A 144,179-nucleotide genomic window follows, 5' to 3' on the forward strand; every position below is an offset into this window, starting at 1 on the left:
ACCAATAGAACAAAGTTGATGCGAATGATGATTACTGGAGAGTCACAGTGCTGCTGACCAAAACAGAGGGGAGCACGGGGCAGGGGATGGAGAGAGAGTAGGTCATTTTAATATTGGAAAGTTTTGATACACATAATGACTTGGAGGTACAGCCTTGGAAATGATTTACATAAAGATGATGATCAAAACAATAAAAATGGAGAATATCCCACACTGTGTATGTACACACAGCTTCATATTTCCTTAGGGAGAGACCTCTACTATAGTAATACTCATGGTGTGTCTTCCTCATTTTTGCCCAAGTGGGAACAGTGATTTACCTGACTGGGAGTGACAGTGGTATGCATTGGTTCACGTTTTTCCACTAGACAAATCTTACCTACTTAAAAGATGAAAGATCCAGAGACATGCTCCCTTTTTGTGGGGAGGCAGCAGTTCTCGGTCCATATGTCTGACCCACAGATCTGTTTTGTTTCCTTGAGTAGTTTCTTTCAATCTTGGAGCTTGGACTAAGTGGGGAAGCAAAGGATATTAACATTTCTTTTTAGTTACAGATCTAAAGAAATAGTTAATATACCTTTGCTGATCTGCTATGTCTAACTTTGTAATTAGTTTTAAATTATTTAGTAGGCCAGTAGAGCGGCTCATGCCTGTAATCCCAGCACTTTGAAAGGCCCTAGTGAGAGGCTTTCTTGAGGCCAAGAGTTCAAGACCAGCCTAGGTAACATAATGAGACCCTGTCTCTACAAAAAGTATTTTTGAAAAATTAATTGGGCCTGGTGGTGCACACCTGTAACTCAGTCCTGAAGATGAAAGGCAGGCCTAAAGTGTTTCACCTCCAGGAAATGTGTCCTGCACTCCATTGCCTCTATCTACTCCCCATACCAGCCCTTTTATTCTCTTTTCCTTTGGAAAAAATAGCAAGAATAAACACACTTTTATTTTTATTTCTTAGCAGCTAAAATATCTTATGAAAATGGCTCCTTTTAGAAGAATCTTATATCAGAGCAACTAAAGTTTTGCCAACTTCATTGATTGATCCAATGCCATGTTTTGTGACTAAACCAAGTCATGTGGCACATCAAATCAGCATAGCATGGGAAAAAGGCAAAGGAGAAAGTTAATTTCACAGGGTTTTTCATGTGGCCTAGCACTTGCCCGGTGAAAATCAAGAATCTGTTATGCCTTCTACCTTTTTTGTTTTTGGTGAGAAAATGTTAAAATGTTTCAAATATGCAATAAACAAAAGGCAAAAGCAATGTAATCATTCACAAGATTTGTTACATATAAAAGCATTTTATTTATTAATGGTAAAGTTATATGTAACTTCATCTGAAAACAAACACTATTTCCTCTTTAATTTAGCTCTGGTATCAAAATCTTTCTCATATCATAAAGTATGTTACAAATTGGTTACATATAAAATCTTTATATTGAATAATGATTTTTTTTCAAGTAATTTGAAGCATAGAAAAATAAACTTAACAATGAACTTTCATTTGTTCTTATTTTTTAAAAAAAGAAAATGAAGTTATAAAAGGAGTAAGATAATTCTATAAATTCCCCTGAATCAGTGAGTTAGTCTCAGTTGAAAAGTAGCTTCTTAAAACTCACAAAAAAGAATGAAATCCATGAAATAATGAATAAACTGAGTTATAGAGGGGTGCTGGTTGCTTTCAGGATGTGATAATAAGAGCTATAAATTATCATATGTCTCTTACATGGGAGGTACTGTACTAATCACCCTATTTTTCTTTGTACTATTATTGGAAAACATTTCAAATATTCAGAAAAATACAGAAATAATATTTGAAAAGAATCCCAGTGACATCCCATAGCTAAGTGATGTTAGTTCAGATGTTTATCCCTTCCAAATCTCATATTGCAATGTGACGTTCAACGTTGGAGGTATGACCTTGTGGGAGGAGATTGAATCATGGGGGGAGCTTCTTTGTTAATGGTTTAGCACCATCCCCTTGGTGATAAGTGAATTCTCCTTCAGCTAATTCACTCAAGTTCTGATTGTTTAAAAGAGTCAAGGACCTCCCTCCATCATGTTCTTGCCCCTTCTCTTGCCATGTGATATGCTGGTGCCCCTTTGCCTTCCACCATAATTGTAAGCTTCTTAAGGCCCTCACCTGAAGAAGATGCTCGCACCATGCTTTATTTACAGCCTCAGAGCTGCGAGCCAAAATAAGCCTTTTATCCTTATACATTACCCAACCTCAGGTATTTCTTTATAGCAACCTAGAAATAGATTAATACAGTATTTTTAACCACTCTGCTAAAAAATCATGGAAAATTTCAAAACTGTAAATAATTAGAGAATAGTAAAATAAGCCCTCGAGTTCTTATTGCCCACCTTTGATAATCATCATGTTATGATCAATCCTGCTTTATCTTTACTCTCACTCTTCATTTCCCTCAGATTATATGGAAGCATGCCCCAAATCTTTCATTTCATCCATAAATAGTTCAGCATATATTATGTATATATATTCACTTTTAAAAAATAAAACAATGATTAATGTTAACTATTAAAATTAAATATCCAGTCAATATTCACATTTCCCCATTGTCTCTTTTCTTAACAGTTTCTTCAAATAAAGAATCAAATAAGGTTTGGATTTTGCAATTTCTATATTAATTTATAAGTTCCTCTTCCATATGTTTTTCCCTTGCAATTTATTTAAACCATAGAGTTGCCTGTAATCTCAGCACTTTTCGAGGCCAAGGAAAGCAGATGACTTGAGCCCAGGAGCTTTAAGACCAGCCTGGGCAACATGGTGAAATTTCATCTCTACAAAGAAAAAAAAATACAAAAATTAGCCAGGTATGATGGCGAGTGCCTGTACTCCCAGCTACTCGGAAGGTTGAGATGGGAGGATTGATTGAGTCTGGGAGGTCAAGTCTGCAGTGAGCTGTGATCATGCTATTTGCATTCCAGCCTAGGCAGCAGAGAAAGACCCTGTCACAGAAAGAAACAAAAATTTTTAAAAAGCCAAAGAGTCCCCATAGGCTAGATTTTGATAATTGCAAGCCTATAGGGTCGATTGACATGTTCCTTTGTCCCATATATTTTTGTGTATTAGAAGATCAATCTAGTTTTGTATGCTTTTGCAAAAATACCTCATAGGTATTGGTATGTACTTTCATTAGGAAATAAATACCATTTGTTTTGTTTTGTTTTTCTGTATTACTGATATTATCCACCATTGATGATTATATCCTAGATCTGTTTATTCTTTTAGGGGTTAAAAATGCTGAGATTTTTCAATAGATATTAATTCTACTTTAGTTGGTGCTAAAATTATTTGCTGCTCATTCTATTTCAGCTGCTGATAATATTGTTCTCATTGTTAATACACATTTTGCGACTCACCTATTTTTTCATTAAACCTATGGATAAAACTAAACTATAGTTTGCTGATCACTAACCAAGCCCAAACTTTCATAAAGTTTGTATGCTTCTGGGAACTTTGTGTAAGCTTCTAAGAATGCCATCCTTTGAAAATTAAGATTATAATGGCCCTTTTGTACTCAAACGCAAGCTATCTGAAGGCAAAGTGTGTGAGTCAGTGTGTGTGTGTGTGTGTGTGTGTGTGTGTGTGTGTGTGTGTGTGTGTGAAAGATAGAGAGAGAGAATGAGAGAGCTGTCTTCAACTCCATGACTGTAATCAAAATAGTTCTAAGGGAGTTTTCAGGTGTTCCCCAGCTGTCTTCTTAATTCATTTATTCCTTTAATATCTGGGTTTTTTCTTTGTTTTTCCTTTTCTGTGAGAAGAATGGATGACATCTACCAAATTGAATTTCTTGTATCTTGTTCTCATTTTAGTTCATGGTAATCTGGCTTCTGATCTCACTGCTCCTTGAGACTGATCTTTGTAAATTCACCTAAATGCCCAATTTTTAAAAACACATTATTTTCTTTATAGTACTTGACCTCTATGAGTTAGAAGTTTGGCATTATGAATTGCTCCTTCCTTCTCAAGTTTCTTCACTTCCTGATTTTCATGAAGCCGCTGTGTACTGGCTTTTCTTCCATTTCTCAGATTTCTTCATGGACTTCCCTTCCTCCATTAATCCCTTAAATGTTGGTATCTCCGTACCTCAGAAATTATTACCCCTCATTTTCACGTGGGACTCCAGCATCTTATGCTCATGATTCTGAAATCCATCTTCCTTAGCTTCCTTTATTTCTCTCCATAGTGCTTATCACCATCTGGCATTTTTGCTATCCTCAACTAGAAAGTAAACTTTATGATGGCAGATATGTGATCTGTTTTGTTATTTCCAAGAATCTAGAACAATTGGAACAATATTCAAGAAATAATTACTGAATGAATGAGCAGATTTTCCTATTCATTCGTTTATTTACAAATGTTTATTCCATGCCTACTTTGCGCCAGGCACTCATCTAGACACTGCGGATAGAGCAACAAGCAGACAAAAGCTTTGTGCTTCAGGGAGCTTGCATTTGAGCACAAAAACAAGGCATGTAAGTAAAAAGTAGTGTCAGTTAAATAGTGATGAATACAAAGCAAAGAAAAATAAAGCTGAAAATGAAGAGATGAAATGCCAAATGAGAGTTGAAATTTTAGATACAATTACACAATTTTAGATACAATGCTCACAGTGAGAAAGAAGATGGCTTTCGAGTAAAGATCTATAGGAAATGAAAGAACCCGTCACAGGTATACTTGTAAGGAAGATGTTCCAGGAAGAAGGAACTTCAAATGTAGTTGTAGGAACTTGCCTGGCTTGAAAAATAACAAAGAACTTGCCTGGCTGAAGTAGGAAGTTTCCTGACTTGAAAAAGAACAAAGGTACCTGTGTGGCTAGAGTGGAGTACATGAGAGGGAGAGTACTAAGAAATAAGATCAGAAGTGGTCAGAGGGCAGCAGATTATATCTGACCTAGTAGGTCACAGTCAAGACTTAGGTTTTCACTTTGAATGAGATGGGAATCTATTGTTGGGAAATACGGAAGGGACAAAATCTGACTTACCGCGTAGGGGGAACAGGTTGCAGAGGGATGTGAGGAACAGACAGAAAAAAGATCATTTAGGAGGTAATTCTAATGATTCCCTGACCTCTGGGACCATACATCTGCCTGCCTAATAAACTTCTCCACTTACATGACTTACAGTACCTCAACTTTAACATATTCAGAATTAAATCCATTGTTGCCCTCACTTTATCTACACCTGGTATTTCTTCTTGTGCCCTATTGCAAGTAAGTAGCATCACTGTATATCCAGGAATCATACTAGAATCTTGGACATTATTTCACTGTTTTTCCTCTTTTTTGATGGGAACACTAAATCAGTCCCAAGTGCAATAATATACCTTCTTTCTCTTTGAAATCTTCTCCCTCCTCTTCATTCCCTCTGCCACCATCTTAACTCAAGCTCCGTCATTTCTTGCCTATGTCAGGCAATAGCCTCTGAAAATGCCCTATCTCTTGATTTATATCCCTCTAATCTCCTCTTATTATTGTTTTAGACTGAATTTTCCAACATATGAACAGATGATGTCATTTTCCTTGCTTAAATAAGAATTGTTAATATGATCTTCTCTTGGTATAATTTCCATTCCTCTGTAGTATAATTTCCATTCCTCTATCATCTTTAAGATTTCAAACTATTGTATACTATTCAGGCTCTTCCTGATCTCTCCATGATCTATCTGTCTCTGCCCACAGCACGCACTTCCACACATGCATGATGAATCGCAATCTTTTGAAAGCCTTTCCTGATAATTCCCATTAGGATTAGGACCCTTTTTTGGGTATTCACATAGTTTTCTATGTTTACCTCTTAGTGTAATCATTTTACTTTCTTCAGTTATTGTGTTTATAGACTTCTTTCCCCATAAACCATGCACCCTCTTAGAGCAGAGACTATATAGTTAAGAAGCAAGGTTCATACTCTGGTTTCTCTTCAGATTGTATAAATCTTTTGCCTTTTACTATATAGTTAAGAAGCAAACTTTGATATTAAATATACTTAGGTTTACATTCTGGTGTTGTCTGCTCCTAGCTGTGCAATTTGGGACAATGTAAGCTCTTTGAACCTTCAGCTTTCTCATCTGTGAAATGGTCAATTTACCATAAAGGACTGTTGTAAGAATTAAATAAGGCAATACCTATAGAGCGTTAGTATTTGGAATAACTCCTAAGAATTTTTCATAAATGTGAGCTCTTAATACTACCCTTTATGCAATGGAGAATTAGTGAAGGTAAAATGAGGACAAGGGCAGCCTCCAAGGGAGGCAGTCATATCACTAGAGAGGCAGGTACTAAAACAAGAAAAGCAGAACTGGGGCCCTACTGGGGACAGAGGCTGTAGGTCAGCCAGTGGCTCCCCTAATTAGACCAGGAGTGACAGCTAAACAGACCCAAGAGGCAACTCTCAATTGAAGCTGTCAGGAGCTAGCTGAGAAGAAAAGTAGGACACACAAGGGACACTTCTCAGAAAAGTGCTTTTCACAAAGCTTTTTTGGGTTGGGTGATTTGAAGTTACGTGGCTCCCCTAAGCAGCAGTACTTTTAGTAGATGTTCAGTGTTACAGGTTGAATTGTGTCCTCCCAAATGTGTGTGTGTGTGTATATACATATATATATATATATATATATATATATATATATATATATATATATATAAATCCTAACTCCTGGTACCTCCAAATGTGACCTTAATTTAGAAATAGGGTCTTTAAAGAAAAATCACTTTAAGTGCTTTTCACATCACTTTTTTGGGGTGGGTGATTTGAAGTTACGTGGCTCTTCTAAGCAGCAGTATTAAAAGCAGATGCTTGGTGTTATAGGTTGAATTATACCCTCTCAAATATATATATATATTGAAATCCTAACTCTGGTTACCTCTGAATATGACCTTATTTGGAAATATGGTCTTTAAAGAAATAATCGCTTTAAGTACTTTTCGCATCACTTTTTTTGGGGTGGGTGATTTGAAGTTACATGGCTCTTCTAAGCAGCAGTATTAAAAGCAGATGCTGGGTGTTATAGGTTGAATTGTGTCCTCTCAAACATATATATTGAAATTGTAACCCTGGTTACCTCTGAATGGGACCTTATTTGGAAATAGGGTCTTTAAAGAGGTAACTAGTTTAAGGTGACATCAAAATGAGCTCTAATCCATATGACTAGTGTCATTATAAAAAAGGGAAATTTGGTTACAGAAACAGACCTGCATAGAAGGAAGATGATGTGAAGATGACCAGGGATAAGACAGACACGGAAAGCCAAGGTTACTGTCAAACACTAGAAGCTGGATGAGGCAAAGAAGGCTTCTCTCCACAGAACTGTCAAAGAGATTTCATGGCTTTGCGAACACCTTGATTTCAGACTTGTAACTCCCAGAACTGTGAGACAATAGACTTCTGCTGTTTGAAGCCAACCATCTTTTCGTGCTTTGTTATGGCAGCCATGAGAAACTAACATACCTGATGACATAAACTAACAGCCAGTTCTTTAAGACTAATATACGTTAAGCAATGTGCTAAGCACTTTTTAATTTAAAATTTTTAACTGACAAATAAAAATTTTATATATTCATGGCATATAACATGATATTTTGATATATGTGTACATTGTATAATCACTAAATCAATATCATCAACACACCTATTACTTCACATTCTTATATTTTGTGGTGAGGATATGTAAAATCTCTCTAGCAATTTTTATATATACAGTGCACACATAGTATAAATATATCTTCTGAATTTATTTCTCCCTCCTAACAAAAATTTTGTATCTTTGTCCGATATTTCCCAAATCCTCAGTTGATATGGTTTGGATTTGTGTCCCCTGCTCAAATCTCATGTTGAATTGTAATTCCCAAGGTAGGAGGAGGGGTCTGTAAAAGTTTATTGTATCATGGGAGTGGATTTCCCCTTTGCTGTTCTTGGGATGGTGAGTGAGTTCTCACGAGATCTGGTTGTTTAGTGTGTGGCAACTTGACCCTGCTCTCTTGTATTCCTCCCCTGGTCATGTAAGATGTGCCCATTTCCCCTTCACTTTCTGTTATGATTGTAAGTTTCCTGAGTCCTCCCCAGGCATGCTTCCTGTTCAGTCTGCAGAATGTGAGTCAATTAAACCTCTTTTCTTTATATGTTACCCAGTCTCAGGTATTTCATATAACAATGAGAGAGTGAACTAAACCACCACCCCATACCCTAGCCCCATGTAATCACCATTCTGCTTTCTGGCTTGGCACTTTTCATGGATTTTCATATTCAATCCTCACAGTTTTATGGATCATGTACTATTATGTCCATTTTATAAATGATAAAACCAAGGTTTAGCGAAATTAGGCAACTCGCTTGGGACTGCATAGCTAGTACAGGGGAGAGCCTAAATTTAAAACCAGTCTACCTGACTGAGAGTTCATGCTTTTAATCACTACCTACTGTTTTCCTGGTGCATTCAATAAGACATTGAAGCTTTATAGTAAATATGGAGCAAAACCCCAGTTTAAGAATGTTGTTATCTTGAAAGTGATGCCAGCAAGATGGTGGAATAGTAGGTCCCCAGCTTGCCTTTCTCCATAGAAGCAATGATGTGGCAGCCAATCACATGCAAACTGAGTTTGTGAGAGCTTTGAGATATAGTTAAGAAGTTGTGAAACCCTAGTGGAATGCATCACCAAGAATGGCTTTTTTTGAGAAGGAAAATACATACCCCAGTTTCAGGCTCACTGACCATGATCCCAGCTGTGAACCAGACACAGCCCTGTTCTCCTGTGGACTTTACTCCAGTTATGGTTTGCTGTGGTCTTGCCACTAACCCTGTCCATCAAGGGACCTGGGACACTAACCCCATCCATTAAGGGACCTGGGAGGAGCCATGACCATCTATGGCTTCAGTGATGGGTCTGACAACTTCTGTCCTGGCTCTGAACCGTGAAGCTGCCCTCTAACTCAGCTCCAGCCTCACTCTACCATGACCTGGGGGCATTCTTGCTCACCCAGGGATCTGGTGAGAGCCATGTCCATAAATAACCTCCCTAACAGGCCTGCTGAACTTGGACCTGGCTGTGGATCATGAAGCAGTCTTGTGACCCAGTTTCAGCCTCCCTCTACTTCATCCTAAGGACCTAGAGGGAGTCACATTCATCTATACCACGGGAATAAAGGCCTCCTATACTTTGACCTGGCTCCAACCCTGCTTGCCTATGCTTTCAGAGGCAGTCCCATTAGCCTATCATTTCAACAGAAGGAGGTGTTTGCCTTCCAAAATCAGCCTGTAAAGACTGAAAAATCTGTTTGCTCCTTCAAATACACAGACACCAAGGCCAAGTTACATAGACTATGAAGAATTATGCAAATATGACACTGCCAAAGAAAATTAAGCATCAGTAACCAATCCTAAAAATGGAGTTCTATGAGCAGCTTAATAGAAAACTCAATTATCTTAAAGAATATCAGTGAACTAAAATTTGATAGACAATTAAGTGAATTAGGTAAACAAGATGTGAACAAAATGAGAAATTTCATTTTAAAAATAGAAGCTGTAAAAAGGAATCAAAAATAAATCCTAGAAGTGAAAAATACAGTGACTGAGCAGCAAAATTTAATAGAGAACTTCTCTTAACAGACTCAATTATGCAGAAAAAAGAATCAATAAACCTGAAGACAGATCATTTGAAATTACCTAGTTAGTGGAACAAAAACAAAAAGGTATGAAGAAGATTGAAGAAAGCATACAATATGGTACACCATCCAATTAACCAACATATGTATTGTGGGAAAATTGGAAGAAGAAGAGAGCAAACTGAATTCAAAAGCATATTAAAAGGATCACACACCATGACTAAGTGGAATTTATCTCTGTGATGTAAGAATGATTTCACACATGCAAATCAATCAATCAATATGATACACCACATTAACAGAATGAAAATTTAAACTGCAGGATCATCTTAATAGACATAGAAAAAGCATTTGACAACATTTAACATCCATTCATAATGACAACTCTCAACAAACAAGGCATCAAAGGAACTTAACACAATAGAGACCATATATAAAAAGCACACAGCTAACTTCATAATCAATGGAGGAAAACTCAGTTCTTTTCCTCTAAGATCCAGTAAAATGCATGGATGCTCATTCTCACCACTTCTATTCAACACAGTACTGGAAGTCCTAGCAGAGCAATTAGACAAGAAAAATAAATAAAAAGTATACCAATTGAAAAGGGAGAAGTAAAATTATATTTTTTTGCAGATGACACAATCATATATTTAGAAAATTCTAAAGATTCAACCAAAACACTGTTATAATAAACAAGTTCAATAAAGTTTCAGGATACAAATCAACATACAAAAACCGGTTGGATTTCTATACACATACAATGAGCTATCTGAAAAGAAAAGGATTCCATTTACAAAAGCTGGAAGCAGCACACTTCCTGGTTTCAAAATATATTACAAAGCTACATGATCAAAATTGTATGGTACTGGTATAAAAATAGACATATAGGCCAACAGAGCAAAAGGGAGATCCCAGAAATAAAATCTAAGCATTTACAATCCATTGATCCTAAGCAAAGTTTCCAAGACACACAATAGGGAAATGATGGTCTCCTCAATAAATAGTGTTGGAGAAACCATATATCTACATAAAGAAAAATGAAACTGGACCTTTATCTCACATCATATATAAAAATCAGCTCAAAATAAAGATATAAATGCAAGACCTGAAATGTAAAAATTCCAGAAGAAAACACAGGGGAAAACTCCATGACATTGGTCTGGGCTTTGATTTTGTGGATGTGACCCCAAAAGCACAGGTAACAAAAGCAAAATTAGACAGGTGAGACTGCAGCAAAGTAAAAACCTGTACAGCAAGGAAAACAATCAACTGAGTGAAAAGACAATCTACAAAATAGGATAAAATATTTGTAAGCCACATATATGATAAGTGGCTAATATCCAAAATATATAAGAAAATCAAACAGTTCAATAGCAAGAAAACAAATATCCTTTCTTATGGGCTAAGAACTTGAATAGACATTTCTAAAGAAAAGACACAGAAATAGCCAACAGGTTCATGAAAAGTTCTCAACATCATTAATTATCAGGGAAAAGCAAATTGATTGGGGTGCATCTTCACCCCAAGGAGATATCACATCACACCTGTTGGAATGTTTGTTATCAAAAAGACAAAAGATACAAAGCAATGGTAAGGATGGGGAGAGAAGAGAGCCCTTGTACACTGTTGGTGAAAATGTCAAAACCATCATGGAAGCAGTATTATTTATATAATGGAATATTATTTGGCCTTTAGAAATAATAAAATCCTACCATTTGCAATAGCGTAGATGAACCTAGACGACATCATGCTAAGTGAATTGAGCCAGACACAGAAAGACAAATACTGCCTTATTTTGTTAATATTTGGAATCCAAAACAGTTAAATTTATAGAAACACAGAGTAGAATGATGGTTGCAGAGGGTTGTGGGGTGGCAGAAATGAGAAGATGGTCAAACATAAAAAGATTCAGTTGTGGAAGATGAATAAGTCCTAGAGAGCTAATGTACAGCATGTTGACTATAATTAATAATGCTGAATTATAAACTTGAAATTTACTAAAAGGGTTGTATTAGTCTATTTTTATGCTGCTGATAAAGACATACTTGAGATTAAAAAGAAAAATCGGTTTAATGGACTTACAGCTACACGTGACTGGGAAAGCCTCACAATCCTGGCAAAAGGAAAGGAGGAGAAAATCTCATCTTACATGGATGGCAACAGGCAAACAAAGAGGTGTAATAGGAAAACTCCTGTTTTCAAAACTATCAGATCTCGTGAGACCTACTCACTATCACAAGAACAGCACAGGAAAGACCCGCCCCTATGATTCAATTACCTCCCACCAGATTCCTACCACGACATGTGGGAATTGTGGGAGTTACAATTCAAGATGAGATTTAGGTAGGGACACAGCCAAACCATATCGTTCTGCCCCGACCCCTCTCAAATGCCATGCCCTCATATTTCCAAACCAATCATTACTTCCCAATAGTCCCCCAAAGTTTTAACTCACTTTAGAATTAACTCAAAAATCCACAGTCCAAAGTCTCATCCGAGACAAGGTAAGTCCCTTCCACCTATGAGCCTGTAAAATCAAAAGCAAGTTGGTTACTTCCTCGATACAGTGGCGATACAACTATTGGGTAAATACAGCCATTTGAAATGGGAGATGTTGGCCAAAATGAAGGAATTACAGCCCCCATGCAAGTCCAAAATCCAGTGGGGCAATCACATCTTAAAGCTTCAAAATGATCTCCTTTGACTCCATGTCTCACATCCAGGTCACTCTAATGCAAGAGGAGGATTCCCATGGTCTTGGGCAGCCCCATCCCTGTGGCTTTGCAGGATACAGTCTCACTCCTGGCTGCTTTCACAGACTGGCATTGTTTGTGACTTTTCCAGGTACACAGTGAATACTGTCAATGGATTTATCATTTTAGGGTGTGGAGGATGGTGGTCATCTTCTCACAGCTCCACCAGGTGGTGCCCCAGTGGAGACTCTGTGTGAGGGCTCCAACTCCACATTTTCCTTTTTCACTGCCCTAGCAGAAGTTCTCCATGAAATCCCTGCTCCTGCAGGACACTTCTGCCTGGGCATCCAGGCATTTCCATACATCTTCTGATATCTAGGTGGAGGTCCCCAAACGCCAATTCATGACTTCTGTACACTCACAGGAAGCTGCCAAGACTTGCAGCTTGCATCCTTTGAAGCCATGACCTGAGCTCTACATTGGCCCCTTTCAGCCATGGGTGAAGCAGCTGGGATGCAAGGCACCAAGTTCCTAGGCTGCACACTGCACAAGGACCCTGGGCCTATCCCACAAAACCATCTTTTCCTGCTAGGCCTCTCAGTCTGTGATGGAAGGGTCTGCCATGAAGACTTCTGACATGCTCTGGAGACATTTTCCCCATTGTCTTGGGGATTAATACCCAGGTACTCCTTACTTATGCAAATTTCTGCAGCTATCTTGAATTTATCCAGAGAATATGGGATTTTCTTTTTTATTGCATAGTCAGGCTGCAATTTTCCAAACTTTTATGCTGTTTTTCTTTAAAAATGAATGCTTTTAACAGTATCTGAGCCACTTTTGAATGCTTTGCTGCTTAGAAATATCTTCTGCCAGATAACCTAAATCATCTTTCTCAAGCTCAAAGTTCCACAAATCTCTAGAGTGGGGACAAAATGCCACCAGTCTCTTTGCTAAAACATAAGAAACATCACCTTTGCTCTGGTGCCCAAGAAGTTTCTCATCTCAATCTGAGGCCAGTGAAATCTCAGCCTGGATTTCATTGTCCATATCATTATCAGCATTTTGGTCAAAGCCACTGAACAAGTCTCTAGGAAGTTCCACACTTCCCCACATTTTTCTCTTCCTCTGAGCCCTCCAAACTGTTCCAACCTCTGCTGTTATCCAGTTCCAAAGTCATTTCCATGCTTTCGAATATCATTTCAGCAGCATCCATTCTCGATACCAGTTTATAGTATTAGTCCATTTGCATGCTGCTGATAAAGACATACCTGAGACTGAGAAGAAAAATAGTTTTAATGGACTTACAGTTTCACGTGGCTGGCAAAGCCTCACAATCATGACAGAAAACAAGGAGGAGCACACCACGTCTTACATAGATAGCAGCAGTCAAAAAGAGCAAGCTTGAGAAGAGAAACTCCTGTTTTCAAACCCAACAGATCTCGTGAGACCTATTCACTATCATGAGAACAGCATTGAAATTACCCATCCCATGATTTAATTATCTCCCAGCAGATTTCTGACACAATATGAGGAATTGTGGGAGTTGCAATTCAAGATGATATTTGGGTGGGGACACAGCTAAACCATATCAAGAGTAGATCTTAAGTGTTCTTACCACACACATACACACAGATACACAAATGTTAACTATGTGAAATGATGAGAATGTTAACTAGTTTGACAAGTTGTAGACCTTACTATACCATTTTTGTTTGTCAATTATACACCAATAAAGCTGAAACAATTTAAAGAGCCAAAAAACAAACAAACAAAATTTATAAACAACAGATGCTGGCAAGGATATGGAAGAATAGGAACACTTTTACACTGTTGGTGGGAGTGTAAATTAGTTCAACCATTTTGGAAGACAGTGTGGCAATTCCTCAAGGATCTAGAACCAGAAATACCATTTGACCCAGCAATTCCACTACTGGGTATATACCCAAAGGAAATAGTAGAAAGAAATCATTCTACTATAAAGACACATGAATGAGAACATGTGGTGTTTGGTTTTCTGTTCTTATGTCAGTTTACTGAGAATGATGGTTTCTAGTTTCATCTATGTCCCTGCAAAAGACATGAACTCATCTTGTTTTATGGCTACATAGTACTCCATGGTGCATATGTGCCACAATGGTTGAATTAATTTACACTCTGACCAACAGTATAAAAGTGTTCCTGTTTCTCTATATCCTCTCCAGCATCTGTTATCTCCTGATTTTTTAATGTTCACCATTCTAACTGGCATGAGGTGATATCTCAATATGGTTTTGATTTGCATTTCTTTAATGACCAGTGATGATGAGCTTTTTTTCATATGTTTGTTGGCTGCAAAAATGTCTTCTTTTGAAAAGTGTCTGTTCATATTCTTTGCCCACTTTTTGATGGGGTTGTTTGTTTTCTTGTAAATTTGTTTAAGTTCTTTGTAGATTCTGGATATTAGCCCTTTGTCTGATGGGTAGATTGCAAAACACTTTTTCCATTCTGTTGTTTGCCAGCTCACTCCATTGATAATTTCTTTTGCTGTGCAGAACCTTAAGTTTAATTAGATCCCATTTGTCTATTTTGGCTTTTGTTGCCATTGCTTTTGGTGTTTTAGTTATGAAGTCCTTGCCCATGCCTATGTCCTGGATGGTATTGCCTAGGTTTCTTCTTGAGTTTTTATGGTATTAGGCTTCATGTTTAAATTTTTAATCCATCTAGAGTTCATTTTTGTATAAGGTGTAAGGAAGGGATCCAATTTCAACTTTCTGCATTTGGCTAGCCAGTTTCCCAACACCATTTATTAAATATGGAACCTTTCCCCATTGCTTGTTTTTGTAAGGTTTGTCAAAGATCAGATAATTCTATTTGTGTGGCATTCCTTATGAGGCCTCTGTTCTCTTCCATTGGTCTATATATCTGTTTTGGTACCAGTACCATGCTTTTTTCATTATATTAGCTTTGTAATATAGTTGAACAATGAGAACATACAGACACAGAGAGGGGAACATCACACACTGGGGCCTGGGGGGGTAGGGGAGGAATAGCAGAGGGTGGGGGGATTAGGGAGTGATAGCACTAGAAGAAATACCTAATGTAGATGATGGGGCAATGGATGCACCAAACCACCTCCATGGCACATGTACACCTATCTAACAAACCTGCACGATCTGCATGTGTACCCCAGAACTTAAAGTATAATAAATAAATATATCAATTAATTTTTTAAAAGACACATGCCACGTGTATTTATTGCAGCACTGTGTATGACAGCAAAGACTTGGAACCAACCCAAATGCCCATCAATGATAGACTGGATAAAGAAAATTGGCATATATGTACCATGGAATGCTATGCATCCATGAAAATGAATGAGTTCATATCCTTTGCAGGGACATGGATGAAGCTGGAAACCATTATCCTCAGCAAACTGACACAGGAACAGAAAACCAAACACTGCACGTTCTCACTTATAAGTGGGAGCTGAACAATGAGAGCACATGGACACAGGGAGGGGAACATCATACACTGGGACCTGTCCGGAGTTGCAGGGCTAGGGCAGGGAGAGCATTAGGACAAATACCTAATACATTCACAGCTTAAAACCTAGTTGAAGGGGTAGAGAGGTGCAGCAAATCACCATGGCACATGTATACCTATGTAACACACCTGCACATTCAGCACATGTATCCCAGAACTTAAAGTCAAATTTAAAATAAAATATAATATAATATAATATAATAATAATGTCAAAAAAGTAGTCTGGCATAATATTGACAGATTAAAGTATGCAGTAGCCAAAAAAAACAAATAATTTGAAGTAGGCATTGCTGCCTACTTTATTTGCTTCTATCTTGACTACTCATCTAAAGTTGGGCCCAAATGATATGTATTCCAGAAGCTACATTTATAACTGCCAGCCTAAAGTAAACTTCAATTTCTGTTTCTCTTACTCTTCTCACCACAGACCATGTAGTATTAATTATTTGAATATTGGTCTTATTTTTTCTATTGGGATTTAGATTTCTTGTTGGAACAAAATGTATTATCATTGCTTCCCATGACACTTTATATGGTACTTTGCATAGAAGAAATATCTGTCACAGGAATGAACTAAAGAAAAAGTTAGTGAATGAATAAATGAACCGTTGCTTTTATGAATTGCTTTGTTATTTAGAAACATTCACTGTAAACATTACCAACAACTTGCAAGTATGCTATTTCTAAATTTTTGAAGAAAATTTTTAATGTATTATACTCAGGCAATCTCCCTTGATCCCTATATGCCACCATTCACTCACTCATTCATTCAACATTGCTTTTTGAATGCCTATTATATACAGTTATCCCTTAGTAACTTCAGTGGAATGGTTCCAAGACCTCTCTCAGAGACCAAAATCTATGGATGCTCAAGCTTCTGATATAAAATGGGATAATGTTTGCATAATACCTACGCACATTCACCTGTATACTTTGTCATCTCTAGATTACTTACAATACTTAATACAATGTAAATGTTATGCAAATAGTTGTTATACTGCATTCTTTATGAAATAGTGACAAGAAAAACATCTGTACGTGTTCAATACAGACACAATATTTTTGCCATATGTTTTCTTTCTGTGGTTGATTGAATCCATGAATGTGGAACTCACAGATACAATGGGCCAACTGTATCAGGTACTTTACAAAGCAATGAACATTGTTTTTTGCTTGCCGAAAATCTCCTGTGTTTCACTATTATCTTCCAGATAAAGTTAAAACTTTTTAGCATGGTACATGTATATCTGCCTACATCTCACTCATGTTGCTAATATTTTTATCTGCTTTTACAGAAGACAGAAAAAAGAGTAACTATATCACTATGTAATCCAATAAATCTGATTATTTTCAGGCGGGGCATTATTTATTCATTGAGTACTAACTGGGTAGCTTTAATAAATTCTCTGGGAATCTAAAACGGAGGATTTGACAGGCTTTCTGCTCTCCAGGTTTCTCCTTCTGAAATTTGGTCACAAATTTCAGAACTTACTGAGTCATATTCAAAATTTATTTGAAATCTGTTTTCATATAGATGAAAACATGTATTTTCATGTAAATGGTATAAAAATATTTTTTGAAAATAATTAGCTCAAGTGGATTTGAAGTGTGTACTATAGGTTTCTTAAAGAAAAAAATGTATACATTGATTAATCACTTATGTGTATGTATACATGATATACAGATGACACAGCTACCCCCGCCATAGAGTTGAAGTATCTCTATCGTAAAAATATTAAGCCTGATTTAAGACCAGAGAGAATGACATAGAAGAAAATTGGTAGCATTTCCAAGTTTTCATATCCAATCCCTATTCTTGGAAAATTTCAAATACAGAGATCTTAATAGCTGACTACATTTTCATACTAGTTAAAAATATCATATATCTTATTTTTAGTCTTAAATGAACTAATTTGTATCAACATTTGCTGTTTTAAATAATGATTTTCACATATTTCATACTGTTTTTCTTTTTAAGACAGAGTCTTGCTCCGTTGCCCATGCTGGAGTGCAGTGGTGCCATCTCTGCCCACTGCAGCCTCCACCTCCTGTGTTCAAGCAATTCTCCTGCCTCAGCCTCCTGAGTAGTTGGGATTACAGATGTGTGCCACCATATCAAGCTAATTTTTGTATGTTTAGTAGAGTCAGGGTTCTGTCATGTTGGCCAGGCTGATCTTGAACTCCTGACCTCAAGTGATCTACCCACATCGGCCTGCCAAAGTGCTGGCATTACAGCCTGAGCCACCGCACCTGGCCATCTATGCTTTCTTTATAAATTGATTATACCAAAAGTCTTCTGAGATTTAATGATACATGATCCTTGCTCTTTAGACAACTAAATATATAGAAATATGATTTTCTCATATAAGTGAAGCATTCATTACAGACAGCCTTTAAATAAACAGCTCCTGATGAATTTAAATGCTGACAATTCATCAACTAATTGACAGAATATCCTGAAGGGCAGAGAAATGGCAAAGGTGTTATGAAGGATTGTCAATTGCAAATAATGAGAAATGCAGATAAAATAAATTGTTCTACTATAAGTCAATGTAAGTAGATTTGTCCTTATCGAATTTGCAGATAACTTTTTAGAAATTTCCTAATGAATAAAAGACACATTTTCATAATATTAATTCAAAGCTTTAGCATTTCTATGCTTTTGCCTCCAGGTTGCAAATTTCTCAAATTAATCTCTAATACATTTTTTAAAACATGATTTTGGCCCAGTGAGGCTAGCCTTTCTTATGCAAAATTAATTACACGAATACAGTAAATGCTTTATACATTCCCAAGCTCTGAAAACTCCTCTGCCACACCAGATTGTCCAGCTTTTATGCAAAGCTTAAATCTGCTTTTCTTGTCAAGCCTTTTTTTTCCTGACCTTCAGTCCTACTTTTCTTTTTTTTTCTGCATTTTAGGTTTTGGGGTACATGTGAAGAACATGCAAGATTGTTGCATAGGTACACGCATGGCAGCGTGATTTGTTGCCTTCCTCCCCTTCACCTATATCTGGCATTTCTCCCCACAGTATCTATCCCCAACTCCCCACCCCCTGCTGTCCCTCACCTATTTCCCCCCAACAGAACCCAGTGTGTGATGCTCCCCTCCCTGTGTCCATGTGTTCTCATTGTTCAACACCCTCCTATGAGTGAGAACATGCGGTGTTTTATTTTCTATTCTTGTGTCAGTTTGCTGAGAATGATGGCTTCCAGTTTCATCCATGTCCCTACAAAGGACACAAACTCATTGTTTTTGATGGCTGCGTAATATTCCATGGTGTATATGTGCCACATTTTCCCTGTCCAGTCTATCACTGATGGGCATTTGGGTTGGTTCCAGGTCTTCACTATTGTAAACAGTGCTGCAATGAACATTCGTATGCATGTATCCTTATAGTAGAATGATTTATAATCCTTTGGATATATACCCAGTAATTGGATTGCTTTTCAAACTCCAAACAAAAAACACATTTACTAATACTCAAACCCAGTAGAGTATGTATTCTTTCAAAACCTCTTTATGTAACACCAGCCTTGTGCTAGGTAACATGCTAAGTTCTGGTGACACGGTGTTAACCAAATAATGCTTTCCCAATATTATTTAGGCTCCAATCTAAAACCATCTCCAAACTCCCTTCATTAGATAAAAGCTTCCAATTGTTCTTCCCATTTAAAATCACACTTTAAGCTGTGTTCTCTGAAATCATTATTTTAGTTTTTCTTTTTCTCTTCTCATTCTTTATATTCAGTTTGCTACATAGTACTACCTTCTGCAAAATTTTGGTGACATTTATTTATTAATTTATAAAAAATTTATTGAGACCAGAGAGAGATCCAAGATACCTGAACAGGAACAGCTCTGGAGTGCATTTCCCAGTGAGAAGAATGCAGAGGGTGAGTGATTACCGCATTTCCAAATGAGTTATTCCTGCCCACAGACCAGAGAAGTCCCAGGCTGAAAAGTGCCACAAGTTTCCAGCATGGCTGTTTCAGCTGATGCTGTGGGTCTCCACACAAAAACTCACACAAATCCGGGTGGCTGTTTCAACAGGCACCTGGAATGCCTGGGATACAGAGCCACCCATTCAACTGAAAAAAAAGGGGGCTGAAACAGGGAAACAGGTGATCTGGCTCAGCGGGTCCCACCAGTACAAAGACCAGCAATTTGAAATGCTCTGGATTGAGAGTTTCACCGCAAGCACAGCTGGACCCGGGATAGTCCAGCTTGGTGGAGGGAAGGGCGTCAGCCATTATCGAGGCAGTCCACCACTACCAAGACAGTCCACCACTACCAAGGCAGTCTGCCATTATTGAGGCAGTCCACCCTTACTGAGGCAATCAGCCATTACTGAGGTAGTCCACATTTACTGAGGCAGTCTACCATTACTGAGGCAGACTGTCATTACCAAGGCAGTTCTAACTGTACTGCTGTAAACAAAACTGCAAGGAAGTTCACACACCAGATGGGCAGAGCCCACAGGAGCTCAGCAATGCCTCTGCTGGCAGATTGTGGCTAGACTACCACCTTGCTGGACAGGGCATCTCTGAAAAATGGCAGTAGCGTGTCAGGACTTATAAATAAAGCCCCACCTTCCCAGGACAGAGCACCTGGGTAAAAAAGGCATTTATGAGTTCCACTGTGTCAGACTTAAGCATATCTGCCCAGAAACTCTGAACAGAACAACAGAACTCCCAGCTCAGCACTTGAGCTCCTATAAGGGACAGACTATCTCCTTAAGCAGCTCCCTGACCCCTGTATATCCAAAGAGACAACAATAAGTAGAGATCATGCTGACATCTGGTGGGTACCTTTCTGGGATGAAGCTAACAGAAGAAGAAATCAGCAGCAAATCTTACTGTTCTGCAACCTCCACAGGTGATCCCCAGGCAAGCAGGGTCTGGAGTGGACCTCCAGCGGTCCTACAGTAGGGGGGCCTGAGTGTTAGAAGGAAAACTAAAAAACAGAAATAACTTCAGCATCAACAAAAAGGATGTCCACTCAGAGACCCCATACAAAAGTCACCAACTATAAAGACCACAGGTAGATAAATCCACAAAGATGGGAAGAAACCAGTGCAAAAAGGATGAAGACACCAAAAGCCAGAATGCCTTTCCTCCTCCAAGGGATCACAACTACTCACCAGCAAGGGAACAAAACTGGATGGGGAATGAGTCTGAAGAATTGACAGAAACAGGCTTCAGAAGGTGGGTAATAACAAACTTCTCTGAGCTAAAATAACATTATCTAACCCAATGCAAAGAAACTAAGAATCTTTAAAAAAGGTGAGATTGAATGCCAACAAGAATAAACACCTTACAGAAGAATATAAATGACATGATGGAGCTGAAAAACACAACAAGAGAACTTTGCAAAGCATATACAAGTTTCAATAGCCAAATCGACCAAGCAGAAGAAAGGATATCAGAGATTGAAGATCAAATCAATGAAATAAAAAGAGAAGGCAAGATTAGAGAAAAAAAGAGTGAAAAGAAATGAACAAAGCCTCCAAGAAATATGGGATTATGTGAAAAGACCTAATCTATGTTTGATAGGTGTACCTGAATATAATGGGGAGAATGAATCCAAGCTGGAAAACACTCTTCAGGATATTATCCAGGAGAACTTCCCCAACCTAGCAAGCCAGGCCAATATTTAAGTCCAGGAAATTCAGAGAACACCACAAAGATATTCCTCAAGAAGAGCAACCCCAAGTCACATAATCATCAGATTCACCAGGGTTGAAATTAAGGAAAAAATGCTAAGGGCAGCCAGAGAGAAAGTTATCCACAAAGGGAAGTCCATGAGACTCACAGTGGATATCTTGGCAGAAACCCTTCAAGCCAGAAGACAGTGGAGGCAAATATTCAACATCCTTAAAGAAAAGAACTTTCCACCTAGAATTTCATATCCAGCCAAACTAAGCTTCATAAGTGAAGAAGAAGCGCACAATCATTACTGAGAGATTTCACCACCACCAGGCCTGCTTTATAAGATCTCCTGAAAGAAGCACTAAACATTGAAAGGAACAACCAGTACCAGCCACTCCAAAAATGTACCAAATGGTAAACAGCATCAATACAATGAAGAAACTGCATCAACTAATGGGCAAAACAACCAGGTAGCATGAAAATGGCAGGATCAAATTCACACATAACAATATTAACCTTACATGTAAATGCGCTAAATGCCCAATCAAAAGACACAGACTGGCAAATTGGATAAAAAGGCAAAACCCATTGGCATGCTGTATTCAGGAAACCCATCTCACATGCAAGGACACACATAGGCTCAAAATAAAGGGATGGAAGAATATTTACCAAGCATATGGAAAGCAAAAAAAAAAAAAAATGGTCTCTGATAAAATAGACTTTAAACCAATGAAGATCAAAAGAGACAAAGAAGGGCATTACATAATGGTAAAAGGATCAATGCAACAAGAAGAGCTAACGATTCTAAATACCTATGCACCCAATAAAGTAGCACTCAGATACATAGAGCAAGTTCTTAATGACCTGCAAAGAGACTTAGACTCCCACACAAGAATAGTGGGAGACTTTAACACTCCACTGTCAATATTAGACAGATCAACAAAACAGAAAATTAATAAGGATATCCAGGAATTGAACTCACTCTGCACCCCAAATCCACAGAATATACATTCTTCTCAGCAGCACATCACACCTACCCTAAAATTTACCACATAATTGGAAGTAAAATACTCCTCAGCAAATGCAAAAGAACAGAAATCATAACAAACAGTTTCGCAGACCACAGTGCAATCAAATTAGAACTCAGGATTAAGAAACCAACTTAGAATCACACAATTTCATGGAAATTGAGCAACTGGCTCCTGAATGTGGACTGGATAAACAATGAAATGAAGGCATAAATAAAGATATTATTCAAAACCAACAAGAATAAAGACACAATGTACCAGAATCTCTGGGACACATTTAAATCAGTGTCTAAAGGGAAATTTATAGCAATAAGTGCACACATGAGAAGCACAGAAGGATCTAAAATCAACACTCTATCATCAAAATGGAAAGAGCTAGAGGAGCAAGTTCAAAAAAACTTAAAAGAACTGAAAGAGATAGACACACACACAGAAAAACCTTCCAAAAATCAATAAATCCAGGAGCTGGTGTTTTGAAAAGATCAACAAAATAGACAGGCCGCTAGTGAGATTAATAAAAAAGAAAACAGAAAAGAATCAAATAGATGCAATGAAAAACGATAAAGGGGATATCACCACCAATGCCACAGAAATACAAGCTACCAGCAGAGATTACTACAAACAGCTCTACACATATAAATCAGTAAACCTGGAAGAAATGGATAAATTCCTGGACACTTGCATCCTCCCAAGCCTAAACCAGGAAGAAGTTGAAACCCTGAAAGACCAATAACAAGGGCTGAAGTTGAGGCAGCAATTAATAACCTACCAACCAAAAAAAGCTCAGGTCCAGATGGGTTCACAGCCAAATTCTACCAGAAGTACAAAGAGGAACTGGTACCACTCCTTCTGAAATTATTACAAACAATACAAAAAGAAGGAATCATTCCCAAATAATTTTATGAGACCAACATCAACCTGACACCAAAACCCGGCAGAGACTCAACAAAAAAAGAAGACTACAGACCAATATCCATGATAAACATAGATGCAAAAATCTTCAATAAAATACTGGCAAACCGATTGCAACAGCACATCAAAAAGCCTATCCATCATGATCAAACAGGCTTCATCCCAGGGAGGCAAGGCTGGCTCAACGTATGCAAGTCTATAAACGTTAATCCACCACATAAACAGAACCAAAGACAAAAACCACATGATTATCTCAATAGATGCAGAGAAGGCCTTTGACAAAATTCAACAGCCTTTATGCTAAAAACCTTCAATAAAGTAGGTATCAATGGAATGTATCTCAAAATAGTGAAAGCTATTTACAACACTCCCACAGCCAATATCATACTGAATGGGCAAAAACTGGAAGCATTCACTTTGAAATCTGGCACCAGACAAGGATGCCCTCTCTCACCACCCCTATTCAATATAGTATTGGAAGTTCTAGCCGGAGCAATCAGGCAAGAAAAAGAAACAATGGGTATTTAATTAGGAAAGGAGGAAGCCAAATTGTCTCTATTTGCAGACGACATGATTGTATATTTAGAAGACCCCATCATCTCAGCCCCAAATCTCCTTAAACTGATACACAACTTCAGCAAAGTCTTAGGATACAAAATCAATGTGCAGAAACACACCAATAATAGACTAAAGGAGAGCCAAATCGAGAGTGATCTGGCTTCCTTTCACAATTGCTACAAAGAGAGTAAAATACCTAGGAATACAACTAACAAAGGATATGAAGGACCTCTTCAAGGAGAACTACAAACCACTGCTCAAGGAAATAAGAGAGGACACAAACAGATTGAAAAATATCTCATGCTCATGGTTGGGAAGAATCAATATTGTGAAAATGGCCATACTGCCCAAAGTAATATACAGATTATACACTATCCCCATCAAGCTACCAATGACCTTCTTCACAGAACTGGAAAAAAACACCTTAAACTTCATATGGAACCAAAAGAGAGCCTGCATAGCCAAGACAATCCTAAGCAAAAGGAACAAAGCTGGAGGCATCATGCTACCTGATTTCAAACTATACTACAAGGCTACAGTAATCAAAACAGCACGGTACTTGTACTAAAACAGAGATATAGACCAATGGAACAGAACAGAGGCCTCATATGGAACGCCACACATCTAAAACCATCTGATCTTTGACAAACCTGACAAAAACAAGCAATGGGGAAAGGATTCCCTGTTTAATAAATGGTGTTGGGATAACTGGATAGCCACGTGCAGAAAACAGAAACTAGACCCCTTCCTGACACCTTACACTAAAATTAATGCCAGATGGATCAAAGACTTAAACATAAGACCTAACACCATAAAAACCCTAGAAGAAAACCTAGGCAAAACCATTCAGGACATAGGCATAGGCAAGGACTCCATGACTAAAACACCAAAAGCGTTGGTAACAAAAGCCAAAATAGACAAATGGGATCTAATTAAACTCCAGAGCTTCTGAACAGCAAAAGAAACAATCATTAGAGTGAACCAGCAACCAACAAAATGGGAAAAACTTTTTCCAATCTACCCATCTGACAAAGGGCTAATATCCAGATTCTACAAAGAGCTACAACAGTTTACAAGAAAAAAACAAACAAACCCATTCAAAAGTGGGCAAAGGACATGAACAGACACTTTTCAAAAGAAGACATATATGAGGAGGTCAACAAACATATGGAAAAATGCTCATCATCGCTGGTCATTAGGGAAATGCAAATCAAAACCATATTGAGATACCATCTCATGCCAGTTAGAATGGTGATCATTAAAAAATCTGGAGACAACAGATGCTCAAGAGGATGTGGAGAAATAGGAACACTTTTACACTGTTGGTGGGAGTGTAAATTAGTTAAACCATTGTGAAAGACAGTGTGGTGACTTCTCAAGGACCTAGAAATAGAAATTCCATTTGACCCAGAAATCCCATTACTGGGTATATATCCAAAGGATTATAAATCATTCTATTATAAAGACACATGCACACGTATGTTCATTGTGGCACTGTTTACAATAGCAAAGACCTGGAACCAAGCCAAATGCCCATCAATGATAGAATGGACAAGGAAAATGTGGCACATATATACCATGGAATACTATGCAGCCATAAAAAACGATGAATTTGTGTCCTTTGTAGGGACATGGATGAATCTGGAAACCATCATTCTCAGCAAACTGACACAAGAACAGAAAATCAAACATCACATGTTCTCACTCATAGGCGGGCATTGAACAATGAGAACACATGGACACAGGGAGGGGAGCATCTCACACTGGGGTCTGTTGGGGTGGTTACTAGGGGAGGAACATTTGGCGATAGGAAGGTTGGGGAGGGATAACATGGGGAGAAATGCCAGATATAGGTGACAGGGGGATGGAGACAGCAAACCACTGTGACATGTATGTACCTATGCAACAATCCTGCATGATCTGCATATGTACCCCAGAATCTAAAGTACAATAAAAATATTTTTAAAAAATTATCGAATAACTACCATGTGTCAGTCACTATTCTAGATTGTGGAAATATAGCAATGAAAACCAGACAAAAATGCTACATGTTACAGGGGAGATATAGATAATAAATAAAAATAAAGTGGTAAGAAAAGCTGTGAAAAAGCAGTTCCTGGAAAGGATTAGGAAGCGTCATTGTGAGCAGATTAATTTTAGTAGTCAAAGAAAACCATCTTTTGCTCTGTATATGACATAGAGTATCCCTGGCCTCTTATCATCTCTTACCTATAATCTGCAGTTTCCCTGGTTCCACATCTCACCCTCCCATTCACCCCTTTTCAGTCATTCCAGACTACTCTTCAGATGAGATAATAACACATTTTATAATAATTTCTAATGGAATTTATGTTAAACAATGACTGTATTCTAATTAACTCTAATCTAAACATAGATTCAATTCTAAAATCATTTGTTTGCTCTGAACCTCCTGACGTCACCTTAAAATGACTTCCTGCTCCTCCCTGATGCTGACTCCAAAGTTTCATTATCTTCTTTCCATATCTCTGTTCATGCGGTCCCCCTGTCTTGGAATTCTCTAACTTTTCTTTCATTATTCTACCCTTCACTTAAGCTTCACTTCAAGCCTCACTTTTCTTTCGAAATTCTTCTGTCTAATCTGGTATTTATACACAGTCTCTTTCCCCAAGCTTCCATATGAAGATTGAAAACCAACAATTTAGTTCTTCATTCTGTCCCAAGTTACATCACTCTGATTAGTGTGTTAGGCTCCACCCTCCTTCGACTCGCCATACTGACATCAGCACTATTCATCACGTGGTATCTTTATCTTCTGGGAGCAGGTACAAAGTTCTTGAATGTTCCTTTAAATATCTCCCATTTTCTACAGCAAGCGCTCCATGTGTGCTTTATGTCCACGTGTACTCAATGTTTAGCTCACATTTATAAGAAAATGGTATTTGGTTTCCTGTTTCTGTGTTAATTCAGTTAGGATAATGGTCTCCAGCTGCATCCATGTTGCTGTAAAGGGCAAAATTACTGACTGTGAATATTTTTTGTTTGATTTTTGTTTTTTGGGTTTTTTTGAGACAGAGTCTTGCTCTGTCGCCAGGCACCAGGCTGGAGTGCAGTGGTGCAATCTCAGCTCACTGCAACCTCCACCTCCCAGATTCAAGCAATTCTCCTGCCTCAGCCTCCCGAGTAGCTGGGACTACAGGCCCGCGCCACCACGCCCAGCTAATTTTTTTGTATTTTGTAGTAGAGACAGGGTTTCACCATGTTGGCCAGGATGGTTTTGATCTCTTGACCTCGTGATCTGCCCTCCTGGGCCTCCCAAACTGCTGGGATTACAGGCGTGAGCCACCATGCCTGGCCTGTTTTTGTTTGTTTCTTAAGGCAGACAACAGACAACCTGGAAACACTTTCTTTCTTCGGTTTTTTAGGTGGCTAACCTCCCGTTCCAAAAAAACCTCGAAGCCCTGCTTGACCTATTCAATCTTTTGTAGATTTATTTGTCACTACCTATCTCCAGTAAATAATTTGATTTTCTACATCAAAAGTTTTCACTAACCAATGAAAATCTCATGTTGAGGTGTAATTCCCAATTACACTGCAGATGGATACTTATTTACTGATGGATTTTTGCCCTGGATTTCACAGGCCATGTATATGGGTAGAATATTTTTGATGTTGTAATTTGTGATGCGAACCAGTAGTTGGTGGTTAAGAGTAATGACTGGCAGATAGGCTGTTACTCAACCATGCATCTCCTTTGTATTTCAGTGCATTTGCAGCAGTTCTTTGTGATGTGGGAGGGGGAGAAAGATGATCCCCTCACCATGTCTGCTCCTCAGGCTTGGAGGAGCTCCCTCCAATCATTGGCACAAAGCCCGCATTTCCTTTACTAGGTATTCTGAGCCTTGTGGTTCCATCAGGCAGAGGCCACAGCTGGCAGACAGGACACAGCCCTCCAGAACCAGCCCTGGAAAGGAAGGCACATCCTGCTCTGGTGCTGGCCCACTAGCCCAAGCATCACACCTCTCCCAGTGTTCTGAGAGTGGGGCTCCTCCCCCACAGGAGCACCAGCTGTGAATCTTGGTTCAGCACTCACGAGCTGCACTGCAGCCCTGAAGCATTGAGACCAGCCCATGGTTCCATCTCCAGCCCCTTGGGGCTGGGCACCAGTGGCACTGGAGGATCCAAAGTACACCCAGGCTTCCAGGAAGGTACCCAGCCTGGGCCTCTGCAAAACATGCAAGTTGGGCAGCAGAGGCTGCACTGTGTACGCACTCCTGTGGGAGCGGCCAAGTATGGGCTTTGGGAGGGGCTGACAGCAGGTAGACCTGCAGAACAGCTGTGCCCCAGTCCCAGGGGAAAGTCTGCTGTGCTCTCTCTTGGCCCTGTGGTCAGCTTGGACTTGAGCTACTCAGAGAGGGATGGGAGCCTTGGGAGTTAAGCACCTATTAATATGTCCACATTGCACTGCAGCTGCCCTGTGTGCACAAACTCCCTGGGCTCTGTTCAGGCTGGAGCCCTGTCTCTGCCTACTTTTAGTGTATATCCCCCTGTTAGTTCAAATGTCTATGGAGGTCATGGGCTCTCTTTTAGGATCCCAGGAGTGTGCAGCAAGAGTTGGCTGCCCCTCTGTCTCTTCAGTCACCCCTCCCTTAGTAGCTACTGAGTGGTGGGAACTAACCCTGACATTCAGCAACTCCTCACAGGACTCATAGCTTCCTCCCCCTTCAGCCTTGGTGTCTGAGCCATGGCTCCATTGACTCAGTGTTTTCTCTCTAAAGATCTTTGCAAAGTTTCTTAATTTACTGAATAATCTGGTCTCTCTCTATGGGAGTAGCACTTCTGGCTGCATCTAATGGGCCATCGTATATCTCCACAATTGTTTTCCTTTATTCTCTGCCAAAACTTCCTTTAATCCTAGACTGCATTCTAGAATATATAGTTGGTTTTAAATTATAACGCTTTGTAATTTATACCAAAATGCATCATCTTTGTATACCAAAAATCCTAAAATAAATTTGTCTCTTCGACTTTGTATGAAAATTGTGATGATAGTTTGTCATCCCTTGATAGTCTACTGTTTCTGATACCTCTGGGCATGCTAAAATTGTGGCCAAAATTTGCTTATCACTCTTCAATTTACAAGACAGATGAAGGTAAGGTAATCTTAGTCTTGCCCAGTTTTCTGTAACCAAAGAGACAAAAAAATGTAAACATGAAAGGGCCCTCTAACAGAGCACATGTGTCATGTTTTATATAGCTATCTGTCCTTGAGCGCATCCTCTTTGCCTAAGTTGTAAGAGGTACACAGATAGAAATCTGGATTATTTATGTCATTTTCTGTGCTCTTGGATGCTTCCTCTTGGTAATACCACATATAGCATGCCTTATAGAAATAAAAAGTTTAAATCTTGTTGGAACTTCGCCTAGGGAGATTTTGCTTCTTTTTTTCAACTTCATTCCTATAACCTCAGTCTCCCTAGGATAATATACATACAAAGAGAGAAAATGAAGATTCTTTGCTTTACTTAAATGCTTCTGGGTGTGATAAAATAACATTCTGTTCCTTTGTATATCAGTATAATTTTACCCGACTTTACTTTCTATTGCTAGTTTAAAATTTGAGTTATTTTAAAAGGGGAAAAATACATGTACATATAACACATATTTTTATTACTGCAAACCCTGTTCATTCTAGCTCTATGCTGAATGCATTAGCCTATGCTTGTAAAAAGAACGAGAGTGATCCATCCCAATCATGTCTAATCTACATCTAGCACCTTACCTGAAACTTAACAAATCCTTGAAAGGGAAATATCAGATGTGTAAATAAATAAATAAATGCAAGTTCATTCTTTTCAATTTACTATTTCTATATTGAGGGCCTTTCTGATAATTTTTAAGCAGCTATCAATTTTTAATCATTAATGATCATATAGGGAATTGGAAGAATATTTTGTAGTATTTCAACCTTAGCAAACTTTAAATAAATCATGTGAGCTTTCAGGCATCATTTAGAAACTAGTATAAAAATGAAAGAAAACAAACTGATCAAATTATGAAAAAATAAGTTGTCTTAATGTTTGTATCAATTCAGCAATTTGATTTTTATATCCATTAAATAGAAGTGAATTCTTCTACTCGGGCAGGATAATCATCCTGATTTGGTCAGACTGAGCTATTTCCTACTTCCTGTATATACTCTCTCACTTTGCCTGGGTTTCCCTTTCCCTGTCTCTCCATACACAAATTCCATCTGTCCTTCAATAACAATTTAAGTGGCACCTCTTCCATTAGTTCTCCTCATAATTTCAAACTGAAAATAGTATTTTCTTTATAAAATTATAGCTATTTGGTTATGAAACTTGTCACAATGATCATTAATTAATTGCAAATACAGAAAGCCTGTTTAAAGTTCTCGCTCTGCATTTACTAACTGAATGGTCAAGAGCCTATCAGCCTCTACATACCTCATTATATTAAAGTGACAATGACAATGCTTGTGGCAGAGACAATGCTTTTTCTTTATTATACATTTCTTTTTACAGGCCCATTGGAAAACACGATTTTCTAACTTCTTTTTGGATTTTCCTTCAGATCATATGACTGATTCTGACCAGGAAAATAAGAGTAGACATGACTAGACTAGGGGAGTTATCACGTGGTCTGCCTCTTTCACTGCACACTATCGCTTTATCCAGTATCCCTGTGTTGAGATGGATGGGCTAAGACTAAGGCTTGTAAATGGTAACCCCTGTGAAGGATTTTAGTCTCTCTGATCTATGCCTGAAGGTGGATGCATGCTGACCCACACAGCACTTGGCTTGAGTGAGAAATAAACTTGTGTTGAATTATGTCAGGTTAATTTATTATCACAGACAGTTTATCTTACCTGACATCTATACTCTCCTATTTCATAGAGTCGAGGTGAGAATCTAGTGAAGAGTACCACTTTTTGAGCAGGTTGTGTGTACCAATTATTGTGTTAATTATTTTATCTATATGAACTAATGTAATAGTATAGTGAAAGTATTTTGGAAACTACAACTATTAATTATATGAAACAATTAATACCTTGTCCCTGTACATATTTTCACATTTTCCTCATCTGTAAGTTTTTTAAAAGTGAATTGGAATATAATTTGTGTATTGAGGGCAGTATAGCATGAGGTTTAAGGATGTGGGCTTTAAATCTGAATCTCATCCTTGCCTTATAGCAGCTCTGTGACTTTGTAAAAGTTGCTTAATATCTCTATATCATAGTTACTCATCTGTAAAACAGGATTGATAAATGCACCTACCTAATAGAAAGTTTGTGGACCATAAATTATTTAATGCACATGAAGTGCTTAGAAAAATACCTCTCATAAACCAATGGTTCAAAAAAGTTTAACTGTTTTTATTTTTACAAGTTCTTCCCAAAATTTAGTAGTGTTTTAGAAAGGGAATAAGTGGTAATGCTAAAATGTTTTCTTGTCTCTGCAGTAATGAATTTAACCTAGATTATAATGTGACTGCTTATTATGTCTATAGTCAAATTTACTATAATTTATTTTCCATATTTAGTTTTTCCTTTTCCTTTTAGCTTAACTTTTTACATTAAGAATTTTCCTTAAAAAATAAAGAAACAATTTTGAATTTTGCCTCATGCAGGTGTATAGATGATGTGGGACCTAGCTGACCCCAAACAAAGATATACATACATCTGCTGAGTCTGCAGAGGCAATCACTGTTAGACATTTATTTGCACAAGTTTCCTTGAAAATGGAAGAGTATGAAGGCAATGAAGATGGACAATGTGATTTCTTTTCCCAGATCAATGCTTAAACCTCAATTAATCTCAGACTTGTACAGCAAAGGGCAAGAGGCATAAACTGAAGGAGATGTTTTCATGAGGAACTTTGTAAGAAGAAGAGCATCCATAGTGCAGAATCACATGAGCCTTCGCTTTTAATTAGGGAACCTCAACATATATGCTCTAATAATTAATGCTTTGTTAATAAAATTGATGTTCCAGAATTAAAAATTTGCTCATTTAACATAAAAAAGTAAGACTGTACAGTAAAATATGACTATACATATTTTTGTTTTGTCTATAATTTTAGCATATTTAAGCTTAAATTGGCTTAAACATCTTGTAAAATGATCTAAACCAAAGAATTGTGAAAATGAAAGTACGATTTTTCAACAAAATGGAATATACAATCTGTACTAAATAATCAAGCAATTCATTGAATTGTTTGTTCATCCATTCATTCAACAGTTATTTATTGAGAAACAACCATATGCCGGGCATCGAGGTAGACCCTGGGTGTCCACTGGAGAGCAACGTAGACATTGTCTCTGTCCCGTGAAGCTTAGTCTAATGAAAGACACACAGAATAAGCAAATATGTAATTGTGAGGCAAAAATATTATGAAGAAAATTCAAAAACTATTATGAATAAAACTCTGACAAAGAATATGATGAGAACAATTACCTTGGATTGTCAAAGCGAGCCTCTCTAAGGAAAAGTCATTTAAACTGAGACCTGAACTTGAAAAGAAGCCAACTCTGCAGAATCTGGAAAAGAGCATTCTAGGCACAGGGATGTTCACCTGCAAAACTTCCAGCAGTATTTCATGCACAGAATAGTAGACAGTGACAGAAGGTGGTTTTAGCCAGACTGAACACAGGATCCTATAACTCACAGTAAGGAGTTGAACTTTTTTCTTTAACACTTGGGAAGACATTGAAGTGTTTTTGCATAGACACAGATTGATTTGTCTTTAAAATAAATCACACCAGTTGTTTATTTAAAAGGCTTGACAGCTGGAAGGCGTATGTGAAAGTTGTTGCTATAATGCAGGAGCTTGGGCCAGGGTTGCAGCAATAGACAGAGAAGTTCATACATTGGAGGTTTATTTAGAAGGTAAAGTAAACAGGACTCAGCGATTGATTTGACTTAAGGGACAGAAAGCATAGTGAGAGAAAAGAAGTGCCTAGGATTATTTCCAGGCATAGTGGCAATAGATACGGTGCCCCTGGACAAATGACAACCATGCATGGAGATGAGGAAGACAGAGAGGGGACAGCAGTGAATGGTTCTCTCTGTCCATTCCAGCTTCTTTCAAGTTTCTAGATCTTCACAGATTCGTTCTGGAACTTTAATATCATTGCTTACTTAACTGGGACTTACATGGGAGTGAGAGAGGCACATCTAGAAAATTACAGAGAGAATTTGGGAGAGCAAATTTCTACTTTTTTTTTTTCTTTAGTTTGCTCTAGCCTATATTGCATCTGTAGGAATTAGAACTATTAAGGCCTGGGAGATGGGATATGGGAGTGTGGTTAGAAAGTAATAGAAAATTAGTAGCATAAAAATAAAGCCTGCAAAAAATTTAAAGGTTGGGCTATGGAAAATTTAAATTGATGAATAAAACATTTAAATTAGAGTTTCAAATACTTCATTAAAACTTACTGTTTCCAAAAAATATTCCTAAAAATAAAAATTTTCATCACTCACTGAGCTGAAATAGCATGTTTTTCCAGCCTTTCATGGTCAATACTTTAGGCAACTCCATTATCTTGCAGAACTCTAAGTGTGTTTTCATTAATGATTATAGAAGTAAATAAAGGCAAATGAGAAAATAGTTCTTTCTAAGTAGTCAATTCCACTGCAATTTCTATAGATCAAAGTTTCAAAAGTACATATGTGATACATTTAGTTAACCTGATACTTAATTTAATGAAATTTTCCTAAAATAGCACAGGTTAAACTAAATGTTAGAAAATTTAACTAAAATGTAAAAACCTTCCCTTAGATGTTTAGGAATGAGATTATTGAAAAGTAACCATGTTGCCGTTTTAATCTCTCTGAATGTGTTTCTGCATCTGTAAAATATTAATAATATCCTTATGTCAGAGTTGTAAGAGATAAAACAGATAATATATATAGAATGCAGGTCTAGTGTTTGGCATCATTGGTTGCTCTAAAGAAAATAATGCATTTGTACATGAAACTACATGCATAGTAAAAACAAGTTACAATACACTATAAAATGGAAGATCGAACATGTTATATTATTATTTAGCTGACAAATATCCTTTGGATTTCAGAGAGTGAAAGAACAAGTGGAAAGTGTGAGGATGGATAACTTATTGAGAGATTTTGCTGTAAAGATAGGCAGAAGAAGAAAATAGTAGCTGGAAAAAGATGTGGGGTAAAGAAAGGCTTTTTCTTAAGATGGGAGATATTGTGGCATGCCTTTATGCTAGTAAAAATTATCTACAAAGAGGGGAAAATAAGGATAGAAGAGAGAAAGGACCAATTACAGGAGAATACCTTAGAAAAAGTGAGAAAAATGTAACTCTATGCACAAAGATATGGTGTGTTCTTAGATAGAACAATCAATTAATCATTATCCTAGGAAAAAAGACTAGTTATGTGTATATAATTTGGTAAATTTGGTAGTAAGAGCATGGGGACATTGTATTCTTGTTTCTTATATTTTATCAATGACATAAGAATCAAGGCCATCTCATAAGGATAAGGGTATTGGAGTTTTATGAAAGAGGAGAAAATGTAGAATATTTTACCTAGGAGATTGAAAAATTGAATTAGCAGAGGAAATGTGGTAGAATGACTTGCAACTTAAGGCCTGTGCTGATTAATTTAAAATTACAATGGTTATTATGACTCTTTTCTCTAGCCATGTTCAGCTGCTTCAGGCAGGAGAAGAAATGAAGAAAAAAAAAAAGAATTTAACCAGGGTTGGTGTTTTGATAAGTTATTACAATGGAGAGACACTAATTCCAAATGGAGAAGTCAAAGATTTGTGTAGACCTTGAGTGGCCAAGATATTTGGATGGTCTTTCCAAAGAAAAGGATAGTTTTGGAAAACTAAATGTCTAAGTGAGCCATGGAATCATGGAGATCGTCAGATAGATGGGTCTAATTAGCCTCTGCATTATATGTATCTTAAATGTTTTAATGGAGTGAGCTGAAGTGGGAGGTGAGGAAAAAGAGGAAGTGGGGAAAGCCCTACCTGTTGGAAGGGACCAAATGTTGGTGACTTTTGACTGATGTATTTTGTTAACATACACAAAGAAAATTATGAACTTAGAATTTGACAAAATACCGTATTGGATACAGCCTTTTTATCCACATAACTGAGATATTTTTCTGGGTTTGGAAACCTGTACCAAATTTAAGAACTAAAGTGAAATTTTAAAAGGTAATAAACAAACAAAAAATCTTTGTCCTTTGGACAAGATTTTAACTTTTAAAATTAACTGAAGATAATAACATAAATCAGTAAAAAACAGGATTGTTCAGGCAACCATGTGATCAAACATGCATTTCAGTATGTTTACTTTTCTTCTATTTCATTTTTGAAAGTAAGTCATTTTTTATGCCTTCTCCATTCGATATTGTGGTGGACAAAAAATACCAGTTATGCCTTATAATAAACCAAATGTTATTTCCCTGTTCATCTCTTCTTTTCACATTTTTATTTCATTTTAAATTTATTTTAGAGACAAGGGCTTGCTATGTTACTCAGAATAGACTTGAACTCCTGGGCTAAAGTAATGGTCCTGCCTCAGACTTGAGAGTATGTGGCACTGAAGGTTCACTATCATGCCCTGCTAAGGATTCATCTCTTTGTGTCCCACCCACCACACTCACCATTCCACCAGTGGAATCAAAGAAATATCAAAAACAAAAGGCTTTACCCTTAAATTTGTGAAACTCCTGTAATGTTCATATCACTAAATGACTCAACAGAGAAAAGCACATTTATTTTTTTATTTATTGAGATTTATAACCCCTTTAAAAAGATTAATAATGCTCTCAAGTACAGAAAATTAAATGATCAGGATTTCACTTGATGCCTTCTAATTTTTTAATTCTAAAATTTTATAACTCTGTGTAATTAAATCAGTATTATCAATAACCCATTAATAAGTTCCCATTAATAGCTTCATTTTTATTTTCTTTGCATATTTTTCTATTAGATGCATAATGCATAATTTCTTTGTCATTAAATTGAAAAATAATTTAAATTGTATTTCTTTATAGTGATTTTCTCTAAATAACTCTTCTAAATGATGGGAAGAATGTTCTGGCTAATGTATATAAGAATTATTGCCAAAATTATCTCCACATTGTTAGTGTAATAGCATAGTAATACACAATTTAGAAGGAATATGTGTTTAGCGTTTAAATGTTTGTTCCTTTATTTTTTAAGAGAAATCTAAGACATACAGGGTATGTACCATTAATTAGGAGTTTTGTTGAAAATTTATGTTGTTATCTTACTTAATCTTTGTAATATCAATATAAGTGTTATTATCTCAACATTATCTATGAAGTTTTGCAAAAAGTATTTTTTAAATAAATGATTTTACATCTTAAAAATATATATCATACACTGTAGCTAGATATTTACCATTTATTTATGTAGTACATTATGAAGTGACTTTCTACATCAGAGACTTAAGTACCTGGATGCCAGGTCCTTTATATGGAAGAGTCTATCATCTCTGTTGTTTGTATAATAACTTTGATTTTGGAATCTCACCTTAATTGAGTAAAAGAAATTTTATCATATGAAAACTTGCCTTCCAGATGTTTGTGCATTGTATGGAGGTTGTAAAGGGAAGCACCAGGGAAGGAGACTGGGGCCAGGTGATAGTAGGGGAAGCGGAAATAGCAGTCTGCACCAGTGAAGGCAGCAGTCAGCTGTATGTGAAATATATATGGGATACTGGGAAACTCCTTGAGGAATTTGTGTGTTGATAATGATTTGCAGCCCTATAGTGCATTATCCCCTTGGCTCATTGGCAAGAGTTCAAGTCAGAGGAGAGCCAGAAGTCCTAAAATTACAGCTGGGAGGTCTCAGAACAAGCCAGGATCCTGACTGGATTGAAGGAATTCATTCCCAGCACCTCCACTGACCTTGTGACACCAGGATCCATAAGAAGTTCTATATATTCTTAGAAACAAGGAATGCAGATAAGGAGAGGTGCTTATTTTGACTGAATTCAAATAGAAGGATTTTTTAAATTAAGCTAGATTTTAAGACTGCTTGACTTAATCACTCTCACAGAGGTTACAGAGGAAATTATGAATTAATTACTTTACTAAAGACTATTTGTGACATAGAAGTCATCATACTTTTGAAATCCATACTATCCACTTTAATTTTTAAATTTACTTTATATTCCTTGACGTTTTTTTGTTGTTACTCGTTTTTAAATTCTTGAGCTGATTGATTTGTTTATACCTTGTTTAGTAATGAGGACATCCATGATTAAAATATTTTCCTGAGAAATGCCTTTTTTTTCCTTTCCCAGAACTTTAAGTCTTGAATTTTAGGAAAGTCTGAACATACTCAGAAGCAGAACAGTGACACGATCCCCTGTGTGCATCAGTTACCCAGTTGGAGCCATATCAATTGATGGCCAATCTTCTTTCACGTATAGATTCTCCAGATATATCTCCCACCATTTGATTATTTTGAAGTGAGACATTCATTTTAGCTAATGATTCTTATCTTCTTATGTAAGTTGGTATGTCTTTTAAATATTCTCTACAGCTCTTTCTCTCACTTGTCTCTCTCCCCGCATTTCCCCTCTGTGTCTCTTTCCCTCCCTCCTCCCTATTTTTATTGAAGAAAAATTTACACTATTATTCAGTTGAGTTTCCCACAGTACAGATTTTGGTGATTTTCTTTTGGTGTCAATTTATTCTATTATTCAGTAGAGTTCCCCACAGTATGGATTCTGATTTTTTTTTTTTTTTGGTGTCATTTGCTAGGTTCTCTCTGTCTCTTATTTCACTGTAAATTGGTTTGTATGTTGAGAAGCGTGAGCATATTCATTCCATAGGTGGAGTTCTATGCTTTCATCAAGAGAAACATAATATGTTGATGATATTTTTACCATATTAGCAGCCATTAATGATTACTGCCTAGATTGTTTACATTAGATTTATATTAGAGTTGCAGAATGGCCATTTGCACTTTTATCATTCTTCATTTATTAGCTGCAAAATTTCCACAAAAGACAAACTTTCACTCATCAATTATTTAGTTGTTCTGAGATATAGTTCCTTTGGGACTAGCAGGTTGAATGATTTCTTTTGTTTATATTTTTCAAAATATTGAGTTGGTTCCTTAGCGTCTTCATAGATATTTGAAGAATATTTTGGGAGTTGGAGAGTTATTTACCCCTCTAGATTCAGGGGTTCAATTATATCTGATTTGTTTCTATCCAGAGCAGATATTATTATTATTGCTCAAAATGCCAATCTTTGTCCGATGGAAACCTCGTCATGTTTACTCATGAGTCATTCTGATATGAAATTTGCATACTATGAGAAATTTCTTACTTTCTGTTATGACAAATGTTCCGGACCTATATTATGAATTTTCTTACCCAGACCTGAAATTAGTTTTATTCAGTGAGCCTTGGTCCTAAAAGTGGAAAATGACATTGAAATACCATAATCACAGTACTGGGGTCACACCTTACAAGTTTTAATGGACGCTCCTTATCATTTTTTTCTAAATAATCTGTAATTACAACTTTAAATTTTTCTTTGACCCAAGAGGAATATTTAAAAATTTTCAGTTTTTTTCAATTATCATTTTCTATTTTGTAGTTTTCTTTTTCAGAGAAAACCATTTCTATACATTTTTGCTTTTGTGGTTTAATGAGTTTCTTGTGACCTAACGTTTTAAAATATTTTATCAGATGTTGAAGAAGAGAATGTATTGTAACTGTTGTAGGATGCTTAAGTTTGTTTTATATCAGTTAAACAAATTTACACCCATAGTATTGAAAGGCTGATTCTTTGCAGTTTATCTATATGGAAACCTATGTGATAGTAAGACCCTAAAATAAAAGTAGCTCAAACAAGTTCAACATTTCTTTCTCTCTGTCTTTCTTTCTTTCTTTCTGTAATAACCCCAGAATTGGCAATTAAGGGTAAAGATGGAGTTCCTTTGATCTTATTGCTCTGACATTTCCAGAATGTTGCCTTATCCACATCGGAGAGGGCTCCCCACCATGCTCATGTCTCAGCCAGCTGGAAGGGAAAAGGAAACAAACGGGTGGATACCTTCCTATTAAGGGAATGAGCACGGACCAGAAACCGTGTACGAATTCTGCTTATATCATTGGGACCAGAACTTGATTACATGGCCGTATTTGTTAAGGTATTTGATTATTTTTGTTTATTTTATTCTTGCACTTTAGGTTCTGAGGCACATGTGCAGATCATGCAGGATTGTTGCATAGGTACATATACAGTAACGTGGTTTGCTGCCTCCAACTGCCCATCGCCTATATCTGGTATTTCTCCCCACGTTATCCCTCCCTACATTCCCCACACCCCACTGTCCCTCCCCTTACCCCCTCTGAACTGACCTCAGTGGGTGATGGTCCCCTTCTTGTGTCCACATGTTCATTGTTCAACACCTGCCTATGAGTGAGAACATGTGGTGTTTGACTTTCTGTTCTTGTGTCAGTTTGCTGAGAATGATGGTTTCCAGATTCATTCATGTCCCTACAAAGGACACAAACTCATTGTTTTTTGTGGCTGCATAGTATTCCATGGTGTATATGTGCAACATTTTCTTTATCCAGTCTATCGTTGATGGACATTTGGGTTGGCTCCAAGTCTTTGCCATTGTAAACAGTGCCACAATGAACATATGTGTGCATGTGTCTTTATAATAGAATGATTTATAATCCTTTCGATATATACCCAGTAATGGGATTTCTGGGTCAAATGGAATTTCTATTTCTAGATCCTTGAGGAATCGCCACACTGTCTTCCACAATGGTTTAACTAATTTACACTCCCACCAACAGTGTAAAAGCATTCCTATTTCTCCACACCCTCTCCAGCAACTGTTGTGTCCAGGTTTTTAATGATCACCATTCTAACTGGCATGAGGTGGTATCTCAATGTAGTTTTGATTTGCATTTCTCTAATGACCAGTGATGATGAGCATTTTTTCATATGTTTGTTGGCCTCATATGTGTCTTCTTTTGAAAAGTGTCTGTTCATATTCTTTTTGCCCACTTTTGAATGGGTTTGTTTGCTTTTTTCTTGTAAATCTGTTTTAGTTCTTTGTAGATTCTGAATATTAGCCCGTTGTCAGATGGGTAGATTGCAAAAATTCTTTCCCATTCTGTTGGTTTCCAGTTCACTCTAATGATTGTTTCTTTTGCTGTACAGAAGCTCTGAAGTTTAATTAGATCCCATTTGTCTATTTTGGCTTTTGTTGCCAATGCTTTTGGTGTTTTAGTCATGAAGTCCTTGCCTTTGCCTGTGTCCTGAATGGTTTTGCCTAGGTTTTCTTCCAGGGTTTTTATGGTCTTAGACTGAGAAAGAGAATCCTTATTTTAGATATCTCTGTTAAAATATTCTTACCACAAAAGGAGATGAGAAGAGACATTTGGGGCAGGGGGCTGAGGAGAAGGGGAAGTTGTCCATTAGCAGTCTCTAATATGACAGAAATGCTGCTTTGTCCTTGAAATTAAAATTTTTCTAACATTTGTAGAAAGGATTTGGTCTCTTTCATTAATTTTGTCTTCTGAAGCATAATGATTTTCTTTCATGTAGATATAGGTTTTATTCCATTAGGTAAATTTTCTTCTCTCTCACATGTACAGTTCTTTTGTTCAGGCTCATTCATTTCTCTAAGATCTGGACCTCTCCAGTTTGTGTGACAAGCATCTAAGTATATAGCTACAAAGAATATCATTTCTATCAGTGGAGGCATTCAAGCTCGATGATTTTTATGGGTGAAGAGGAATCTCTAATTTTTGGTAGAAGCTTTGACTTATGGTTTCTGAGATTCTTCTCAACTTTAGGATTCTCTGATACTATAAAATGTTTATATGATGTTGAAATTATTTTCTCTCTTGTGTGCTTCATATGGGTCTTATTGACCATGTGAAACCTATAAGGGGTTCTAAAAGAAGTCAAAGCTGCAATGACCAAATCAAGATGCAGATATATTATTTTCAGGGAAATATTTGCCTACATAGAGTATTTTATCTTGAATGAGTTTCCTCCTGACTGAAGTACTTATGAGTTCTCTGGAGCATCATAGGACAAAGTTCCTTAGCCTCGTATCCCTTTTCTTTCCCAAGGTGGTATCTCACAAACTGATGTTTGGGTGTCTTTTAGTGCAGAGGGATTTGAACCAGATATATACTCATCCCTATTTGGTTGTGCCCTTACCACATCCAGACTCTGTGTTGTAAAACAGAGCTATAAAAGACTTGCCTGTGTCCTTGTGGATCTTATGGCCTAGATACCATGGTATAGGGATCTGATTAGAAAATTTATCTTGAAAACTGTTTCAGCTCTGATTGTATATGTACTACAAATAGCTGTGAACAGTAGAAAAGGATTAATTCTGATTAAAGTATTTAAAGTTAGCTATCACTAGATGTGGTGGCTCATGCCTATAATCTCAGCACTTTGGGAAGCTGAGATAAGTGGATTTTTTGAGTCCAGAAGTTCGAGACCAGCCTGAGCAATATACTAAAATCCCATCTCTACCAAAAAAAAAAAAAAAAAAAAAAAAGAAAGAAAAAAAAAGGAAGTTACCCAAGCATCGTGGTGTGTACCTGTAGTCGCAGCCACTAAACTGATGGAGGCTGTCAGTTCAGTTGACCAGGGGAGGTTGAGGCTGCAATGAGCCTTGATTATGCCACTGCAATCCAGCCTGGGGGACAGAGTGAGATCCTGCCTCAAAAAAAAAGTTAGCTATTGGTGAAGCACCAAAGTAATATTTACATAGACCGGTATTAATGTTCAGCTTAACCGAGGAAGCAAAGTATTTTAAGGTCATCTTGAGTTACTGATTAAATAGGTGAATCACCAATAAATCAGCCTACCAAATTTTGGAAGAAAATAATACAGTATAATTTTTAAAAATTATCTTTATGTAGATAATGTAGATATGGAATTATAGGAATACAATAGTTGAACATCTATCTAATATATACAGGTCACTAGAATATTTTTCCTTTACTGTTTTGGAAGAAATTATATAAAAGTTACAATGCTCTTTCTTATCAAAAAATATCAGAGGCCAATTTTCAAACTGAGTGAAAGTACTAGTTCCATAAATCCTGTGATTTCATTTTTGCAATATTTAAATGGTTATTTGAGTACCGCTTTGTGAGATTTAGTACAAAAGACATTTATTGAGAGATAAAAATGCCCTAGGTCTTAAAGAAAAACTTCGTAATGTACTCACAGTCCATGCCCAGTGGGCATGCAACCTAATTAGACTGATAGACCTAATGTAATCCTAGGAACTCACACTACATTAACAAGTCAGTTTAAAACTGGGCCGATAATGTTAAAATCACACGAGGTTCATTATGCCTTAATGCAAACTGGGTGTACCTAAAATTGTAAATAACTTGAGAAAATAAAGACTACTGATAACAATTTGTATACTACAGTGAGGATCCAGACACCTTTTCATCTGCCAAAGGATGTATCTCTATTATGTTTGTTTGTATCAATTGCTCAGTCAGCCTCAATCAAAAGCTTTTGTAGCCACTTAGTCGTGGTTCTGCTTTATGAGCTGTGACTTAAGCTCATCTAATCCTATGTATATCACTAAGTTAGGTCAATTCTTAAATGGAAAATCCCAGGGGAAATTAAAGATCTTTTTTGCCACAAGCTAGGAATATAGGACTTGTATCACACCTGACATGTACACACAGCTATCACATCAAACACCAATTGTGATATGGAGAGATAAATCAGCTGCACTGAGCCCTTGGTCAAGTACTATCTAAACAACTCTACTTCAAAGAGGACATAACCTCAGAGCTTGTTTCTTCTGACCTTCTCTTGGAATCTTAGGCAGAATAAGAGCGTTAGCTAAAACTCCCAAATCACTCTTAACTCCCACATGCCATGAAAAAGTCTTGAAAATGCCACATGCTCTCAGAGTGGGATGAATGTGGGGATGTGGAGATAGTTAGGAGTCCAGTTATGGTAACTACTGGAGGTTCCACAGTGGCCTGGCAGGCATCGAGTGACCTAGGAGTCAAGTACAGCCATGTATAGTGTCCTGCAGTCACACCCAAGCCCTCTCAGCACCAGTAAGTAAAGGTAAGCTTGAGTCAGGAGATCGGGGGGGTGGTCTCTGGGCCTTGATCAGATCCAGGAAGATGCAATACATCCCCCAGGCCCAAACATCAGCATGGTACATCAGCAGATACCAAGACCTGTCAGTGGAGCCAACATTTTCTCAACCACTATGGTTTATGTAACCCTCCACATTTTGCAATTTGAGACCCTCTTGGACATACCAGAGGGAAAGATGGGAACCCTGAAAGATGCAGAATTTACCCAAATAAGATACTCATCTATAAAACAAAGTTTGAATTGTTGGATCAATGTAAGTTACTGAATTAAACTAAATTATATTTTCTCTGCTCCACAGCATTGTTGGTGAGGGTGGCAGGGAGGTGCTGTTAAAGAAAGATTACATCAGTTATTGCAAGTAAGCTATATTTTCTGTGGATGTAAATCTGTGACTCCTTCACAAGCATAAACACTGATTTTGTGTACAATCAAGTTGCTATGTCTTTGTTACCAATTGCCATGTACAGTTTATCGATGTTAGGACAGTCAAAAGTCAAATATAAAAATCAAACTATTGAGACCAAATTGGAGATGACAGGCTCAGGTCCCCAATAGGATGTGTTCTTCCAGGCCTTTGGTCCCTCACTCACCCAAGAATGGGGGAGAGGACCCCACTGGGCATGGTAGGCTCATTTTAAGTAAATATCAGACCCCAAAGAGTTTTGCAAAAGGGATTTGTTTAGGCAGACAGAGAGAGAGAAAGGAGAAAGAAAAGCAGCTCCTACAATGTTGTGGAAGGGGTTCCAGAGAAGCAGTCCACCCATATGAGAGAGAAGGGGACTTTTAACCTGGGAGTAATTTCCGCCCTATTCAAGTTTTCTGTTCTATGAAAAGAGTTCCTTTAAACTTACCGCTAGAGTGATTGATCTTTGATTCTGACCTTTGATTTGTTGTTTGGTCCAGAGTCCTCCCATAGCTTCTGGCGGGCTTTTTAGACAAAAGAAACTTACCTGGGCAGTCTATCTTCCCACAGGCGCAAAAGTTAAACAAAGACCTCTATGCTCCCTGTTAGAGACGTAGGAAGATGTACGATGCTGGGAAGTTCTTGCCTTTGAAACCAGGCCACCTTTTGGACCCAGGAAGGGAATACATTCCCTCATTACCAGGTATGAAAAGGTGTCAGGAAACTCTATGTTCAAAAGTTCCAAAGATCTGAATTTGATATTAAATATGTAGGTATATCTGAAACAGTTGCTGAATCATTTAATAGTCATTCATTAATTACGAGAGCAACAATTTCTGTTTTGTCTACTAATGCATCTTCAGAACCTACAATATAACCTGTAATATAATAAATGCTCAATAAATGAATGTTGAATAAATGACTGAAGAATGAAATATGGATGTTGAAATTATAGTCATGATACCTAGTAGTAGGCCAATCATTAACTTGAAGTAAAGTTATGAAAGTTTAAATATCGGCTACTCATACCTGTTTTTCTTCTACTTGTTTTTACTGGGAGGTCAATCCCTGAGTTTGGTTTACTGACTTTTTTTCTGGTCCTAATTGGTGGTCTAAAAACATTCCATAGCAAAACTAGGGTAAAGCTGTGATCGTGAGTTGACTCAGAAGTGTGAGGATCCACCTCTATTGTCCCATGGGTATGAGCTACTTCTCTCCATACCTAGACTAGATATTACTACCCTTTAAAACAGTCTAGAGTTCTTCTTCATTGTGACATAATCCAGCAGAGAATTTCTATTTGACCTTGTTGTTTTAGCTAGTGGTTGAATAACTTAGAGATAAACAAAGTTTCCCACAAAACAGAAAAACGTTGTTGAAAATAACAGAATTTTCTTGCAAAATTAAAGACTGTGTCTTAAAAAGTGTTGTATATGTTTTCTTATTTGCAATTCTTTATATTTAAAAACATACAATTTAATGAAAAATATTAACAAAATAGTTATGAATGCACAGAATAATGGAAAAGTTTACAACAACAATGGAAACTAAATTTATAGTCAAGCTAGTTTCAAATTCTTGCAAGAATTTTTAATTTCAAGATCAGCAAAACTGAATTGAGGGACAAATCATGATTTAGGCTTGCTTTGCCTTCAGAAACAAAATACATTTCTCCGTATATGCTCCCTCTCTCAGACATATTCTGGTTTGTATGTGCCAGCAAATGTCCCTGATTTTTAATACATCTTCTGCGAAACACTAAAAAATGATTCATTTGTTCATCTTTTGGATTATAATGGGATAAATGCACAAATATATGTGTAAAATAATATTCATCTTAGCACATATTTTAATAGTGAAATACTGGACCTAATTTAAATGCTGATTATAGGAAGTGGACATATAAATGAAGATACAACGATACAATGGACTACCTCAAAGCATTAAAAATGTTGATGTCTCTATGTGTTAACATAGTTGTCTTTTTTATTTTTTTGACAGACAAGACAAGACAAGAGTGAGATAGTCTCACTCTTGTCACTGAGGCTGGAGTGCAGTTGCGTAACCTTGACTCACTGCAACTTCTGCCTCCTGGGCTCAAGCGATTCTCCTGCCTCAGCCTCCTGTGTAGTGGGGATTAAAATTAGCCCACCACCATGCCTGGCTAATTTTGTATTTTTAGCAGAGACGGGGTTTCAGCATGCTGGCCATGCTGGTCTCAAACTCTTGACCTCAGGTGATCCTCATGCCTCAGCCTTCCAAAGTGCTGGGTTTACAGGTGTGAGTCGCCACACCCAGTCTAGATTTTTTCAAACAATATATTAAAAAAAAAATGCTTAAAAATTAGTAAATGCTTTAAAAGTGGTTGTGACCCTTTACCTTTTCTAAGGTATGTGTAATTATAACAGAAAAAGCCCTAATTGATTACCACCAAAATATTTAAGGAATTGCCTCTTGGAAGTAGAATCACCAATGACCTTCATTTTCTTTTCTTGTTTAAGCATTTTATCATTTATTGCAATGACTTGCCTTATATTATGTTAAAATCAAGTCAATTTCTTAGGAAAAACTTCTTAATGTTTGTTTATAACTGTGAATAAATGATCAAGCTCTACTATCATAAAAGGGAAGTAGTCACATAGTCACACATTAAATAGTAATCAACACACAGAGCTCTTCCTCCACACTGTAGGAAAGAGAGAAATATGATGTGAATTAATCAACAGGCTCTCCTTCCAGTATAATGTGAATAGTCACATCCTCGTCTGAATGTGTTGGATTTGGCTATTGGAGAGCACGGTAATTCCCTCTCTCCTCACATGGCTATAGCAGATTGGAGGCTTTTGCAATATTCTTGAGAAAAGAGCAGCAATTATTTCAGTAATGAGAGCTAATTTATATGAAATCATTTAGTCTCCATCACAATTCAGTTAGAAACTTTGGGCCACTGACCACAAATAAATGCTACCTTTAGATCTTGATATAGATCAAACCAAATAGATCCTGATATCTCCATCTCTTCATTTACTCATCTTTATTGCAGTAGTGACTGGTAAAGTGAGGAACTTTGTGTACATGTGTTAGGGATAGAGATGTTCTATTAAAGTGTGGATAATAGGTAATTCAACTCTTTCCTCTAACTTTATCTTTTAGTTTCACCTAAATTTTGTAAACTTCAAAAAATACTTTAACTTCATTAATCATCAATACCCTCATCTGTAACTTGGAAATAAGCATGCCTGCCTTTAAATCTCTAGGCATAAGATCTGAATGCTCAATAAATGTTAGTTGTTATAATTAATACTATTGTTGCTCCTTTAGACAAGAGAAGAGGAGAAAATTTTGAGAAATTAGTAAAATTTTAAAAGCTCAGCTGGACCTAGCTGACAGAAGTAGAGGAACAAAGAGAAACAGAACACTATGGGGAAGAGACAGAAAGGTGACAAAGAGCAAAACTTGGGGTGACATGGAAGGAACCTAGGGATTAAAGCTCTACCAACTCCAAAGTTCTGGAAAGGCATTATTGGGCAAAATGCACAAAGATAGGAAATGTGTGTCATCTCTTAATCCACTAAGGGCACAAGCTTCTAAAAATCAGCAGCTGCTTCAGTTCAAGAATCAACTGAAGGAAAATCTCCAACTAAGGCAATTGTAATGTGGAGACAAGGGAAGGATCCCTCTAAGGCGCAGGATCCGTAAGCCCAAGGCATTCTAGAGGGGGAGGCAGTAGCAGCAGACAAATGGCTCGCTGCTAAAAATGCCTTTAGATATTTTTGTTGTTGGAGAAATCCAGAAAAAAAAAGCAGAAGATTGACATTGTGCAGAATACAATGCAATTAATTCTGGAGGACGGACTCTAAATGTGGGGAACTCTGCCCTCCAGAGGAGGAAGAGGTTGTATCCTAGGCAGCATGCTCACCCTTCAGCATCCACATGCCAGAATCCTATGGCTCCCAGGAGATATGGAAATGAAAAGATGTGAAATGCATATAAAATGAAAGAAAAGAGCTTCAAATAAGGCCTGAAGGCTGGTGAGGCCATCACAGAAAATTTGTCTATATATATGTATGCACACACATATATATATATGACAAAATGTAAGAATGTATTAAATGTGGAAGCGATACCATTAACTTCTTAATTAAAATATTCTTATACTTGAATTTAATTTCACAGGTTAAACACTTGACAAACTAGCCTAGGTTATTGGGCATTCTGGCAAGGCTGAATTCAAATCTACTCTCTTCTTTTCTGGTTTTCTATGGTTCAATGCTGGCAATTGCATTTTGCATTATATTATGAACAGGAAAAACTGCTTTTGAGGAATTGAAATTATTTAGTCTATTCTAAATTGCATGGGTGAGAGCCACAGCTGAGATCTTTACATGTATCCTATTGACTTTATGGATTCTTTGTCTGATGGCATGTCACACATGATGTGGCTTGAAATTGAGTGACTTGAAATGGAGCAATTAAATTTTGAAGTTGGTACCCTTATTCTCATGGAAAAGGGCCAATCTGCTTCTGAAAAAGCCAAGATTCTACAGGAGTGAAATTGTTCTGACCGAAAATAGAAAACCATTGAATAGGAAAGATTTTTGATTTTAATTTCTTTAAAATTTAATGAACTTTAATTGGATTTTGTTTTGGGTCCCTAATTTCTCTCTCAGAATATAATAATACAGGGAATTCCATATTATTTAAGTTTGAATTATTATTGGAGGTATTTTTGTTTGAACTTTTTTATATACTCTCTAATAAGAACTATGTGACAATATAGCTGGTCATAATTTGAAGTTGGAAATTAAATAGAGGATGAGCTGTTGGCTAAAAGTGCATTGTACCCTGTGAGTTACATCAGTTAATGGCTTACTCTGAGCAATACTTGAAATTCCTGGGAACAGAAATCAAACTATTCACTGTTGTGTCTGAAGGAGATCCAGGGGACAGTGACAGGGTGTGGAAAGGGAGTGGGGCTCTTCTCATACTTTGCTAGTCACTTCTCTGAAGACATACAGCCACAACCTTGGTTATTAACCATATGCTTGGTTGTGGTCAAAGGTTAAGGGAACAAACTGTTTGAAAGTGTTCAGAAAGAAAGCTCATTCCCTGATTTCTTTTTCCATCATTCCTTGTAGAGAGGGGAATTTGAAAATAGTCACGTAGGAGCAGAGGTAAAATATCTACTTGATGAGTTCTTGGAGAGCTTAATGTCTGTGAGCCACACTGAGAGGCAGGGAGTCACTAGTTGAAATGCTGCATTGCTAAGGGATTCCTTTTTCCCTCCCCCATTCCAAAAATTCACTTACTCTCAAGCACTAAGGGCCTGTCTTGCATTTCCATCATCCTCTGTAATCAAACCAAAAAGGCCCCTGGCAAGCCCAGCTTGTCCTCTGCTCTCTCTGATCCAATGTCTCTGCCTAAGAGTAGATGAATACATTCCTAAAACCCAGGTAGCCTTAGTTCAGGAGAAGATATAGGAAGTGCCAACCTGGCCTCAAATCTATGTGGGGCTCTCTATCTAGCTTTACCAATAATAAAATTGGCATGGAAATTTGTTCTTTATTTAGTCTCTTGATTCTATTTTCAATTAGCTAGAACTAGGAGTTATACAACACATATGCCCATTTTAATTGAAATATTGCTATTTTAGGTCTCAAAGAACCATTTTCAAAATTAAACCGAAGAGAGAAAGGGGTTTAAGAAAGAACTTTAAAATTAAGATTATTAAAACAAGACAAAGAACTTTAAAATATAGGAAATTATATAACAAGCACAACCACGTGGGCAAATAATTCTGTTTCTGTCTTCAGAGGGAAGAAATAAAGGCAGCCTCTGAATATGTATAAAATGAATACATTGATGTTTATATAGCTGGATGATTGGACATATGCAGAGAAAGCCTTTAATTTTAAGGAGAATTTAAACTTTTTATCCTATGATAAGTCAAATTACCCTGGCTACACAGAAAAATCCAACCTTTGAAAAAAAATCTTCTATCACAGCATCCCACCCTAACTCCACATACCTGGCTATGAAAGGTTCTGAAAGTCTCCAATAAATGTCTCATATAACAAGACCTAATTGAGCGTCTATGCTGCTCCTCTAACTATATGCTCTGTATGGTGCTTCACTGATGCAGCAGCTTCTCTACCAGTGGTGTTTGCAGTTCCAGGGTGTGTCAGAGGCTGCTTGCTGATCACCACACAACTTGATGGTTATGAGATACTCTCCTCTTGCTTGTGTGGGCACCTAAGGTGTCTGAATGCCCACACTAAGGTCTCAATTACCACAAAGGTGGGTGTGACCTGTGAAAGGATTTGAGAGTTGTCCTGTTTCCCTTCAAATATTTTTTAAATAGATCTTTGTTACAGTAGTGAAAATTAGTGTTGCCTGTGCCACAAAGTATTTAAACACAGCAAGCAGCCTCTGACATACCCTGGAACTGCAAAGCCCCCTAGCAGAGAAGCTGCTGCATCAAGGAAGCACCATGTAGTGCTTTACAGTGTTTAGTAAAAAAAAAACCAAAAATCTTCCTGTTTTAACTTTTAGATCCATGAAGCTGAGCCTAGAAGAAAATCATGCAACACCCAAGACATTGTACTCAGAGTTTCACCTCCTCTGATGGCTTTGTTGTCAGGTCAGGACCATTTGCCTGGTTCCTTGGAATGAGTTCCCTGGAGCTCTTAATCTCTTGCTCACAATCAGACTTTTTTGGGGCCAACTCACCAGTTCATCAGATAGGATCAGATAGATTGAAACTCAGCAGTGGACACAGCTTATGTTCTTTTGTAGAAAGCTTCCTAGTCATGAGAAAATTTCTAATAAATCTGTTCTGCAACTTATCTAACCATAACTGAACCCTAGCAGTGGACAATGAGAAAACAATAGTTCATTCTGAGATTTCTCCAACATTATTTATAATTATTTAAAAGCAGAATATGGAATAATGTGGCTAAAGGGACTCGGTAGCAGCACCCATATACCTCATTAACTGCCAGCAGTGTCAACAAGGCATGTTTTTATAAGTACTTGTGCAAGGGAATTCAATTACCTGCTTGTAGATCCTTACTGTTCTTTATTTTCTGAATCAATGGTATTCCCACAAGCACAGCTGCAGGTACAGTCCTAAACTGTAGTGCCCGTAACTTTCAGCTGAAGTAATTAGTATTTGACAGAATGCTAGGATAGGCAAAATCCCAGAAGTATTAATCACTTTGATCATCCAAAGAATGTAAGGACTGTCAACTCAAGTTGATTTAGGAACAAGTTGGATAATTCTATATCTATGAAAATGATCTTGAATTACTTTGATTATTAAAGACTCTCTATTTTAAAGCATTTAAAAATGGTGTTGCTCCATGACCCTTTTCTCTAGGGAAAATAACTTTTAAATTTCTGGAAAATTAAACTCATGTATAAAATAGAACTGTCTATCAAAGTGGGATAATTATATCTAAGAGTTGCTTCGGGACCTTAGACTGGGTGAAAACGCGTGGTAAGAGGGGAAATACCATTGATGCAGAAACAAGTAGAGCCTGATACAATGGAAGAGAATTCACAAAAAGAATGATGAAAATTACTCAAATAAAATAAAAGTTGAAGATGTAAAGGACTTTGAAATGAGCTACTGATAAAACTCCCATGAATCCACAGAATCATGCTTAGAGCCTACGGTGAATGTGAGACGATGTAGGATTGTTGAAAGTTTAATACATCTGTATTTCAACAATAGGAAGGCTTATGAAAGCAATAACTGTGAAAGCAAGTGCTCTTCTTTTACTTGGCAGCAAAGACTAACAGAGGATTGTGAACATACTGATGAAATGAAAAGATATTTGAACTTGGAAGTTGGTGTCTAAAAGTAAAAGAAGCAAAAAAAGAGAATGTAGGTCAAAGGCTTAAAAAAATAGACAGTAAATATAAGAAATAAACATATCAAAAAATAGAAATTTATACCTCTTAAACCTACCAGAATGGCTATCATGAAAATTAAAAAAAAAAAAAAATGCCAAGCAACTGGAATTGTCATTAATTGCTGGTGGGAATGAAAATCTGTGCAATTACTTTGGAAAATGGTTTGGCAGTATCTTCTAAAGTTGAACATATGCGTGTCTTATGGCCTAGCAATCTTACTTCATATCTCCAAATAGCATGCAGTAGAATGTTCATAGCAGCACTATCGGTAATAGTTCCAAACTGGAAATTACCCAGATGTCCATCAACAGCAAAATGTGTAGGAAGAAAGAGTAATTTTTCCTCTACCCTTCTGAGTTCTTGACAGGGATATCTGCAACAAAAGACAGATTAACAAAGGAAAAGCAAATCGAAGTTTATTAACATGTATATTTCACATATACATGAGACGTATCCAAGAAATGAGTAATTCTCAAAGAGATTAGCTAGAATTTCAGTTTATATAACATCTTTAGCTCAAAGAAGGAAGGCAGCAAGTTATGGGAGACTAATGGTAAGTAAAGTCTAGTTAATAAAGTTTGTTTTGTTGATTCCACTAGTTCTATTTCCTGGCTTATAAAAGTCTAAATGTATCTCTGGTGATCAATCTTTGTCCTTCCTGGTAGAGGCAGAAGGGGAGACATCTTTATAAATGTAGGCCTTGCTTTTACGCACATGTGGGAGGACAGAAAACTTTTCTTGTATCTGCTTCTTCTCAATTGCCTTCAATTCAAAATAACCTTATGTCAAAGTGGAATATTTTGGGGTTACATACTTTGCTACCCTCCAAATGGGTACATTTTTATAGAATCACTAATGGAATGGTATAACAGCAATGAGACTTAACAAATTATAGCAGCCTGCAACATGATGGAAAAATCTTAAAATATGGAAAGATGGGAGTGAAAGACAAAAAATTATGATGCCAATTACACAAAGTATAGAACAAGACAAGAGGAAATACCCCAACAAAACATATCCACCTATGCTGTTATAAGAAGAGAGGGTGATCATGCCTGGAGGAGAAGTGAGGGGGATTCAAGAGTACTGGCAATACTTTCAAACTGTAATGACCCTCTCCTCTTCTCTCCTCTCCTTCAGGCTGCCATTACCTTTTACCTAGACCATGAAGACAGCATCTTAAGCAGTTTCCTTCTGTTCTTTGCCTACTCACAAACTATTCTCCACTTCATGACCAGAGTGATCTTTTTACATATAAATAAAATTGTGTCACTATCTTGTTTTAAACCCCTTCTGTGGCTTCTGTTTATACTCCAATATTTCCCAAAGCTCATCACGAGATGAATGGTCCTGCATGATCTCGTCTCTGCCCACCTCTTCAAGATCACTGCCTGCCATCAAAGCCTCACCATACTGGCGTTTCATCTGCTTACTAAGAACACCCATTTTTCTTCTCTCTTTGCGCTAGTTATTTGCTCTACCTAAAGTCTTCTTCCTCCCTAGATCTTTACATGATTGATTCCTTCATACTATTCATACTCGGCTCAAATACTATCTCCTCAAAGAGACTATCTCTAATGTATTGTTCCAAAATCAGTCCCATTCTACCCATACCACCAGCGTATTTCCATCATATCATATGGTATTTGTCTTTTTCAGAGCACTTATTATTGTCTGAAATTTTGCTAATTTCTGTGTTTTCATATACATTGTCTGTCTTCACTCATATAATATGAGGTCCACAAAAGCTAAGATTCTGTCTTTTTGTCTTGTCTACTGCTTTATCTCCAGCTTCAGTAATTTTAGAAGAAACGGAAAGCCTTAAGAAACTTCAAGGGCTTAAGAGCTCAAAATGTTGAACAGAAATTTTCTGGGAAAGGGGTGTTGGAATGAATGTTAAGTCTGAGAAAACTGCACAGGCGGAGAACTCAGGCTAGAAAAAAGGTTGAGGTTTGAGCAACTGGGAGAAGTATAAAGCTGAAAGAGAGATAGTAGAGTCATATAAGGTGGATTGGAAGCATAGACAAACTATTAAGATCCATTATGAATAATTTGGATTTTATCATTCATCTCAAGGAAAACTATGGGAGGGCTTTTAAGGTGGGCACTAACATGTTCCTACTGATATTTTTAACAGGTTACTTGGCTGCTGGTTGGGAGAGGGAGATCAGTTTGAAAGGTGAGCTTTAATGAAAGATGATAGGAGCTTGAATTAGATGCTCATAAGAAATATGGAGACACCTGGATGGATTTATGACTTGGATTAGAGGGGACATAAATTTACTGATAAATTTTATGTAGAGTGCATGGTTAATGGAGAGGAAGAAGTCAATTATTTTTAAATTTTTCATTTGGGCTATTGCGTAAATGCAGCAAAACTGGAGTAAAAATATATATTAATCTTTATATTCCTGGAGTTTTGTGGCTTGAATAAATGAGTAAACAAACATAGATCAAAGGAGTAAGTGAATAAATAAGTGAATGAATGAAAAGTGCAATGCAGTGAAGACAGACCAAGATTTAATCACTCTCCTATATTGTTTAAGGGAAACATATCACTATATAGCAGGGTCCTCTGGCAGGTATTATATTTTACTACATTTTCACATATTTAACACATACACACCTAGGTAATGTAATGGTTATACTTTTGAACTCAAATAGTTTTAATACATGAAAAAAGTTAGCCTGGGAGGTCTCCAGATTCCATCAAGATTAGTAGTACTATTCCTCCCAGATCCTTCTCACAACAAAAGAACTTTGGATATATGTAGCAAACAAACAAACATAGGAAGCCCAAAATGTAAAAGAAAATGTTCTGCCTAGGGATCTCAAAACTTGAGGAAAGACAGAGCAGTAGGTCCACTGGATTTCTCAGTGCCTTCCATATATTCTGGACAAGGAGATCCAGAAGCCTCCAACCCCAAACCCCCAAATGACATGGACACAAAGCTCTAAAGAAAACCTGTTCCTTTAGCCAAGAGACATGAAAAAAGATTGCCTGACAGCAGAAAACTTTTTTTTTTTTTTTTTTTGACAGTATCCTCCCTATTCCAGCTAAACACCAGTGAAAAAAATCTCATTCATCCCAAGGAAACAAGGTGGTGGTGGAGTGTAAACACAGTCTGACAGAACAAGAGGGTGCCCTGATTCCCTTTTGGGGTAGTGTTAGCACTGAGCAGGACCATGTGTCTCTTTTTCATGCTAGAACCATACTGTTTTGATTAATATAGCTTTGCGATGAAGTATTTTTTTTTAATTTTTATTTTTTATTTTACTTTAGGTGCATACTATATCTGGCACTTCTGCAATGAAGTCTTAAATCAGGAAATGTGATGCTTCCAACTTTGTTTTTTATTTTAAGAATCGTTTTGGCTATTTGGGGTATTTTTGGTTCCATATTAATTTTAGGATGAATTTTGTTACTTATATAAAGAATGTCATTGAGATATTGATCGAGATTGCATGAATCTGTATACTGCTTTGCATTATGGACATTTTAATAATATTCATTCTTCCTGTCCATGAGTACAGGATATTTTTCTATTTATTTGTGTCTTCTCCAATTCCTTTCATCAATGCTTTATAGTTTTCAGTCTATAAATCTTTTGTTAAATTTACTCCTCAGTATTTTATAGTTCTTCATATTTTATCATGAAATATAATGGGATTGATTTTTTTTGTTTCTTTTTTAAGTAGGTTATTTCTGTATACAAATGATCCTGATTTTTGTATGTTAATTTCGTAACCTGTAATTTTACTGAATTTAATTATTAGTTCAGTTTTTTGTGTCATCTTTAGGGTTTTTTTTTTTTAACATATAGGATTATATCATCTGAAGATAGAGATAATTTTACTTCTTCCTTTCTGATTTGGACAGTTTCTTTCCTACATATACTAAAAATGAATATGTGTAAACTGAAATTAGAGGATCAATATGATCTCTCTAAGGAAAATGAGACACTTAGGTATAAATTTAACAAAACATGTACAGGAACTATATGCTGAAAATTCCAAAATGCTGATGAAAGAAATCAAAGAAGACTTAAATAGATGGAGAGACATACCACCTTTATGGATTGGGAGACTTAGCATAATAAAAACGTCCATTATCTCCAAACTCATCTATAGGTTTATGCAATTTCTATAAAATTTCCAGCAAGGTTTTCATAGCCACAATCAAACATATTCTAATATGTATAAGGCAAAGCACCCTAGAATAGCTAAAACAATTTTGAAAGGGAAGAATAAAGTAGAAAGAACCACTTCACTTAATACTGAGTTCTACTATGCAGCTATAGCAATCATGACAGTGTGTGCTATCAGCAGAGGGATAGATACACTGATCAATAGAACATAATAGAGAATTCAGAAATAGACTCACAAAAAATATGCCAGCATTCTTCTGTTTTGTGTTGCTGTAACAGAATACCACAAACTGGATAACTTATAAAGAAAATATGTATGTTTCTTACAGTTGTAGAGTCTGGAAGTCTAAGGTTGAGGAGATCACATCTGTTGAGGGTGTTCTTGCTATGTTATTTCATGCTAGAAGGTGGAGGGACTAGTAGGCACAAAACTGTGAGGGTTCCAAACTCACTTGGAACAAACTCTTGTGACAACTAACCCAGTCTTGTGATTCTGGTATTAATCTATTCATGAAGGCAGAACCCTTATGATCTAATCACCCCTTATTGGGCCCCACCTCCCAATACTGTTGCATGGAAGATTCAGTTTCCAACATTTGGAATTTGGGGGACACATTCAAATCATAGCAATGCCAAACTTACTTTTGACAAGGGTGCAAGCACAATTTAACAAAAGAAAAGTAGCCTTTCGAACAAATCATGCTGCAGGCCAATGGACATCCATAGACAAAAAACTTAAACCTTGGCCTAAACTTCACACCTTTCACAAAAATTAACTCAAATTAGATTGTGAACTTAAATGTACGACATAAAACTATAAAGCTATTTGAAAAAATAGGAGAAAGTATTTGGATCTAGGACTAGACATAAACTTACTAACCTTTACACCAAGACTAGGGCCCATAAAAGAAAAACCTGAACTAAACCTCATTAAAATTAAAAACTTTGATCCTGCAAAGACACTAAACATGTTGAAAATGTCACTACAGACTGACAGAAAAATCGCTTCAAACCATATTATCAACAAAGGACTAATATTTATTACAAATTGTCATTAACATAAATATATTAACTCACATGTGTTCATTCATATATTAATGAACATTAATATAGAGAACTCTCAAAACTCAACAGTTGTAAGAAACCCAATTAGAAAATGGACAAAGGTATGAAGAGACATTTCGCTAAAGAGGATATGCAAGTGTCACATAAGCACATGATAAAATGTTTAACATCATAATGATTAAGAATGCAAATTAAAACCTCAAAGAGATATAACGATACATCTATTAAAAGCACTAGAATCAGAAATAGTGACAACACCGAATGCTGATGAGGTATGGAAAAACTGGATTTCTCAAGCATTGCTGGAGGGAATGTAAATGTTGAGCTGTTTTGGAAAACTGATAGTTTTTTTAAAATTAAACATTCAACTACAATGTGGCCCAATCATTGTACTCCTAAGCATTTATTTCAGAGAAATGCACCCTTATGTTCACATAAAATCCTGTAGATAAATGTTTATAGCTGGTTTATTTGAAACAGACAAAAACTGGAAACAACCCATATGTCTTTCAGTGGGTAAAGGGTTAAATAAACTGCAGTGCGTCCAAACCATGAAATACTATTCAGCAATAGAAAAGAACGAACTACTGTATTGATACATGCAACAACTCTGATGGATCTCCAGGAATTATGCTGAGTGAAAAAAGCTAATTCTAGTAGGTCATATACTATATGATCCCATTTCTATGATATACATAAAATGTCAAAATTATAGAAATGAAGAAAAGATTAGTTGTTGCCACCTGTTAGGGACAGCGCTGGGGAGTTGGAAGTGACTGTGGTTTAAAAGGCAACACAGGGAATCGTTGCAATGATGGAACTGTTCTGGTGTTCTGGAGTTGTGATAGATGTTACCCTTGGGGAAAACAAAGTAAAGGGTATTTGGCATCTCTCTGTACTATTTCTTACAGCTAGATGTGTATCTATACTTACACAAAATAAAAAGCTTAATTTTAAAAAAGGTAGCATTGGAGTTAAAAAAGAAAAAAAAAAGCTATCCTAAAGAATATTTCAGAATTCTGAAGTGAAAGAGAGTCTATCTACTTAAAGGAGAAAGGTTTACACTAGTTCCTGAGGGCACATCAAGAAAAAAACTGGATGACAATTGACAATGTTTGGGCAGAAGATTGTGAAGATATGGTTTTAAGAGCTATATGTGAATTTGGTATGAGTAAAATAGGATGGTAAATAAAAATATTTGGGGTATATTCTGAGAAAACGAATATACTATCATGTATAAATACACAAAAAATGACAAGACATCTTATTGAAACGGAAAGAGACGATGTAAGGGGAAATAAAAAAATACTTACTGTGATTATATGAAATGCATTAGCTGAGGCTTAAAGGATAAGAAGTTAGCTAGATTGACAAGGGGACAGAGATGAAGAGGGGATACATTCTAGTTAGAGGAGTAACAAATGCAAAACCCAGGACTGTGACTGAATATTAGAGGAAATGCCCATAATTGGGTGTGACTGAAGCTGAACATGAGATGTATTTAAAGAGGTTACAGAGGTTCTCAGAGCAAAGAATTGTCTTGTAAACCATGCTAAATAGTTGGAGGTCAGTCTATACTGAAAGTGGTAGGAAATTATTGGAGAAATATGTCTCTTTTCTGTTTGCTATCCCTTACTCTCACCCTTCCTTTTTTGTTTCCTTTTTTCCTTCCTTCCCTCCCTCCCTCCCTCCCTCCCTCCGTCCCTCCCTCCCTCCCTCCCTCCCTCCCTTCCTTCCTTCCTTCCATTTCCCTCTCTTCTCCCACCCTATCCTCTCTTCTTCAGCATTCTTCTCAAATTATTTTCTAGTATTCAGTAATACGCTAAACTAGGCACCAAGAATGCAGAAAAAAAATAATAGTGGCTGCCCTAAGTGCTTATAGTCTGGTAGAAAAAAGTACACATGCAACTAGCTTACTGTCTTTGGAATTTCTTTTGTGTTTACTTTTGGTGACATAGAAATGAAATATATTAAACCCTGTAATTGTTTCAGACTCTGTGCTTAACATTTTGCCTTTGGTATCGCATTTTATCCTCATTACTACTATACATAGTAGGAAAAATCATGTGTAAGCATATTAACATATCATATAAATGCTTTTTATAATTAAAACTCTGTGGACTTTTGTTCATGAGATCTTCAAAACAGTCTAGACATCATTCTGTTATGAGTACTCCAGTGAAACCTTAAATGATGCTGTAGTCATTGACTCAAAGAAATTCTCAGTTTCCATTTATTTCAAAAATTCTATAATCAGATGGAAGTGGTAGTTAACTCTTGCACTATTCTTAGATGATTTAAATATGATATATGTATTTTGAAGACAGAAACCATGATGATGGCTATGCTCATACCAGGGCCAACATCCATGAGAATCATTTTATGTGGCTTGCCTAAGTTCCCCAGGAATTTCAGAGGCTTAAGACATTCTTTTGTTCTGGTTTCAGTAGTTGAATAGTTGCATTGGTCATAATTACACTGAAGTCTAAATAGTGTTAAAAGCCCATATGTATATATATTTACATATAAAATTGAATCATTCTATGCCCACAACAGTCATATCTAACAAAATGATAGAATTTGAAGAAATCCAAGAATCCTGCAAATGACTGCTGGTGCCCTGGCACATGGAATTCAGAAAGAAAAGAGCAATGTTATTAAAGGATTCTTGAACATTTCTAGGACCAAGAAATGTTTGTAGGTGTGAAATGTCATGTTTCTGTTTCCTGAAAACTGTATCCTCAAGGGGAAATTTTTGATTCATTTTGCTACAAAATTCTTTACTAAACCAAGGATATTATCTCTAAGCAAAATTCTATTGAATCATGATTTACGATTAATTGACTTTGATGATAATACATCATAGAATATATCATTAATATAGAGCAGTGAAAATGAACGTTGCAAATCTTGATGTTCTAGTATAACTTTTATCTCTACTGAACTATATGGCCTGAAGCAAGTAGATTTATGTTTGTGGGTCTCTGCTTTCTTCTCTAGAAAATGAGGAAATTGGAAACAGTGACTTTCAAATTGTGTTTGATGTCCCAAGAATCTCTGTGTTCAATGGATCCCACTTTCTGAGGTCTCTAGGCTCGAAAGACCAGAGCCCACTGAGTGGTCAAATGCGAAAGGAAAGTCTGAAGAGTAATCCCATTCAGCCTTTATGATTGTGTCATCAATGATGAGGGGTTCATACCAGGCATAATTTCTAATTTATAAAGAAGCATCTCTAGACAACATGTTTCTAAAAATCAAATCATCCACCCTTTTGCAGAAGAAGAAAAAGGACTAAACAAAGGACGGTCAAAGTTATGCTCGTGCATAGTGATAATAAAGGCAGAGCTTTTTTTTATGAAGCTCCTGAACTGTCTCATTTTGGGGAAGTCTTCAGAAACTACTTTGTTATAAGAGGTTGAGAAACCAGATCCCTTATGCATTTGTGAGATCACCTGATCTGAAAGCATGTTTCAGTCTGGGTGGCTGGTACCTCCAAAATTCAAATACCATATAAACCAGAACTTTTTGTTAAGAAAATCTGAAAGAAGCTGCCAATCAATCTAGTTTCTCTAAATCTCAAAATAGAATTTCAAAAGTCTAGTCAGATTCTTAGGGCAGTGAAACTATTCTGTGTGATACTTTAATGGCAGATACATAATCATTATTTATTTGTCAAAACCCAAAGAATGTATGACACCAAGTTTACCACAATGTTAACTATGGACTTGGAGTAATATGACGTGTCAACATGGGTTTGTTAACTGTAGCGAAGTTCCACTCTGGTGCATGTTAATGGCAGGGAAGCTGTGTGGGGGGCGAAGGGTTATAGGCGAACTCTGCTTTCTGCTCAATTTTGCTGTGAACCAAAACCTGCTTTAAAAACTAAAGTTTAGTTTTAAAAAAATTCTACCATGACTGTGTCTTTATTTATGAGCAAAGAAAATGTTTTCACTAACTGAACAAATATTTATAGGGCACCAACCATGCATAGGACTGTAAGCTCCATGGAGCAGAAACCGATTTCCTCAATGTTACTTCCCTGTCTTTAGAGCAGTGTCAGATACAGAGAAAGCATGCATGTATTCAGCTGAATGGTGAATAAATAAATGCATGCCTGCGTACATGTGTAAATACAAAGGAAGTGTAGTTGGTGTTTGAGATACAATGGTGAATGTGAGATCTACAAGATCTCTGTCCACAGTGTCTTGGCAGAGCAGATAAAGGCAAGTTCACTTTCGGTCGTGACCAACAATTTGAATGGAATCAGGTTGTGTGTGTGTGTGTGTGTGTGTGTGTGTGTGTGTATGTGTGTGCACGTGAGTACATTTGAGTGACAGATAATCATATTGAGGGCAAGAGTACATCACTGATGAGCTTCTAATTTTTCAGACAACATCACAGAAACAAGGATTGGACACCATGAATTTAGGAAGGCTGTCTATAGTTTAAAAATAGCAAATGGAGATTACTGAGATGAAGACCCAAGTTATTCTTAAAACCAAGGCAACTAAATTTCTTTCCCTTATTTCTGTGTGTTGGAACAACTTATACTGCTGCCCTGGAAATGAGTAATATCTGTCTAATGGTGCCAAATGGGAAAACTGTATCTAAATTAGTGGGAGAGGCCATAAAACTGTTAGACTCTGCTTAAAAGCATTTGTATCTGTGACAAATTTCTAAGAGGTAAGTCTTAGAGATGTCAAACTCCATTTAAGCAATACCCAGGTGCATAGTTCCAGTTTTAACAAGTTTGTTTGCTTATGCTTCCGCTTAAAATTTCATTTAACATAATTCACAAAAAAAATTTAAAACCACTGGGCTGTTATATATTCTAGTTCTAATAGATATCCCAGCTGTAATCAAAATTAAAACAGACTCATTTCTTTATTGATTCACACAAGCAAAACAGTCTAGAATGTATTAGTTTGTAACTTATTAAGTTCCAACTGTAAACATTACCTTACCATTCTCTACTATTTTTTTCTTAACAGTGATATTATTAGCTTTATTTTTCAGCTGAGGAATCTAAGGGAAAGATTGACTCAGCTAGAAACAAACCAAGTGTCATATCCAGAAAGAAACCCAATTTATATTAATGTTAGAACTGACAGTCTCTTTGAGGCAGGAAATATGTCATTTTCTCCAAAGAATCCCTTCATTTCCTAGCAGCATGCTCTGAATTTAATTGACTTGAACCGAGCACCAGATAACACCATATTCTCAGAATGAAGTAAACAATATTGACCTGGACACTCACGATAAATGATGATAAATGAATTGCTTAGCTGCATTTCTATAAAAGCCATAAATACCAACCAAACAATAACCATGACTTAAAAAATAATTTACATATTTCATGCTGTTTTAACATAAAGATCCAAGAAAATTTATCAAACCAGTGATACGAATACAGATTATAGAAGATGGGAAAAATTATAGAATTTAAGAACGAGGCCACCAAAGACATTTCCTAATGCTTGTGAGGGTTCCAGGCCCATGTGTGATTATTATTCTATCTGGTATTTAATCATTTGATCATTATTTAAATAAATTGTGTTTATTGAATATTTTTGTCACTAATTAATGGTTTATAGTCAGTCACTAATGCATGTTTGACTTTGTCAGGTGCTAAGCTGACAAACTGGCAGCCTAGTTTGTTAGTGCTTATATCAAAGATGATCCGTTTGAGTCCGGCTTCAATAAAATAGCTTGTTAGTAGTAGGAAAGAAAGTCTGAGATTCTATTCGACACTTTTCTTTACTTATCCAAAACCCAACTCTGAACCATTGTGGTTCATTCCTTCATTTAATACTATGTCCTAGGCACTCTTCAGGGCACTGGAATTAGAGCAGTAAAAAAAAAATAGTCTCTGCCTTTCCGTGAAGCTCACAGTTGCTTGGGGAGAAAATAAATAAATAAATCAGAACAAATATCTATATAATGTCGGATGATAATAAATATTACAAGGGAAAAATAAAGTAGGATAGAGATCAAAGAATGACAAACATGGTTGTTCAGAAAGGACAGTGAGGAACTTGCTATTGTGAAGTAAGTATTGGAACAGACATCTGGATTAAGTGAGTAAATGAGTTATGTGAATATCTGGGAAAAAAATTCTCAAGTTAGAGAATGGCAAATCAAAGGCCTTGAAATGGGAACTTTCTCAGCATGATAAAGCAACTGCAAAAAGGACCAGTGCGGCAAGACAAGAAGTGGTAAAAAATGAAATCAGATAGAGGCCAGGTGTTATGGTTTGGATTTGTGTCTATACCCAGATCTATGTTGAGCTGTAATCCCCAGTGTTGGAGGTGTGGCCTGGTGGGAGGCTATTGTATCAAAGGGTAGTTTCTCATGAATGGTTTAGCACTGATCCCTTGGTGTAAGTTCTTATGAGATCTGTTTGTTTCAAAGAGTGTAGCACTTTTTTCTTCTCTCTATTCCTCTTGCTTTAGCCATATAAGATGTGCCTGCTTCCCCTTTGCCTTCCACCCTGATTGAAAGTTTCCTGAAGTCTCCCAGAAGCTGTCATATTTCTTGAACAACCTGTGAAATGTTGAGCCAATTAAATATTTTTATAAATTATCCATTCTCAGGTATTTCTCTATAGCAGTGCAAGAACAGACTAGTATACCAGGCGTAGTTGCTCACACCTGTAATCCCAGCATTTTGGAAGGCCAAGTAAGAGGATTACTCGAGACCAGGAGTTTAAGACCAGCCTGGGCAACATAGTGAGACCTGTCTCAAAAAAAAAAAAAAGAAAGAAGAAAGAAAGAAAGAAAGAAAAGAAAAAGAAAAAAGAAGTCAGAATAGTAACCAAGAGCAAAACAACGTAGAGTCTTGTAAACTATTGTAAAGATTCTGGATTTATTTTTTCTAAGTTACCTGGCAATGCCATTAAAGATTATTATTTGACAGACAAACTATACATGTAGGATGGACAAATGAGGAACTGATATGGTGTGGATGTGTCCCCACCAAAATGTCATCTTGAATTCCCACATGTTGTAGGAGGGACCCAGTGGGAAGTAACTGATACATGGGGGCAAGTCTTCCCTGTGCTGTTCTCATGATAGTGAATAAGTCTCATGAGATCTGATGGCTTTAAAAGGAGCAGTTTCCCTGTACAAGCTCTCTTCTCTTGTCTGCCACCATGTGAGACGTGCCTTTAACCTCACATCTGATTGTGAGTATTCCCCAGCCACGTGGAGCTGTAAGTCCATTAAACCTCTTTCTTTTATAAATTTCCCAGGGTTGGGTATGTCTTTAACAGCAGCATGAGAATGGACTAATATAGTAAACTGGTACTAGTAGAGTAGGGCATTGCTGAAAAGATATCAGAAAATGTGGAAATGATTTTGGAACTGGGTAACAGGCAGAGAGGTTGAAACAGTTTGGAGGGCTCAGAAGAATACAGGAAAATGTGGGAAAGTTTGGAACTTCCTAGAGATTTGTTGAACGACTTTGACAAAAATGCTGACAGTGATATGAACAATAAGGTCCAGGCTGAGATGGTCTCAGATGGAGATAAGGAACTTGTTGGGAACTGGAGCAAAGATGGATCTAATTATATTTTAGCAAAAATGCTGGCAGCATTTTATCTCTGCCCTAGAGATTTATGGAATATTGAACTTGAGAGAGATTATTTAGGGTACCTGGTAGAAGAAATTGCTATGCAGCAAAGCATTCAAGAGGTAATTTGGGTGCTATTAACAGCATTCAGTTGTATAAGGGAAGCAAAGCATAAAAGTTCTGAAAATTTGCAGCCTGACAATGTGATAGAAAAGAAAATCTGATTTTCTGAGGAAAATTTCATTCCAGCTGTAGAAATTTGTATAAGTAACTAGGAGCCAAATGTTAATCCCAAAGACGATGGAGAAAATGTCTCTGGGGCATGTCAGAGGTCTTCACAGCAGCCCCTCCCATCATAGGCCAGGAGGTCTAAGAGGAAAAAATGGCTCTGTGGGCCAGGCCCAGGGTCCCTGTGCTGTGTGAAGTCTAGGGACTTTGTGCCCTATATCCTAGCTGCTCCAGCCCTGACTAAAAGAGACCAAAGTACAGCTCGAACCATGGCTTCAGAGGTTGCAAACACCAAGTCTTGACAGCTTCCATGTGATGTTGAATGTGTAAACACAGAAGTCAAGAACTGGGATTTGGGAACCTCTGCCTAGACTTCAGAGGATGTATGGAAATGCTTGGATGTCCAGAAATAAATTTGCTGCAGGAGCGGGGCTCTCATGAAGAACCTCTGCTAGGGCAGTGTGGAAGGAAAATGTGGGGTTGGAGCCCAACACAGAGTCTTTACTAGGGCACCACCTAGTGGAGTTGTGAGACGAGGGCCACCATCCTCCAGACCCGACAGCTTGCATTGTACACCTGGAAAGCTGCACTCAACACCAGCCCGTGAAAGCAGATGGGAGGGAGGCTGTACCCTGATAAGCCACAGGGGTAGAGTTTCCCAAGACCATAGGAACGCACCTTTTGCATCTGTGTGGGATGGACATGAGACATGGAGTCAAAGGAGATCATTTTAGAGCTTTAAGATTTGACTGCCCCACTGGATTATAAGCTTACATGGGACCTGTAGTCTTTTCATTTTAGCCAATTTCTCCCATTTGGAAAGGCTGTATTTACTCAATGCCTGTACCCCATGGTATCTAGGAAGTAACTACCTGTAACTTGCTTTTAATTTTACAGGCTCATAGGTGGAAGGGGCTTGCTTTGTGTCAAATGAAACTTTGGACTGTGGATTTTTTAGTTGAAGCTGAAATGAGTTAACACTTTTGGGGGACTGTTAGGAAGGCATGATTGGCTGTGAAATGTGAGGACATGAGATTTGGGAATGGCCAGGGCCAGAATGATATGGTTTGGCTGTGTCCTTACCCAAATATCATCTTGAATTCCTATGAGCTGTGAGAGGGACCTGGTGGGAGGTAATTGAATTTAAGACATGGAATCGCACTATGTTTCCCAGGGTGGTTTCAAATTCCTGACCTCAAATTATCTTCCCACTTCAGCCTCCCAAAGTACTGGGATTATAGGTGTGAGCCACGATGCCTGGATTTCCTTATGATTTTCTTAATAATATTTTCTTTTCTCTAGTTCACTTTATTGTAGGAATATAGTTTATAATACATACAATGTTTGTGCTAATTGACTATGTTTTTGAAAAACATAGTCATGTTATGTTATTTCAATTAAAAGTAGACTATAAGTATATAAGTTTGGGAGAATCAAGTCATTCAAGGATTTTTGGCTGCATAGTGTATTGGCGCTTGTAACCTCTACATTTTTTTAATGGTCAACTGTAGATATATCTATTTGTTTCTGTACTCTCCATTCTATTTCATGTGTTTATTTGTCAAGTAAAAATATCATAGTGTCTTGTCCTCATTTCACCTTCAGTCTTGAAATATATTTTTTATGGATATGAAATTCTAGGTTGGCAATTTGTTTTTCATTTCTTTGAAGATGTTACTCCATGGTTGCCTTCTTACATGACTTTCCACAAAAATTCTGTTGTCATTTTTTTTCCTTTGGACACAAAATTTTCCTTTTATGTCTCCTTTTCAGAAATTTGATTACAATATGTTTGAATGAATTTTTCTGCACGTTTTTGCTCTTGACATTTATTGAATTCTTGGATGTGCAGATTTCTAGTTTATGTAAAAATTAGAATTATTTTACCCAATCTTTTCTTTATATATTTTTCTGACTTCCTCCTCTACTTTTGGGCATTCCATCTGCATGTGTATCATGCTACATGTGTATCATTATGTTGCTCTATACTTTCCTGTTTATATTATCTATTACTGTGTCCTCAAGTTCACTAATTTTTCTTCTGCAGGGTCTAAAGTGCTATTAATCCCATTCAGTGTACACATACTTTTTAGCAATGTAGAAACATTTTAGTTTATATATCTAGGTTTTTATTTGGGTATTTTAAAATATGTTATTTCTACTTAATACATTTAACCTTTTGTTTATTTTTTTGAACCTATGAAATATAGCTAAATGATTGTATTACTGTTTTTATCCATGAATACAGTCATCTTTATAATTTCTGTGCTAGCTTTGATTAATTTTTATTTTCATTATGGGTCATATTTTCTGCTTTCTTGCATGCCTTGTAGTTTTTTACTATATGCTAGACATTGCAAATATTTCTCTTTTGGGTGCTGGATATTTTTGTATTTCATGTATAGAAATACTTGCATGAATGAATGTGATGTGATGTGATGTGATGAATTTGTTACTTGGTAATGGGAACAGTTGATAGTTTTGAGGCTTAAGTTTGTTATTCCAGACCAAAGCAGCATTTAGTTGATGGCTTTTTTTTCCAGCTACTGAGTCAATACACTTCTGAATAGATTGAATAAAATCTCTTGAATTGTGAGTTAATTTTTGTAAATTCTGCTGGTGAAAATGCAAACTACTTTCTGATGTGGGCATGTAGTGCTATAAATTTCCCTCTTAACACTGCTTTAGATGTGCCGCAGAGATTCTGGCACATTGTCTCTTTGTTCCCATTGGTTTCAAAGAACTTCATTATGTCTGCCTAAATTTTACTATTTACCTAGCAGTCATTCAGGATCAGGCTTTCAGCTTCCATGCAGTTGTAGTGAGTTTCTTAATCATGAGTTCTAATTTGATTGCACTGTGGTCTGAGAGGCTCTTTGTGATTATTTCAATTCCTTTGCATTTGCTAAGGAGTGTTTTACTTCCAATTATATGGTCACTTTTAGAATAAGTGCTATATGGTGCTGAGAAGAATGTATATTCTGTTGATTTGGGTGGAGGGTTTTGTAGATGTCTATTAGGTCTGCTTGGTCCAGAGCTGAGTTCAAGTCCTTGTTAATTTTCTGTCTCATTGATTTGTCTAATACTGACAGTCAGGTGTTAAAGTCTCCCACTATTATTGTGTGGGAGTATAAGTCTCTTTGTAGGTCTCTAAGAACTTGTTTCATGAATCAGGGTGTTACTGTATTGGATGCATATATATTTAGGATAGCTAGCTCTTCTTGCTGCATTTCTCTCTTTACCATTATCTAATGCTTTCTTTGCCTTTTTTGATCTTTGTTGGTTTAAAGTCAGTTTTATCAGAGACTAAATATTCCTCCTTCCCTTTATTTTGAAACTATGTGTGTCTTTGGACATGAGATGTGTCTCCTGAATACAGCACAGCGATGGGTCTTGACTCTTTAATATATCAGTTTGTGTCTTTTAATTGGAGCATTTAGCCTATTTACATTTCAGGTTAATATTTTTACGTGTGAATTTGATCCTGTCATTATGATGCTAGCAGGTTATTTTTCACATTAATTGACATAGTTTCTTCATAGTGCTATTGGTCTTTATATTTTGGTGTGTTTTTGCAGTGGCTGGTACTGGTTTTTCCTTTCCATATTTAGTGCTTCTTTCAGAAGCTCTTGTCTGTAAAGAACTTTATTTCTCCTTCACTTAGGAAGCTTCATTTGGCTGGATATGAAATTCTGGGTTGAAAATTCTTTTCTTTAAGAATGTTGAATATTGGCCCCGCTCTCTTCTGGCTTGTAGGCTTTCTGAAGAGAGATCCACTGTTAAGTCTTTTGGGCTGCGCTTTGTAGGTAACCTGACCTTTCTCTCTGGCTGTGCTTAACATTTTTCCCTTCGTTTCAACCTCAGAGAATCTGGCAATTATGTATCTTGGGGTTGCTCTTCCTGAGGAGTAGCTTAGTGGTGGTCTCTGTATTTCCTGAATTTGAATGTTAGTGTTTTTTGCTTTGTTGGGGAAGTTCTCCTGGATAATACCCTGGAGAGTGTTTTCCATCTTGGTTCCATTCTCCCTGTCACTTTCAGGGACCCCAAACAAATTAGGTTTGGTCTTTTCACATAGTCCCATATTTCTTGGAGGCTTTTTTGTTTGTTTGTTTCATTCTTTTTCCTATAATCTTGTCTTTCCACCTTATTTTAGTAAGTTGATTTTTAATCTCTGATATTCTTTACTATAAAGACACATGCACAGGTATATTTATTACAGCACTATTTACAGTAGCAAAGACCTGGAACCAACACAAATGTCCATCAATGATAGACTGGATAAAGAAAATGTGGCACATATACACCATGGAATACTATGCAGCCATAAAAAAGAATGAGTTCATGTTCTTTGCAGGAACATGGATAAAACTGGAAACCATCATCCTCAGAAAACTAACACAGGAACAGAAAACCAAACACCACACATTCTCACTCATAAGTGGGAGTTTAATGAGAACACATGGACACAGGGAAGAAAACACACACTGGGGCCTGTCACGGGGTGGGGAGAAGGGGGAAGGAGAGCATTAGGACAAACACTTAATGCATGTGGGGCTTAAACCTAGATAATGGGTATACAGGTGCAGCAAACCACCACGGCACATGTTCACCTATGTAGCAAACCTGTACATTCAGCATTCAGCACGTGTATCCCAGAACTTAAATTTAAAATAAATGCAAATTATTCCTGGTTTTATGTAATATCTAGCAATTGTTACCACTATTTCTTTTAAGTAGTGTTTTTTCTAGCTTTGAATACTTTTCTCAAATGCTTCTGCTGATCCATACTCAGCTAGATATTCCAAGAGGACCCTCTGTAGTTCTCTCTCTCTCTCTCTCTCTTTCTAGCTGTTTCTTTACTAATACCCTGCTCCTGGACTATCAACTTCAATGCTTCAACTCAGAAAGAACATTGGACTGTGCTTAGGTTCCCCCTCTGTTCTGTGGCTCCTATGGAACTGTTGGGACAGTCATTTGACTTATGATTTTATCTCTCTCATGTATAATTCTCTGGCACTGCCTGATTTCTAACATCTGAAAACTGTTGTTTTACATATTATGTCTGCTTCTTAAGCTGTTTCATATGGGAGTACAAATACAATTTTTGTTCCTCTATTTGATATGATGCAACATTCCATGTAAGCACTTTAAATAAAATGTGGTATATGTTTAAGTAAATGCATCACAAAATATTTTTAAAAGTAGAACATCTTTTCCTGGAAAAAGAATTCTTAGATGGTAAAGCATTTGACAACTTTCCACATTTGTAAGGTTTTAGCTAGAGATTTTTGTTATCTCATCATTCAACTTATAACTAGAGTACTATATTTGGATCTCTCTTCCTTTGGAGAGAATAACTTCTTTAATTTTTGAAATTATTTCTTTAATTTTTCAGAAATTATACCTCAATATGAGAAGTAAATGTTCCTTATATTCATCAATACATAAAGATTAGAATTAAGGTTGCATTTACATAAAAATTAATTTTACTACTGAGGAAAGCTCCTCTTTAAGTCTCAAAATAATCTATACATTATTCATTATTATAATTTTTTAATTAACTAAAATTAGAATCCCAAACAAGTGACATTAACTAATAACTGTAGAATTAGCAGAAGGTAATTTACCTATTTTATTTGTGTTCATTAATATATATCATTAGTATAAAAATTACCTTATATTCTCAAAAACATTTTCCAGGAACCCAGTAGATATTAGTTATATAAAATATAAATTTTAATAAACAATTAATATATATTCACTACTGTATTCCATGTAGAAAATACATTAGAATGTGAGCCAGGGCGTTCCTAAGGCATACAATTTTGACGCAGGGATTTTTATTATTTTGCTAGCAAACATTATTTGCAAGTTATAGTATCAGTGAGCTTTGACCATTACTATTACTAGAAGTCCCACAGTTTCATAGCATATATTTCCATAAGGAAATGGCTGAAAATTAAACTCTGCCGAGGAAGCAAAAATACGCTCAACACAATTTGGTTTGGGTCCTGGGCATGCACTCACTTTGCTACTCAGTTTTGATTCAATTGTTAGTCTTATGTTTCTATAGCTCCTCTTGTTAAGGCTAACAAGAAATCTTACATCAAATAGGACTTGATTTCTAGATTTTTAAATACTAGTTCACTGCCTCACATCAAATCGTGTGTCTTAGTTAAAGCACTTTGGTTTTAAGCAATAGAAATTAAATCACACAAACTGAAAAAAATTTATTATTAAGATACAGATTTTTAAATTTAACTCACAAATAAAAGCTACAGTTTGCTTTTACTTTCAATTTGTAATATCTAGAAAGGATTATAACATGAAAGTAGAACAGTAGATATTTCTTGAATAAATAAAAAAATCAACTAACACTAATGAGAATCAAATATGTATCAGACATGTTGATAAATACATTACATAAAATAATTTATTTATTCCTTACAACAATCCTCTGTGGTAGCCACTATAATTATTTCCATTTTACAGATGTGATAACTGAGTCTCAGAGAGAGATTACAGTAACCTCCTAAGCTTTCACTTCTATTGAGACGAATTTGAATCTAAGACTCTAACTCCCAAATTTTCCACAAATCAAAACTTATTCTGTACCAAGTGATCCCAGGTTTCCCAGGGATCCTGAGCATCTCAACTCAGCGGTCTTCCTCTCCAACACACTGCCCTTTTCATCGTTTGTATTAGTATTTAGTAGTCTCAGTTAATGTTACAGCTATTTTTCTTCTCTAAAAAATGAACTGAGTAAAAGCAAGCATTCAGCACTATACATATACCCAGCTACTTATACAGAACTTGACAGATTGCCTTTCTTTGGTGAAGTAGATTTTACAAGGTGTTCCACTATGCCTTTTCTGAGAATGAAGAAAAACTTTTGTTTGGAGGTTGTTCTTTTTAATAACTGTTTTTAGTTGGCCAATTTTTATAGAGAATAAAAACCAAATCTTCTAAACATTTCTGCTCTTACCATTCCTCTGGTGCTGCCTGATTATAACAGAAAACAAACTGAACCATACTCAGCTGATGCCCAGCCACACAGGGAGTATTTAAACCAGCCCTAGCCACAGGTGAATCACCAATCCCAGTAGTCCAAACTTGAGTTCCTGATCTTGAGTTACTGCAAGCCTCACCATCATAGGCTAAATTGCTCTGGGGATCTAAATAAATTTGAAAAACAGTCCAGCCCACAAGGACTGCAACTCCTAGGTGAGTCCTAGTGCTGAACTAGGCTCAGAGACAATGGACTATAGGGACACAAGACCTGCTGAGACACTAGCCAGGGCAGCTAATGGAGTGCTGCCATCACCCCTCCCCTAACCCCAGGCTGCATAGCTCACAGCTCCAAAAGAGACTTTCTTCTACTTGAAGAGAAAAGAGAGAAGAATAGGGAGGACTTTGTCATAAGTCTTGGATAACAGGTCAGCCACAGCAGGATAAGGCACTGACCAGAGTCATAAGACCCCTTTTGCAAGCCCTAGATCCTAGAAAACATTTCTAGACACACTCTGGGCTGAAAGTGAACCCAGTGCTTTAAAGGGAAAGACCAAGTCCTGATAGGATTCATCACCTGTTAACTGAAGAGCCTTTGTGCCCTGAATATCAGCCATGATACCCAGTTATTATGTCGAGGGCCTTGGGTGAGACTCTGAGATTTGCTGGCTTCAGGTGAGACTCAGCACATTTCCAACTGTGATGGCTAATGGGTGAGACTCTTGCTGGAGCAAAGCAGAGGAAAAAATAAAGAGGACTTTGTCTTGCACCTTAGGGAACCAGCTTGGCCACAGTGCGGGTAGAGCACCAACTGGGCTCTTTAAGTCCCTGATTCCAGGACCTGGCTCTTAGACAGCATTCCTGGACTTCCCCTGGCCAGAGAGATGCCTGCTGCACTGAAGAGTGAGCCCCAAGCCATACCACAAGCTGACTGAAGAGCCCTTGGACCTTCAGGGAACCTTGGTGGTAGTCTGGCAGTCTTCCCCATGCATCTGTTGTGGCAGTGGCCATGAGATGAGGCTCCTTTGCCTTTGGAAAGGGCTGGGAGAAGTGGGAAGGACTGCATCTTGGATTTGAGTGCCAGCTAAACTGCTGTATAATAGAACACCAGAAGACTTTTAAGGTTTATTACTCTAGTTCCTGGCCCCTGGATGATACCACTGACCCCAGCTGATGCCTGGAAGAACTCATCACCCTGAAAAGAAGGACACAGGCCTGAATGGATTTGCCAACTGCTGAGCCCCAGGGCCTTGAGAGAACATAGGACATAGCCAGGGTGTGGTTACAGCAGGCCTTGGATGAGACCAAAGCTGTGCTGGGTTCAGATTGGATCCAGTGCAGCCCTAGTGGTGGTGCCCATAGGGCTGCTTGTGTCACTTCACCCCCAGTTTCAGGTGGCTTAGAACAGAAAGACTCCATTTATTTGAAATAAAAGTAAGAAAAGAGAACAAGAGTTTTGCCTGGTAAGCCAGAGAATTTCTCTGGATCTTGTCCAAGACCATCAAGGTGGTGATTCTATGAGTCTGCAAGAACCACAGCATTACTGTGCTTGGCAGGGGGCGGGGGACCTAAAGCAGCTACTGCTTAGCTCACAGCACCCACATCCTTATGGATATCTCAAAAGCCTTCCCAAGAAGGATGGATACAAACAAGTCCAGACTGAGAAGACTACAATAAATACCTCTCTTCAATGCCTAGACACAAACATCTACAAGTATCAAAAACATCCAGGAAAACATGAACTCAATAAATGAACTGAATAGGCTACCAAGGGCCAACTCTGCAGAAACAGAGATATGTGACCTTTCAGACAGGCAATTTAAAATAGCTATTTTGAAGACACTCAAATATATTCAAGATAACACAGAAAGGGAATTCAGAATTCTGACAAATAAATTTAACAAAGAGATTGAAATAATTAAAAAGAATCAAGCAGAAATTTTGGAGCTGAGAAATAGAATTGGCCTGCTTAAGAGTGAATCAGAGTATTTTAATAGAATTGATAAAGCAGAAAAAAGAATTCGTGACCTTGAAGACCAGCTATTTGAAAATACACAGTCAGAGGAGACAAAAGAAAAAAGGATAATTGAAAATGAAATATGCCTACAGGATCTAGAAAACAGCCTACAACAGCAAATCTAAGAATTATCGGCCATAAAGAGGAGGTAGAAAAAGAGACAGGAGTAGAAAGTTTATTCAAAGGAATAATGAGAGAGAGCTTCCCAAACCTAGAGAAAGATGCCAATGTTCAAGTACAAGAACGTTATAGAACACCAAGGAAAGATAACCCAAGGAAGACTACCAGAAGGCATTTTATCATCGAATTCCCAAAGGTCAAAGATAAAGAAAAGAAAAGCAGCAAGGGAAAAGAAACATATAACATACAATGGAGCTCCAATATATCTAGCAGCAGACTTTTCTGCTGCTACAGGCCAGAAAAGAGTGGCATGACATATTTAAAATGCAGAAGAAAAGAAAATTACCCTAGAACAGTATATTTGGCAAAAATTCTCTTCAAACATGAAAAAGAAATAAAGACTTTCCGAGACAATAAAAAAAAAAGCTGAGGAATTGTATTAGCACATAACCTGTCCTACAAGAAATGCTAAAGGGAGTTCTTCAATCTGAAAGAAAAGAATGTTAATGAACAAGAAGAAATAACGTGGAAGTACAAACACACTGGTATTTTTAAGTACACAGAAAAACACAGAATGTTATAATACTATAACTGTGGTGTGTAAACTACTCAAGTAGAAAGACTAAACATTGAACCAATCAAAAACAATAACTACACAACTTTTCAAGACATAGGCAGTTCAATAAGATACAAATAGAAAAAAACAAAATGTTAAACAGCAGGGGGATAAAGTTAAGCATAGAATCTTTATTAGTTTTCTTTTTGCTTGGTTGTTTATGCAAACAGTGTTAACTTGTTATCAGGCTAAAATAATGGGTTATAAAATAGTATTTGCAAGCCTCATGATAATAAATCGAATCACAATGAATAAAGACTGAAATCTAAGACCTCAAACTACAAAACTACTACCAGAAAACATTGGGAGAACACTCCAGGACACTGGTCTGAGCAAAAATTTCTTGAGTAATACCCCACAAACATAGACTAATGGGATAACATCAAGTTAAAAAGCTTATGCACAGCAAAAAGAAAACACACACACACACACACACACACACACAAAACAAACAACAACAACAAAAACAAAAAAACAATCATCAAAGTGAAAAGACAACTCCCAGAATAGGAGAAAATATTTACAAATTACCAATCTGACAAGGTATTAATAACCAGAATATGTAAGAAGTTCAAAAAATTCTATAGAAAAAATAATCTAATAATCCAATTAAAAATAGGGAAAGGATTTGAATAGCTGTTTCCCACAAGAGGACATGCAAGTGAAAACCTGTGTAAGCTGTGAGATGTAGTAAAATTATTTCTTTTTGTCTTATAATGAAAATAAAGGTAGAATTATTTCCTCTTAAATAATGATTTCCACAACAGAGAAGTTAAAAAGTGCATTTTTTTACTGATAACTTTATTCTTCAATTGCTCCTTTTAAACATCTTAAATTAAGTATCTACAAAGTCATGAAATAGAATGAAAAGGAAATGATTAAGTCATGGGGGTGGACTTACCCTTTGCTGTTCTCACGATCGACTTCTTATGAGATCTGGTTGTTTGATAAGTGTGTGGCACTTCCCCCTTCACTCTCTCCTGCTCCACAGTGGGAAGACATGCCTTGCTTCCCCTTCACCTTCCACCAGATTTGTAACTTTCCTGAAGTCGCCTCAGCCACGAGGAACTGTGAGTCAGTTAAACCTCTTTTCTTCTTAAATTCCCCAGTCTCAGGAATTCACACTGTTAGTAGTTCTTGAACGTTCTCTCTTTTCTTGTTTCAAAGGTACAGAACTCCATTTTTTAAAACATTTTTGACAGTTACTTTGTATAATGTAAGGAATTTCTACAATATAGTAGTAAAATAAAATGGGGGAAATGTGACCTCTGGTCTTTATTTGTTGGTTATGAATCCAGTGGTTATTAGTGACTGTGGATTTAGCTCAGCCACAGAGTCATTTGCAATCAAGAATCTTCAAATGTTATTTCCTTACTTGTATCACACAATTATCAATAAATTTGACCCCCACACCCCAAATTTTCAATCAACTTGTGTCTTATTCTTTTATGTGATGGATATTTAAATATCACTAAATATTAAACAGAAAATGAAATAGTTAGGGAGACAAAATTAGCCAGGTGTGGTGTCACATACCTGTAATTCCAGCTACTTGAAAGGCTGAAGCAGGAAAATAGCTTGAACCTGGAAGGTGGAGGTTGCAGTGAGCCAAGATCATGCCACTGCACTCCAGCCTGGGCAACAGAGTAAGATTCTGTCAAGAAAGAAAGAAAAGAAAGAGAGAAAGAGAGAAAGGGGGGAAGGGAGGAAGGGAAAGAAAAAAAATCTAGAAATACATGGCATTAAGAGCAAGGGAAGATAGTGCAGGACACAGAAGAAAATTTTTAAAAAATCTTTTAAGAGACAAATTTGCAACTCTAAATCAAGAAAAAAATGAGACGAAAGAGGACAGATAAGGGACTAAGACAGTGCAATTCTTATAAATCACAAATTGTATAATTAATTTATATAAAATTCAGTGAGAATGTTGGAAGATAAAACTTAGGAAAATTTAGGAAATCTTCCAGAACATAAGGAGTTAATAATAAAACAACAGAGAGTGTTAAGTGTGTGTGTATAATTTTCCCCTTTTTATATATTTATACACATGTATATATGCATATGTGTATGTAATGTCTTTTGTATCTCATACATGTGTGATAGGGTTTGGCTCTGTGTCCCCACTCAAATCTCATGTCGAATTGTAGTCCTCATGTGTTGAAGAAGGGGCCAACCGGGAGGTGACTGAGTCATGGGGGTGGACTTCCCCCTTGCTGTTCTCCTGATAGAGTTCCCACAAGATCTGGTTGTTTGATATGTGTATGGCACTTCCCCCTTCACTCTCACGCTCTCGCTCCACAGTGAGAAGACATGCCTTGCTTCCCCTTCACCTTCCACCAGGATTGTAACTTTCCTGAGGCCTCTTCAGCCATGAGGAACTGTGAGTCAATTAAACCTCTTTTTTCATAAATTACCCATTATCAGGTAGTTAGTTATAGCAGTGTGAGAATGGAATAATACAATGTGTGATATTCAGGAAGTCCAACATCCAAACCATTAGAACTCTAGATTGAGAAAATGGAAAAATTATGATGAAGTCATCAATAATTGCAAACAATTAGAAAAAAATTCAGAACGGAAAAAATGTGGAAGAACTCAACCTAAGTGCCCAAAACGATAAATAAAAAACAGAAACCAAGACTAATGTTTGTAAAATTTTGTAATAACGATAATATCAAGTCCTTGAGATTTAAAACTGAAAGAGACTCAGAATGTCATCTTAGTTGAACAGCAATTTACAAGATACAAGAGATAAAGTAATGCTTTATAAATATTTAACGGAATTACTTTCGACCTAGAATTGTACAGCCAGCCAATCCATTAATTAGGTGTACATGTACAATGAAAATTTTAAGCCATATTTTCCAGACGCCTTGTGGTATGCAGAATAATGGACTTCCTGAACATGTCCATGTTCTCATCCCTGGAATCTGTCAATATGTCACTTTCAATGGCAAAGGAAAATTAAGGTTGCAGTTGGAGCAAAGTTTACTAAGGACAGCAAAGCTGTCCTCAAAATATGGAGATTATCCTAGATTATCCAGATAAATCACAAGGGTCCTTAAAAGTAGAAGAAGGGGTGCAGAAGAGGAGGTCAGATGCAATGTGAGAAGAATCTGACCCATCATTGTTGGCTTTGAAGATGGAGGAGAAGGTCACCAGTCAAGGAATGTGGGCAGCCTCTAGACACTAGGACAGAAAAAAAAAAAAAAAAAGTGATATTCCCCTTGATTTTAGCCCAAGGAGATCTAAGTCAGACTCCTAAACTACAGAACCACCTGGTAATACATCTATGTTGTTTTAAGCCACTAAATTTGCAGTAATTTGTTACAGAAAAAAATAGAAAACCAATACATATGCTTTTGTGAGAAGCTACAATAAGATTTCCTCCAGTAAAATGGCCCAATAAACCAAGAACAGGAGACTCAGGATACAGGTCAATACAGGCACTATAACACAGGAGGAGAAAGAAAAGGTAATTTCCAAGATGGCTACAAAAGAAAGTTTCAAGACAATTTTTGTGGACCAAACCTAGAGACTGAGTAGACCAATCTGAAACAAGGGGATAAAAAGCACTTGGTTGGAGCTGGGAGCCATTATCCTCAGCAAACATACATACAGAAAACCAAACACAGCATGTTCTCACTTATAAGTGGGAGTTGAACAAGGAGAACACATGGACACAGGGAGGGGAACAACACACACTGGGGCCTCTTGGGGTGAGAAAGAGAGCATCAGGATAAATAGCGAAAGTATGCTGAGATTAACTCCTAGGTGATGGGTTGATAGGTGCAGTGAACCATGATGGCACACAATTACCTATGTAACAAGCATGTACGTCCTGCACATGTATCCTGAAACTTAAAGCAAAACAAAAATTTTTTAAAAGCACTTGAAGGATTCAGAGGAAAAAAGTAGTTAATAGATTATTGTGTATATTTGATCATGCAGAAAATTGTAGCAAGATATTTTTAACAGAGTTATTAAATTGCGTGTCAAGAGTTAGCCAGATATTTAAAGAAAACTAAGCAAAAAGTTGTGAAAAAAGGAAATTCACTCACCCATAGTACAGTGCTTGAGTAGAATCTATGTAGTCGTAATAATAATGAAGACATTATATATATTTTGCCAAACATTGTGATACATCTATTACAAGAGAATGGTTAGGAGGAATAGGCGTAGGGGATAAAAGCTAAAGACTTCATTCCTTTAAAAAGAAATTAATAAATAATATTTAACATTTATAAATCGAAACATAGTCTGCACATATTATTTGGAGAAACAGATTAAATTGTTTCATAATGGGGGATACAGAACAGATAAAGTTATTTCATAGTAGGGGGACATAGAATTAATATACTGTAATTTTTGTCACTATTTTCAACACTTTTTTTTAAACTTTTAAGCTATGTATATGTGTTAATGGATTAAAAACTAAAATAATTGTTTTTTAAATGTGTGATAATTTATAGCTAAAATATTAATAGATATTATCTATAAGTATCAACATTATAAGGAAAATTATAAGGCTCCATCTGCCATCACTAGGCCTCACCCTCATCTCCTGATTTGTTTTTCTCCATAGAATTTATCCACAATTACTACCATAAATACTCTACTCACTTATTTGTTAATTGTTTTCTCAGATCACTGGAATGTAACATTCATGAGGAGACAGAGATTATGTAATTTCACCACCATTGCATTCCCAGAGCCTAAAACAATGTCTGTTACATAGAAGGCATTCAAACTATTCAAACAGAAATGAGTAAATGAAATTTTAAAAACTTCATTAAAGTATTTCTTAAACATTACAAATACTTATTTGTAACATTTATTTATTGTACTATTTATTACTTTAAAATTAGAAAAAGAAATCTCTTTTTTTGTAAGAAAAAGAAAAAGTGCTGTCTAGGAAGCAAACAGGCGAGTGGGGCAGATGGTCCAGCAGAGGTTGCTGGTTTTGTCTCATTGCATGTGGACCTGTGACAGTCCAGAAGTTGAGCCAACAAAGGAGGATCCCAGAAACCAGGTCAGAATAGGGTTTTATATTCTGACCTATCTAATTAAGTATAGAGTGGACGAAGTTGGTGCAATAGTGGGAAAAGGAGGGACATGCGTGAATTTCCCCCCACTAGTTATGCAAAGTTAGGTAGACAGTGAATGCTATGCAACATGTTTTTATCCACTCTCTAGTATACTCGACTGGAGCACAAGTTAACATCACTGAAAGTAAACCAATAGACCAACAATCTCTGTTCCTACATTAACATCAGTCAGAATACCATTTAAAGTTAATTTAAAACACCTAGTCACCATTTCTGCCTTCCCCGTTTCAGAACCAATTATTTTCTGTCTCTGCTTAACTGTCTGGATTCCTGGATGTACTCCACAGATAATTTAGCTAGCATCCCCAACTCACCCTAAAGCATTTTTTTTCCAGTTGTTAGAATCCTTCTAAAGGACATCCATTGCTCCCCAAACACCAGAATTGTTTCAGTTTAGAGAGCAACGTGATTTGGCATTAGAGGTTGTCATTTATCCCGCTGTGCTCCAGTTCTCTTGCTCTATATAATCTCGAGAACTTTAAATAGCAAAAACTCTCATATCTGTGCTTCTCATTGCCAGCCCTATTCAGCTACTTAGGAGCTTCTTCCAGTTTTACTTGTAGTCTGAAATTAAAATTTCAAATTCTTCCCACTGCCATGATCTTTTTTTCCCCTTGATTGGAGAAAAATGATTTTTTTCTCCAATAGCATGTTAATATTTTTTCTCCAATAGCATGTAGAAATAGGATGTTAGGTATCTATTAACCAATCATGAAGAAAGCATTGTCTACAGTCCATCATTTGTAAGAATGTCTTTAGGTAAATGTTGCTAATGCTAAAGTGAAAGTTCTTTGCCATAAATACTAAAAATATTTCATTTTACCTTACTTTTGGATTTCTGCTTGATTTTTTTCAAAACATAATTCGTTCATTAAAAACTTCATTCATTAAAAAATATTTTAAACAATCTATAAGTTTGAAAACTAAGATGATTTCACTGCCCACCCTCTCCTTCTATCCTGATACCATTGCCTTCCAATACATAAGAATGCCTTAGGTCGTTTTGTAAAAGGATACTAGAAAAGTATTGCAATTATAAAAAAGGAGGCAGACTCCAAGAAAGTAATTGCAATAATCGAGCGCTAAGCTATAACCTTGTTAAAGTCATTGTTGAAAGAAGCTATTACCAATTTGTCATTTCTGGCTTAATTAAATTATTAATTTTACTTATTATAACATGGGAATTACATAAATATCATAAAGGTGATGTCATTGTAAAAATGTATTTGTGTTGCGGCTGGGTGTGGTGGCTCACACTGTAATCCCCACGCTTTGTGGGGGCTGAGGAGGGAGGATCACAAGGCCAGGAGTTGAAGACCAGCCTGGTTTTTTAGACAAAACCCCATCTGTACTAAAAATACAAAAATTAGCCAAGCGTGGTGGCATGTGCCTGTAATTCCAGCTACTCAGGAGGCTGAGGCAGAAGAATCGCGTGAACCTGGGAGGCAGAGGTTGCAGTGAGCCAAGATCAAGCCACTGCACTCCAGCCTGGGCGACAGAGAAGACTCTGTCTCAGCAATTAAAAAAAAAAGTGTATTTGTGATATTTCTAATGTTTTACATGCACTTATAAAAAAATATACAGCAGTAGTGTGGGCTGGTCAAACAGGTTCGGACTGGGTGTCCCTTGACTATTGTTGATGCACTACTATGGATATGCTGCTTATGCACACACGATCTTCAAAAGCCAAGATAAGTAATGATTCTATCAGATGCATATTACATCTCCCATGAGATGCTTCATGCCAGCACATGAGTGGCCTGTATGTATGATATGAAAATCTTGGAGATGTATTCTAACTTCCCATTAAACCAACTTTCTTACAATCCTCCATGGAAGTAATGAGACTGAGAGAAAAGAACACTAAAACTCATAGATCTTGTCATGTGGAAGAGGAACGAAGTTTCGAGAAGCAAAGTGAAGTGGAGGGAACTGAAACAGGTGAGTGGTGCTGATCCAGGTGCTGATCCAGAGGAGAAATATCCCAAAGTGCATGATATTAACCTCAGGGCTTGCTGGTTAAATTGGGGTCAGTTGTCGCTGCAACAAGCAATCAAGTAAAGTTAACATTACGGGGTTCTCAAACAAGGCTTGAGAAGTTCTGGGATAAGGAAGAGCTTGTGAGAAGAGGGGTAGATACTAGAAAATGGGGGCAGATAGAAACAGATGCATCAGTGAGGTAATAAAAGAATAACTCTGGATCTAAAAAGGCATTTGTGCATGACTCAAATACTGCACCTGTGTTCCTAACTACCATGACCATAAAACACTTCAGATGGAAACAAGCCCATGACCTTACACATTTCTATATTTAAATCATTAATGTATGTCAAGAGGGCTACATGAAGTAAGTATTAAAGAAATAATATCTTTCTTTTGAATAATACATATTCTAATGGTAAACGCCCAGAGCTTTCTTACCTCTACAAAGATGAAGCAGGGGAAAATTGTGTCACTTCTACTAAACTCTTGGCTTTGACGATTTGGAAACATATTTTCCTGTTGAGATAGGAAGAAAGAATTCAATGATTTTGAAATCCACTTTATACATGGCTACATGCTCTGTGGAAACTCAATAAATTCTCATTACAAAGCTAACTTTGTCTTTACCAGGAACTAACATCTAGCATTCTGAGTAATTGTTTGAAAACATCAATATCTTCCACTTAACATTGCATCTAGCATCTACAAGGATCCTTCCTTTGTCAATGTTCCCTCTGGCTTGAGAGATCATCAAACATTTTCACTTCTACCCTAGTGGACACATAATCAGATAAAAAACATTTGACTTTATCGGTTGGACAGAGACTCATTTGACTGGAAACACTATGTTGGAATTCACAGGGTGCCATGGCAATATTATCCCCTACAACTCTGCACCTGTCCCTCCCCAGCTCCATCACAATTTTAAGCATTTTCTTAGATGGACTTTTATTAATAAACTTGTCAAGAAACCCTCCAAAGGTATTCCTGCCCCCAAGATTATGGGAAGGAGGAAGAGGTTCTGAAACCTAAGCTACAGCAGGAGTTCAAATTCCAAGGAGTTTCCACATTATCCCTGCTATATAGTTTAAAATTTTCAAAATAAAATCTTCTTAATTTGAAAACCACATTATTAGATATACATGGGTCAAAACAGTAGAATCTTCTACACAAAATTATCAGTTAACACTTTGATTATAATCCTTATGAAAAATAAATACACAAGTAAATAGTTTGACTTCCTTTCAAACAGCCAAGTAGGCAAAACCAGAAGATCTTACAGAGACAAAGTTAGATGTTTATATGGAATCACGAGCAGACAATGATGTGAAAAAATAAATATAAACCCATCAAAACAGAAAGCATATATAAATTCCTCTGTAGATGAAATTGAAGTGGTCAGTGTATCAGTCTGCTCTCACGCTGCTAATAAAGACATACCTGAGAATGGGTAATTTATAAAGGAAAGAGGTTTAATGGACTCACAGTTCCACATGGCTGGTGGGAGGCCTCACAATCATGGCGGAAGGCAAAGGAGAAGTAAAGGCATTTCTTACATGGCAGCAGGCAAGAAGTGTGTGTGTAGGGGAACTCCCCTTTATAAAACCATCAGATCTCGTGAGACTTATTCACTATCACGAGAACAGCACATGATTCAATTATGTCCCACCTTGTCCCTCCCACAACAGGGGGAATTGTGGGAGCTACAATTTGAGATTTAGGTGGGGACACAGACAAACCATATCAGTGAGGAAATGTAATTTTTTTTCCTGTATTGCAATATCATGACCATGCCCAAATGCTGATATATTCCATATTCTAAGTTCAGTTTGCTATAAACATTTGAGATCAGCCTCCTTACTGAGAGGAGCCAAACCACCACTCTTTCCTCATAGTTCAGTGGTTTTCAGTGGAATGTCTCACTTCAGAGGATGTTTGGAAATGGTATATGGAAAGTGGGCTGTCATAATGAGTTAGACCCTTTATTGATAGGTAGGCACAATGACCATGGGTATTACATGCTCTACAATGTACAGGACAGTTCAGCATGTAGTAAAGAATTGTTCCCACACCCTGCCCTACATTCTAATGTCCTATTATAAAAGTATGTCAGTAGCAGTTCAGTTATTATAATAATAAAAGTATAAGAACATGTATGAAAATCCTGGTAATTTAAAAGAAGGCTATAATGCATAGGGAAGCTTAAATAGAAAAGAGAAATGGTTTTATAATTATAAAAATTATACTTACATGGAACATTCTATTTACCAAAGATTATTCCCCACTACATACTTAATGTAAGAGGTTTTCATTGCATGGTGCAGTGATGCAGTTACGGAAAAAGCAAAAAAGTGATCACAGACCACTTACATTTAAAAATATAAGGTTTTCAAGATGTAAGCCTTTTAAATCATATCAAATACAGTATTATTTAGCTAGTGGAGTTTATGCCATGCATGGGCATGACGTTTGAATTTCATTAATAAAATTCCTTTTAAAACATTTTATTTTACTTCTTTATATGTATGCTTTAATTTCTGAGCATAATGATAAGAAATCTGTGTGATGACAATCAGATATCCAAATTATCCATTTATTTTGGGGAAGCATGTGTTTTTCAATTTTACTCTGACACTTTCACTAGAGTCTTGGAAAGAAATGGGTGGGGCTGAAGAAATGGGGTCATGGAAAAGCAGCCTGTATTCCCAGGGGCAGTTGAACAGAGGGTGAACGGAGCTGACACAAGAGAAAGTAGCTGGACTTTGGGCTTTATTGCCAGCACTATACTTGAGAAAGCCACTTTACCCGGCTACAAATTCAAGAAGCAAGAGAATGTAGGGAGGAGCACTTCAGCGAGGACTGAAGGGATTGGAAGAGATGGAAGGGTTTCTGAACTTCCTTGCAAATCACTTTCATATAAGCCTTAGGAGAAAAGTAGAGCCGACTGCGAAGTAGTTCTACAATAAAAGATTAATCCTAACTGTTGATGATGAAAAACAAACAAAATGAGAAGCCCCAAAATTTAAGATGAAGTAGAAAAAGTTGGGAGAAAGAGGGAGAAGCTAATGACTGGGACTCTTGCTTCAGCTGTGGGTCATGTAGCCCTTAGGCACCTGCTACATTGTAAGTGTTGCCAGCCCGTGTTACCCAGGGCGGTCATTCCCACAGCAGCCTCCCTCTCCCATGGGGACACATGTAACCCAATGTAATCTTTTACAAAATTTAAAATGTGCAATGAATGAGTGATGAAAAAGAAAATGTGATATTTATTAAACTGGAAGAAAAATAAGGATTAATACTACAAGGGCATAATGCAAACATCATTTTAAATATTTTTATAACTTAGTATAAGCTATCAGAGACGTTCTTTGAAAATGAAGAGATTATTCTTCGGCTCTTGGTGCTGTCTTTTGGAGAGCTGGAGCAAAGGTAAGGAGGACTTTTTGATAACTTTTATACACTGATTTGTCATACTGCTCATAATGCTATATTTTTTTCATCTTTTTTTTTAAATTGTACAAGTTACCAGTACCTTTGGGATTTAAATGAAATCAAGAGCTGAATAGAACCACAACATGTCAGCAAGGGATGAGCTAACCATAAATAAAAGGTCAATGTTGCCTAATGTGCGCAATGGTGTAGAACCAAAAAATATTTTTGTACTTTTAAATAAGCCAAGACAGATTTCTGCTGGTGTGTTTAGTTTTGTTGACATACTTTTTAAAAATGCTTCATGCTTATTTAACTTATTTAATGTATTATATTATATGTGACAAGGCTAAGACCTAAGAAGCCCACACTTTAACTTTAATTACTGTTTGAGAGTCATTGAATTTTCTGAACTTGAATGTTTCTTCACACCGCATATATGGGCAGTGGTTATAGACAGGTCCATAAATTCTATGATGATCTTTCTTTTAAGAAGTGAATCCTAGTTCCCCTCCCCTTAACGGTGGCCTGAACCTAGTGACTCACTTCAAATGGATGAAGTATAGCAGAAATGTTGGTGTTTGACTTTAGAGACTGGGTCATAGGAAGCACTGTGGCCTTCTGCTCACTGACTCACTCTTTGATTTCTGGATCTAGAGCACATCAGCTGCCGTGCTCTGAGGAGAGACCCACATGGCCAGGGATTTTGACTTCCTGCCACAAGCCAGTGAAGAAGTGAGGCTTCCTGCCAATAGTCGTGTGAGTAAGAAACTTTGGAAACAGATCCTTCATCCACAGCCAAGCCTTCAGATAACAGCAGGTCCTGCCAATGTGCCCTGACAGCATCAATGTGAGAGACCTTGAGTCAGAACCACCCAGCTAATTCACTCCCAGATACCTGGACCAAAACATCTGTGAGATGTTAACTGTATTCACTTAAGCCATCAAATTTTGGGGAATATTTTGCATAGTAATAGATAACAGCTCTAAAATACTTACTGTTGCATTAGCGTATTGGATATCAGTCAGGATGAAAATTGTTTTATTTGTTTTTTGTATGTTTTTTTTTTCATAAAGAAATAGTAATCTTAGAAGTGGTTCCTGTGTTTCACTATTTGCTCATGATCCACTCATTTACTCCCCAACATACATACTGTCATGTCTGCCTTGACCCTTCTAATTTGATCTTAGGTTGTTATCATGAAGGGCACAACTGGCTGACCAATGGCTAGGCTTGGGATGGGGTCAGATGAAAGGCAAACAATGGGGGTAAATTTCAAGTGAACAAGTGCAAGGGAGACAAAACCAGAAAACTGAGTGTTGGTTGTAGGGAGTTTTAAACTGAATCATATGGAATCGTGCTTTTGTAGGTCAAAGTTGGTTGAATATTGGCACTTTTATTGGGTGCTTTCATTTGGTTTAATTAAAGATCAATCCTTGTTGACTCCACAACATTTGAAAACATAAAAAGTTAAATAGAGCATCTAAAACAAACAAAAAAAGAAAAAAAGAAAAAAATGAGACAGGAAAGAAAGTGAAAAGAAAGGAAGGGAAGAAACAGAGAAGTTGGTTGGTAAACTCCTTGCAAGTGGTGTGGTATCTGATGACTACCTGAGTCATCACTTTATCAGTTACTTGTGCAAGACATTTAGCCTGCATGATTCTCAATTTTCTCATCTATTTCATGAGTGTAATAATAATACCTACTACCACACAAGTTCATTTTGAGGCTCAAATGCAATATTGTGTATGAAGAGGACTTTTTAAAGTACTGTCCTCTCCAAATAGACTGTGAATATGGAACCTGGTCCTCCAGACCTGAATTCCCAACCAAATGGATTAATTGTACACTCCTGTCTAAGAAAACATATTTGAGATAGATGTGATAGAAAAGAAAAAAAAGGAGACTTTATTTTTTAGATGTTATGAGCTGAATTGTTTTCCTCTACAATTTTTATATTGAAGCTTTAACACCCAATACCTCAAAATGTGACTGTATTTGAAGACAGGGCTTTAAAGAGGTAGCTAAGGTAAAATAAAGCTGTTAAGATGGGCTTTAATTCAACTGTATGGTACCCTTATAAGAAGAAGCACTTAGGACACATGCACATAAAGAAAATCATAGAGAATGTCTATCCACAAGCCAACAAGAGCACTCTTGGTAGAAACCAACCTGCTGATGTCTCGATCTCAGATATCCACCCCTTAGAACTGTGAGAAAATGAACCTCTGTTGTGTAAGCAACCCAATCTGAGGTACTGTGTTATGGCAGCCCCAGCAAACTAATACATTAGGAAATAGCTACCAAAGTGTTAAAAGCAGGGTTTCACATGCTATTTCAGATTCAATATTTATCTATCTAGATTTGGTACTAGCTAGTATCTGGGGAGCAGTTTTGTGGTCATAAAAGATGATGACATTGTAGGGGTATATCTTAAGAACTGTTACAAGCTATGTAATCCTAAAACAATTTCTACATTGCCACAAAGTAGACAAAAAGTTGAAAGAATTATTCAAGTTATTCAAATGTAAGTTATTCTGAAAGTTTTTGTTTTTGCCCACTCGGGAAATTTAAAAATTTTTCACATGGAAAATAATATACACAGAAAAATCTACTTAATTTGCACATGGCTTAACTTGGCAAATTTAAATTCTAGAATCATTTTCCTTGTGGGTGCAAATTGAATGCTAATTAATTTTAATATTAGTCTCAGAAAAACATAATTAGGAAGGTAAATCTGCTGCTTTTTCTATCCCTCAAACCAAATAATGCATCCCATTAGAAATTATTTAGGGGGAAGATCAGAAATTTGGCTTAACTTCACTACATCTATTCATTGTTAGTGCTAAAAATTGAGAGGGGAATGAGCAGCATTATTATTTTTGTGCTAGTATTTTTTCTTAAAGTATGTGAATACCGGCAGAGAAAGTCACATAATGTTTTCAAGGCAAAATTAATGAAATTGTGTTGCACCAATGCTATTCTATTATTGCCAGAGATCCCTACAATATTATTCTACATTTTATTACCATTTATATATTGTTTTAATACCATCTTCTGTATTAATTGATTTACATTGATTGTCCCCTTGTGTCCCAAGCAGTGCATAAACAGGAATGCACCTTCTACAATAAAATAACTGTATTGGCAATTGACTGCAGCCTCTATTGAGGAATTCAACAAAAAGATTAAAATCCTCAATAACTCCAATAACCTTGTGTGCTCTAGAGTACTGCCATAATGGATTGTGTCTAATTTCAGAGAGTATTTGCCTAGATTATCTTTTCACCCGCCCATAGTAATTTAAGTAGTAGCTTATGTGCTGCATTTTCATGGAGGCGGAAAACCTAAACATAATGGTTTCCTTTTTGTAAAGTTCTAACCTTGATTTTTAAATTACAAGGTTTTAAAATAATAAGTGAATGTGTTAGCTTTCCTGCAGGTAAGGAAGCAGCATGTAAAAAGCCGCTGGTTTCAGAGTGAGAAAAAAAAAGTGGCTCAGGGCAGGCTGAGCTCCAAGAGGAATGCAGGCCCAGAGAAACAGGAGCACAGGACCTCAGTCATGTTCCCACACACATGCCTGGGGGAAATTGTTTAAAGTTACTTTGTTTCTGACTATCTTCTTCACCCACCATCATCATGTTCTTAGAATCTGTGGTACAAGAAATTACGGATAACCAAACAATACTTAACGTTAATTTACTGTAAATTATTGGTAAACAATTTAGATACTGCCTCTTCTTTTCCTTTAAAAACCTGCTTGTAAAGGTTGCTAAATGGAGTGTATATTCAAGGCCACTTGCATCTATGCTTCCAGGTTGCAATCCTCAAGCTTGGCCCAAATAAACTCTCTGCTTACATTAATTTTGCCTCAGCTTCTTCCTTTTAGGTTGACAATAATGAGTCCTTAAATTTAACAAAAGTGTTTTAAAACTATCCCAATAAAAGGCTGTTCCCTTTTTATTCCAACAGTTTTGAACATAAAAGTAGATTATTAGGAAAGGCTTAAAACTTTCATGACTTTACTTATTCATTTGTGATGAGTTCAATATATAAATTAAAGGACTAAATTAGAAGATTAAAATCACAATAGTTTAAACAAAACAAAGAATTGTGTTTCCCACTTAAGTAATAGTCCAGGTGTACATAGTCTAGGGCAGGTACAGCTGTGCAGTGCTGAAGATCTAGGCTTCTTCTGTCATGTTACTACGTCATCCCACAGTGTCTGCTTCATCTAAGTAGTTCAGTATGGCTCATTTTCACCACGTTTGCTTTCTGGGGAACAAGAATGAGGAAAGGGGTGGGAGGAAAATATGTTTTACCCTTTTAAAGATGTATAAACATCACTTCTAGACTGGACAGACCATATTCAAAAGGCCACAGCCAACTACCCATGAGGCTGAGAAATTTTTCCCACTGAAACTTCTATTTATATACAGAAGAAGTTAGGGGATGAGTAAATTCTGTCACCTGAAATAATAGGTACATTTCTTTTTTTCTTTAGAAATCATAATTCAGAGCCCAGAAATTCAGCAAGCATCAGGTTGGAAACTGAAGTCACGTCCTTGCGTTTTGTGTGATATTCAGCAGTCCACTGTAAAATGTGGAGCAGCATAGCTGATATCCAGCAGTCTACCTTGGGTGATTCATGGTGAATCAGAAAGTCTCTTGTGCATTTCAGAGCTGTGGTCATGGAAGAGCTGTCACAGTATGTTTTTCTCTCAATAGAAACAGAAATTGTGAGATAAACATAGGCTATAAAACACTAAAAGGGGAAAAAAAACCACTCTAGATTGTTACTGATCATTTCTACTTTCTTTCGGTCTAATTGGACTACTCGTAGCTCCTCTAGCAGTATGTTCATTATGGCAGCCTGAATTTACCAATACTAACACAGTTCTAATTTCTACTTTGCCAGTTGGAAACAATTGCTTTATTTTTCTCTGAATATAAAAGTATTTACTTCTCTTTATAAATGAGTGTAAAAAGAAAAAAGTAAAAATATTGCATAATTTTACCCTCCAGAGATAATTCCTGCTAGCATTTTGATGTGTATTCCTCCAGACTTTGTCAATGCATAGGGACCATGGACTAGTAAGTTCATTACCACACATTGCCTTAAGCACATGCTATTTGGTAACTATGATACTATTCTGAGTTTTAAGGAAAACTCACTACAGGGGTTACTTGGAAATCCTCTGGCTTTCTTGGTCCTCTACTTCGTACATGTTCCATCAGAGTCTCATCCCCAACTATCCCATGGTAATATATCACCTTGGTTTGGGGATGCTTAAAATTTTTATAACTTTACTTATCCATTTGTGATGAGATCCATATATTGATTAAAGTCTGGGGAAAGATTTGCTTTTCTCCAACATTCTGATTTGTAGTAACTGAAAGAATAGGTCTTGTGATGCAACTACTCTGAGTCTTCCTCCTACGGGTCCTGAGTGCTTGTTGCTGGGATGTTCACCTCCTGGCTGAGAAATATTCCATATGTTATTTATATAGCTACAGTCTCTTTGGCATACTCAAGAAAGGAAAGAAATTTTGCTCTCTACTTTTTAACAGAAAAGTCAACCATTTATTAAGGACTTGGCTGAAAAACATCTTCTTATAGCTGAGGATTAGCTAACTGTATTAGTCTGTTCTCACGCTGCTATAAAGACATACCTGAGGCTGCATAGTTTATAAAAGATAGAGGTTTAATTGAGTCAGTTCCACATGGCTGTGGAGGCCTCACAATCATGGCAGAAGGCAAAGGAGAAGCAAAGGCACGTTTTACATGGCAGCAGGGCTTGTGCAGGGGAACACCCACTTATAAAACCATCAGATTTTGTGAGACTTATTCACTACCACAAGAATGAGGGAAACCACCCCTATGATTCAGTTATCTCCTCCTGGCCCCACCCTTGACATGGGATTACTACAATTCAAGATGAGATTTTGGGTGGGGACACAACCAAACCATATAACCAACTAAGCTGCTACAGAGAAATGTTATGCCTACTCTTGGTTAAGTTTTATTTTCCTAATATTCTCAACTATTTGGTGGGGAGGACAGAGTTTCACTCTGTTGGCTCAGGCTGGAGTGCAGTGGTGCAATCTCGACTCACTGCAACCTTTGCCTCCTGGGTTGAAGCAATTTTCATGCCTCATCCTCCCGAGTAGCTGGTACTACAGGCATGTGCCACCATGCCTGGCTAATTTCCTATTTTTAGTAGAGAGGGGATTTTACCATGTTGGCCAGGTTGATCTTGAACTCTGACCTCAAGTAATCCTCCTGCCTTGGCCTCCCAAAGTGCTGGGATTACAGGGATGAGCCACTGTGCCTGGCCTGTTCTAAAACTTTTTAAGTGAGGGATGTCTTATTGTGTTTGATCATCCAGTGTTGTCATTGAAAAACATGTTGTCATTCTATTTCCCACTTCTAGAATAAAATATTCAATTTTATTCAGTTTTTTAAATTTTATTATTTATTTATAACCTTTATTTTAAGTTCAGGGTTACATGTGTAGGATGTGCAGATTCATTACATACATAAACTTATGTCATGGGGGCTGGTTATAAAGATTATTTCATTAATCAGGTAGGAAGCCTAGTATCCATTGGTTATATTTCCTGCTTCTCTCCCTCTTCCTACCCTTCAGCCTCCAATAGGCCCCAGTGTTTGCTGTTCCCTTCTATGTGTCCTTGTGTGCTCATCATTTAGCTCCCATTTATAAGTGAGAACATGCAGTATTTAGTTTTCTGTTCCCATGTTAGTTTGCTAAGAATAATGGCCTTCAGCTCCATTCATGTCCCTGCAAAGGACCTGATCTCCTTCTTTATTGTGGCTGCATTGTATTCCATGGTGTCCACATAACACATTTTCTTTATTCAGTCTATCATTGATGGACATTTGGGTTGATTCCACATCTTTGCTATTGTGAATAGTGCTGCAATGAACATATGCATGCATGTGTCTTTATAATATAATGTTTTGTATTCCTTTGGGTATATATCCAGTAATGCAAATACTGGATTGAATGTTACTTCTGCCTTTAGGTCTTTGAGGAATCACCACACTATCTTCCACAATGAGTGAACTAATTTACACTCCCACCAACAGTGTAAAAGCACTCCTTTTTCTCCAAAACCTCACCAACATCTGTTGTTTTTTGACTTTTTAATAATAGCCATTCTGACTTGTATGAGTTGGTATGTCACTGTGGTTTTCATTTGCATTTATCTAATAATAGGTGATGTTGAGCCTTTTTCATATGCTTCTTGGCCACACATACGTCTTCTTTTAAGAAGCATCTATTCATGTCCTTTGCCCACTTTTTAATGGGTTTGTTCATTTTTATCTTGTAAATTGTTTAAGTTCCTTGTCTATGCTGGATATTAGGCCTTTGTCAGATGCATAGTTTGCAAAAATGTTCTCCAATTCTATAGGTTGTCTGTTTATTCTGTTGATGGTTTATTTTCTGTGCAGAAGTACTTTAGTTTAATTAAAACCCAATTGTCAATCTTTGCCTTTGTTGCATTTGCTTCTGATGTTTTACGGTACAATCTTTGCCTATGCCTATATCCTGAATGGTACTGCCTAGATTTTCTCCAAGGGTTTTTATAGTTTTGGGTTTTACATTTAAGTTTTTCATCCATCTTGAGTTAATTTTTGTACATGATATAACAAAGGAGTGTAGCTTCAATTTTCTGCATATGGCTAGCCAATTATTCCAGCCCCATTTATTGAACAGAGTCCTTTCCTCATTGCTTATTTCTGTCAGGTTTGTCAAATATCAGATAGTTGTTGGTGTGCAGTTTTATTTTTGGGTTCCCTATTCTGTTCTATTTGTCTAGTGTTTGCTGCTATACTAATACCATGCTGTTTTGGTTTCTGTAGCCTTGTGGTATACTTTAAATTGGGTAGTATAACGCCTCCAGCTTTTTTTCTTTTTGCTTAGGGTTACCTTGACTTTTTGGGCTTTTTGGTTTTACATGAATTTTAAAAATAGATTTTTCTGGTTCTGTGAAGAATGTCAGTGGTAGTTTAATGGGAATGGCATTGAACCTATAAATTCCTTTTGGCAGTATGGCCATTTTAATGATATTGATTCTTCCTACCCATGAGCCTGAAATATTCTTTCATTTGTTTATGTCATCTTTGATTTCTTTGAACAGTGGTTTGTAGCTCTCCTTGTAAAGACTTTTCACTTTCCTTGTTAGCTGTATTCCTAGGTATTTTATTCTCTTTGTGGCAATTGTGAATGAGAGTTCATTTGTGATTTGGCTCTCAGCTTAACTGTTATTGGTGTATAGGAATGCTAGCAATTTTTGCACATTGATTTTGTATCCTGAGAATTTTCTAGAGTTGCTTATCAGCTTAAGAAGCTTTTGGGCTAAGATAATGGCGTTTTCCAGTTATAGAATAATGTAATCTGCAAACAGGGGTAGTTTCACTTCTCCTCTTCTAATTTGAGTGCCCTTCAATTATTTCTCTTGCCTGATTGCTCTGGCCAGAACTTCCAATCCTAGGTTGAATAGGAGTGGTGAAAAAGAGCATCCTTGTCTTGTGCCAGTTTTCAAGGGAAATGCTCTCTGTTTTTGCCCATTCAATATGATGTTGGCTGTGGGTTTTTAATATATGGCTCTTATAATTTGGGGGTATGTTCCTTCAATATCTAGCTTATTCAGAGTTTAACAAGAAAGGAAGTTGAATTTTATCAAAAACCTTTTCTGCATCTATTGAGATAATCATGTGTTTTTTGTCTTTAGTTCTTTTTATGTGATACCTCACATTTATTGATTTGAATATGTTGAACCAACCTTGGATCCTAGGGATAAACCCTACTTGATCATGGGGAATAATGAATAGTAATGAATTCCCTCAGTATTTGCTTATCTGAAAGGATTCTATTTCTTCTTTGCTTATGAAGCTTAGTTTTTCCAGATATGAAATTCTCTATTGGAATTGCTTTTCTTTGAGAATGTTAAATACTGGCCCCAATCTTCTCTGGCTTGTAGGTTCTCTACTGAGAGGTCTGCTGTTATTCTGATGGCTTCCCTTTGTAGGTGACCTGGCCTGTCTTTCTGGCTCGCTTAAAATTTTTTCTTTCATTTCAACTTTGGAACATCTGATGATTATGTGTCTTGGGGATGATCTTCTTATGTGGTATCTTACTGGGGTTCTCTGCATTTCCTGAATTTGAATATTGCCCTGTCTAGCAAGATTGAGAAAGTTCTTTTAAATGATATCCTGAAATATATTTTCCAGCTTGGTTACATTCTCCCCAGCTCTTTCAGGTACACCAATCAGTCATAGATTTGGTCACTTTATATAATCCCATATTTCTCAGAGTTTTCTTTATTCTTTTTCATACGTTTTCTTCTCTTCTTATCTGCCTGTCTTATTTCAGAAAGACAGCCTTCAAACTCTGAGATACTTTCCTCTGCCTGGCCTATTCTGCTATTAATACTTGTGATTGCATTATGAAACTCTTACATTGTGTTTTTCAGCTCCATCAGGTCAGTCTCAATGTGGGAACCTGGATGTTTCCATTGAAGTTGTTGTATTTACTTTCCCTTTCTGTTCCTCTCTGTGAGGGCCATGCATTGTAGCTGCTCCTAGTCAGCCATCTTTGCTAGCTCTTCCAATTTTATTCTATTCTAAAATGTTACATCAGCTTTTAGGATCCTTCTTTCCAGCTTCAAAAAACTCAGGATAATGTGCCTAAGTGTGGGTTTTTTTAAATTTATATTGCTGGGTACTTTTAATTTGAAGGCTTATGCTTTTTCTTATCTTTGGTAAACAGTCTTACATTATTCTTTTGACTAATGTCTCTCCTGTATTCTTGTATTATCTCTGGTCTTTTTCTAAAAATTCTTTTCTTTCTTTCTTTTTTTTTCTTTCCTTTAGCTCCAGCTCAATAGACCTGAACATTTTTTTCAACATACATTTGGCCTCCTTATTTGATTTTCCATGTCTCATAACTCTCTTTTATTTTCTTAATACTTTGTGCTTTACATTCTGGGACATTTTCTCTTATTGAATTCAATATTTTTGCATGGTAGGAATATCTTATTGAGATAATAGGGTATATAAGTTATGATAGCCCTTCTTAGCAACATATACATAAAGAATTATAAATTATAACTTTTCCAAGTAACATTAATTTGTCATCATCAAATTTTAAGTAATTGTCTACCGCAACTATATAATCTCTCAGAATTGGCTGAGATCCTATCTTCAGGGCAGTAAAATAAACTAGAATTTCATGAATGATAGCTAAGTAACTATAACTAGGCTGAAATAACTCTAAATGCTAGAAAACTTAAAATGAAATATGAGCAATTTAAATTCAGTTGAGGTCATAAACAGCAGAAGTGAATCAAGAGTGAAGTTCAGAAGTGAAGCTGAACTTCAATGAATGCATTAAAGTTCAGGACCCACATCCGTGTTTCTCAATGTAGTTTTTCTCAGTAGCTGATATAGAACCAAGGACATTGAAGCTACTTGTTGGAAGAAATTGCAGCCATTACTCTGTCTTTCTGGCTTTCCTCTTTTGCCTGCTTGGAGAAATTTTCCAAACATTGGTGAGGTGAGGAGAGCTCTGGGGCCACAGTAGCTGTTCAGCATTGGAAGGCCTTGGGAAGGAATCCTAGGACAGTTCACCCGAGACCTACGGGTCAACATTTTTTTCTTTCTCATTTACGTGTATTCTAGATTCCTTTTTCTTGCAATTGGAGTGGTAAGAGGCAAGCCTTGGGAACGGCAGACCTGTTCTTGACTTGTCAGGAGTCTACACTATTGTAGGCAAGAAAGATTTATTTGGGTGATGATTTTTAACTTTTTGGAGAACTAGCATTACATTGGAGTTAAGACTAAATTTAATGCAGTAGTAGAGAATTTTAAAGTATTCTTTTGGCCATATTTTTCTCTAGGAACAAATGATCTTTCCTTCATGGTGCTTAGACACATGTGACTACTTAAGCCCAAGTGTGTTTGTTCAGGATCCTGGGACCTAAGGACTCTTCCTCTCTTAATATCTAGCATTTAAGTGCTAGTTAAATACAATGTAAATAGAGCAGATTATATTGCGCATATAAACAGGGCTAGATATTTAACTAACAAAAGTCAAATTTCTTTAGATTAAGTTTTTATTAGAGAGACTGAGAATCCTGCAAGATCTCTGGGAATGGAGCAGGCTTTTCAGAGATCTTCCACTGAAATGGTAGACCAAATTATATTGCATGAAGTGTGGAGCTTTTGAGTTTGTGATCATTTTATTGAGTTTTCTTTCAACTTTGTTTAAGAAGAAATCGTGTTCCTCCAGTAGTAAGAATATTTATCCTTTATCTATTCATTGGGAAATTGATAAATTCCACTGTTCCTTCCCTCTGGGTCTCTAACATCCACAGCCACTATCAGGAATTGTTTACCATCCACCAAAGACTCTAAATGGAGAAATAAAGCACAGTGCCCTCTCAGGTGTTTCTCAGTCAAGTCTCACAGATCAGAAGAGACTGGATCTGTGCCTGACTCAATTCCAGAGATCAGGGTTTGTCAATGCTCAAACCAGAATCAATTTGAGGACAAAAGGAAGGTGTGCATCAAAGATTCAAAGACAAGCCACATGAATCTTGAGGAATTAGTACAACTACGATGTTCTGTTTGACCTGAAAGAACACAGAAATTGATGAATTGATAAAGGAAAGAATAAAAATTCCTAAGACAGCCAGACTAGTGCCATCTGCTTCTGCTTAGCACTAACTGTTTCCCTAAAGGCCAACATGTAGAAATCTTATTATACTAATTTACAGGTGAAAGAAGTTAATCTTAGAGTAACTTGCCCAATGTCAAACAGCTAGTATCTGAGATGTTGTGATGAATTACAAGGCTCATATACTTTCTAACATGCCATCACATCTCTCACTTAAAATACAATGTGGTAAGTGCTGGGATGTGGGTAAGCCCGGGGAACTATGGTTTCAAGTATGCCAAGGAGGGCAGTCATGAAAGAGTTATTAAGGCCAGTGACTTATAAATTAAACACTCAGAATATGTTTATTTCCTAGAGTAGTTACTGCCACAAAAAGACTGTCAAGGAGTAGTATTCATAAGTGTAATTTTTAAAAATATATGGGGCCAGACACAATGACTCAGACCTGTAATCCCAGCACTTTGGGAGGCCGAGGCAGGTGGATTGCTTAAGGTCAGGAGTTTGAGACCAGCTTGACCAACAAGGTGAACCCTGTCTCTACTAAAAATACAAAACTTAGCTGGGCATGATGGCAAGTGCCTATAATCCCAGCTCCTTGGGAGGCTGAGACAGGAGAATCGCTTGAACCCAGGAGGCAGAGGTTGCAGTGAGCCAAGTTCGCACCACTGCACTCCAGCCTGGGTGACAAAAATAAATAAATAATAAAATAGTAAATATGTGGTGCTATATTTAACAGAGTAAATCATACAATCAGGAGAATCTTAGTTTCCATTTTTAGAGAGCAGGCTTCTGATGTCATCTCTCCTTCCACGGAGATATAGGAAATGAGAAGAGGGGATAACATGGCAGCAATGCAAATGGCACAGCAGAACTCTCTTTATGAAAAAGAAAGACTGCCTTTAGGAGAAATAAAGTATTCGGCCTGTATATACACGTTAATATTTGTTAGAACCTTTTTGTTTATTTGTTTTTGCATTTGTATTTTAATCAAATGTTCCCCGATCAAGCAGGAAATTATGGAGAGGATGATGAGAGCCCAGCTGCTGCCTCCAGGGAAAGATGAGTGGTTTTGCCAGCAGCTGGGAAACCTCATGTAACAGCTGATAGGTCAAGATCACAAATGGATAACTCCACCTCTACTCCTACCCCCACAGGATTTTAATTCATTGAGGTCTTAGTTTGCTTATGACCCAAATAAAATGCACAGTACCCTCTTCTTACATTTTTCTTTCTTTATGTTTTATTTCCTGTCTTTCTTTTGTTCCTGTGAATCATGTATTCACAAAAAACTGGCTGATATGAAAATCCACACACTACAAAATGTAATTATTCCATTTAACAACAGTCTTTTCATACATAAAGTCTTACTTCACCTTCCTATTGGGGTCACCCATCTGGCTATCCTGTTGAGAGAAAAAGAAGCTTTAACAAGAAGATGGTTTTTGGTCAGAGTAAATGAAAAACCATCAAGAGAAAACTGAAGCAGGGTTAAGTGTAACTGACAGTGCAGCTTCCCTCTTTGATCTTTCCTCTACCCCCTCAGTAAGCCAATTCATTCTTCCAGGTGTGGGGTGCTGAGATGAATCCTGGCACTGATCTGTAGCTCTTCTCTAGAATATCACAAAGTGTTTACGAATTCATTTCCTTCATTGAAGGATAAATACTGTCAGCCATTGTCTGTTGTCCTTGTTCGGTTTTCCTCTTTGCATTTGTTACCCATTGTGCTTATTTTCTTTCTTGGTTTAATTTTTCTTTTATCAGATTCCATTATGTTTCTGCAACTCCCACTTTATCTCCCATTCCCTTTAAACAAGCATCTAAGTAGAAATAACTGTGTTTGCTTCTGTAGAAGATGGTGGCTATATTTATAAGATTTTTAAAAACTAAGTACAAGATCTCTAGTTTAGAAGTCTCTTCAAGAACAATGCCTATCATAAGGACAGTCCATAAGTAAGTGCTCTGTAAACCTTGGTTGAAAAAAATAAATAAATCAGACAGAAACTCAATTTTTCTTTTTCCTCACCGTCAACCTATGCTCTGTGTCTTCAAAACTTAACCACTTCCAAATGCTATCCAGGCAAAACCCACACAGCTGCATGTATCTCTACTTGGCATCCTTGATATCAAACTTAATGGAGAAAGACATTAACATTTATCAGGTACCACCTGCCAATGTCAGGCTCCAAACTAAGTAGTTTACACCTGGTGTATTTAAATCCTCACAAAATTTTCCCTTATAGAGAGAACAAAATAATGACTCAGAATGGTTAAGGCCAGATTTTCTCAGTTTGTATATATAAAAAAATCACTACAAAAGAAGACATACATGAGACCAACAAACATATGAAAAAATGCTCATCATCACTGGTCATCAGAGAAATGCAAATCAAAACAACTTGAGATACCATCTCACGCCAGTTAGAATGGCGATCATTAAAAAATCTGGAGACAACAGATGCTGGAGAGGATGTGGAGAAATAGGAACACTTTTGCACTGTTGGTGGGAGTGTAAATTAGTTCAACCATTGTGGAAGACAGTGTGGCGATTCCTCAAGGACCTAGAAATAGAAATTCCATTTGACCCAGCAATCCCATTACTGGGTATATATCCAAAGGATTATAAATCGTTCTACTATAAGGACACGTGCACACGAATGTTCATTGCAGCACTGTTTACAATAGCAAAGACCTGGAACCAACCCAAATGCCCATCAATGATAGACTGGACAGGGAAAATGTGGCACATATACACCATGGAATATTATGCAGCCATCAAAAACGATGAGTTTGGGTCCTTTGTAGGGACATGGATGAACCTGGAAACCATCATTCTCAGCAAACTGACAGAAGAGCAGAAGATCAAACACCGCATGTTCTCACTCATAGGCGGGTGTTGAACAATGAGAACACAGGGACACAGAGCGGGGAGCACTAGACACTGGGGTCAGTTAGGGGGAAATAGGGGAGGGACAGTGGGAGGTGGGGAGCTGGGGAGAGTTAGCAAGGGGAGAGATGCCAGATGTAGGTGATGGGGAGGAAGGCAGCAAATCACATTGCCACGTGTGTACCTATGCAACAATCTTGCATGTTGTTCACATGTACCCCAAAACCTAAAATGCAATAAAATAAATGGGAAAAAAATCATAAATAATCATTGCTTTCAACAGAACAACTAATGAATTTTTTGGAGAGAGTACAAAGAAATTATAATTTTTGTACCCATCAGAAAGGTGAGGTGCGCAAAAAAAGCTCAAGGCTGAGTTTCAGGGCTCTATAAGCTCCTCCTAGGAGAAAAGTTATCTCCTGCCAAGTTCATCCATAGAAACATAGTGGGAGAAGATGCAGGCCCAACATAGATGGTGAAATTTACAGGGTAAGGAGAAGCCAGCCAAACTTTTAATGGGCACACACAGGCTGGCATGATGTTAAAATCTTAGGGAGCTCTAGATGCCGAGCAAGTTTGTACCCACCTGCCAATTCTTTCTCCGAGCAGAAGGCTAGAGAAAGATGTATAGAATGGTGAAAGCTGGAAAGAGGACTGGAGAGCAGAGAAAGTTTTCTGGTAATGTTAAAAGCAAGACATATAAAGTACTAAGACAGCATAAGATTTTTATCGGTGCTTAATCAGTCAAGTTCTGCTTGAGTGAGAGTCCTAAGGGGCCCTCAAATTACTTGGAACAAGTGGTGCCTTGAGATTTACTCAAACTGTAACCCCTCCCAGATCTGGCGAAATTATAGATTCGAGAAAAGAGCATACCCGATTAAGGGGATAAATAAATTGACTTCAGTCTCTACTATTCTTTTATATAAATATCCAGAATACAAATTACAAGACATGTAAAGAAACACAAAAATGTGACCTATTTTCAAAAAAAGAATGGTCAATATAAGCATGCACAAAGATACTCAGAGATTAGAGTTAATAAACAAGAACCTTAAAATAACTTATAAATATGTAAAGGTGTCTAATGCAAAAGGTAAACAATAAGCATAAATAGATAGGGAACTATAGCCAAAAAATACAAAAAAGATAAATGATAATTCTAGAACTAAAAAATATAGTATCAAAAATGAAAAATTATTTCACATGCCCAATAGCAGAAAGGAAAATCTAAAAGAAAAGATGGATTAATTATAAAAACTGTACCCATCCCAAAATTAAATTGTAAAAAAGTTAAATAAACTAAATTTCAGAGCTCTATGCAATCTTCCTAAAAGAGAAGGAAGGAATCCTCTGCTATTCTCATCCCTGGATATGCCGACAGTAAAACAGTTTGGTTAAGGTAGTTTCCCAAAGTGAGAGTTATTAAATGGAAATTCTGGGATTTATATTCAGGTCATCTTCACAGAAAAAGCCCATGCTCTTTCTGTTATAAGCCTGTGTCTCTCTAATTATACTCACATTTTTTATTACAGTATACCACCTCTATTGAGTTGCTTTCAGCCAGAAGTCTTCTAATCTAGATCACACAATAACTGTGGGCAAGGTCTGTGTCCTCCAAGTGAATTTCATTCGTGTAATCCCAAACTGAGGTATCTTCATGCAAAAATCCCGGCATACATGAAGTCAAAATTGAATGAAGTCTACACTGAAAGCCAATTCAGATGGAGAGGTTGATAGATGCCAAGATACATATAGACAGAGATGTTCTTTAGAGCCTTTTTGGTTGGATTTTCAGTCTTAGTGATCCTATGCCCTTTCATTTTCCCTCCCAGATTCCAAACTTACTACTTCTTTGATCCAATAAAGCAGGAGTCTCAAAAATCAAATGTCTTCTGCAACAAGGAAGGTAAACTAACTGTATTAAGCCAAATCAGCTGCTTATTAAGGCAATAGAGAGTAATAAGAAATGCAAACATGCAAAGAGATGCAAAGTGATGTCATGCCAAGATGTGTTCAAATTGATGTATATTTTTAACAGTCTCCTGAACAAGAAAGATGTGTTTCTTACACCACCAGTTTGTCCTATGAAAAGAGCACAGTGGTTAAACATCCACAGTTTTTGATGATAGACAAAACTGATTTCAAGGTGTAGCTCTGCCACTTGCTGACAGTTTTAACATAGGCCTTGTCATTGACCTCTCTCAGCCTTAAATCCCATTTTAGTCAAAGGGTAATAATAGTAACACCTGCTCTATATGTTGCAGTTTGGAACAAATAATGAGGCAATGTGCGTAAATTGCTTTGAACATCACCTGATACACAGTGAATTCTCAATATATAGTAGCTATTATTAGTATGAATGAACCATGCTGAAAACACCTTTGCAAAATCATCACAATAAGAGAAATCTGACATAGTTGATTCCATCTTGCTTCTAACCTCCAAGCTGTCCTTGGTCATTCCTGGGCATAGGCCAAGATAATTTGGGGAGGAATGTAGTTTATAGTTTAACCTTAAAGCAAGGATGATAATAGTGCTTCCCAAAACTAAATCACTTTTGTAAAACTAATAAAAGGCTCACAGTTAGGATTACGAGAGGGATCTAAATTCTGATTAAATGTAGGTATACTTTCTATAATTCTGTACTGCTCAGAAGTCATATGGCAAGACGTCACCAGATTTGTGACTTCCCGAATTCCTCCTATAAATCACATCACTGTTGTAGAGCCTGAGACAGTCTTTTGAGATTTTTTTTTTAATTAGACTTTTGCATTCTTGCAACTAAGGGACCCCACCTGGACACAAGACTCATGACTTAACTGGTCCTGTGGTCCCACCCAGAGGTAGACTCAGTGTACACAGATCATTTTCTATCCCCTAGATATCATCCCCAACCAATCAGCAGCACCCATTCCCTAGCTCCCTGCCCTCCAAATCGTCCATAGAAACCCTAACCTCTGAGACTTCAGGGAGACTGATTTGAGTGAAAAACCAGTAGCTCATGTGGCTAGCATCATGTCAATTAAAACCTTTCTCTAATACAATGTCACTGTCTCAAGGAATTGATAATTATCTGTGCAGTGGACAAGAAGAGCCCATTGGGCTATTACTATAACCAAGTTTTCCAAAAAGATTTTACAGTTAGGTTTTCAAAAGTATTCTTAATAGGATCTAGAAAGATTTATTTTAAATGTTCCTGAGATGTTATTATTAGGATTTATGCTTGCAGTTATTCATACAAATATAGTATATATGATCATGCAGGAAAGCAGAATATGCCACCCCAAAATATACCTCTTTGCCATAAGAATTATTTCAAGCTGATTATTTTTAGAAATAGCAAACACATAAGAAGACCTGAAAAGAGAGTAGAAATTACCCTTTTGTAAGAGCAATTTACATTTATAAAGGAAATATGCATTTGTAAGGATGTCTCTCTTTCTGTGTCAGGAGAAGGATGACTAAATCATCAGAAAATCTCATCAATGGAAAAGTAACCAATTTAAATCTATGTAACAAACCTTACTCTTGTTTCACTCTACTTTTTCTGGTTACCTCCCTAACCAGCCTTTCCTTACCCTCCTTTCTTTGCTTCCTCTGAGGATGGTATTTAAGTCTCAATTATAAGCTACCTCTTTGAGATTTACTCACTTCTTTGGGCATCTCCCATATACAGTCATATACCACATAACAACATTTCAGTAAACAATGAACCATGTATATTATAGTGGTCCTACATTTGCTGAAAAATTTCCATCACCTACCGATGTCAATAATCATTGTAACATCACAGTGCAACACATTGCTCATGAGGACTAAACTCACATTTGTATCTTACCCAAATTCCTATCTAAGGGGTCTGGGGAGTGATGTCCTATAAATCATAAATCGTCATCAGATGAGTTTTATTTAACCCTACATATCGTGACTTACTTTCCAACACAACTCTGACAAATATTTTACCCCAAAACACGTTTCTTTGCCATATCCTGAAATGGCTCTGAAAAGATGTCCTCTGTGGGTGGAAAATTTGCATCTGTAAAGAATCTCTAGTAACATAGTTATATCTTTTCCTTCCAGGCCCTCTCAATCCTAAAAAGATTAACTAAAAGCCTAGCACCTTTTAAAGATCTGAATAAGAAACATTTGTCATCTATTGTCTCTAAGGGCAGCCACGATAAGACTTCAAAAGAACCTTGGTCTCCACAGTCTTTCATCTTAACTTGAACGTTTCCTTTCTATGATCCTAGATCTTTAGATAAACTCAACCAATTGTCAACCAGAAAATGTTTAAATTTACCTATTGCCTGGAAGCCCCACGCTCCCCCAGCTTTGAGTTGTTCCACCTCTCTGAACCAAACCAATGTATTTCTTCAATGTATTTGATTGATGTCTCATGCCTCCCTAAAATGTATAAAACCAAGCTGCGCCCCGACCACATTGGGCACAGGCACTCAAGACCTCCTGAGGGCTGTGTCATGAGCCATGGTCACTCATATTTGGCTCAGAATAATCTCTGCAAATATTTTACAGTTTGATTCTTTTCATCAACACTCACATGTTTGTGATGGTGTAAACAAATCTACTGCACTGTCAGCCATATAAAAGTATAGGACAATTAGGTATGATACATAAAACTTGCTAATAAATATATTACTGGTCTATGTATTTACTATAGTATACTTTTTATCATTATTTTAGAGTGTACTCTTTCCACTTATTAAAAACATAAGTTAATTGTAAAACAGTCTCGGGCAGTTCTTCGGGAGATGTTCCGGAAGAAGCCATTCAAAAGAGATGACAGCTCCATGCACATTATTGCCCCTAAAGACCTTCCAGTGGGACAAGACGTGGAGGTGGAAGACAGTAATATAGACAACCCGGACTCTCTGTAGGCTTAGGCTAATGTGCGTGTTTGTGTCTTAGTTTTTGACAAAGAAGTTTAAAAGTAAAAAATTAAAAAAAAATTTTTTTAAATAGAAAAAAGTTTATGGAATAAGGACATAAAGAAAATAGTTTTGACCAGGCGCAGTGATTCACACCTTTAATCCCAGTACTTTGGGAGGCCAAGGCTGGTGAATCACTTGAGGTCAAGAGTTAGAGACCTGCCTGGCCAACATGATGAAACCCTGTCTCTACTAAAAATACAAAAATTAGCTGGGTGTGGTGGCACATGCTTGTAATGCCAGCTACTTGGGAGGCTGAAGCAGGAGAATCGCTTGAATCTGGGAGGCACAGGCTGCAGTGAGCCAAGATCATGGCACTGCACTCCAGCCTAGGCAACAAGAGTGAAACTCCATCTAAAAAAAAAAAAAGGAAAGAAAAAAAAAATTCTTGTACAGCTGTACAAAGTAGTTATGTTTTAAGCTAAGTGTTATTACTAAAAAAGTTAAAATTGGAAAGTTTATAAAGTAAAAAATTACAGTAAGTAACGTTAATTCATTATTAAAGAAAGAAACATATTTTCTCTTTTATTTATTTATTTTTATTATTATACCTTAAGTTCTGGGGGTACCCCAGAACATGTGCAGAACATGCATGTTTGTTATGTAGGCATACACGTGACATGGTGGTTTGCTGCATCCACCCCCCCGTCACCTACATTAGGTTTTTCTCCTAATGTTATCCCTCTCCAATCCCCCCACCTCCTGCTAACCCTCCCCTAGCCCCCCACCCCTCAACAAGCCACAGTGTGTGATGTTCTCCTCCCTGTGTCCATGTGGAAAGAAACATATTTTAATGAATTTAGTGTAGCCTAAGTATGCAGTGTTTATGAAGGTTACAATACTGTACAGCAATGTCCTAGTTAATATTCACTCAGCATTTCACTCAATGATTTACCCCAGAGAAACTTCCAGTCCTGCAATCTCCATTCATGGTAGATGCCTTATATAGGTGTGGCATTTTTATATTTTATACTCTGCCTGGGTGACAGAGTGCAACTCTATCTCAAAAAAAATTTTTTTAAATGACTTTAAAGACTCCTAGTATAAAATAGGATTATTTCTTTTTCTGAAATGTCTACTCATCATTTATATAATAATTTTTTCTATGCAAATGTTTCACATAAACATTTGCTAAGGTTTCATTACATCCCTAAGAAGTAATAATAATTTATTCAACAAATATTTTTTGACAAGCTACTCTGTTCCAGAACCAGACAATGCAGTGGTTAACAAGATTGATATGATCCCTGGTCTCCTAGAGCTTACTCTCTAATGAGAAAGATATTGTTAAAAAGTAAGTTTAGTTGCACTCAAATTTTAAAGAGTTTATTTGAGCAGTCAGTGATTCATAAATTGGGCAGCACCGGACTGCAAACAGTTTGGCACTCTGATGGCGAAGTGAGAAAGGAAACTTTTATGTAGTGTTGGCACAAGCAAGACAAAGAACACTTAACTAATTGGTTAGAGTGGCAAGTTCCTAGTTAGAGGTTTGTTGATAGTTTCTGATTGGCTGGATGCTTGATTTGCTTTGGTAGAAACCTAAAGTGCTAGAGCCATGCCAATCTAATAGCGCCCCAGTTAAAATTATTTTTAACAACATTCATTAAAACATAGAATAGTTACACAAGAAGATTTATTCTCAGTTGTAACAAATTACAAAGCAAAAACAATTTGCATTCTTTGCATTCATTCATTTATCAAATGTATATGTCAGGAAATATTCAGGGTGAAAAAAATATGAATATCACAGTTCTGTCAATAGCCTAACTTGTTATCTCTAGGAAGACAGATAAATAAATACACAGTAAAAAGATGATGAGGGTAAAATAGAGACTGATTGATAGTAACACAGCATCATAGAGGAGAGGCTAAGATTCTACCTGGACAAGTGTAAGTGAAGGCTTCTCAGAGAAGGTTATGTTGTGTGTGGGTATGGAAGAATAAACAGCATATGGCTGATAAAAAAGTTAGAGAAAGGGAATTCAAGTAGATAATTTTAAAAAGGCATTGGTGTACAAAGAATTTTACATATATATATATACACATATATATATATATAATTATATTTTAAGTTCTGGGGTACATGTGCAGATCATAGATAGTTACATAGGTAAACACATGCCATGGTGGTTTGCTGCATTCATCCCTGCCCCCCCGTCATCTACATTTGGGATTTCTCCTAATGTTATCCCTCCCCAATCCCCCCATCCCCTACTATCCCTCCCCTAGCTCCCCCACCCCGCAACAGGCCCAGTGTGTGATGTTCCCCTCCCTGTGTCCACATGTTCTCGTTGTTCAATACCCACTTATGAGTGACAATATGTGGTGTTCGGTTTTCTGTTCTTGTGTCAGTTTGCTGAGAATGATCGTTTCCAGATTCATCCATGTCCCTGCAAAGGACATGAACTCATCCTGCATAGTATTCCATGGTGTATATGTGCCACATTTTCTTTATCCAGTCTATCATTGATGAGCATTTGGGTTGGTTCCAGGTCTTTGTTATTGTAAATAGTGCTGTAATTAACATACGTGTGCATGTGTCTTTAATAATAGAATGATTTGTAATCCCTTGGGTATATACCCAGTAATGGGAATGCTGAGTCAAATGGTATTTCTATTTCTAGATCCTATAGGAATCACCACACTGTCTTCCACAATGGTTGGACTAATTTACACTCCCAGTAACAGTGTAAAAGCATTCCTATTTCTCCACATCCTCTCCAGCATCTGTTGTCTCCTAATTTTTAAATGATCATTCTAACTGGTATGAGATGGAATCTCAAAGGGGTTTTGATTTGCATTTCTCTAATGACCAGTGATGATGAGCTTTTTTTCCTATGTTTGTTGGCTGCATAAATGTCTTCTTTTAAAAAGTATCTGTTCATATCCTTTGCCTACTTTTTGATGGGGTAGTTTGTTTTTTTCTTGTAAATTTCTTCAAGTTCTTTGTAGATTCTGGATATTAGCCCTTTGTCAGATGGTAGATTACAAACATTTCCCCCATTCTGTTGGTTGCTGGTTCACTCTACTGAGAGTTTCTTTTGCTGTGCAGAAGCTTTTAAGTTTAATTAGATCCCATTTGTCTATTTTGGCTTTTGTTGCCATTGCTTTTGGTGCTTTAGTCATGAAGTCCTTGCCTTTGCCTATGTCCTGAATGGTTTTTCCTAGGTTTTCTTCCAGGGTTATTATGGTGTTTGGTCTTATTTTAAATCTTTAAGCCATCTGGAGTTAAGGTGTAGGGAAGAGGTCCAGTTTCAGCTTTCTGCATAGGGCTAGCCAGTTCTCCCAACACCGTTTATTAAATAGGGAATCCTTTCCCCATTGCTTGTTTTTGTCAGGTTTGTCAAAGATCAGATGGTTGTAGATGTGTGGCATTACTTCTGAGGCCTCTGTTCTGTTCCACTGGTTTATATCTCTGTTTTGGTGCCAGTGCCATGCTGTTTTGATTATTGTAGACTTATAGTATAGCATTCTTATACACCAATAACAGACAGAGAACCAAATCATGAGCGAACTCCCATTCACAATTGCTACAAAGAGAATAAAATACCTAGGAATATATCTAACAAGGGATGTGAAGGACCTCTTCAAGGAGAACTAAAAACCACTGCTCAAGGAAATAAGAGAGGACACAAACAGATGGAAAAACATTCCATGCTCATGGTTAGGAAGAATTGAGAAAATGGCCACACTGCCCAAAGTAATTTATAGATTCAATGCTATCCCCTTCAAGCTACCATTGACCTTCCTCACAGAATTGGAAAAAACTACCTTAAACTTCACATGGAACCAAAAAAGAACCCGCATAGCCAACACAATCCTAAGCAAAAAAAAAAAACAAAAAACAAAGCTGGAGGCATCACGCCACCTGACTTCAAAAAATTGTATATTTTTTAAAAAGCTTGTTGTTTCAATCACAACATATGTGGGAACTATTGTATAATAACTATTATTATACAATAACTATAACTATTGTATAAAATACAGAACTAAAAATAAGTCCTCCTTGCCCTTTTGGAGCTCAAAGTCTAGAAGTTGAAGGAAGAGTGCAAATAAGTGTATGTTACATAGTGTTTACTGTATTAGAATCCAATGTCACATCTATAATCTGATTTCAAAATATCAGAAAATTATTACTTTAAAATCAGGGAAAATGACCACATAAATATTCATCAAATTAGTGTGGGAAAAGAGTAGGAGGGGATAATGATCTACTTAAATATTTAAAATATAATCTTAAACACATTTTTTTTTAAGAATGAGAAAGAAAGAAAGGAAAGAAAGAAGGAAAGAAAGAAAGAAAAAAAGAAAAGAAAGAAAGAAAAGAAAGAAAGAGAAAAAGAAAGAGGAAAAAAAAGGAGAGCGAATGGGAGTCTTGCTCTATTGCCCAGGCTGGAATGCAGTCTAGAAATGGGTATTAAAAACCTCTTTTATGCCAATGATTGTGCTTGACAATGGAGACAGGAAGGAATAAGGGAGGAAGATAACAAACAAGCAGCTGATCAATATTTCGCTTAAACCTGTGAAATGCTATGCATTTGCTGAGGAGTGATTTACTTCCAATTATGTGGTCACTTATAAAGTAGGTGTGATGTGGTGATGAGAAGAATGTATACTTTGTGGATTTGGGGTGGAGAGTTCTGTAGATGTCTATTAGGTTTACTCTTAAACACCTTTATAATTTAAAGAGTTGGGAATTGGTGAATGAATGGACAATTGCAAGCCTATGAATAAAAATAAATGAAGTAATTGAACATGTGGCACTTCATATCATTGGGGAAAAGTGTGTTTTAATGACAGATACTTAGAAAAAAAATTTTGAAGCCTTACTTTGAGGGATCAGTGAGACTTCTCTTTCCTTCTGAATTCCCTAAGCACTTCTTGTCTCTCAGTCATTAATGGATTTGACAGGAAGAACTGGGTTGAGCTCCACCTGTTTCTCTCTTCTTTCTCCTTTGAATTGGCCTGACTACAGAGAGCATGTCATTGGTCTACTCTCAAATATGCAGTAAACTGGTAGTAACTGCCTTCTCCCTCCAGTAGGGAGAAGCACAGCCTATTGTCTTGTGCTTCCTGTGACTGGGTGGGTGAGGCTACCTGAAAGATCAACAAGGTCCAGCATTTAGCTTAAAAAAAGAAAAAAAAACTAGATTTCTACTGTTGTTAGGGTGAATGCTTTCAAACTTTGCTGGAGCTTCACAAAGTACGGAGCATGTGTGTTTGTGACTCTAGCAGGTGTTGCTGGTGTATATCACGCAATGCTTTTCCGGTTGTACCGTTGGCAGCAGCCTGAGCCAGTGGCTTTAAGCCTTGGACATCAAGCAGGCAAGCCAGGCAAGATTTTGACCTTGCTGCATTACTGCAGGTATGGCAGATTTGCCCAGAGGTGAGTGGCTGTTTTTATATAGGAAGGATTGCAGGCAAGTGGTCTTAACTAAAAGGCATGCAGGGCTCACAGACCCTATGCTGCTCCAACTTATCCTCTTGTTTCCAAAGGGGCAGACTGCCCTGCCATTGCTGGAGAGGCTGACATATAATTCACTTTTTTTCAAAACTGGATTTTGAACAAATGCGTTGGGAGGCAGCATCACAGTTGCTACTTTTAACTGCAAGGAAGCTGGTGTCCCTGTGAACTAGTGAGGTTTCCGATTTTAAGTTTTTGTTACTAGCCCTAAAGAGACAGTGTTAGAAAACCGCTCCAAATCTATCCTGTACCCATAATCCTGTGGAGGGACAAATCTTGGATTCATGTGGCTGGTTCAGATGCTCCAGTGCGATGCCCCTGGCACATGGTCTCCAACTGGTCTGGATTAGTTAATAACACAAGCTCTGACCATGGCTTTAGGGTTACTGAATCAAATGTATATGCAATCTTTCGGGCACATGGCAGAGGTATTGATTCTTCTCAGGCCCTCAGGGACACAACTTCAGAAGCATCCATAGCAGCAACAATTGGCTGGCATGGTGGCTCACACCCGTAATCACAGTATTTAGGGAGGCTAAGGTGAGAGGGTCACTTGAGCCCAGGAGTTTGATACCAGCCTGGGCAATATAGTGAAATACTCTACAAAAAAATAAATAAATAAAAATATTAGCCAGGTGTGGTGGAATGTGCCTGCAGTTCCAGCTCCTTGGGAGGCTGAGGCAAAAGGATTGCTTGAGCCCAGGAGTCTGAGGCTGCAGCGAGCTATGACTACACTACAAACAAATAAATAAATAAATTTTTTAAAATAGCAGGAACAACTTAAGAATCTGAGGAAAGGACTTCTCCATTTAAACAAATGCAAGGATGAAGACAAAACCTTCCTAGGAGATAGATTTCAGGAGATGGGTCTAAACAGTTGCATGCAAAAAGCAGTGGCAATAGCCATGATGGAAAAAGTCCACCAAAGCCTACTCTCGAGAGTGTACAGATAGATCCTACACCCACAATCAAGTCAGTGTGAGACTACCAGACACTCAGTGTTCAAAAGCAAAGTGGAAAAGCAAAGAGGAAATTCAGAGATTTTACACAGAGGAAGATATTTTATTTCCCTAGAGATGAGAATTTCATAATGTCAAAATTAACCTCTTGTAGGGGGATTTCTCTCCAGTAAGTTTTATTTCGCTGGCCATAGATTCTGGCAAACTGGCGTAGAATCAGCCTAAAGCTAAGATTTGTTTTTATCTCTCCCCTTCACCCATATGCCACTGTGCTCCTGCTGCTGCTGTGGGCAACACTGAGTACAAGCAGGTGTCTAGGATCACAACACTGCCTGAGTTAACTCGTTAGGGGTAGAGAGTCACTCATTTTATATCTTGGCAAGGAAGCACAGCTATAAAATCTTCATATCCTCTTAAATCTTTGAGCTTCCTAAGCATAATGTCAGTGACTAAATAGTTAATTCTGAGGCCCTAGAATAATTCTCATTCCATTAAAATAATCTACCATTCTGTTACGAGACAGTCTAGAATGCAGCAATTGAAGAAACCTCAAATCTACCCAACATGAATTTTCTAGCTGAGATGGGGCAGAATGAAATGTTTTAGAGGACAGATGGAAGACCTTGATTTCCTTGAACATTTTATTCGTAAGATAAGATAATTTGATATCAGATTTGAATTCATTTTAGGCTTTAACTTTGGATTTATAAAGACAGTTAAACTTTAGAATTAATTTCTCCCAGGAAATGTGGTGATAGGACAAAGTTTACAGTAGAAATTTTTAGCATCTCAAGAATGTTTTTGTAGATTATTAGAATATCTTAATTTCATTGTTAGGCCAGAACACATGGATAGTCATAGTTTGGAAGAGAACATAAATCAAAAATAAACATTTGGCTTTGAGTTTAGCATTACCTTGAATTCAATTTAATTAATTACAGTAGTGACCCATTTCAGAGTCTTTCTCAGTAAGATGTGTATTACATGTCTATCAGGAGGATCTAGAGAGGGGCAGTGGTTGGAATAGAAGGAGGGGCTTATGAAGGTAGAAGCAGAACTGCCTGACAGCCTGTGGACCTCTGTCTTTGAGGACGGGATGGCAGAGGCCAGATGGCCTGTTTCTGCCATCACCAGGCTGCAGCGGGGTGGCGCTGCCCAGGCTGCACACTTCATGGAGCCAGTAGGAGCCCAGCCCCTTCCAACTTGGAGTGGGAGCTTCCTGGGTGCTGCTGCGATCGCCCAAACTGGATGCAGACCCAGACCTTCTGCTCCAGGGACCAGGCTGGAGTCCCACCCTCCTCAGAGAGGCCGCAGCTGCCCAAATTGCAGCTGTGGATCTGGGCCTCCCTGTGTTCTTGGGGACCTGGGAAGGTCCCCGCTGCCCTCACAGGCTCAGAAGTGCCTGCTCCCGCTGCCTGCATCATCCCTGCTGTTGGCACCTGTTTGATCTTAGGACAGAGCCTGGCTGATCCTGGGCAGTGATGAACAGCAGCAGGAGCCAGACAGATTCCTGGGCAGAAGGGGGGCAGGTCTCTCATGAGGCCTTACCCTCAGGCCAAGGAAGGGCCTGAGGCTGGGGGCAGGACATCAGTCCCATGGACCAAAGTGGGAACTTGTGGTTGCTTTTCCAGGCCTGCCTATGGCTGCTCATGAAGCACTTGGCAACCACTTCCTCCCCTCTGAAGCCCATAAAAGATCCATGTTCAGCTAGAGCTGAGAATATAATTGGGTGACCAGCTGCAGAGAGGAGTTACCATCTCTGCTGAGAGCTTCAGAGACCTGCAGAGATGCTGGGACTACCAGTTCCAGAGAGGAGCTACCCTCTCCAGGGCTACTTCTTTGCTGAGAACTAGACACTCATCAGGATGACCTGCTGCAGAGAGGAGCCACTCACTCCAGGGCCTCCTCTCTGCTGAGAGTTGAACACTCAACAGGACAACCTGCTTGCAGAAAGAAGCTACCCACTGTGTGTTTCTTCTGAGCTGTTTCTAACACTCAGTAAAGCTCCTCTTCATCTTGTGCACCCTCCCTTTGTTTGCATACCCCAGTCTTCCTGGACACAGGACAAGAACTCAAGCAAATGTGCCACTGGCCACAGAGATTACCAGCCAGAAAAGGGACATCGTGAGGATCCTGTAACGGAACTTGGCTGTGCTCCTGCTTGACCTAGGCTTAATAGTTAAGTCCAATGTATTAAAAGCACAAAGTGTATGTTTGTGAAGAGGGTACACTTCATCTCTAATTTTCTAGTTTCCAGGGGGAGGGATTGTCCTGAAACACTAATAGCCTCTTGATTCACTTCCTTGATTCCTCATACCAATGTAAACTGAGTTATCCGGTGTTTTTGGTTTTTGTTTTCTCACCTAGGTAAACTTTCATTTTCCTGAATCTTAAACCAAGAGCATTTGTTCTTTTTCCTTCTACCTCCTGTCCTCCACTAAGATAAGTGATTTGGGTGCTGGTGTCTGCTCTGAAGACCCAAAACTTTCCTCCAACATGCTATTACTCTAAAGACTAGACTGGGAAGAGGTCACAAGATCATTTAGAGCTTACCAGTGACTAATTATAATATTAATAATTTGCTATTGTCATAATAATGCCACCTAACCAATACTCCAAAATCAGTAACATACACCAATAGGCATTTAGTCACTTGCTTGCAGGTCTGCAGATAGGCTATGGAAGATATTCCATTCTGTGTGCCTCATGTTGCACCCAGACAGGAGGTACAGCAAAATCCTGAGGTACATTTTCTTGTAAGGAAAATCAGAAGCTCCCAGAAAGGGTAGTGGGAGTAGCTGTTCATAAGGATTAGGTTTGGCAGACTCTCACTCCCATCTATTGGGCAGAAGTCCACAGACGAGGGCAGTATCTGGGGTTAAGTCGTATCTACTTCCATAGAGGTATTGGGTGTGGGAAGGCAGTAAATATTTGTCAAACAATAACATATACTACCTGGAAATATTAAGATATGTCACTATTTCTGATGTAATTAATATGAAAAATAATAATTTGTTACAAAGCTTGCCTTCTTTTACCTTTTCCTATTCTGTATACATTAAAAAGATATTTTTTCTTCTTTTTTACATACCTTACTTTAGAAAAGCTTAATTTAATTGAAATATGCCAGAAAGAACTAAGATAGTATATATAATTATACAATTGCATGTAGAAGTCACTGTATTACATATTTATGCTCTGAAACACACATAATTCTGCCTTCACTTTCTGGAGATCATTTGTTAATTTATGAAAAGCTAATAATATAAAATATCAATCACAAATTTATATTAAATATTTTGTTCCTTCAAAAAGCTTTTATATTTGTAATCTATTTGACTCTTACATCAATCCTATGATATAAGCATAGAAACAGATATAAATATGGATAGAGAGGCTTCGGAAATTCATATGTTTAAAAACAAAGGAAATACAAGTGGCTCTAAAAATTTAAACGACCAAAGTCATCCCACTAGGCTTAAACTTAAAACTTTTGGCTTTAATCCTACACTTTTCCTCTACCCAGCAATCTTAAGACAACTCAATAGATCCAATAATAGGCACAAATTATATGCATATGAAGACTTCATACTGTAATATTGGCCTTTGTTATTCATATAACCTTTCAAAGAAATAAAAATATATTCTGTATTTCCAATTGTGTTACATTGAATTTTGCATGCTTTGTCTTTATAAAATAGATTAGTTTTGTGAAGTAATTTTTCTCTGAAAAATACAGAAATTGAACTTTGGATACATCTATTGAATCCTTACTGATCGGTATCTTTACCTTGATTTCTTTCTCTATATCTCTACTACTCCCCCTACCCACATGTATACCAGTATAGTCTATGATTTTATTTTCTATGAAGATTGTGAAGTGCCTGGAGAGGTAACTGTCTACTTAAAACATTAATGAATGAAAAGTGGGAACTTTGCAGTTCTAAATGTCTTCTAAAAAGAGATTATAGAGATATGAGAGCAGTTTGGCAACAAGTCAGAAAGCCCAGGTGGTAAGTGAATCATTTTAGTAAAATTCAGTAAATGCCAATTTTTTTTAAAGTGTGGTTTCCTGTAACATAGAAGTCTTGGTGGCAAATATTGTCAGATGAGGTGGCAGGATGAATGCAAACGAGTGGTGAGTGGCTGTGAAAAACAACACTTCTGAAATCATCACCATCTGCTTTTGAAATGAAGGACAAATAAGGTGACTATTTGTTTTGCAAAAGAGAATTATAAGCGGTTTTTTAAAAACTGTGTCCTGACTAATATTCCCCACTGCTGCTTCCCCTAAACCTGGGACTCCTGAAGATCGTGGGTTTGAGACATTTAAGCCATTCTTGGACCAAAGCTTTTGTACTAAATCAATTCTAGAACAGAAAAAAATGAAACAAAAAAAAAAAAACTTAAGAATTCTCCATTGTTCACCGTCACAAAATAAATATTTAATCAAGAAATAGAACAATATTTTACAAATGTTGTCATATTTTAAAATTTGAATAACTACATTAACAAGCCTCAGCACAATAGCTTATGATTACCACCATAACCCATTAAAACCAAGCAGTGCAAGTTGTAATATGCTCTCTTTTAAATTGATTGGGTTATACCATATTTTTTAAAACTGATGATGTTTTTATATAGCTCTTAATAAAATGTTCTTTAATCCAGTTTTAATCCAATTTTCTAAAATAACAGCCCTCCCTAACCATGGTGCTTTTCATTACAGATGCAAACCTAAAAGGAATCTGGCCCAAGAGAAATTATGTTCCTATCTACCTCTATCTAATAAAGAAAATCTGCACTTACAAAATAAAATGTAAATGTCAAAATACCACTAGGTGAATTCTGACATCTCAGCCATTTTCACACAGTAAGCACTGTGCATTCTTATCAATAGGACAGACCAGAGCCTGGAAAATAACTTGAACTAGTTCACAGGAGTCAGGTTTATGGAAATTGCATCATGGGCCAATCCTCTCTTCCTAGATTTAGCAAGAAATAGGGAGAAATACTCAGAGCTAAACTGGATTTCTCATAATGGAATAGAATGGAAAAGAAGGAAAATGTAATAACAAATATGTATATTACAGGTTCCAGATACAATCTGTAAAACAGCATTATATTTCACCTGGATGGTTGCAATAACTTTCCAACTGGTGCCTCCACTGCTGCTCATGAGGAAAAGCACTAATAAAATGCTGGGCCATAGAAAATGCTATTTGGGGATGCTGTAGGAAAGTTCTTTACATCTCTGCCTCATCTGTGTGATTGAATTTCATTCACAATCTCCTTTTATCTGGAGTTGAGTTTCCTCTTTTTGTCATCTATTTAATCCTCTTTCAATGTTCCCGTTTTGTGAAAACGTCTGCAACTTTCCTATTTCTTACAATCGATTGACTGTTATTTTCAGTAGCAGACCCCTTTCTTTAAGCTAAGCCTGAAGCAGAAAACAAGAAGCAAATAAACAAAAACGGAGCTTCTCTGCAGAAGCAGATTTGCAGGCTTTGTTGTGCATCATCTGATCTTTACCATGACTTAGGTACCACCCAGGCTTAGAGGAAGGAAAAAAGAAAACAATCCAGGTATTTCTCTTGAGTTAGAGGAATTAGTCCATTCTCACACTGCTATAAAGAATGAGATTGGGTAATTTACAAAGAAAATAGGTTTAATTGTCTCTTTGTTCAACAGGCAGCACAGGAAGTATGGCTAAAGAGGCCTCGGGAAATTCCCAATCATGGTGGAAGACAAAGGGGAAGCAGGCACATCTTACATGGCCAAAGCAAAAGGAAGAGAGGGCTGGAGACGGTGCTACACACTTTTAAACAACGAGATCTTGTGAGAACTCACTATTACAAGAACAGCAAAGGGGAAATCCACCCTCATGATTCAATCACCTCCCACCAGGCCCTCTTCCAACATTAGTGATTACAATGGGGCATGAGATTTGGGCAGGGACACAGATGTAAATCATATCAAGGAACAAGAGATATTTTCTAAATTTGCAGGTTATCCAGCCTGGCTCATCTGGATAGGTAATCAGGTCATGAAGAATAAATTAACACTTTCTGCAGGAGATCAGAGAGGTATGAATATGATCAGTATTTCTCTTAGTAGTCATATATTTCAATCCAGAAATGTAATATCTGAAACAATGCATTAATATTCTATTTTCCTGTTTCTAAAATATACAGCTATAATATAGAGACTGCATAGCCAGAAGATACAGAAGAATTTCATTGCAATTCCGTATTTTTGATCAAAATTGATAGTTGTGTAAAGCAGCTTTGATGATATTTTATTTTGTTTTTCCCTGTCTGACTTTGTAAGGTACTTAACTGTGAAACGTGGTTCATCTGACCCTTGTAACATTATATCCTTTAAACCAATATATTTCTCAATTGCACATGAACAAACACAAATATCTTTGCAATATATAACCTCTTGAGCTATTTATCTTACAGACATTATTTCTGCTTTACTGGGAAAGACTGCTGTACTGAATGGAATATCCCCAGAAGTCATGTAAGTGTGTTTTCTTCCTCTAACCCTCACCATAAATAATCAATCTTTTGGTAGATACTTGGTCCAAATCAGGCAAATTAAATTGTCCCGAGGCATTTGAAATCTAAAAAGGAGAGACACTGAGACTGCATCCTTGGATTTAAGTGATATGGTTGCTCAACTCTTTCTAAATTACTGAAGATGTCCAGTGTCTTGTCAATAAATTTCTTCTCTCTCCTCCTCATGCTCCTTTTTTTTTTTTTTGCCAAAAGGGTAGCTGTTGGTAACTAAACAAATTTCATCTATCTATCTCTCCAATAAAGATATAACCTAATTTTCATACTTTGAAATGCTTTATTTTCTTCTTGATACCAGCATTTAAATTTTGCTTAGAATATTATTCCATTCAAACTATAACTCCCACTAGAGAATCAGATTCTTTTTTTTCTATATGCTAGACCAAATATACATGCTCATAATAGACTGCCAGACAATACAGAGACTCAGACAATAAAACTCTGACACTCCTGACGAGCCAGTAGCTTCTTATTAGTTCAGAGCACAATATAGAAACATTTTCTAGCATATGAGCCTCAGTTGCTCCACCTGAGAAATGAGATGGATTCTGAATTAGACTGACTACTGACAATTTATACTTACTACTGATAATAAAACTGACTACTCAAAATAAAATTTATTAAAATGTATTCCCTGAATGTAAGAGCCATATATTATACTTCTGTGTGTGTGTGTGTGTGTGTGTGTGTGTGTGTGTGTGTGTGTGTGTGTGTATAAGACAGGGTCCTGCTCTATCACCCAGGCCCAAGCAATCCTACTACCTCAACCTCCTGAGTAACTGAGACCACAGGCATGTGCCCCTATGCCCAACTGTTTTTGCATTTTTTGTAGAGATGGGGTCTCTCTGTGTTGCCCAAGTTGGTCTCAAACTCCTGACCTCCATCTGCCTGTCTTGGCCTCCCAAAGTGCTGGGATTACAGGTGTGAGCCACCAGGCTTGGTCTATTATATTTCTTTTTATCTTTATGAACCTTAGCATGTAAAATGTGTTCAGTTATGATAATTCAGTTATTATAATGTCTGTTGAATGAATTTAAATATTTAAAACAACTGGGAAATTTAAATTAATATATTAAATCAGAATTAGTAGGTTAGATATAAATGTTAATTTCATGCTGGTAAAGCTTTTAAATTTTATATAGCAAAAGAATATACTTAAATGTTAAGTATATTCTGAATAAATATTTTTATACTTAAACATAAGGGTTAATTTTGAGAAGTAGCAGAAGACATACCATCAACAGAAAGCAGATTGGTGAATGCCAGAGGCTGGGAAGAAGGAAGAACGGTGTAAGCGCTTAATGTGCATGAGATTTTCTTTTGGGGTGATAAAAATATTTTGAAACTTGATGCAGATGATTGTTGCACAACATCATGAACATACCAAATGCAACTTAATTCTACCCTTTAAAATGGTTAATTTTGTGTTATGTGTATTTCATTTTGTAAAAAGACATGTTATCAGGAAATAATGTAAAAAGCCAGACAGGAGGAAAGAATCTTCGCCTTCTTAAATTTTCATTATCTTGAGATTAATGTAAGAAAGCTTGCAAATACGTGCCACTCATTGAATAAAATTTCTCCCTTTGCTCTCTCTAAAGGATAAAGATGGCTTATAATGAGAGAAAAGAGCAGATGAGAGTTGAGGCAAACAGCATCATTTTCATTAATCATAATTATTAGCTAAGAAGATTTTCATGGTCAGAATGTATTATAGATATGCTTTTGTGAGGAAAAGTAACAAGATTAACTTGATAAACTTATAGCAAGTAAACATCTAAAATCAGTCAAGCGTATAAAAGAGTTTCTATATATAGAGGATATATCTGGCTTAAATGCAAAGCACTGTAAGATAAAGCCCTGAAAAATAAAGTAATCTGGAATTACAGTGTGATTTTTAAAACTTCATTTAACTTTACAAGGTCACTGTGCAGTGACCAATACAACACATTGTTTTGGAAAGCAAATGACATTATTAAATGCCCTATCTTACCTATGTAACAAACATGCACATCCTGCTCATGTACTCTTGAACTTAAGATAATTTTAAAAAAGAAAGCACAGAGAAAAGACCTTTTTTTGACTGAATATTTCCTAATTGCACATGAAACAAATACTGTAAACAGAACTTTTTTTTGCAGAATATTTTGTCATGAAATAAACTCTTTAGCCTAGGTCTAAAGGTTATATCATACACCATTAGGGGGTAGTTTTGTTCTTTCTTAAGGTAGAAGGAAATATTTATACTATAATAATAAATCGGTCTTTTTGTTATAAGAAAAGTCTAATGTGTGGTCATAAACAGCAGTCATTTTAAAGACTGATTTTTATAGATATTATTTAAAATATCTTTCCTGTCTGTATTCTTCATACTTTCTTATTTAAATTTATTAACAACGACACCAAAAATAAATGCCCCATCTTAGTGAAGGGCAACACCATCCTCTAAGATATAGATGTCAAAGATGATTAGCAGGTTCCTACACAAACCAAGTAATCATCAAACTAGGTAATCACAAACCAGACAATCATCTTTAACACCTCTATCTTCATGTAATCTATCACTACATCTGGCTGGTTTTACTATCTATCCATCTATGTATTTATGTAATATCAAACTTACCTACTTTTTAACAGCCTCACCACCAGCATTTCATTCATCTATCATAGGTTCTCATACTATAGGAACTTCTTATCCCTATCAAACCAGATCTACGCTCTCCCAAACCTGTTGAATATATACATGCCAGAACATTCTTAAAACATAAGAATGGCATTCCCTGTTTAGAATCCTTCACTGACTTTTCACTACTCTTCATGTGATTATAAGAACCTATTCATCTATCCTTTGCTTGACTCTCCTTCTCCAGCCAGGCATTTAGTCCCTCCAGTCATAACAGCTTCCTCTCACTTCCTCAAGTGCACCATGATTCCAACAATTCAGAGGCTTGACCCATTATTCTCTGGAGCCAATGCTTTTCCTTCCACCTCTATGCCCTATCTTCTCTTCCTGCTCTTCATTCACATTCTACTCAAATAACACTTCAGCACAGAAGCTTTTCCTGGTAACAGATTAGAACAGGTCCCTCAAATGTTTTCATAACAATCATCACAGTTTTAGGTCACAGATTTTGCGTAAATATTTTATCTTTTACTAGATCATAAGCTCCATGAGAAGTGAGACCATGTCTGTTTTCCTCACTACTATGTTCCAGTTACAAAGAATACATGAATTTGCAGTTGACAATAATTAAATTAGAAAAAGAATCTAGCAAAGTAATATTAGCTGTTACTTGACAAATAACACTTATACTAGTCATCCTCTTCCCCCAATTCTTATTGATGAGATTAACAAAGTTAGCTCTTAAATGCACTATAATCAATTTATGATTTTAGCTATACTCCTAGTTAGCTTGCAAGTTTCTTAGATAAATAAGTATGTCTAATATACATCTTCTGTATTCCTCTGGCATCTCACGTTGTGTAGAGCACACAGAAGGGAATCAATAAATACGACTTGATTCATTGGTATCTTTCATTTTAACAATAACGTACCTATAGTATTTTCCCAGAACTCCAGGGCCTTTAATGATTACATATGGATATTTTATATGTGCATCATATCAAGGAGAGCTGAAGCAAAATCCATGATTTTCCTCCAAAGAAGCTCCTTCTCTCATCTTCCGAATCTCTGTAAATAGCACTACTGCATGACTGAAGTGATTCTTTAAAAATACGACCTGCCTAAATGCTTTCCTGCCAAAAATTCTATGAAGCCTTCCCATCAGATGTAGAATAACACCTAAACTCTTTACTATAAACCACGTTCTCACATATCTGGCTCTTGCTTATCTTTCCAACTTTATCTAAAACTTTGTTCCACTTTGTCCTCCTTGCTCTGACCACACTGATGTTCTTGTAAGTCAAAGCTGTCAAGCTCATTCCCACTTTAGACTTTTGCCTCAATTTCCACTTTCCTAGAAAGCACCTCTTCTGATTTTCATTGACTGAATCCATCTTTGTCTCTTGCATATGTATTAGTCCATTCTCATACTGCTATAAATACCTGAGACTGGGTAATTTATAAAGAAAAGAAGTTTAATTGTCTTGCTGCTCCTGCAGGCAATACAGAAAGCATGGCTGGGAGATCTCAGGAAACTTACAATCATGGTGGAAGGCCAAGAGGAAGCAGGTGTATCTTCACATGGTCCAAGCAGGAGGAAGAGGTGGAGGGCAGAGTTGCTACACACATTTAAATACCCAGATCTCAGGATAACTCACTGATGTGGTTTGGCTCTGTGTTCCCACCCAAACCTCATCTTGAATTATACTTCCATAACTCCCATGTGTTGCGGGAGCAACCCTTGGGAGATAATTTGAATCATGGGGGTGGTTTCCCCATACTGTTCTCATGGTAGTGAATAAGTCTCATGATATCTGATGGTTTTATGAGGGGTTTCTGCTTTTGCATCTTTCTCATTTTCTCTTGCCACAGCCATGTAAGAAGTGCCTTTCACCTCCTGCCATGATTCTGAGGCCTCCCCAGCCATCTGGAACTGTAAGTCCAAATTAAACCTCTTTTTCTTCCCAGTCCCATGTGTGAAAACGAATTAATAAAGTAAATTGCTATAAGTAAAGTGGGGCATTACTGAAAAAATACCCAAAAATGTGGAAGTGACTTTGGAACTGGGTAATAGGCAGAGGCTGGAACAGTTTGGAAGGCTCAGAAGAAGACAGGAAAATGTGGGAAAGTTTGGAACTTTCTAAAGACTTGTTGAATGGTTTTGACCAAAAGCCTAATAGCGATATGAACAATAAGGTACAGGCTGAGGTGGTCTCAGATGGAGATGAGAAACTTGTTGGTAACTGAAACAAAAGTGACTCTTGTTATGTTTTACCAAAGAAATTGGCAGCATTTTGCCCCTGCCCTAGAGATTCGTGGAACATTGAATTTGAAAGAGATGATTTAGGATAGCTAGTGGAAGAAATTTCTAAGCCACAAAGCATTCAAGATGTGACTTGGGTGCTGTTAAAGACATTCAGTTTTATAAGGAAAGCAGAGCATAAAAGTTCCAAAACTTTGCAGTCTGACAATGTGATAGAAGAGAAAAACCTCTTTCCTGAAGAGAAATCCAAGTTGGCTGCAGAAATTTGCATAAGTAAGGAGGAGTTGAATGTTAATCCCCAAGACAGTTGGGAAAATGTTTCTAGGGCATGTCAGAGGGTTTCATGGAAATCCCTCCCATCACAGACCTGGAGGCCTAGAACAAAATGGTTTTGTGGGCCAGACCCAGCATTTTCATGTTGTGTGCAGCCTAAGGACTTGGTGCCCTGCGTCTCACCTGCTCCAGCCATGGCTGAGAGGGGCCAACGTAGAGCTGAGGCCATTGCTTCAGAGGGTGCAAACCTCTAGTTTGGCAGCCTCCAAGTGGTGTTGAGCCTGCAAGTGTACAGAAGTCAAGAATTGAGGTTTGGAATTCTCTGCCTAGATTTCAGATGCTGTATAGAAATGCCTGGTTATCTAGGCAGAAATATGCTGCAGGGATGGGTCACTCATGGAGAATCTCTGCTAAGACAGTGCAGAAGGGAAATGTGGGGCTGGAGCCCCCACACAGAGATCCTACTGGGCACCACCTAGTTGAGCTGTGAGAAGATGGCCACTATTCTCCAGACCCCAGAGTAGTAAATCCACCAAAAGTTTGCACCATTTGTCTGGAAAAGTCACAGACACTCAATGCCAGCCCATGAATCCAGCAGGGAGGGAGGTTGTATCCTGCAAAGTCACAGGGGAAGAGCTGCCCAAGACCATGGGAATCCAACTCTTGCATCAGTATGACCTGGATGTGAGACATGTAGTCAAAGGAGATCATTTTGAAGCATTAAAATTTTACTGCTCCACTGCATTTTGGACTTGCATGGGCCCTGTGACCCCTGTGTTTTAGTCAATTTCTCCTGCTTGGAATGGCTATGCCTCTACCCCCGTTATACAGAGGAAGTAACTAGCTTTCTTTTGATTTCATAAGCTCATAGGCTGAAGGGACTTGCCCTGTCTCAGTTAAGGCTTTGGACTGTGGACTTTTGGGTTCATGCCGAAATTAGTACTTTGGGGTACTGTTGTGAAGACATGATTGGTTTTGAAATGTGAGAACATGAGATTTAGAGGGGCTGAGGGTGGAATTATATGGTTTGGTACTGTGTTCCCACCCAAATCTCAACTTGAATTGTACTCCCATAATTCTCATGTGTGTGGGAGTGACTTGGGAGATAATTTGAATCATATGGGCAGTTTTCTCCATATAGTTCTTGCGGTAGTGAATAAGTCTCATGATATCTGATGGCTTTTTCAGGGGTTTCTGCTTTTGCTTCTCATTTTCTCTTGCTGCTGCCATGTAAGAAGTGTCTTTCACCTCCCACCATTATTCTGAGGCCTCCTCAGCCATGGTGAAGTGTAAGTCCAATTAACTCTTTTTCTTCTTAGTCTCAGGTGTGTCTTTATCAGCAGCATGAAAATGGACTAATACACTCACTCACTATCACAAGAACAGCACCAAAGGGGGAATCCACCCCCATGATTCAATCGCTTCCCACCAGTCCCCACCTTCAACATTGGGGATTATAATTTGACTTGAGGTTTGGATGGGGGCACAGACTCAAACCGTATCAACACCTCAGCATAAGTGTCAGCTATATGGAGAGGCCTTTCATAAATCATCCATTTTGGGGCTATAAAACCCAGTCTGAATTTATAAATACAATTGAGACCCAGGAAGAAGACAGATCAATGGGGTGGATGAGGGTGGGGGTGGAGGCTCAAAAAAGGCTTCTCTGAAAACATACTGAGGAAAGGCCAAAGAGCAAGCCATGTGGATATCTGGACAATGAACCTTCAAGATAAAGAGAATAACTGTATAAAGGCCATAAGGCAAGATTAAGTGTGTCAAGGAGGCCATGATGGCTGGAGGTGAATGAACAAGGAGGAGAAAGGCAGGGCATAAATCAGACAGTAGCAGACCCAGTCATGGGTTCGTAGGTAGAGGACTCATAGGCCATGGTAAGGATTTTGGATTTTACACAGAGAGTGACAGTAAGCCCTTACGTGGTTGTGATGAGAGGCATTATACAATCAAGTATATATTTGTTTAAAAATAACTGAACAGATAAATGAACAAAAATGGAAAAGAAATTAGTCCTGAGACACAGGACTGTAATGGTATCTCCCATAGATATGAACAAGGAGAATCCTTTTGTCAGCATCCATATAATACAGCACAGGAGAACTCTGAGACTCAAATAGTGTTGAGCTGATTCTTGAAATGTGGCTGACCAGCCATCTGCAGAGACCCCTACTAATTCTGCCTGTGCCCCTCCCCTGCTTTACTTTTTTCTCATAACTCTTATTTTCTAATATTCCACTTTTTGGTCAATTTACTTTTGTCTTCTTTCACTAGAAGAGTAGACCTTGAGGGCAGACAGTTTTGTCTGCCTTTTTCTTGAGTGTCTAGAACAGTGTACATGTTCAATGGAGAGTTGCTGAGAAAATGAATAAAGAGATGCTGGAGGAGTGTGGCCATGGGTATCTCACTGTACCTGGGGCCACAACCTGAGTGCTATGTGATACCGTTTCCTCTCCCAGACTCACCCTGCACACCACACTGCGGGGTGAGTCTGGGAGATCAGCAGCAATGCTTCCCTTCCTTCCCCTTCCATGAAGCTCTATGTTTCCTCTACAGGAATTACTCGATAGGAAGTTTCCCTGTGAGAAAAAAAGGAGATTCTTCTTTCTTTCACAGTCTAAGAAAACACACTGAGAAAACTCCAGTGGTTGAAAAGAGACTTTTATTCATTGTTATAAAAATCATTGTGTACCTTGAGATCCAGGAGAGCAGCATATATTCATGATTTTCAAATCCCTAAAACAAATGGCAGCTTGGACAATTCTCTAAGTACCTTAACTTTCTCTACATGTTTTCTGTTTGGGATATTTTTTTCAGGCTACCAACATATGGCTAAGATTTATCTTGTTGAGTAGATCATCTGCTTTTAAATGAAATACACAATACCAATAAGCAATTTCCTGCTGTGATGAAAAGAGAAAGATTAGAAAGTGCTTATGCCTCAAAAGTACACCCATAATTATTGTTCAAGATTATTTGACTGAAAGAATGAAAAAGAAAAAAAAAATCTGTATCCCCAGGGTAAGTGGATATATATATATAAAATAGACAAGTTTAGAAGCATAGTCTTAAAATTTGGGATACATGTTTCAAATTTATACTAGCTTCAAGGTCATTCATAAACTGTAAAGTCATATTTGTTGCCAGGGGAGATTATAAATGTCATAGAGAGTAGTAACACATGCACATACTGATAGAACCAAATTGCTTCAATGTTTTCATCTTTGCACAATGCTTTGAATTGTAAATTTAATATATATATATATATATATATCTCATTGGCAATAGAAGAAAACAAGCTGGAGTAAGCAATGGCATATAGCTGAAAATGATTAAATGCAAAATATAGTTTCTTCTTGAAAGAAGAAAAATATACTACTACTTGTGACATTAACATTTATGTTTTGGATAATTACAGTTGATGTTTGGTAAAGCTTGATACCACGGGAAAATAGGGCAAAACATCCCTGTAAATTCTCATTTTCTGTGCTATATATTAATTTTTACACTTGACAAAGGGGTAGAAAAGAGGTAGACAAACAAAAAGACACACTGAGCTGTTTATTCCCTGTGATTTCATGTATTATGGAAAGAAAATTTCAAATTGCAGATTGAGCTGAGATTATCCCAGAAGACACTCTGGTTCAGTGCTTCTTAAATATTAATGTTCTTAAGAATCACATGGGGATTTTGTGAAAATTCAAATTCTGATTCAATAGTTACAGGATGTTTCTTGGGATTCTTCATTCCATGCATGTACCAGGAAAAGATGACACAGCGGGTGAGAGAATCATACTTTGTAAGTACTGAGGTCTGGCCCTTACCCAATGTAAACCTATAAAAAAATGTGACTATTAGAAAGAAAAAACTACTCTCAAAATAAATATAACCTATTCCAACCCCCCCCAAAAAATGTGTCTGTATCTTCTAATGTTGTTTATTATTTGCATCAAAGTTTAATTCTGATTGTGAAATCAGAGAATAATAATAAAAAAAAAAAGCGACTGTATTTGAACATAGGAGCCTCACTTCATTATATTCCAAAATTTCTTTCTAGGTCTGAAATCGCAGTATTGGTGAGATACTGTTAAAATACTGGCTTTATCATATAACCATAAACAAAATTGTGTAATTAGTAATGATCTCAGAAAACTTTTCTGAAATTTCCTGTTAATATAAATGTCATAATCTGAATTTTTATTCTTTTAAACTCTGGATAGTTCATTTTATGTTTGTTCAAATTTAATTTAAAGAGAAAACTGGGACTGGGGAGAGCTGCTAAAAGACTCTTCTGGTCCAGGAGAGAGGTGATGATGGCTTCTCTTAGCTACTGGCAGTGAGCAGTGGAGAAATGGAAGGGCCAGGAGCCAAATCAATAGGCTTTACGTCTGTGCTATTACAGACAATTTTACTTCCTTTATGAGGCTAGCTATTTATCTCAATGTTATTTATGGAATAAACTATTTGTCTGCCATTAATTTGAAATGCTACTTTTATCATATACCTTATGACAAAATTATCCCACATATACTTGATTTATCTCTTATATCTGGCCCTTTCTATTGATTTCCCCAATCTGAGGCAGTACCGCACTGCTTTATTGCTACATACCACATTACTGCTATATTTTAAATTTTCCCCATGCCTACTCTTCCAGATGAACTTTAGAATCACGTAACAAAGTTCCAAGCATTTTGGTGGGAGTTTGAGTGGTATTACATTGCATATTTAAATTAATTTAGTAGAATCAACATCCTTTTAAGAATTTCAAATGAAGAATAGAAGATGTCTATATTTTCATTCAAATCTTATTTTATACTTCGTAGTAAAGTCTGGTTTATACGTATGTGTATTGCATAATTTATTTAAAGTATTTTATTCTTGGAAATTATCATTTTATTATTATTGTAGATGACATATTTTTTCCTTCATTTCCCTCTATCTGGTGGTTGTTGGCATTACGGAGGCTTTTACATTATCTTGCACATTATTTAGATTATTTGGCAATTTGATTTATCAAGCTCTCTTATTGCTTCTATTGGTTTTTCAGTTAATTTTTTGGCATCTCTAGGCGCATAGCATATGACAATATCATTTAGAGACATTCTTGTATTATATTTTCTTTTCTAGTGCATACACATTGTATTTACTTAACTTCTAACTCCTTTAACATTTCTGTGACAATATTAAATAATAGAGATAGTAGCAAGTATCTGTGTCTTTCTAATTCATGACTTTAATAGAATACCTTTATGGCACACTGTAAAGCATTTTGCAAACCATGAGATATATATCATAATTATACATTAAGGAGCATTTAGTATAATGACCATTTTAAATATAATATCATTTTAATGTATAAAAATATAAATAATATCCTTCTTTTGTTTATGATTTTTAAAAAGGAATCACAGTTGAGTTTTAGAAAACCTGTTTTAGTACCCATTGATAAGATTATTTACCTACTTTTGTAACTTCTAAAAATAACTAATCATATTAATAGATACTGGATGTTTTTGAACTATTCCTTAATTCCAAGAATAATTCCACTAGATCATGTACAAAAATGTTAAATACATTATTATATTAACCATTTGGGGAGTATGACATATTTTTGCATCAATATTCAAATTTGGTTTTTTAAATTATTATTTTGTTTTACTGGGGTGTTTTATTTGCACAGATTACAGAAAGATTTGTTTTTTAATTCTATATTATCTCTATCAGATTCCAATGTATGTGTGATTTTCACTTTGCAAAAGAATTGAAAGGATTTCTTTTTTCTGAAATCAGGCACAGTTTAAGTACCAAAGTTTCTGTTTCTATTCATGTTTTGAGAGAATACATCTTTGAAATCATTTTGATTGGAAGTATTATTCAAGGATCTCTTGACAACTTTCTCAAAATATTTTCTAGTTATTGTGCTTTGAAAATGTTTCTCTTCTTGAGTCAAATTACATAATTTATATTTTATCAACAATATCTGTTTATATTAGATTTTAATTATTCATTAGTTGAGAAAAGTATGAGTTTTTAATTTCTAAAATTTTTCTATCTTTATTATTTAATTTTCTTGTTATTGTCTGTTTTGTTTTTCTCTTTATTTGGATTATCAAATGTATAGGTAATGGAAGAAAATTGGCTGGAGTTAGCAATGACATTTAGCTGAGAATGATTAAATGCAAAATATAGCTTCTCCTTGAAAGAAGAAAATTACACTAATTCTTGTGACACTAACATTTATGTTTAGGGTAACTATAGCTGATGCTTGATAAAGCTTGATATTGATGCTTGATAAAGCTTGATATCTTGCTGTTGTTTTTACTGCTGCTGTTTTCCAAGAACCATACGTGGGGAATTTCTGTTTGATTCTACCTTCCCCTCTTATTTCAAAATTCATTAATATTCTTATTAAACCATTCCTATTGCTTCCCTCACATATATATTGGTGATCTTTCCCAGTTTCTTGGGTTGGATGCTTACTTAATTGATTTTAATTATTTCATATTTGGTGGAGAAGCTATTCAAGATACCTGCCATTCTGTGTACATCTCTGATTTCATCTCCTACTTTTTGTCTGTATTTGACTCATACAAAATTAGTCATACTTTAACTAGATTTAGATATGACTCATCCACATAGCATGCATTGTAGTTGGACTTTGTTTCTTTAATAGAGCTGGCACCATCTTTTCAAAATTTAATTCTATCATTATGTTATTTTCTGATCAATGTTTTTAATAATTATGCTTGGCTTTATTTCCCTCATTTCTTTAATTCTTTTGCTTGTGTGCTTGTTTTTGTGCTCCCTCTGATCCTCTTACAATGTATTGTGTACTATATGGTCTATGTGATTTTCCCTAAATAATTTGGAGGGCATAGCCTTTTAAATATTATATCAGTTAATACCTATCAATCAGACTTCTTAAGGCTAATTAGAATTAACATATATTAATGCTATAGTAGATATTACCAGTGTTCACCAAAGAAAAATTTTTCTGTTCTTCCCTGAATAAGAGAAGCTGTGCTTCCCTAAGACCATATAGTTAAATGGGCCCTCAGATTAGTCCGGGACAATAAAATGTGAGTAGAAATGACTGCGTCATTGCAGGTGAAGGCACTGAAAAATCTGTGCCACACCCCATTCTCTCTCCCACTCTTGAAGCACCTGCGACTTTCCGGAAGTTGGAGACTCAGTCTTCCTGGGACCTTTTAGTTCAGAGCTCCAGTTTTCAACTTGACAGCATACATGAGTAAGAAATAAACCATGGTTGCTGTTAAGTCATGGGCCTTTTAGAGTTAAAGTGGTACCACAACAAATCCTAGTCTACTGTGTCTGATCCAGTTGGAAAAAAGACTACAAGCACATGCAGTGCAACCTAAAATTAACGCTAAAATAGCAGGCAATGGCTGAAAATAAACATGTTGGTTACAGGAAAGACAGTGTAATAGTAAAAGCACAGGCTTTGACATCAACCTTGAGGTTGATTAATGAATTGTATGAATTTGGCTATTTTCTTAACCTCTGGATGTTTATGTTATTCTTATTTGTAAGATGGGGTTAATAACAACCTTGGAGAATGTCTTGGAAGATTATTGAACCAAAACAACATCTGTTAAGCACTTGGAGTCTAGTTGGTCCCAATGAAAATAGATATAATAATTATTGTGAGTTTCTTTTAATTATTCAAAGTATATTACAAGACGAAGCATTACTAAGCTAATCAAATCTTATTAATATTAATGGAATTTGTCAAAGTCAATAAAACTACTGGCCCAACTCTCATTTTTTTAATAATTCATTCCATGTCCACAGAAAAATCCCCAAACCTTGAGGTTTTTCAAAGAAACCATATTCTCACATATACAATATATTAAATTCTCTTTGTGGACATAATCAGAACTTGAAATTTGAGTTCTTTAGATATTTTCTCATGAAATGAGTACCTACATGATAAACATAAACTACAGGACTTATTTTAAAATATAAAATTAGAAAGTTCTGTTTCCTTTCTTCAATATTGAATAACTTAGTGAAGATGTTAAAAGACAGAAAAGTGTTTTGATATTCCTAGCTGACATGGCTAAATATCTTTACTGTTTTCTTTTTCATTTATTTTCCTTCTGTTTTTAAAAAAAACCAAAAACTTAAGACCTTAGGTACATGTGCAGGTTAATTACACCGGTAAACATGTGTAATGGAGGTGTGTTGTGCAGATTATTTGTTCACTCCCTCCTCCCACCCCCTACGCTTGGATGGCCCCAGTGTATGTTGTTCCCCTCTGTGTATTCACATGTTGTCATCAGTTAGCTCCCACTTATGAGTGAGAATATGCAGGATCTGGTTTTTTGTTCCCATATTAGTTTGCTAAGAATAATGGCCTCCAGCTCCATCTAATTATTTTTTAATTACTGAGAATTTTATTATGTTTTAGTCACACTTTGGAGGCAATTGAGTGAATTTTTATTTGCTTATAAATTAGAAATACATGGGTGTTAGGGTAAATATATATACACTTACATGTGTGTATACATACATATGTGTATGTGTGCATGTTTGTATAAAACAAGATTTTTTTTCTTTCATCATTGACAGGGAAATCTTTAAAATGTGATTATCTATTGTGGTTCCTTATTTCTCCTTTATCAAACAGGGCTTTTTAATAGTTTGACCAATAACAAAATTTAGACAAATTCTGAAGTATATATGTTAACTCGTATACTCACTCACAGTACAGTTTGGAAAATTTAAGTATTTCTTATCTGATAAAAATAACAAAACTAACTCAATGTTTTAAAAGTTCCTTAAAGCAAAAATGAAAACCACTGAATATAGGTTTTACAAATATTACTGCTAAATCTTTTCATAAATGTTTGTCTAATTAAAATATTTAGATATCATTTTCTATACATTTTTTACTTCTAATATCAGAAATAGAATCACACTCAACAACTTCAGTGGATAAATTACTTCAGGAATATCAACTTGATTTTAGAAATGTGATTCAAAATATATTCACCTAAATTTTAAAATCCAAACATACACCAGAATGCTTCTATTGCTAATAATTTAAGGAAAAATAAGGTGGCAATATAAAGGTAATAAATGTTGCCTGTTTAATTTGGGAAACCAGATGCTGTTATCACATCAACTTGAATTTTTTTTCCATCTTAAAAATGCATCCCAGAAATAGGTCAAGGAAAAAAAAAGCATGCACATGATAAAATGGAAAAAAATGTAATTATGACTATGGCAACAGGATAGCAATATTTTGCCAAGGAAATTTTTTTTTTAACTCAGATATACCAGTTCCAAAGAATACACTCCAGATGGCAAAGCCATGGTTTATGTGGGTGATTTTATCTTTACTACCCAAAAGAATCTTGCAGGCTGCTGCCGTTCTGAAACTTACATCTGCTATGAATGAAAGTGATTAGGATTTGAAGTTGTAGCTCTCTTGCTATCAATTCCTACCTGGTTGCCTGTCTCTGGCAACCTGGGATTCAGTTACATTTCCTCGTGATGACTCACAACAAATGTGTTTCTCACCTATGAAAGATAGTTACTAGTCAAGGAGTTGAAAGTGATCGTAAACTCGAGCTTCCATGTTAGGCTTCCCGATGGTAGCCCTGGTAATGGATGTTCCTAAGGAATAGAGGTAGAGATCACACAAAACAGCCTGAACAGAGACATCTCCTGGAGATGGGAAATGGGTATATTTGTTTACTTGTTTGTTTTAATGTGGTACTCAAAAGACAGATTCCTATGGCTGATTTTAATGGTAGTAGTCACATTCGAGGCCTTTTTTAGAGGTTTTACGGCATAAGAAAAAAATGTGGGCTCTATCCTAAAATGGATAAGAGGATTGACTCTTATTTTCAAAACTTTTTAGCTCTGTGACTATCAGAAAGTTGCTTGGCCTCTAGCCTCAGTAGTCTTATCTACAAAACAGGGATAATAATTAACTTGAAAGATTGTTGTGAAGATCAAAGATAATGCACTTGAAGATCTGGTCACTTGGTACTCAATAGTGACAGCTGTATTAATATTTGCTTTTGTAATTTCAAAGCTTCTCATGCATAATACTAATCTAAGGTAGGATGCTTAGTCTTTTGATGTAGTTATGTAAAAACAGTTTCTTCCTTTTCCCTTTCTTTAGTTTCGTTTTACTCTCTCTCTCTTCCTACTACCTCATCTTTTAGTTCAATCCACCTTCCTTAACATAATTTTTGGGTGTATTTAGTTCCATTGCTAATGGTAGATGACATAAATATTGAGATTTCCAAGCCGTCTTCACCAGGTTGTCCTCCTGCTTATTTCTCTACTTCATCTCTTTTGACATACACAGGAAGAAAAACTATAGCTGTGAGGCTTTTCAGAAAACATACCATTTGTTTCACTCAGGATTTATCCCTGTAACAAATTGAGCTTCCAACAATAAAACTGCCATGTACAAGTCTCCTTTAAAAGAAATTCTACTTGAAGATGTATTGGAAACTAGAATATTAGAAGAAAGTGACAGATTTCTGATCGCAAAAGCAACTGTTCCCTTTACTAAAGAGAAATCAAATAAATTTCCTAAGCAAATTTATTGTCACTGCATTTAGGGCAATATCAAACTATGCCTCTTTTTGGGTTTCTCTAACAGCGTAATCAGACACTTAGCTGTGGAATCATATTTTGTAAACTAGAGCGCTAGAAAAGAACTTAGGGGCTCATGGGGAATACTCAGCCATACTGGCAGTTCAGAGGAGAACACTGATCAAGTCATTTAGCCCTTCATTGAAGTACTATTTTCCCTTATGGAGTAGTTGAATTTAGGATTTTTCTTCTTCTTAGGAACAGAAGGTTTCTAAACTCTTTTAGCTTCATCAGAACTAAATCAAGGTGAAGAGACCTAAGAAAATGATACTTAAGAGATGCTTAGGATAAGATCAAGATTCTTTAATCTGGCCACCAGGATTCTGCCTCCCTGCCAGCCTCATTTAAGGTGCTTCTCCAACCCATGCTTACTTCTAGCACCAAGATTTTCCCACCAGTAATTTTACTTTTTTATTTTGTTTTAATACTTTATTTTGAGACAGGTTCTTTACAAAAAGAAAAATAATTACTCATGCATGGTACTGCATGCCTATAATCCAGTTACTCTGGAGGCTGAGGCAGGAGCATTGCTTGAGCCAGGGAGGTTGAAGCTGCAGTGAACTATGATTGGGCCACTGTATCCTAGCCTGAGCGACAGAGTGAGACCCTGTCTCCGACACACACACACACACACACACACACACACACACACACACACACAGAAAAAAAACATTAATATTTTAATCTTCATTTAGCATTTTAATATATGAATTTAATGGACTAGCCCATTTAATCCTCAAAATAACTCCATTTTATAGAAGGGGAAAAAGATTTTGGAGTAATAACTTAGAGATTAATATTAACTGAATATTCCAACTGGTCTTGGAAGCCAGGTGTGGATTCTCTTTCCTATTATGCCCTACCTCTTCATTTTCTAGCTTGCATCTCAAGTGTAGCTGGAAGAGAAACACGGGTAGAGCTTCACAGCTGTAATACACTTGGGTATATTATACTAAAACAGACTAAATCAGCCCTCAAGAGAAAACATACAATGAGATTTAGGAAGATGGAAAAGGGGAATGGTGGTGATAGGAAATAAAGTCATTGAAGGAAACTTCTATCCTTCCCTATTCAGAGAGATGGAAATTAAGAGACAAGTATATGTAGTTAAACTGGTATTCATCTTGTTTTTAGTTGCAGAACTCTTGCAAAAAAAAAAAAATTCTTTCAGAGAACCTCAAAATGTGAAACATAAAAAGTTTCTCTGAAACATGCTGAAAACCCAAGTTATGCCTACTCAGACACATCTCAGATCATTCCCCAAAACTAGGAAGTACCTAAGACGCTTTCTGGTCTCTAAGGCACCCAGGAAGCCACTGAAAAATAGCTGGGAAACCATCAGTTAAGTCAGACAGATGTGGGTTCCAGTCTCAGCTTTGCACCTACTTGTTCTAGGAACTTGAGCAACTTAATTACCCTGATTGATGGTGTCTTTTTATTGTAAAAATAATTAGAGATAATGGCCATAAAACATTAGTACATTACCTGGATAGCAGTACAGATGCTCAGTAAACATCTTTGTAGGAAGCAAATTGGAAGTTAACATTGAGCTCTTCCTAAGAAGTTAAATTGATGAGATTTGGAAATTACTGAAATAGTAAGCTTGTATTTAAAAGATCCTTTGACCACATAAAATTTCATATGGAAAGAATTGCAAGTTTTTCATATCATCTCTATTTTTAGAGTGGAGATAAGAAGAAAAAAACACACAAGATAAAAGCACATGGCTAGGACCACTCATTATGATTCAGAAACATGAGTTAGAAAGTGCAGCTGTCTCCCTGCTTCGAGAGCAGATAGCAGCATCATTTTATAAATGAAAGTAGAGATAAAGGCACTGTGATACACATCTCTGCAATAACAAACCAGGGAACATTACAGACAAATAAATACTCATTGTCAGGGGAATGTTTTCTCCTAGGTAAAAGGCATGCATTAACTCTCACAATAGAGTCATCTAATAAATGATTCATCTAGACACTAATATTTAATCAGTTCATATCTTCAATTGCTCTAAGAACCTTTTAAACACTATAGCATATTTAACATATTCAGGGTTATTACTCATTCAAGGTTAATTCCTTAGTTAAACTTGTTTTAAAATGAATAAATGACGCAAAAGAAAAGAATATTATCACTTCATACTAAATGCTAATGTTGTAATCATTTTCCTTAGATAAGTAGATTTTTACCTGTAATGTTTAGACTTTTTCTGACAATTTTAAAAGACAACAGGAACTATTTGTAAAGCCATGCCATTTGCGCTGCAGTTATTTATGAAATAGATTTCAATTTTTCTGTAAAATTGCTTTTTAATTTTTTACAGTGCTGCAATGGTTTGCCTACTTAATTTCATAGTGTGAGTCATCAGTAACATATTTCTTACATTTAGTGAAACCTAATGTTATGCCAGATTTAAAAATAATGAATTTTCTTTACATTTAGGATTTCTTTTCACATATATGACAATCCTTAGATAAATAAAAATGCTACCTGGATTATTATACTTTTCCACAAGAGGGCTCTTGAAAGTCAAAAAATATTGCCCATGATTAGTAATCTGTTTACATCTATTGGTAAAAACTAGAGAAACAAGATTTTGAAATATTTCCTGGATAATTAACTAAATTTTTAAAAATACTTTAAACTAATAGTTTCACTACTAGAGTTAGTTAATAGTAATCAAAGCCAAAGCTGATTGAATGCTTCCTGTGTGCAAGTCATGTGGTTAGTGCTGGATATACAGCTATTATCATTATTCATTGAACTACAGAGAGTCAGTTATAGTTAAGCATGAAACTTTGGAGATAATGTTGCCTGAGTTTGAATCTCAGCTCTGCCATTTCTATTATTTCTTTGGCTTTGGGCAAGATACTTGGTACTTAACTTTATCAGTCCTTGGTTCCCTTTCTGTAAAATGAGGTTGTTTGTAAGGATTCAGGAAATTAAGATACATAAAGCAATTAGAAGCATGTCTGGCACATAGTAAGTGCTTTGTGAGTTTTAGCTGCTACTGTCATCGCAGAGGACAAAACTGAAGCACACAGAGATTAAAAGTATAAGGACACATGTACACGTATGTTCATAGCGGCACTGTTTACAATAGCAAAGACCTGGAACCAACCCAAATGCCCATTGACGATAGACTGGACAGGGAAAATGTGGGACATATACACCATGGAATACTATGCAGCCATAAGAAAGGATGAGTTCATGTCCTTTGTAGGGACAGGGGTGAACCTGGAAACCATCATTCTCATCAAACTGACACAGGAACAGAAAATCAAACACTGCATGTTCTCACTCATAGGTGGGTGTTGAACAATAAGAACACATGGACACAGGGAGGGGAGCATCACACACTGGGTTCTGTTGGGTGTGGCCAAGGGCGGGACAGCAGGGGAGGGGGAGGGGAGGGATAACAGGGAGAAATGCCAGATGTGCCTGACGGAGGGATGGAGGCAGCAAACCATATTGCCACGTGTGTACCTATGCAACAATCCTGAATGATCTGCACATGTACCCCAGAACCCAAAGTACAGTTAAAAAAAAAAAAAGATATGCCCCAAATCCTGCACCCAGTGGCTGGAAAGTGACAAGGCTTTGCCCAACCAGTGTGCTAGAACATGTGCTAGCTAATATGCCTCCAATGTAAGTGAAGATTGGCAACATCATCTGCTTATTCCTACCCCCACTGACAGCAGTGGGGGACCCCCGCCTGCCTGTCCACACTGCCCTCCTGTCCATGCTCCTGCATTATCCATACCTCTCATTGTTATCTCTCATCATAATAATCATTGATTTATATATTGAACTCTGCCACAGGACTACTTGAGTTCCAGGACAGTATCTTTAATTTTTGCTTTCATAGCACATTTTGGTTAGCAACAATTAACAAGGATGATTTTAGAAGAATAAGGATATGCTAATATTTCCAACTGTCCGGTAAAATGGATTTTGTTAAACCCATTTAACAGACAAAGAAATCAAAATTCTAAGATCAAGATCTCATGGCTTGAAGTAGCCACGCTGTTGGAAACCAGACCTGAATCCAAAGCTTGTGCTTTTTCACTGTAATGAGCCATACACATGCTCAGGGTTGTTTGTGCATTTGCTAACTGAAGAGAGACTGAAAATTCCACCAAGAGGCATAACTGAGTGTTTTCAATATATTGTTGGGCTAAGGGGAGATTGTTTTTGCAATAACATAAGTATTCAAATGAGGATTGTTCCCTTCAAATAGTTTTCGTCTGTTTTTTTTTTTTTTCCCAATAAGGTTAAATATTTTCAAATTGATGTTATAACTTGACTTTTATAATTATTTTTGTGAAAAATGTAGAAAATGTTATGAGCACTAAGAATAACAATAATATACCATGAAAGTATACCATAAGGAGAATTACCTGGTCAGAGACTGGGTAAAAGCTTCCTTCAAAGGAAAATATCTGAACTGAGAACCAGAGGATGAGTCGGCGTTAACCAGGTGAAAAGGGGAGGAAAGAATGTTATTCCAGGCAGACCAAACCATTCGCAAAGGCCCTGTAGCAGGGGACATCATCCTAATGGGGAGGATTAAGAAGAATAAAAGTAAGGGGAAGCAGAATGGTTCAGGAGGGGCTGAAAAGTAAAAGGCAGACAATTCACTTATTTTGTAAATATTTATGGGACACCTACTACACCCCCGCTAGTAACGTAGGTGCAGAGGAATGAAAAATAAAGCATTTTTCTCTCAAGAAAATTCTTAATCTGCAAAAGATGAATAAATGCACACACATGCTCACCTGTAAATATAATGTAAGTGGTATTGCAATAGCAGTAAGAACAAAAGGCTATGCAATAGAAGGAGAAATTGTGATTAAGGAAATATCAAAGGAAGGGATTGGCCAATATTTTATTGAGTAATTGACATGTGGGCTGATCCTTAAAGGTACTCCAAGCAACAGCATGAAGAGAAGCACCAGATGTAAATAGTGGCCAGAAGTCTATTAAATAATAATTCCTTTGATGGATCTATTTATTTATTTTAAATCTCAGAGGAGTTCTATTCTCTGCAGAATGTAGAATTAAACTAGAAAGCAGTAACAAAAAGATAAACCAAAAACAAAACCCTTAACAATTTCTATCATGTATATAGGTGTTAAACATGGTTGAGAAAACAAGTAATCACAATGGAAATTAGAAAATGTTTGGAAATAAATGATTACATGGTTGGCATACCAAAATATGTAGGATGCAACTGAAGTCATGTGTAGGTAAAATGTGCAGATTTCTGTGCATCTGTTAGAAAAGAAGGCTGAATGTCAATACTTTACATACCTATCTGAAGAAACTCTGAGAAGAGAAAATTAATCCAATGAAAGTAGCAGGAAAAAAAAGATGGCATACACAGAAGCCCAATGAAGAGAAAACAAGCATAAAATTAATAAAGAAGACCAAAAGTTGGTCCTTAAAAAATACAACAGAATTTATAAGCCCCTAGGTTAAGAAAAAAAAAAAAGAGAAGTCAAAAAATTCAGAAATAAAACATAGGATATTACTTTAGAGTCTATAAATGTTAAAATAGAAAGATACAAAAAATGTCAGTAATTTCAATATTTAAATGAAATAAGCAAATACCTTTAAAACGTTATTTTTAAAAACTAAATAAGAATAAATGAGAAATCATAATTGTTCTATATCTAAAAAAGATGAAGAATCTATTTATAGAGGTATTTATCTCTTTTCTTTCTCCTTCCTAATAGCCAAAAGATGTTTACTATCTCTCAGCATTTCTTAATTGCTGCCACTAGGTGGCAAACGTTTCCAAACTATTGCAGGAGCCTGCAGTGACTATCAGAGTTTGTTGGACACCATTTTTTGTGCTCTCCAGCAATCACAAACAGAATATTCTAAAACATTCTCATTATCATTATAAGCACTCTCACTGTTTTTATGAAACAAAAGATAGCAACAGGAACAAAACTGCCTTGAAAAAAATCCAAACACAGGTTTTATTGGAAGAAGTTGAAATGCTACTCTAACAATAGAACCTTCCACTTCAGGCTCAGAACCAGGCCAGAAAGAAGTGGAGCAGGCCTATCACAGATTCCCATCTCCATGACAACCTTTTCAGTTCCATGCACAATTAAAGCTACAGTATCAGTTTTTTCAAGAAAAAAAAATCAGAGTCCTGGCTGGTATTCATTTTCTACAATAGATTTGAGGCATTAAATTGATTCTAATTAGTGCAGCTGAATTAGTGGGTAATAATAATTTATTACATAAGCAGCCTTAACACTCTTTTCCAAAAGCAAATGAAAATATATATTTTGTGTGGCTTAATGTACTATCATTATCACTATCCTTTTTAGGTTTCTTTGACAACAGCTTTTTTGTGCCAGGCATTCTCGAAAATCCTGGCTTAATTCCCCTTTAGGCTATACTTGTGGATAAAAGAAATCTGTTCATTTCATTAGCAATTAGATTTCAGCCAGATGGTCTGGAAAGTGTTGGGACTCCCTCAGAATCCTGGAATAACCTTTTCTCCAGACCCCCCATGCTTCTTTTTCTCTTCTAGAGACATTTTTGGTGTTTTTAGTTGTTACTGAGAAAATGTGTAGAGCTCAGATTTCTGCTGCCCTGAAAGAGATTGTTCAGAAATTCTGAAGAGTTCAAATATATATATTCGAAGTGTTAAAAATGCAACTTGTAAAGAAAATGTAGTGGATCAAGAATTTAGCATATGGAGAACATTGTTGGTGGAGAAATTTATGACTTAATAACATTTTCAAGTTCCATATATATTAAGGTATTTAAAATAGAGTGACAAGCTATAGTTTTCCTTTTTGAAAAATTACTAAAGATAGAAAAATGGGACATGAGTTTTCTTGTTATTTCATATAAGCAATAACATGAAAGACTTTAATCAAATTTTAGATATTTCTGAGATTCCTAAGGATGGAATCAAGGTGGTAATACATTACCAAGGGTTATCTTAGAATATTATGTCATGAAAATCATACACATAATTTTTTTTCTTCTTTCTAGAAATGTATAAGTATCACTTTTCCTGAAATCAGAGGGCTGAGACTGGTGACTCTTTATGAATCCTTTCATTACTAGCATCCTACAATGTTTATAGGTATGAAATGTAGGTACTGTGGCACTGTTGCTTCATTCATTTTAACAGTCTCTAACATCCTGTGATGATGACTGGGAGACATAAAGCAGCCAGTTAGCAATCCAGCTTACTTGCGGTTAGATGTTGTCATTGGTTGAAGAAAGTATGATTATTATTCCCTTTTTGCGTGGTCAAATTGAGACAAAGAGAAGTTAAGTGTCTTTCCCAGCACTAAGTCTGATAGAGATGTCTGATAGACATATGTTTTCTGTTTGTCCAACAGGTCTTTTGTCAACCACATTTACTTCATACTTGTCTGAAAATAAATAAGGCTGGCTCAACAGCGGACATGAAACAAAGGCCTAGACAAAGGGAAAGTTCTTTCTCCTCGCCAGTTGATACATTGAAGAATGGGCTTGGGACACATAGCTTGGTCAAAGAAAATTGTTTCCTTCCAGAGAGCTTTGAAGCAATTGTAAAGAGATCATTTATTTTTATTAGTTTATTTTTGAGATGAAGTCTTGCTCTGTCGCCCAGTCTGGAGTGCAGTGGCGTGATCTCAGCTCACTGGAATCTCTGCCTCCTGGGTTTAAGTGACTCTCCTACCTCAGCCCCCCAAGTAGCTGGGATTACAGAAGTGTGTCACCATGCCCAGCTAATTTATTTATTTTTATTTTTATTATTTATTTATTTTTAGTAGAAATGAGTTTTCACTATGTTGTCTAGACTGGTCTCCAATCTGACTTCAGGTGATGCATCCTCCTCAGCCTTCCAAAATGCTGGGATTACAGGCATGAGCCACAGCACTGAGACAGAGGTAATGTCTTTTTGCTTGTGGGGCAAGCCTAAACCAAAATTATCGTCATCTTACAGGGAGGGCTTTTCAAAATGAAGCCAACACAGTTAAAGCAAAGAAAATATGCTTTACACACACACAATATTTAACATATAGATTTAATACAAGGAGACATAGAGGTCAGGTTAGATTTTAACTGCAAGGTCAAAAGTAAGAAAAAATGCAGCTAATGTTATTGTATAAGCTCCTTATAGCTAGAATCTGAAAAACTCATCCAGATCCTTGTCAGTTGTAAGCATGGGGATTTTAAAAATATTAATATTGCTTTTTAAATTATCATGTAGTCAAAGAGCTTCTTGTACAGGTCTTTGAATTTTGCGACTTTTATGGATTCAAGTAATTACCACCATTACCAGGATATGGAAAGAATTCCTTCTATTACCTCAGACTCCCTGGTGTCATTTCTTTATAATCTCTCCACCCCATTCCCCTAACCTTTGGCAACCACTGATCTGCTCATTTCTATCTTTTATCTTTTTGGGAATGTCATATAAATGGAATCATGTGATATGCAACCTTTTGAAACTAGCTTCTTTTTCCTATTATAATGCACTTGAAATTAATTCAAATTCTGACATGAATCAGTATTTTGTTCTTTTTCATTGTTGAGTAATATTTTATTGTACTGAGGTATCATAGTTTCATCCTCCATTACCCATTGAAGGATTTTTGTGCTTTCTCCAGTTTCGGAAATACTTTATGAAGAGAGCTGCTATATTAACATTGTGTACAGGTTTTTGTCTGAACACAAGCTTTCATTCCCAAAAAATCAGAGTTGCAGAGTCATAACTACATGTTTAACTTGATGAGAAACTGGCAAACCATTTTATGTAATACCCGTACCATTTTTCACTACCACCAGCAATGTATGAGAGTTTTAGTTGCTCTACATTCTCATCAGCACTTGGTATTGTCAGTATTTTTTATTTTCTGTATTCTAATAAGTATGCATTGGTATCTCATTAATGCTTAACTTTGCATTTCACTTATAATGATATTTAACAATTTTAATACTCTTCTCTGCCATCCTTATAATCTTCTTGGTAAGTGTCCAAGCTTTTGCCCATTTTAAAAATTGATTTCCATGTTTTCCTACTGTTGGATATTGAGTTTTCTTGTTTTGTTTTGTTTTGTTTTTTGAGATGGTGTCTCGCTCTGTTGCCCAGCCTGGAGTGCAGTGACACAATCTCAGCTCACTGCAACCTCCACCTCCTAGGTTCAAGTGATTCTCCTGCCTCAGCCTCCCAAGTAGCTGGGATTACAGATGCCCACCACCATACCTGGCTAATTTTTTTGTATTTTTAGTAGACCTGAGGTTTCACCATGTTGACCGGGTTGGTTTTGAACTCCTGAACTAAAGTGATCTGCCCACCTCAGCCTCCCAAAGTGCTAGGCTTACAGGCATGAACCATGGAGCCTGGTCTGAGTATTTTATATATTTTGGATGGGTAATTTGTAAATTTTTCTCCCAGTTTATAGCAAGATCTTTTAATTTTGACAAAATCCATTTATCACATTTTTTCATGGATTGTGCTTTGATGTCATGTCTAAAACCTTCTTGTCTAACCACAAGTCACAAAACTTTTCTCTTTTGTTCTCTTCTAAGCCTCCTGAATGATTATAATATAACGTCAAGTTTAGGAAGTAGTACTACTTTCATCCAGGAAGCACATATTCTATAGAAGAATTTAATGCAGAGTTCTATATTGAGACTAACCTGTATCCATTGCTGGTTTCACACATAAACAAATGTATCAGTCTGTTCTCATGCCACTAATAAAGACATACCCAAGACTGGGTAATTTATAAAGGAAAGAAATTTAACTGACTCACAGTTTCACATGGCTGGGGAGGCCTCACAATCATGGCAGAAGGTGAATGAGGAGCCTTCAAGTCAAGTCTTGCATGGTAGGTAAGAGAGCATGTGTAGGAGAACTCCCCTTTATAAAACTATCAGATCTCATGAGATTTATTCACTATCATGAGAACAGCATGGGAAAAACCTGCCCTCATGATTCCATTACTTCTCACTGGGTACCTCCCATGACACGTGAAAATTACGGGAGCTACAATTCAAAATGAGATTTGGGTGGGGACACAGCCAAACCATATCAACAAGTATATTTGGTCAATTTGTCAAACAGACCTTAGTAGACTTAGCTATTTAAAGGACTAAGGAACTTCCCAGAGAAGTTAATTCTAAAAGACAAGACTGGTACACACATGCACAACTAATAACAGTTTTTTTAAATTTGAGTAGGGGAAGATTTTTTAGTACAACATACTGTCACTCAGAATTGTGTCTGATAGAGTACTTGTTTGAATCCTAGGAGAAGGCAGAAAGTCAAAAGTAAAAGGTGTATTTCACTCAAATAGACCTGATTTTATCTTTAATAAAAAAGAGATGATCTTTTTTCCCTGTTTATTGTAAAGTGCCAGAATCTATTTGGCTCTGCATTTGCCCAGTGCATCACCAGTAGCACCCAGTGGAACTGGTGATAGTGTTTAGCTGAGATCGCCCAGCTGGTTCCCAGGAAAGCCAGCAGTAGTGGTGCCCGTTTGCAGTGGCAAAGATTGGAGAAGACCGTTGTCCTCAAGAGTAGAAATGGTTATCGTGCCTATTGGAAATGACACCTCATGGAAGTGAAAGCAACATGGGACAATGTGACAGCCGCCAACAAAAGCAACTGCCCAGTGGAAAGGCCAAGAAAACAGAAGGCAGGAAGGAGAAAAACATGGCCAAAAGCACAATTGCTCCTAGGATTATTTTGAGAGCACGAGAGATACAGGGTCTTATTTTATCATGTCAGGGCCAGGGCCAGTGAATCATAGGTTACTTGTTGACATTGAATTTGGTGCCTGTTGTAGTAATTAATTACATTGTAATCATTAATTGCATTGTAATAAGCTGTACATTTGAATTGCTTGTTCCTTTTTAAGTAGTTTAAAGAATAATAAATCAATGGAAGCTGGAGCTTATAACTAGTATCTAGGAGTTGATCTTGCCTTTCAAAAGGACTGTGCCATTTATATGCTTTTAAAAATATGATTTCCCAGGCTCTACTCAGGAACTTCTGTTTCAGTCGCTCCAAAGTGCAGCCCATATGTCTGTATTTTTAACA

Source organism: Sapajus apella, unplaced genomic scaffold (assembly GCF_009761245.1).
Source record: "Sapajus apella isolate SASKATOON/1434 unplaced genomic scaffold, GSC_monkey_1.0 scaffold64, whole genome shotgun sequence".
NCBI lineage: Eukaryota > Metazoa > Chordata > Mammalia > Primates > Cebidae > Sapajus > Sapajus apella.